The sequence below is a fragment of the Hypomesus transpacificus genome, chromosome 11, assembly GCF_021917145.1.
Source record: "Hypomesus transpacificus isolate Combined female chromosome 11, fHypTra1, whole genome shotgun sequence".
In the NCBI taxonomy this organism is placed as follows: Eukaryota; Metazoa; Chordata; class Actinopteri; order Osmeriformes; family Osmeridae; genus Hypomesus; species Hypomesus transpacificus.
Window position 1 is genome coordinate 4,902,465 of NC_061070.1, and position 111,274 is coordinate 5,013,738.

Consider the following 111,274-nt stretch of genomic DNA (forward strand, 5'->3'; position numbering starts at 1 on the left):
ACTGCGTTGTAAGTTCACAGTCTGAGCTCCAACAGCTCTGCCCGCCGAATCAATCAGGTCGGGCAGCCTAACGGGGCTTTTGATGGCCACAGCCGTTTCCTTGATTTTCCGATATACAAACCAACCGCCTATTCCAAACAAGGGTTTGGCCAGCCTTTCATTTCCTTGACACCGTAATTTCACAGTGTCACACAGCTCCCTGCCTATTTTAGACATCCCCAACATCTGTCTGCTTTCTACATCAGCCTGGAAAAATGTTTGTTCAATTCACACACATCTCCCTTTGGCTCCCCACTTCTAATAAGACTTGCTGGCGTTTTCATATGGGGAGACAGATGACAATGAACCTTGTTGTCATGACTGTCTTTCTGTCCCCCTCCCCTTGTGGGTGTGTCTGTGTTTGTCTGTCAGATTCCATGTGAGGGTTTGTGACGAAGTGGGTGAGAACACGCCTGTAATCACCACTTGTCACGATAGGGCCATGAGGTCTGGTGAGTCTTATCAGTTACGTATGTACTTATTCTACTTGGTTTATGTGGGAGTATTTGGTTTCAGTTAATGTCAAACAGACACAATCTTTGATTAAAACACAGACACAATCTTTGATTAGTAATGATACCTTTTATTTATGTTGCAGGATCCAGACTGAGCAAATGTTTGTTTCATTTCTGCACACTCATGGTTCTTTGTTTAGATCCACCATTCAGGACTCCGGTATGGGAGGGGGCCGCCCAGCACTTCCTGATTTTATGGTTGAGACGATGTCAGGGATGACATCACTGGTTGAACCAAGTGGAGGGGGGTTCTGTGTGTATTCATGTATGTCATCGTTGCATCGGATGGGTGAGATCACCCGCATCTTGGTATAGGTGGTCTGAAAAGGGCTAGGGGACCCCCCCTATAAAGCCAGAGAAGGTTTGCTTTAGGGAAGGGGTATTATGATTTGGGATGATATTATGATTTAAGTCTGTCAATTATTTTTGTTTATTTTGCTTATGTTTCTTTTGGTTCCTGGAATGAAGAACATCTTTATTAAATTGGAATTAAGAACATCTTTATTAAATCCTCAATTTGTGCAAATCTCCCAAGTCTGTCGAGTCTGCTTGCTTTTCACCTTCCTGGACGTTTGAGCTACACTACCTCGCAAATGGTGGCAGCGGTGGCTCCAGGCCAGTAGGAGGCAGCAACGCAGAAGTCGGCGAGAGCGAAGAAGCCGATGGATGGGGCAAGGGAGGAGGTCTTGGAGGATATTGACCAGCGAGATGCGGGTGGTGGCCAACCTTTATGTTCACTTGACTTGGCTGAATTTTCTACCCTGGTACGGGACCTGATGAAGCAACAAACTTCCCGGGATGCAAACTTGGAGCATGACAGACAGGTGCAGGAGGAGCGCTGGAAGAGAGTCCAGCACCAATTTGTCCAGTTCCAGCAGGAGGTACAAGCAGATCGCCGGGAGCGCTGACCCCGGAATGGTCATAAGGTCTACGGAGGAACAATCAGGGCCTGTTCTGTTAGGACTAGACCCCTTGGAGACTTTGGGGGGGGCACAGTCTTCCGGTCTGGTGAGGTTTCCAGGTTGGAAAGGTCCAAAAATGCTACCGTATCATGAAGGAGAAGATATTGAACACTATTTAACAACTTTTGAGCGAATTGCAAGGGCGTGCCAGTGGGCAGTAAATTTGGCAATACTTCTCAATGGTAAGGCACAGGCGGCTTATGTAGCGATGGACATGGATGATACAATGGACTATGCCAAGGTGAAGGATGCTGTTTGGAAAAGTATGAGATAAGCCCTGAGACTTACCAAATGATGTTCCGCTCTGCTACGGTCGGGGACAATGTGACCCCCAAGGAGTTGCAGACGCGCTTGAGAGACTTGTATGACAAGTGGATAGTGCCAAAAGAGAAAACGAAGGAACAAATAGGGGATGTGATCGTGATGTAGCAGTTTTCTGAGAGTCCTCAACCCTGACCTTTGCACCTGGATAAAAGAGCGTAACCCAACCACTCCAAAGCAAGCTGCGGAACTGACAGAAGCTTTCCTTGCTGCCCGACGGCCAGTGAAAGGTTATGTCACTAACAGATCCAGTCCAGGCTCTGCATTGGCAGGGACAACAGTGCCAGGTTAGGGACTTTATGTTGGAAAAATTTAAGATGTAACACATTTATCCTGTATAAGAATGATTCTGTGTTCAGCATTCCTTGTGTGTAGAGAGAGGCCTACCCACAAATCTGAACTTTGGGTATCACGAGGCATACGTAAACAAGGTGACCTGGGCTGACCACTCTCTTACTGGAGAGGCCATAAAAGATGTCTGGCCTTATCTGTGTTGGGTGAATCATATGGTCAAGCTTACAGGGGTCAAAGACCACACACATGCACGCACACACTCAAACACGCATGCACACACGCACGCCAGGTCTATGCAAGGGAGCCAATGAAGAAGAGCCATGGGGCATTTGCACGGCTTTGTCTTAACCCTTGTGCTGCCTTCGGGTCACATGACCCAAAGGTTCTTTTTTTTTGTGTGACACAACGTTCTAACGTCACTCACAAAGCGTAAGGAGATGCCATTTTGCGTCGTGATATTTTTTTTTTTATTGAGAACGGCTCGCCTGGTATGCCGCATAGTCTTACTGTAGGCGGCAGCCACGTCTTGTTCGCATCATGTCACAAAGTAAATAATTTAGTCGGTCAATTTTACAGCAAAAAGGTTGTGGAGGGCAGCTTTCAAGAGATATGGGTATTCTGCATTTAGCCAGGCGGTACAATTTTGGGGTGATTTGTGTAAAACTTGCAATCTGAGTGACAAATAATTTTCTTTTAATCGTCGCAATGTGGGGGGTCTGAGACAGCCCAACGGTTAAAAGAAAATGCTTCACTTTGTTTTTGTATGCGGTAAAGTTGTCGCAATACGACGGTGGGTCACAATGACTGATGGGTCAGAATGACCCAAAGATAACACAAGGGTTAACCAGGGACAGTCAAGAGCGCTTCAATTTAAATATCTAGTTAGCGCAACATGCTTGCAGACAAACTTGTAAGCACAATGGCTCCTTGTGGGCCGGCCGCAAGCAATAAAGCTTTCTTAAACTTGTTCACCGACTGACTGTGCAATGCTTGATAGATTAATATTTCTGACACTTTAAGTCCAGGGGGTCGGCACAGTGTCACTCGTGTGGGCATATTGGTCACTTTAAGGAAGAATGTCCAGGTCAGCAGGTTAGTAAGACATATATGAGCATTTCACCAGAGTCTTTGGAAGCTCATCAGAGGGAAGTTGAGATAGTAAAACCTAGTGACCAAGAGCTCACCACTTGTGTTTTTATTGGAGACAGGCCTTGTGTTGCTCTATTAGACTCAGGGAGAAACCATACTTTTGTCAGACAGGATTGTCTCCCCAAGGACGTCATCTTCAGTGGAAAAGTGGAAGTCTGTTGTGTTCATGGTGACAATGTAGATTATCCCTTAGCCAATATCACTATACAAGTTGGGCGAGCTGTACGGCCTGTTAATGGGGGTAATATGTATGCTTCCCTATCAAGTGGTGTTAGGTAGGGATCTGTCCATTCTTTGGGAGTTGATGGTTCAGGAAGAGGATAAGGAATGTTTCCTGTGAGGGTATGATGGCCGTCACCAGATCCATACACAGAAAGCAGTGCTTGGAGCCAGATGTAGAATGGAATGTATTACCTTTTGCAGAGGGAGATGTCCCTGATGTGGAGGGAGCCAGACAGGGTGTTGCCATGAAGAGCAGAGTTCTGAGGAGACAGGATAAGGTGAGGGGAATACAGCAAGTGGAGCTGGTTCCAGAGCCAGAATGTGATAATTTAGTGATCATACCTGGGGATGTAGCAGAGCTTCAAAAGCAGTACCCTTCTCTAGCAGCCCTGTTTTCAAATTGTGTTCCTGAGTCAATAGAGATCACAGACTTGGTCAGAGAGGTGTTTCTGTTGAACTGTATCGTCGTAGCAGGTTTGGAGACCAGTTGGTTGTTCCTGAGACCAGTTGGTTGTTCCTGAGTGTTTAAGGCCCATAGTTTTACGACTGGCGCATTCAGGCCCCGTTTACACGGAAGAAAAACGCATATATTTTCATGCGGTTTGGCCTTTCATTTACACGAAAACTGAGGTTTTATCACGGAAAACGATCATTTCTAAAAACTCCGGCCAAAGTGGAGATTTCTGAAAACTCAGTTGTGTTTGCGTGTTGTTGGAGCCTCGAAAGTGGATCTTAGTGAAGCAAGAATTAACAGGCTTGGAGTCAGGAGATTGATTGCAAAGGCTTCGTCTTTATTATTTGCCAGGTAGGTTGGAATCATACGCAGAGCTTCTCTAGCCAGAGAAGTCTGACATGTATTCAATAGACAAGAACTTTTATACAGTCTTTCTACGTCACACAAATATGTTTGGCAACTATCAGACAACACACAGTTTGTTCAAGATAAACAGATGTCCTCCCTCACTTGGCTATTCTTACACAACCCGTGGTCCTAATCGAGCAACATTTCCCTATCAGGTCATCCTGACCTGACTTCCTCTCTGGAAAGAACATTCTAACGGGAGGGGGAGAGTGACTTTCCCAGCTCACTCTTCTCCCCATTATTGAGCATGGGACCCAACCAGCCTCCTCTTTCACCTAATTCCTTACATGGGGATAAACAATCTTCCTCTCCTCATCTGCCCCCGTCCTAGCTGACTCCTCTCTTGAGGTCACGCACAAAAAATCCCCAACAGTGTGCACTAGCGTAAACGGAGTTATAGGTTCTCAAACCTCACAGTATGGGACTAAAAAAGCATCACGTCATGTGAGCGTCCTGTTTATAGTAATAGGTGCGTTCGACTTCATGCAGCGCCGGCGTCGCCTGCAGCCGCCTGCAGCCGCCTGCAGCCGCCTGCAGCCGCCTGCAGCCGCCTGCAGCCGCCTGCAGCCCGGCTTACTTGAAGCAGCCAATGGCTTTCTCAGCTTCAACGCAGCCGGCTGTCGGCACCGCCGGTGGTGCATGAAGTAAGAGTCAGGTGGCTGAGCGGTTAGGGAAGCGGGCTAGTAATCAGAAGGTTGCCAGTTTGATTCCCGACCGTGCCAAATGACTTTGTGTCCTTGGGCAAGGCACTTCACCCTACTTGCCTCGGGGAGAATGTCCCTGTACTTACTGTAAGTTGCTCTGGATAAGAGCGTCTGCTAAATGACTAAATGTAAAATGTAAATGAAGTCGAACACAACTAGCATAATGGGGTCATTTATTTGTGAATTGCGTTACATTTCTGAATCACAAAATACATTTGTGCATCGCATTTGTGAATCATTCAAACAAATGAACCTTGCGCCTGAAAGGTAAAGGAAGTCGGTTGTGTTATTCTAGTTGTTTTTGACAATTCTGATTGGTTTGCATGGCTTTATCCACATTACACTGCCGCCTACAGGTTTGGCATAGTTACGATGGCGCTCGGGGGCGTATATGCGGGTTCATGTAAACAGAAACATTTTTGAAAACGTACGTGTGTACGACGTTATTTTTGAAAACGGAGGGGCAGAAATATTTGTTTCTGTAAATACCCTGCTATGTGTAAACGTGGCCTCAGTGCCTTGGGCAGGTTGACTTGCTTCTACTGGCCACAGTAGTTTGCTGACACAGTTAACAGCCCCAGAGAGGAAGGGGGATAGGGCTCCACTTATACCCATGCCAGTCATAGACACCCCTTTCTCACGTATAGCCATGGATATTGTGGGCCCACTGGAGAGGAGCAGTGCAGGTCATAGATATATTTTGGTAGTGTGTGATTATGCTACAAGATATCCGGAGGCATTCCCCCTAAGAAAGGTCAAAGCTCGCCAGATTGTAGACTCTTTGACAGGGCTTGTCCATAAGGGCGATTGGGGCGACGTGCTGCCTAGGAAAAAAAAAAAGAAGCGCAATATCCTTGTAAGTCGCATAAATGACGACATGTACATTTAAATATATTTTAAAAATTATGTCGGATTCTACCACTAGACTGTCTGATCTGCCTCTATATGTCATTGTTGAATCAGGTAACAGTCGTTCAGTCAGCCTAAAGTCGTGCTTTAAATGGCCCCGCCCCTTCTGGGCGATTTGGGGCGAAATGAAAATCACCCCAGACCTCTTCCATAGACTCCCATGTTAAATATTTTTTTTTCACAAAACAGGGCTCTCAATGCATTCTCTATGGCTTCCGGGAGGGTTCGCCCCTCCATGTCGTGTCATAAGTAATCGACGTTCACCCTACGTCACACGACTGTCAAGCAGGCTCAACTGCGCATGTCGGTGGCAAAAGACAAACTTCTCCCCATAGACATCTATGTCTATACTTCTCCCGGGTATAATACACATGGAGTGTCGATTACGTCATCAAATATCTCCGGCCACTGGATTGCAGGGCTTGACATAAACTTTTTGAGGCACTTGTCCTTTGGACAAGTACATTTATGTTTCACTTGTCCATGCACAAAAGTCACTTGACCCTGATACCTTTAAATAGCCTGACCAAGTGATCGGGCAAAACTAGCCTGGCTGACGGAGGTCGCTTTCTCAGGCAAATGACGGATGAAACAGGCTCGGTTAAAGAAATCCGAGATTCTGGCTATCTTTAGCAGGCTCGTATCTACTAATGTCAGTCCTCCCTGCCGTTTTTGGTGTAGAATGGAGTGAAATACAATATTGTGCCAGTCAGCGACCAGAATCTGACTCTGAGGCTAACGTCAAAACAGTATAACGCCGTGGGACGCAGTGTCACTCAGATTGCCGGTTTTACACAAATCACAAAAATAATCGGACCAGCTGGCTAAAAGCAGAATTTCCATATCGCTTGAAAGATGCCCTGCTTGACTTTTTTGGGTGTCAAACTTTTGGTGTAAAATTAATATTGTTGATTTTGACTTATATGTTGCCCCCTTCTTTATGTTGTTACAGGACATATCATGTATCCTGTTAAGCTATTTTACATACAACATTTTGGTAATGTGAATAATGAACAAGTGGGACAATTTGTTGTGGACCCACCTCACTTTTTCTTTTGAAGGCTCATGGATGCAACTTTCTTCCATTGCTTTCCACGGGTAGCTTATGTAGCTACTGGACAAAAAGGTATTGCTGCATGAGTTAATCAGCTCACATCAAATAGATACAATTGTCCTGCTGAAGGTACTTACCGAGTGGGTCGCCTTAATAATTATCAAAAAACTGCCCCCCCCTGAGAATTTTTTCAGGAGCCGCCACTACTGTTTGATACAAATGTTCTCCAAGGTTGGGATCCCCAAGGAAATTATTACGGACCAGGCTTCTAATTTCACTTCTACCTTCTTGAGGGAGATCTACAAAATGCTGGGAATCAGAGGAATCAAGACCAGTCCTTATCACCCACAGACTGATGGCCTTGTGGAACGTTTTAACAAAACTCTCAAGTCAAAGCTGAGGAAGTTTGTGGAAGACTCAGGGGCGGATTGGGATCAATGGCTTGGTGTATGGAGTGGTGTCCGGTGGTGCTGGTTCCCAGGAAAGAGATTTTATATTAATTTCTCTAAGCTGAATGCAGTTTCGGCATTTGATGCCTACCCAATGCCAAGGGTGCAGGAGTTGATTGAGCGCCTGGGAAAGGCTAAATATCTGACAACACTGGACCTGTGTAAAGGGTATTGGCAAGTGCCATTGACAGAGTCTTCGAGGGACTTGACCTCGTTCTGAGTTCCAAGTGGGCTGTATCGTTTCAGGACAATGCCTTTTGGACTGCACGGAGCTCCGGCTACGTTTCAAAGGCTGGTGGATGAGGTGCTGAGAGGAGCGGATGTGTATGCGGCTGCATACATTGATGACATAGTGGGACGTGAAGGGAGCACATTCAACATATCTCTGATGTACTTCAGCGAATCCGCCAGGCTGGATTGGTGTGCAACGCGCGCAAGTGTCACATTGCCAAGAAGGAGGTGGAGTACCTAGGATACATCATTGCGGGTACGGTCATCCGCCCTCAAGTGAGTAAGATTGACGCTCTTGCCTCCTATCCTCCTCCAACTACCAAGAGACGGGTGAAGTGGTTCCTGGGCTTGGCTGGCTGGTACCGCCGATTCATCCCCAATTTTTCTGTCAGGTCGGCTGTTCTTATTGACCTGACTTGTAATGCTAGCCCTAACAAGATCGACTGGACTCTGGAGTGTGAGGCTGCTTTTGTGGACTTAAAAGACTGTCTGTGTAGGGAGCCTTTGTTGCAGTGTCCTGACTTCACGTCCCTTTACCGTGCAGACGGATGCGTCTGGGGTGGGCCTCGGGGCTGTGTTGCTGCGGGGCGAGGGGGTCAATCAAAGGCTAGTGCAGTACATTAGCCGCAAGCTCTTCCCTAGGGAAACAAAGTATTCTACCGTTGAGAAAGAAGCCTTGGCGATGAAATGGGCGCTGGACACTTTGAGGTATTATCTACTGGGGGATGAATTTCTGTTGGAGACGGATCATTGGGCATTGCAGTGGATCAGCAGGATGAAGGATTCCAATGCAAGAATTGCTAGGTGGTATCTCTCTCTGCAGCCGTATCGTTTCAGGATCCAGTATAGACTGGGACGCCAGAACGTTGTGGCTGACGTCCTGTCCCGTTCCTTTGAGTGACTGTCTTAAGGGGGGGGGGGGGGGGGGGGGGGATGACGAAGTGGTTGAGAACACGCCTGGGGGGTATTCGTCTGAGCTCGCTAAGCGGTTTAGCGAGCTAATTTTCAGGCTAAGATAAAAAACGCCCCTATTTTTGGTTCGTGGAAGCAACTTTCGATAAATCACCATAGTAACATATCAATTAACACTAACCTGCTCCAGAGCAGGCTAACGTAAGTGTAGCTGGATAAGCTTGCCACACCCCCGGAAAATAATTGGCAGCACCCTTTTTGAGAGACCCAGCTGACCAAGGAGATATAGGGCCCTATCTTGCACCCAGCGCAATTGACTTAGTCAACGACGCAAGTGTCATTCCTAGTTTGCACTCGGCGCAAAGCCGACTTTTCCCTCTACAGACGCACGTCGAAATGACTTTGCACTCCCGTGGGCGGTTCAGCGAAAAAGGAGGCGTGTTCTGGCGCAAACGTTCCCTGGTGCTATCTTGCAGTTTCCGAAAAACAATTCCGCTACTGACCAGGAAAAACGTGGTTTAAAGTCAATGGCGCGTTATTAAGATGCTATTTTAAGGGCGCAAGCTGGCGAGGCCAGGGTCTTCTATCTCCGAAGCTACGTTACATTGTTTTGATTTATGGCGTGTTATATTTCTTCAATGATTATAAAACGATTTTCATAAGAAGTTTCTATGTAGGCCTGTGAACTTGATTTGTAACATCTGTGGCAATTTCCTCCCATGACTGTTTAACCGAAGCTAATTTGGTTAGGTTTCTTCTCCCATGCCCATCAGAATCAGAATTCGGTTTATTCGCCATGTAGCCTATGTTACAAAAATACGCAATTTACTGTGGCAGGAAGGTGCAAACAATAAACATATACGGGTATAAATTAAGTACAAAAGTACATTAGTTAAACTACTTCTAAGAACTAAACAATTAAAAAATATAACAATTAAAAAAATTAAATATATTTAAAAATAAGGATCATTATTTGAATAAGCAGCATGAGTGGGCAACTTAGTGCAATGAGAAAACTGCTCTGCCTTTCCCATACAATGTCACTTCCTTATCTTTTACGGCCCTGACGAGAATGTCGGTCTCCTCGGCTGTGAACCGCTGGCGTGCACCGCTGGCGTGCGCCTGGCAAATCCGCAGTTATAATAGCAATTCGCCATGGAACACGCGCTGCTCTTAAAGGGAATGTGAGATGATGCTCTGATTGGTTTATTGCACGTTACGCCCAAACCACACCCATTAGTAATGTAGCTACTTCAGACCAACCCTTTTTAGATTTGCGCCAGGCGGAAAGTCACTTATCCCGCCGGCAAAATAACAACCATGCTGAAGTCACGCCCACAAAGTTACTTGCGCTTTGCGTTTTGATACTTGCGTTTCAGATCGTCAAAATAGGGGGGATATTCTAGTTCGATTAGCTTTCCATACCAGTTCTTCGCGATCGCCAAGATCCTTTATTTCACACGGATGAGTTCTTGTTTGAGCGATATCGATTCAGCCGACAAGGACTATTTGCAAGACCTTCTCGGGCCGCAAGGACTATTTGCAAGACCTTCTCAAATATCACACGCCGCAGCAAATATCACACGCCGCAGCAAGCTTTATGCTTTATGAGCGTATGCTGCTGTATGTGAATATGTAACGCTATGTTTTAAGAAATGTCTTGTCTTATCTGTGTGCTTGTGCTTTTTATGTTTCGATGTGGGAGAGTGGGAAACGTCATATCGATTCCTTTTTATGTCTTGACATGTGAAGAAATTGACAATAAAGCTAAATGAAACTTTTACTGTGCTTCAGATTCTATGCATAGCATTGAGTTTTTTTTGCGTCAGGTACATTTTTATACAGTAGGCTATAGGCGATGTAGAAAACATTGGCAAAGCCGCAGCATGCGTTGCTGTAGGAAAAGTGATGGCTATTGGCGCTTAAACAGCTGAGGAATCAATTCATCATATTCTCTGCAGAGAATGGCCATGTCCCAGTCAATGAAATCAAAGAGGGATTTACACATAGGCCTACATGTATATACACATTTATAGTACATGATATAAGCGATTTCAGTAGGCATACATATATCCTCATAAGTGTCTATGAATTCGTATCAATTAGATTTTGCCTTGTTTTTATACTTATTCTGAAAGAGTTGATATCATTATTTTCGCCAGCAATATCTAATTCGATGATTAATTTCCATTAAGCCTACTGCCAGCAGGCACATATAAAGAAATGTGATCTGATTGGGGTAATAAGGCACTAAAGATGAGCCTATGTATATATACATTTTACCAAAATACGCATTTAGTTTATCGGCAATTTTTTTGCCAAGCTGCCTGTCTTGCTCTGGCAGCGGTGTTTCACTTAGCCATGATAATATGCTTATTGTCTTTGTAAAGATTCATTATAATAGTTTGCTCAGATGGCGAGAATATCACCGCTCTCTCTTTCGTCTTTTCCGCCATCATACCGTTTGAAAATCACGGTTTTGGTGATCGACCTTTCCTGCCTTTTGAAGTAGGACGTGCTCGTGCACTTGCCCTGATTATTTTAGCCTGATTGAAATTAACCACATGATTTGGATGCGGATCAGCCGTCGACGAACCCATATTTGCGGTTCTCAGTTAGCTCGCTAATGTTAACGGGCTACAGGGACAATTGATTAACTTAGCTTCAACCCTTACGACGAACGGGCCCCTGTAGGCACATTGGTTCTGAGCTTGGTTGCATTCCTAATTTAGGTTGGTAAATATGACAGTGGTAGTTTTACATGTGTGTGTGACAGAGACAAGGAGAGCAATTAGACAAGAAGGTCTCTCTCTCCAGTTTGTGTACTACAACACCTGGTAGAAGCAAGCCGCTCTGTCGTTAAAAGTGTTGTGTGGAGCCACGCTGTTTGTTGACGTGTTAATAAACACATCAGTAGCAAGAGGGACTTTTGTAGCTTAATTACTGGTATCCTATATTTTGAAATGTTTTTTGCCCCACCAATTTTTTACATATAAAAACGCCACTGACATTTCACAATATTAAAATAAGTAGCCTATGCGCACGCTAAAAACGCAGTTGAAGGAAACAGGACTTTTCAGAAGAAAAAACTAATAGTTCACTACAGAAGAACGAAATGCCACAATGACAGAGTAACGTGGACAGGATAGTTGTTTGGCTATCGATTTTTACATTTAACACGCAATGCTTTTGCATAAGTAGCCTACTATTAGCTACATTCTTCGATAGCCAAACAAATGTCCTGGTGCACGAAACTCTGTCAGTCTATTGCATTTTGTACTTCTGTCGATCAATTTCTTATTTCTTGTTAGTTAGCCTATTGCATCCAATCAGCGCTGAAGTGTAGTACCTACCCTTTCCGTTCAGAGTTAATGTAATGTGTTTTTGAGTTAATGTAATGTCATTTTCCATTTGGGGGAGCGTACCTTTGTATTGGGGGGAGGTGAACAAGTCATTCGATTTAGGGGGAGTTGACTCGTATTCGGGGGAGTGTTTTCATTTGGGGGATGGACTCATATTAGGGGGTGTGTTTTGCACTTCAGGGCCACCGTACTAAAGGGACAATTGATTAACTTAGCTTCAACCCTTACGACGAACGGGCCCCTGTACTTGCCACGTTAGGGCAATGAGGTCTGGTGAGTCTTACCAGTTACGTATGTAGGCCTACTTATTCTACTTGGTTTATGTGGGAGTATTTGGTTTCAGTTAATGTCAAACACAGACACAATCTTTAATTAAAACACAGACACAATCTTTGATTAGTAATGCTACTTTTTATTTATGTTGCAGGATCCAGACTGAGCAAATGTTTGTTTCATTTCTGCGCACTCATGGTTCTTTATTTAGATCCACCATTCAGGACTCCGGGAGGGGGCCGCCTAGTACTTCCTGATTTTATGGTTGAGGTGAGGTCAGGGATGACATCACTGGTTGAACCAAGTGGATGGGGGTTCTGTGTGTATTCATGTAGGCCCTTCGCGATAGTCAATATATTGACTTATCGCACGGTTTATGGAAATGAGCGCAATAATTTTTGATGCTGCGATATATTGCAACTGATCATTTTTATAAAAAAAAAAATATGATTATATAAATTTTTACAAAAGAACGAATGTCACCAACATTTTAGTCGATCCCGCTGCCTCAGTCATCTTGTCTGCTTTCTGTGTCGAAAAGCGTAGGCGGGACTAGCGTCTCCACACACACAGAGCAGACATTGACAGGTGAAGAGAAGGCAGTGAGTTCACTGTGTTATAAGGTGTTCTGTTTTGTGACATCTACAGCTAGTAAGGAAGAACAATTAAAAATTGACTTGGTTTCAAAGCCGCAATCTTCAGCTCCGGTGTGGGAACATTTAGACTTTAAGCTGAATGAGATGAGAGCCAATTAACATGAACGAGTCGGTATGTCGACTTTGTTTAAAAACAGTGGAAACTAAAATAAGCAACTAACCTAACATCTCACCTAGCAATATACAACTATCCCACCCAGTTTTTCAACCTGTGAACAACAACTGCAGCTGGAAAGGAGTCTTCCATACAGTTCTGTTACAGATGCCTTTTCCCGACAGTCCAAATATAAACGTGACAGCGCGAAATGGTGCACACTCACGGATAGCGTAACTCGCTATGTAGCCAAAGAGATGCAGCCATCAAAGATGGTCGAAAAACCATCATTTACAAATATGCAGCAAACTTTTGACAAACACAAGGCTGCCAACTCTCACGCATTGGCCGTGAGATACACACATTTCAACCATTTCACACGCTCTCACGCCACACCTTGTATATCTCAAGCTGAAAAGGCAACGCCAACCAAGTAGCCCTGTTAACGTTGTAAACAAGAAGCGATGATGGAGTGAAGCGAACAACTGTTAAAAATCGCCTCTGGGGGTGGGGGGGGGGGGAGGTCTCTATGTAACTGACTCTGACTCCTTGGAACGCTACCTGACACTTGTGGCATCAATCATCTTGTTGCTCCCAAATTCCAGTTGGTCCCTATGCCTAGAACCAGTTTGTTACTCCCTGATGAACATAATTTCTGCAAGACAGACTAATGTGCTAGTGAATGTAAATATACTTAAGAATACTGGAGTAGAAATAAGGTTAGAGCCTTAGTGATGTACATTTCCTGGAGAGAGCTGTGATGTGTGTCTGTCAACCAGAGGCTGATGAAATGACAGAATTGGTGGTATTGCACCTCAGGGTGATTAGGCTGACATGCCATAAGCACGGACCGAGTTGGTGACGGATGTGTCAGAAGAAATGGAACCACTCACAGTGACATCTCCGGAGGGGCCAGATCAGAGGAACGTAAACAATGTTTTCTATGTATAGAAGTGTGTGTTTGAGGATAGATGGGAAAAGTTAGATGAGTAGAATATGTATTCCTATGGGGGTGGGGGTGAGTATATTACTGTAATCAAACACGCTCTCTCTACTTTGATAGGCAATGGAACAAAATAAGTGCATTGGTGTTGTTTAATTAAAACATTTTACTGTGATGCAGTATAGCTTTGATTTCAAGTAGCCCATATATAACAATGAAAAGACAAAGATAAAATAAGATCATACATTTTTTCCCAGAGGGAACCTTATCTTGGACACAACATGCAGAATTGTTTTTTCCATGTACACTATAGTAAACATCTCTACAGACATCAATTAATATTCTTGTTTTGGGTTGGGTGCATGCGCTTTGGTGTAGTGTGTTCTGTGAGGAACAGCCAATCCTAAATGAAGATATGGTCTCCCTAACCCTACCCCTCATAACAGGAGACTAGTGGAGAAGTGAAATCTGCAGCAAGCCCTGAATCCCCAGGGATGCAGCATTAAGGGAGCTAAAAATAGGTGTTTCTCTGTGTGTACATGTGTGAGTGTGTCTGTGTTACTATACATGCATGTTTGTGTGTATGTCTATGTGCACGTGCATGCATGCATGCGTGTGTGTACCTCATGCCTCTCCTCAGGGGCGGGGGGGTGTAAGTGAAAAACTCGACTGGGGCGCCAAATGTGCTACGACCGCCACTGCCTCTCCTCAGGCTTTGGTTCGAGACACCAATTTTGATGACTGTGTGACAGTATGCTGCTGGTAACTCCCCCATGAGAATCTTCCCTGCAAGGCAGATATAACTGAGGTAAAATACTCAACATTATACAAATAAGATTAATGCAGTAGGTAAAAGCACTGTCATCCTCAGTAAACAATCATAACTGCTATTCAGGTGTCATAGGTTTTACTTGCAAGTCTACACAACTGAATAACAAAAGGTCACCATCTCTAAATGCCACTGGAAATTAATAAAAGACTATTGCTGGATTTATTATTTAAATGTAAAAGTATATTGTTTAATTATGTGTCAGCACATAAAAGATTAACTTACATTTACATTTAGTCATTTAGCAGACGCTCTTATCCAGAGCGCCATAAAGTAAGTACAGGGACATTCCCCCACGAGGCAAGTAGGGTGAAGTGCCTTGCCCATGGACACAACGCAACTTGGCATGGCCGGAAATTGAACCAGCAACATTCTGATTACTGGCGCAATTCCCTAACTGTTCAGCCACCTGACTCCCTGCATTTCTCTCTTATTTTAACTGATTGTTCAAATAAAATATTGACAAAAACAATTTGAATCCAATGTTATACTATAGGTTAGGTTGAAGATTTCATGAACTTAAGTTAACAAGCGACAATGCAGTGATCAGAACAATAACAATGGAAGCTATTTAAAGGGGCAATTGACTGTTTTTTTGGGGTATTTCACACTGTTCCTTAAGGTCTCCGAATAGGGTATGTAACATTGGTTGGGTTGAAAATGGCCCGGGTGCTGTTCTATGCCCTCTTACAGATCGTTTGAAATGTTCCCGGGAAAAAACACTAGCTTTTCTCCTTTTATGGTATGCTCATTAATATTTAGATAAGCTGCGCGCTGATTGGTTGGTTATCAACGAGTGAAGCTGGGAGCAAAAACGCAACACGGCCAACAGCAGCACTCGCTGAAACACTGAAGTTGGAGACTTGAAATAAAAACGCGCAAATAAATCTATTGTGTCTACACAACACTGTTTTCAACAGATTGACTATATAACATTTCAAATGATAACATTACTTGTTTCCACTTCTGTTGTTGAAGCAAACTGGATTGACTTAGGTGGGTAGAACATTAGGCTACAGCTTAGCAACCAAACGTTGTTGCAATCGTGATTCTACTCGGCTTCAGTTAGCTAGCTAGGCTAGCTCTAGATATCTTGCTGTAAAATAACATGACAAAGATCTGGACAAACATGCATCGTGAATTGTAGATTTTCATTACACAGGTTATTTATTTGAATGAAACACAGTCAGGAACATGAATCAACGTTAGCCCCATTGCCAATAAACTAGGCTAAATTATCACACATTCTATGCTCTTGCGTTAACTAGCAAGCTAAACTTGTTTACATGCCTACAGTCTAGGTGTTACTAGTAACAGTTACTAGCAATGCTAATGTATCCTGTATCTAAAACCTGCCTTTCTCCAAATCTTTCAAATAGATTATCTAGACAGGCGTTAGCAATAAGCCAGACTGCAGTTCGTTTTCTGGCTATTTTTCGGAAGCTTCCCTTCTAATGCCGACTACAGCTAGTCTAGCTAGAGTCATTTGATGTGTGTAGAAACGTATTTAGCATTCTACCTGGTATGCTATATACAGGAAACGTTAGCATTGCTAATAACTGTTAGCACAACATCTTACTGTCCTTATAGCTTGCGGTTGCAATGAGCATACGGTTGGAACAGCACCTCTTTCCAGGTTCAGCTTCCTAGCATATCCTGCTTGAAATTGTCCAAGGTTGTCAAAACTGTCTTGGGTGAAATGTTCAGAGCAAATGAATGATTGAGTGTCGAACTTCGCCTGGATCTTCTCATAGACAACAGCAGCCATGCCTGTTGAATGTTTGGCTCCTTGGGAGGACTGTAAGTGTTAGCCTTCCCTGTACAGCCTGGAACACAGCATTTACGACCGTGGTCCATAATCAATATCCTTGTTATAATTCAAAACGTTCTTCTTTATAATTCCTTATAAGTAGCCTACACAGAGCAGCGCGCAGCTAAACTAGTATCGGAGATAGACGCTACCTCTGGCTGGTCTGGATGTAAATTCTGGGGCGTGACAAAGATACAGACCAGAGCCAATAAGAGGGCGATCACCGGTCCTACGTAGGACCGGTGGCTTTGTTGAAAAGCTAGCGTTTTACAGCCAAATTTTTTCTTTTTGAGATTTGAATAGGAAAGAGGTGTCAATAGACTTTGATATTCACGGTATGTTCAGTTTACCCTCCGAACTGTCGTTTTTCAACAATGACAAGGTAAAATCGGTTTTGCAGTCAATTGCCCCTTTAATGTTCAGGCTGATATCCTTGTGAACAAGTTCTACAAACATAGCATAATAATCAGTTTAAGTATTTGTTAGAAACTGTTTTTTCGTTTGAAATAATCAAATGAGACGACATTGGATTAGGTGCAGCTAATATATATTTGTGATATCCTTAAACAGGCTCTGATATAACTCTATGGATGCGACCGAGTGGTCAAATCAAATCTCAGTGGTGGGCCGAGCCCGCGTATCTGCTTCAGTTTTTGAAATGACCTGTCCCCGTCGATGGAGGAGCTGGATTTTGATATTATCAACGTCGTTTTTTTCTTAAAACATTTTTGTTTGTTGGCACATCCAATTCTTGCAAATTTTTTCTGTAGCTTAGTTCAAAGTTATCAACTTTATCAGGCAATCGCCTCAACTACTTAACTCTCCGACCAACCAGAACTCGTGTATCATCTTGTTAGCTAATCGAATGGTTCGTAACAGGATCAGCTGATAGTAAAAACAACCTAGGTGACCATGCGTAAAATATCCTTTTAAATAGTGTCCTCTAGTGGGTTTAAATATAATTAATTGTATTTTTTTTTGGGGGTAGGGGGCTAATGAAACTTTTGGGGGGGCTCCAGCCTTGTGTTTAGTGAAGACTTAAAATCGACACTGGCTGACCCTGAATGGGGTATCCCTTTCAAGTGATCCCCAAAAACCCTGTAAAAAGTAATACACAACATCCGATTTGGACTGTTTTTAAACATCTGATGCTATAATGTGTTCAAGGTAGAGGGTGTAAGCTGTCTTGTGTCTACCTCTTGTTGAGTGTACTGTAGACTGAGCTGGCTGGTGAAGGGACCTTGAGCTGACTGGAGATAGTAGACTGAGCTGGCTGGTGAAGGGACCCTGAGCTTACTGGATATGGTAGACTGAGCTGGCTGGTGATGGGACCCTGAGCTGACTGGAGATGGTAGACTGAGCTGGCTGAAGATGGGAGACTGAGCTGTGTCAACATAATCAAACGAGCGATAGGTCTCGGTCTGCTCTAAAAGTTATTTCCCGACCTTTAACCTTCGTCATTGTCTTTCTTGCTCTGTCCTTAAACATTTAAAGATTACGTTTTTTAATCTCTTCACTCTATAGCCTTTATTGTACAAAAAACATGGGAGCAGACACTCGGACGACTAGAGGGGCATGGTATTCCACATCAGATTATAGGTCTTCTTTGTCCTGCCCATCCTCTGCCCTGCCCTGCCCGTCCTGTCTGTGCTTTTACAGTTTTTCTCAATTGGTTCGGCTCAATTCTTGAAACAGAAATTACATTCTCAAAGCTCCACGTGCATTTAGCAAAATCGCCTATATGGTTCAGCACAACTACATAGATCACCTTCAAAAGGTCATATCTCACCCAAAACAGTTAACTCATGCTTCAAAACCAAATCATTTTCTCATATAAATAGTCAGTGCCCCAAAAATGAAAAGTTGCTTCTCGATTGCTTTGGCTCATCTCTCGAGAAAAAAGAGAACATTCTCAAACCTTTAAATAAATTTGCCAAAATAACCCAGATGGTTCAGCAAAACACCATGGAACACCTGCAAAGGGTCATCTCTTTCCTAAAACAGACAACTTATCAGTCAAAACTAAATCCTTTTCTCATACAAATAGTCAGTGCCCCCAAAATGAAAAGTCCCTTTGGCATTGTGTAAACACTGCAGGTCAAAATGTTTAGATGTTTTGTCAGTATGGCAGTGAACTTTAGAAATATCCCTTATGTGCACTGTGCTACATTTACTGTAGTAGATGTTTTCTTTCCAGAATACAATGTGTCTCAATCTACATTTACATTTATTAATTTAGCAGATGCTTTTATCCTAAGCGACTTCCAAGAGAGCTTTACAAAAGTGCATAGGTCACTGATCATACAGTAACAACGCGATAGCCCCAAACATTTCGGGCAGCCAAAACATGAAGCATACATTGTGAAAAACCCAAATACAGTAAGTGCCAAAGAGAAGAACCATAAGAGCATGTAGCCAAACAAGTTACAACTAAACAACATGAACCTCAAAAGTGTAAGAGTGTACCTGTAGAAAAGCAAGCAACAATACTGTAATGTATGCTTCATGTTTTGGCTAACCACAATGTTTTTGGTGCTATCTCGTTGTTTAGGATCATTGACCTATGCACTTTTGTAAAGCTGTCTCTTGGAAGTCGCTTTGGATAAAAGCGTCTGCTAAATGAATACATGTCAAATGTAAATGTGTATCAAACAGAAAAAAGATTACAGTAATTCAAGAGTAGCCTGCAAGGTTTCACATCACATATTGCATTTACACTGCCATGGAAATTGTTACTGTAATTGCCATACATCATGGTTACTGTTACAGGAAATGTGTACAGCACAATATAATTTCACACAATAAGCACATCAAAACAAACATTATGTATAACCTACACTAGTAGTATGAGTAACCACAGTAAGTTTCAGGCAAGTGACACTTTCCTAGTTAGAGTTAGCAGGGGGTGCATTACAGTAAGCCTGGCATGAAATGCACCTCCTCTATTGTCTGTTCTGTATATCCCAGCATCAAATGATTCCTATTGTACACTGAGGGGACTAGTATGAGTAACCACGGTACCTTTCAGGCATCTGACCCCTTCCTAGTCAGAGTTGCAGAGGGTGCATTTCATGGCAAGAAGGAAACACATACAGTAAGAAAGTAAAGCAAAGCTGGGGTTTCACTAGTTGTCGTCCTCACTGTCTGTCTGGCCACAGATTTCATTGACATCAAATCTGATGTTCTCCCTTACGATGCAACAGGGGAAGAATTGTTGTTCATGCCTCAACAATCCCCTACACTGATCTACCGTGACATCATCACAAGCAGCATCCATTGTCTGGAGCAGGGAGCTCTGGTTTTGAGCCCGATGCTCATGAACCCTCCACCTCCAAGCAGAAAAAACCTCCTGGATAGGACTAAGGAAACAGCATTCTTTGATGGGCAGTGAATCCTGATGAGTGGGTGACAGTGGAAGCTTACATTGTCCCACACAATGACAAATGTAAGAAAGTGGTCTCATGTAGAGGGATAAGATAGGAGTGCAGGCAGTCCAAGGACACCAGGATTGTCTGGGTATTGTATGGGCCAAGACTGGGAATGTGGGTGACTAAACCATTCTCTGAAATGGCAGCACAAACAATGATGTTTCCCCCGAGCTGGCCTGGGTAAAGCTCTAAATATTTGATGGAAGGATTTATACTCCTGGATAGCTCCTGTCAGCTAACTAAACTTACTGTGTGATTGGTGATCGGATGTGTCCCCTTGTTTAGTAAAGTTCTAGTTGCACCTGACAATGACTGTAAGCAGATGATCCAAGAGATCCATATTACCATGATGTTTTTCATGGTATTATGTGCCTGAAAGGTTTTTGACAGTGGAGTGAACTATTGTGCAGGTGATGATGTACACAAGGAAATTATGCCAATATGTTTTGCAGAGAACAACCACTTGACTGAGAAACAACAGTCAGTTTAGACCAGCAAGATATTTTCAATGGATAGTTGGCCTAATTGAAGGCAATTATACCTAACCATTTCAAAGATGTGCGAAATCATTTGAAATGTGTGCAAACTGTAGGCAATTGCACTTGTCATTTACAAGGATGTGCTAATACAATTGCAATTTGATTAAAGGAATAACCAATTCCAATCTGTGGTGAACAAGTGCCCAGCGGTTTGGAGGTTTGCACGTGTTGTTTTGAGAATGTAATTTCTGTTTCGTGAAATTAGCCAAACCAATTGAGAAAAACTGTAATAAGCATGCAATGTCTGTCAACTAATTTTCAAATAAAATGTGGTGCACTTAAGATTGTAACAGCAGAATTGATTTTGCGGTAGGTTATTTGTATACACTGACCCCACTGTACATCTTGCCATACAAAATACAGAGCTGCATTTTCACTCTTATGTGCTTTAGCTATATTTGTTGTGTTGGTGAAGTTACTGTAACACCCCTGTGAAATCCAGCATTACCTAGTCCTAGCATATGGTTCTGAGGTGCTGAATTTAATTTGAATCTTTCCACTGCTTTTTCTGCAAGAATGCTTTCCTTGCTGTCAAAATGTTGCAATTGCAATAGACTCGGAACAAACTGGACCTAGCCTGGCTGCCAGCCCAATTTAGCCCCGCCCACAAAAAAATTGGGTCGGGAAGTTGGGTCTGGAGTTGCCTGGTCCTAACCAGACTCTCATAGATTTCATTTGTACAGAGAGTCTGGCCTCGCTCCATTGACAAGCGTTGACTTCCTGGTAGGCGGGTACTGTTGAAATATTGGATCTGTCCAGAGCCACTCTGATCTGCCATAACCAATCGCTAGCGTTCGCCTTAGCCAATTCCTTCACCACTACTGTAACAGAGCTAGCTACCATAGCTGGAAAATCAAACTTTTCCCGAACCCCGTGGGGAGGAGGGCCACAACATCATGGCTACCAACAAAACTCAGCAAAACTTGTTCTTGCTCCGGCTTTAGCTGTTGGATATTCGGCAGCGTTGTCACAACCGACTGAATTGCTTGGCTCGCATCTTTCTCCATCACCATTGCGGAACTACAACACAAACTAGCGCACAACATCAACGTCATCATTCTCAGCCACTCCCTCTGTTCGCTGATCGGCCGGTAAAAAAGTAACCTGCAAAATCTGACTTACCTACTGAACGGCCAGACCGAGTACAGAAGCTAAATCCAAATTGAGCGGAAGTACGTAGGTCGGCAGAGCCAGGCTAGGTCTGGAGTAGCTTGGTTGCGGAAAAACTATACCCGAACAGGAGCTGTTCGGATCGATGAAATTGTCAGGGCGGGCTTTATATGATGATGGACAGATGATCAACAGTAACGTAATCAACCACGTCACCAAAGAGCGCTTGGGTTGAATTTGTTTTCAACAAACAACATATTACGTTGCTCTGATTGGTTGTAGGTCTATCCAATTGAGCGAAGAGGCATTTGTTTTACGAGTTCGGTTGAAACACGCCCCATACTCACAGCCCAACGGAGAGTTACCAGACTCATATTCTGACAAGAATTATGAGTATGACAACGTCAGGCTAAACTGGACCAACTAGCTTCAGTAAATGGGTAGATAAAATATTTTGGTTTGCTACCTACATGCATACAACATGATTGCAACTACTTGTGGCCTTGAAAACACTACTAGCAATACAATTAATTGTGCACGTGCGTGTATTATGCTAAAGAGGTTCGTTTTCCAAGTGTGCAGAGATGTCAATATGTATTGATAAGTGTTACTGATGTGGTATACCTACTCTTAACCAATTATAATTATGTATGTCATTGATTTGTGTCATTATTATATGTTTAGGCAACACACATACAACAACAATGTACATTTATTTGAACAATGTTCTGGAGATTTCATTATCACTTAACTGTTAACTTGCTCTGATGACTAATAGCAGCGCAATAATATAACAAATATGCTCATTTAAGTGTAATGTTGCAATGTTTCTTTAGAGAATTAGCCATTTGTTTGACTTTTTTCTGAAGCCCAGTCGACCACTGACAATATAGTACCTGGGGGGAGTCTCTTGTGTTACGTAAATCAGCTGCCGCTCTGATCCGAAATAAACGTTTTTAACAGTTAATCCGTTGTCTTCTGATTGTGTTCTTATTTATTTTTATTAACATGCATTACTTGTTACTATTTCTGTCACAAGTTTGATTTTAGAAATGGTTGATGAAGTTGCAACGATGATTTTAATGAAGTCAGTAATGAGGGCGATATACTGTATAAAGTCCCATTCACCTGTGTTTCTTACTGCACCATGGCATGCTAATTTCTGAACTAAGTTATGGATGATGAAGCATCGTTATTGAGACGTGCTTTCAGACGTGAGAGGTTAATACATTGTTTTACAGATATGCTTAAGTGTGGATTGAAGTCACTTGTTACGGTGTGGTACAGAGAGGACCCAAATGCAGCACAGATACAATCAGGTGTTTTATTGGGTGTAGTCCGGAGTTGTGGTCTTGGTTGATAAATCAGCAGGTCGGCAGGCAGACAGGGACTGGGTTCTTGGATGACGATCCTGGGCACAAAGAAGACAGGTTAACAAAAGGCAAGTGAATTAAGCAATGCTTGAGGGTCAAATGCGCATACTACCACAGTAGCTGTGACAACGAACTGACGAGGAGTGGTTGGAAAGCTGGGTTGAAGTATGCAGGATGATGAGGTAATGGGCGGCAGGTGTGTAGGGTTTTGGCAGGGTGATACAGGTGAACCAGCAGGGGGTGTAAAAGGGACAGGAACCAGGTCGTGGCTGTAACATCCCTTCTTTTTCTAGTTTCTTTATCTCCAGATTCTGTTTCCTCAGTGTTTTCTTCTTGATTTCAATACCAAGGTCCAGATCCTGGAGACTTTTACTGACAGCAATCTGTGCATCTGCCAGCTCAATTAGCTTTTTCAGATGTTGAGTAGCGACATCTGACAGTTTGTGAATTCTGTAAAGCACCCATTGATTAGCATAGCAGGAATTGTGCATGATTTAGATTTCCTTTAGCCCATACTTACTACGTTGCCAGGCTGGCTGTCAGGCTGTAGCCTACTGCGTCTGGATCCTGTTACAAATATATATATATATATATATATATATATATATATATATATATTATGAGTGCTATATAACTGACTTTTATTGTGTTAATTGTTGTGTGGTTTGTGTTGTATATTCTCATGTGATGCCTTCTTGCTGCATACAAATTGCCCTTCTGGAGCAAAGGATAAACTGAACTGAAATGACTTATCATCCATTATGGTCTAAATATGCATTTCCATACGATTTACATGATACCTCAGGCCTTCTGGAGTCCAGTGACAGTCTCCTCATCATCAGCTGCAGAAGCCCCTTCCCATACTACAGATGTTCCTACCCCTTGCCATATTGAATTGAATTTGTATTGACAGGATGTGCAAAGCCATGTGCTTTTAATGAATAATACTCATTGGATCTTCGTCTGGTGGCAGGAGAGTAACTGTGTCGCTGGACACACAAGGCCTGCAAGTACCGTGTATGAAGAGGGCAGTTTTAGCAGGTGGTCAGTAGCTGTCCCACCCTCAATCCCTTCCATCACTGGCCTTCCTTGGTTTAAGACAAGAGCCAATTCCCCAGCTGGGGTGAAGCCTGGAGCTCCCCACCCCCCCAGTGCCAGACAAATGAGCCTTCTTCTTAACTGCCAAATTCAGTTTAGATCAAATATGTAGCAGGCATCTTGTAAGTAATTACATACCATTTACAAACTGTTAAGGCACTTAACAGCCTGCAAAATGTTTTTATATTTTATCTTGACTTGTTGCCAAGATCTTTTTTGTCCAGTCATGTTTGTTCTGTATGAACATTAATTGTAGAAATATATTTAGAATTGAACACAGCTTATAAAGATTAGTGCATTTGGTTGTAAACATATTCTTGCATTGTGAATAAGGGTTTGAAATGAGGCCTTGACTTTAGGGTAAATTTCCTGAGGAAAATGAATTCCCTCTGCTCACTTTTAAGGCAAAGTAGGCTAAATAATAATACATTTTAATTACATAGTGCTTTACATGGTAGTCTACTCAAAGACACTTTGCAGTCAAACCAGCACATTTAGCACATAAACACAGATACAGCATACAACCAACACAAAACAAGCATATTAAAAGCAATTAAAACAGAGTGTACAACTTTCCTAGAGAGTAGGCAAGATATTTTTCAATCCTTACGTATTCAGTCGTCAGCGATTGTCTGCCAGGCTTTTCTCTCTGTTTAATAACAACAGCCGTATTTCTGTTTTTACATAGTGGCTGTTAATCAATCCGAAGAACGCTGAGAACGCAAGTACATTCTTTTGAAGAACGTCCTTGCGAGAATGGTCGTGCAAGGACGCAAGGACGGAGAATGAATTGAGATGGTTAGGGTTTTCCTGGACTTGCAGCATTATGATAACACTGACAAACTACAAAAACTAGATAACAAAGCAAAAAAATGGTCCGTCTACCTGTAATTTTACGTTTTCTGGAGCCCTTGCTAACTTACAGTAGGCCCTACATAATGTTAACTAGTGTCTGCACTGCACTGAGATGCTAGCTATCGAGAAGTCGGAGCAAATTTACAAATGAGCCGTTTCATCAATAAAATAAAAACATTTTCAGCGACTGAACTGACTTTCTTGCACATTTTAATTTAGATGCTGATTTACACGTAGGGCCTACTGTTTAGCTGAAATATGAAAAGTAAAAAATTACAGTTGTGAGGTGTGTCCGCCTCGCTTGACATCTTGCAATGACTTCTGGGGAATCAGAAGCGTTCTCGCTGGTGAAGTCACCATCCGATGCATCCTCGATAAAAGGGGCGGATCAGGAACATTTCCGGGTATTTTTGGCGTTCTTGGTGACTTGTGTTCTTTGGATTGGAACCGTACTTGGGCAATGAAAGATGACGTCAAACGAGTTCGCAAGAACACAAGAACGGAAAAAAACGTGGATTGATAAACAGACAGTATATGCTTCACTATGCTTAAAGTTCCGTAATTAGTTTCTGCTTAGCATGTGAAAAATATGCCGCACGCGTCTTCTCCATTTCTGCATCAGTCAATCTGTGATCGATACCATGGTCTATTTAAGAAAGCCGTGAAGGTGCACTTATCCCAACTATGTACATCTGGATTGACATAGCTTCACCTTCTCATCCTGGTTTGGCAAACGAGCAACCGAATAAACCGCGATGAGCGGATCACACTAAATCCAGCTGCGCTTTTTCAGTTACCCTGGATTTCTTTATTCTAATTTTGTGCAATAGCCCCCTGGACATGCCAACACATTTTTGAAGGGTTGTAGAAAAGTTTTAAAGCGATACAGAAAAATCCAGCTCCTCCATCGCAGGGATCGTTCAAATGCACGATTTTTAGCTTTGGCCCACCACTTATTAAACAGGCTCTGTGACTACCTCTTGCCATTTTTTTGAGTGAAATTCCCAGTAATGATGTGTAATCATTTCAGTGTGTCTCCACTTGTCGGCCATGTGGGTAATGCTAATCTGCTATGAGGCCACTGTTCGTTTTAGTAGTTGTGGGCCATGGGCTTGTTTCTTTCTTGGGGTGATCATTTAAGACAATTCACAAAAAGTTAATAGCTCTCACTGTTAAACCCATAAGTGTACACATGACTGTATCAGTGACTATGGTAAGTAAACTATAAACCAAAAACTGATGTGATTTGACTGAGAATGGACTCGTGAGATCATACTGGGAAAAAATCATCCCAGAATGCAATGGGCGAGACATGAAATGCAAGCGCGCAACAAGTTGTAGATGCTAGCTAGCTGGCAATATAAAGATTTTGTCAATGTAAGGTAGTCTATCTCATTAATTATGTTCGCTACAATTTACTTCTTAGCATCTATAGTTTAGATAATAGTTCTGTTATTTCTAGTGACGAAGTACCCTTGTTATTTCCCTTAAATATTTAGCCTAATAACTACTAGATTGCTTGAGCTTATGCTAACCACGTAGGCTCACTTCGACTAACTCATTTAGATAGCCGGCAAGTGATCTTAAATAATTTAAAAAACAAATTATCGCTAAGTTACTCGGTGTACACGTCGGTGCAGCCCTTTTGCTAGCTAAACGCTGTCATAAAATGACAATGTGACTTTGTGGACGTTGAGCGGTCAGTGGATTCCGTGAAATTGTGTAAAGATGTATGCAAGGTCCTTGATGGTTCGTAAATTAGAGCCTGTAGTAGGGAGGACAAACCCGTTTGAGCGTTTTTCCTGAAATACGTTTTTATTAGTTATTCCTGGTGAAATTATGGAATTAAATGACATATTTACGATATTAAAATACGTGTGCACAATAATATCAACAATATTTGCTAAATGTAGACGTTTTTAAAGGTTTTGAATTTTACCTCGAAGCTACTTCCGTTAATCAGCAGTTTGTGAAAAAGAGGCTAGTTTTACAACAGCGACTTTGGATGTAAACTACTTTAACATGTTAGCTGATTAGCCAATATGAGTGAGATATGTATACAGTTACATTAACAAACCTCTTGCTTGTGAAGTATTTTGTCTTAAATACGAAGGGAACACATCACATTAACAATTCTAAAATGCTTGACACGCCAAATGTTGTCTTTTTTTGACAAGCGTCCCTGAAGCTCAGATTCCGAGTCGAGTTCCATGAAGCGTTGCAGTGAATGGTTGCAGGCACTCATCGGACTTAAACTCAAATAACTCAAATGTCCCAACTGGAAAAATGTTGCGGTTTCACAGTCCTGTAGAGGACATTTTTCTGAACAGATTGACATCAAGTTAAGGTTGTGGCATTAAAGTTCAGGTTAGTAGCCAAGGGTGTAAAGACCACTCGGCTAATTACAGACGTCTTAAACTGTTAAAACGCCAGTGCCACATTCGGGACGGTATTCACACAGGCATTGGATCAATCCTAGTTTTCGGGCCTACTAGCTCGAATGTTTTTAGATGTTTATCTGCTACAAATGAATGAGTTGTCTAAAAAATGAGTTGGAACAAAATACCACTATTAAGTGTGCCCTTTGCGCCCCTCCCCCCAGCTGTCTGGGCCAGGCTGCTGCTGTAAGTTGCTAGCCAACCTTTACTGAGGGGACTGTTTGAACGCGCTGGAATAAAAAAATGTTCATCTTTATGTATATTTGAGACCACAGATTCGTAGATGTACGTTTCCACTATATGTTAACCGATTTTAAGGGCGATCGGATTAAATGAGCGAAAACAAGGCACATCTGTCCATATTTTGTTAGTGAAGCAGGGAGAGGAATGCTCGTGGCAAGCTAACTGGCTGGGTAGAGCGATAGGGAGTTTGTTAGCACTCAAAATGTAGCTCTTAAACAGGGGCACTCCTAGGACATAAGCTCGATTATAAAAAATCCCCCAGCTGGGAAATGTTCGCGGTTTTCACAGTCCTGTAGAGGAGACCTTCATGAACACAATGACATCAAATTGAGGCTGTGGCATTGAAGTTCAGGTTAGTAGGCAATGGCTCAAAGTGCTCTCAGCCATTTACAGACCTCTTAAAATGGGAAAACCTCTGTGCCACATACGGGATGGTATTCACACAGGGATTGGCTCTAATTTGAGTGACAGGTTGATTCACCAATTGAAAAACTCATCTGGGAATTTTGATTTTTGTAAGGGGAGTGCCGAGATTTTACTGTCGCCGTTTGGCTTCCTAAACAGCAGTAGAATTACAAGTTTTTCTAAACCGCGTCGCGTACAGCATTACAGTGAGCTACACTGGTTTAAAACTACAGGTATATAAGGACAATTGTACCCATGAATTGTTTACTAGTAATATAATGTCATAATAAATCATAAAAGGTTCATCGATATGTGAGGCATGTTTATTATTTTAACGATCGAAAACGGATGTATCACAGACCGCTATCGTATATGTCGTTAAACAGAGGCTAATTACGCTAACGACTCAGTCATCAAACGAAAATTGACTACTGTTTTCGAAAGTAAATGTACTGATAATATCAGCGTACATCGTACTGTACATTAAATATCACAATTGTGTTTTTTATCACAATGTTAAATGAGGAGTAAGTTCAGTTTGGCATTTGTTGACGCTTGGAACTCTCCGTTGTGATTACATTGAGAGCAGAACGTTTGTCCTCCCTACCTGTAGAAGTACTACAATTAGCATACGTATTAGTCTAACTACAGTCGTATATAGTAATTATGTATCTTGACTTCCGATGTATGTTAATACTCTGCTGCTATCAGCCTAGATAGCTTGGAAGTTTAAAGCATCAGTCTGAAGTTTAGACTAACTTTGTTGATGAATTTAGTAAGCCATAGCCCAGCAACCTAGCATCACCAGTAGAGCCCAAACAGATAGATCAATCTAGATGTTGCTAGCTAGCCATTTGCAATGTTTATGCTAATCTGCTACTACAACTAGTAGGGAGGACAAACGTTCTGCTCTCAATGTAATCACAACGGAGAGTTCCAAGCGTCAACAAATGCCAAACTGAACTTACTCCTCATTTAACATTGTGATAAAAAACACAATTGTGATATTTAATGTACAGTACGATGTACGCTGATATTATCAGTACATTTACTTTCGAAAACAGTAGTCAATTTTCGTTTGATGACTGAGTCGTTAGCGTAATTAGCCTCTGTTTAACGACATATACGATAGCGGTCTGTGATACATCCGTTTTCGATCGTTAAAATAATAAACATGCCTCACATATCGATGAACCTTTTATGATTTATTATGACATTATATTACTAGTAAACAATTCATGGGTACAATTGTCCTTATATACCTGTAGTTTTAAACCAGTGTAGCTCACTGTAATGCTGTACGCGACGCGGTTTAGAAAAACTTGTAATTCTACTGCTGTTTAGGAAGCCAAACGGCGACAGTAAAATCTCGGCACTCCCCTTACAAAAATCAAAATTCCCAGATGAGTTTTTCAATTGGTGAATCAACCTGTCACTCAAATTAGAGCCAATCCCTGTGTGAATACCATCCCGTATGTGGCACAGAGGTTTTCCCATTTTAAGAGGTCTGTAAATGGCTGAGAGCACTTTGAGCCATTGCCTACTAACCTGAACTTCAATGCCACAGCCTCAATTTGATGTCATTGTGTTCATGAAGGTCTCCTCTACAGGACTGTGAAAACCGCGAACATTTCCCAGCTGGGGGATTTTTTATAATCGAGCTTATGTCCTAGGAGTGCCCCTGTTTAAGAGCTACATTTTGAGTGCTAACAAACTCCCTATCGCTCTACCCAGCCAGTTAGCTTGCCACGAGCATTCCTCTCCCTGCTTCACTAACAAAATATGGACAGATGTGCCTTGTTTTCGCTCATTTAATCCGATCGCCCTTAAAATCGGTTAACATATAGTGGAAACGTACATCTACGAATCTGTGGTCTCAAATATACATAAAGATGAACATTTTTTTATTCCAGCGCGTTCAAACAGTCCCCTCAGTAAAGGTTGGCTAGCAACTTACAGCAGCAGCCTGGCCCAGACAGCTGGGGGGAGGGGCGCAAAGGGCACACTTAATAGTGGTATTTTGTTCCAACTCATTTTTTAGACAACTCATTCATTTGTAGCAGATAAACATCTAAAAACATTCGAGCTAGTAGGCCCGAAAACTAGGATTGATCCAATGCCTGTGTGAATACCGTCCCGAATGTGGCACTGGCGTTTTAACAGTTTAAGACGTCTGTAATTAGCCGAGTGGTCTTTACACCCTTGGCTACTAACCTGAACTTTAATGCCACAACCTTAACTTGATGTCAATCTGTTCAGAAAAATGTCCTCTACAGGACTGTGAAACCGCAACATTTTTCCAGTTGGGACATTTGAGTTATTTGAGTTTAAGTCCGATGAGTGCCTGCAACCATTCACTGCAACGCTTCATGGAACTCGACTCGGAATCTGAGCTTCAGGGACGCTTGTCAAAAAAAGACAACATTTGGCGTGTCAAGCATTTTAGAATTGTTAATGTGATGTGTTCCCTTCGTATTTAAGACAAAATACTTCACAAGCAAGAGGTTTGTTAATGTAACTGTATACATATCTCACTCATATTGGCTAATCAGCTAACATGTTAAAGTAGTTTACATCCAAAGTCGCTGTTGTAAAACTAGCCTCTTTTTCACAAACTGCTGATTAACGGAAGTAGCTTCGAGGTAAAATTCAAAACCTTTAAAAACGTCTACATTTAGCAAATATTGTTGATATTATTGTGCACACGTATTTTAATATCGTAAATATGTCATTTAATTCCATAATTTCACCAGGAATAACTAATAAAAACGTATTTCAGGAAAAACGCTCAAACGGGTTTGTCCTCCCTACAACTAGACTAGCTACATATATCGGGTACGCCGTAGATGGACAGTAACTTTTAAAAATACAAGCAAGCAGTCATAGATCAGATTAGCTATAACTTTATTCATCCTCCAATAGCAAGATATTTCGTTCGAATTGAAATTGATATTTTGTAAAATAATAATAATAATAATAATAATAATAATAATAATTTTTTTTATTACTGAGACCTCCTAGTGCTATAAATTATTGTAGTAGTTAGACTAGATATGTCTAGTAAAGACAAGAAAGCAACCAGTCAAATGGTTATACAGTACTCAAAAACTGACGTTTACATTCTGTCATAACAGGATAGTTATTAGGTAGCTAGTAGTAGTAGTAGTCGATTAGAGAAGCAAAACTTGTTGAGTTACTGTAGCGTGTGTTGATAACCAGTGTGTCACATGCTGAACATTTTCTCCGGACTAGCTTACTAATGGGTCTAATACTTGTTATGTTTGGAGTGTAGGTGACGTCCAGAGAAACAACAAGTGGCTAATCATGACCAATAACGTTGGCTGTATCCCTACTATATTGAAAGGTAATTGCTGGCTAGCTATCTAACAATGAGTTTGATTCTGTTTGCAGTAGTATAACGGTTGTAGACGAGTGGGTGAGCTTCTGGCAGTCATGTTTGTGTACAAAATTATATATCTAGATCTCAGTCCAAGGTTCAGCCACTAGCAGAAATATACATATTAAAGATAAATATGGTTTTAATAGATGGAAATTACAGACTTGGGTTAACCAGAGATTTACTTTTGCCTACAGATGTTGTCGCCTATGTTGATGTGTGGTCATCCAGTAAAACGGAGAACTACTCTAAACCTTTTATCGAGCTGTTGCAGGAAATGGGAGCAGAAGTGAGACTAGAGCATGCACACACATGCGTGCATACACACACATGTACACATACTCTCGCTCACACACTCCCTCTACTGTTTTCCTTCCTTCATATACATGCTTCACATGCTTACTCACACAAAATCACTCTCCTTGTGTGATGATAACAGGTCACAAGAAGATTCAACAAACAAGTTACGCATGTAGTCTTTAAAAATGGCCATCAAGCCACATGGAACAGAGCCAAGAAAACTGGTGTAAGACTGGTGTCTGTCCTCTGGGTGGAAAGGTAAAGCTATTATCCAAAAAGAATGATCTACAAAAGATTACACTTACAGTTTACCATTTATAAGTAGACACTTCTACACTAGCTAAATTAAGGTTGGCTGGATTATTAATTAAACTTTTCTGTTAATCATTTCTACATTAGCAGAAGTGGGTTTCTGTTCAGTTTTATTGCTTACAATTATTGTATCTGCCACAAGATGGCACCGATAGTCTTACAGTTTGTGGCTCACTGGTTTGGGTATCTGGAATCAATTGTGTAAGGTGTAAAGATGAAGGTGAACAGGTGGATGAAGAGTTGTGCCCTGCATTAAATGAGGAAGTCAATCCTGCCTTCAAGAAAAGAACCGTAAGTATTTAACTAAGACTATTGCAACGTTAAGGAGATGCTGTTTAGATTTAGTTGATATTATTGATCGGGATTGTGTTGCCCAAAAATACACATTTTCTATGTCTACGTTATTTCAAACGCATACCTTATCTGAAATGACCGTAATTTTCAGACTATAAGGCGCACCTGAATATAAGCCACAGCAGCTAAATTGAATGATGTGTACATATATAAACCGCACTGGACTATAAACCGCAGGTGTTTTAATGTTTAATTACCATATATAAGGGTTCGTGCACAGAGGGGATTGTCAGGACAGAGATGGCTGCTTGAGGAAGTTCACAATTATTAACATTTCAACAAACAAGTTGAATATTTGCATAACGTATTCAAGTGTTACCATTTAGTGCAATAGTAGCTACAGAACATATACTGTGCTGTGTAAACTGTACTGTATCACATAGTGTTTCAGACACACACACTTTTCAACTTTCACACATCGTATAAGTTGCCCCATTATCGTCCACTCTAAATCACCAACGTTCAGGGCCCCATTATTGTCCACAACTGTTTCTTCCGTTAATTTCTTAAAGAAGATATGCAGCAGCAACGAAATAAAGTAACTTATCGATATGTACACATCTTATATTGCTGCACACCAAATTACAGCTTCTTACTTTGAGATTTGAGTATCTAAATACGCTCTCAAACCGTATGTGTAGCATCTGCCTTCCGCAGCGTCAAACTGAAATTTCTCCATTGAAAGTGGTTGGGTGGACAATAATGGGACCCCCTGGCTAATTGCTAAAATCAGGGAAGTAACATTTCTAGTTATATCCTGATTGGATTTCAAAACAGGAATGTTATAATATAGATGTGTATCTGTATATTAAAGTACAATGCTGTGACACAACGTTTTTTATTTGTATTATAACGACATTTTGGTAACATTTCTAACGAGTGTCGAGAGCTAGGTGGATGATAATGGGACCCCTTATGCTACCGGCAGTGATCTACACTTGTGGTTTTCAACCAGTGGTCCTTGAGGGACTTCACAATCATTTAACCACTTAACTTTCGCTATTTTTGAAAAACCTTTAAAAAGTGTGCACATCTTTGAATATTTATATATTTTTTAAGCGAACATTTACTGATATCTAAGTGGCCGTTAGCTGTAAAAATTTGATAAGCCGCACCGTTATATAAACCGCAGGGTCGAAAAATGGGAGAAAAGGTGCGGCTTATAGTCCGAAAATTACGGTAATGTTGATTCTAAAGCCCAAATTGTTCAGCGGACAATTTCTTTTTTTAATGTAGCATCGTTGCATGCAGCCTAGAGAGACACCCGAGAAGACCCCTGATGGTGACAAACGCATGAAGAAAAAGCTAGACAAGATGATGAAAGAACTGGTGCCGGCCAAACCTCTCAGTAAGAAACCTTTTTTTACTTTAGGTGACTCCTTGACATAAACATTGACATGCATTCGTGTTACCTCAATTCAGATGGTCTTTGTCCTTAGTTACAGACGTGTCTCCTTTCATCATTGATGAAGATAATGGGATAGTTTACAGCCCCACTTTAAAAAGGTCGGACTCAATGGCTCAGCGTCTGAAAGTAATGAAAGAGAAGAGAGAAAAACTTTCACCCACAGGTTTGTTTTATAACTAAACTGCATGATGTACGGTATATCCGGATTGATCTATGACTATAAATTAATACAATAGCTGAACATGACACAGTAAGTTGGAAATGCCACAGAATTATATTATTTATTTAATTATTATGTTCTACAGGTTTAGATACTTTACATATTGAAACATATTAATCTTAACACATTTCACTACACCACTCAGTGCATGAACAGCTATTCTAAATCTTCAAGTACTTTGTTACTGGCCTTATTGTAATTTGATTTCATTATTTATTTCAGCTTCACAGTTGGTAGAGTCAGAATTATCCTCTGACTGGAAACCTTCTCTTGATAGTACACCCACATGTACTTTCCCTCAGGTGCTTGGTACGTAATTACTGGTCAAATCAAAACAGAATTACTTATACTACTTACTTTTACTGTGTTCTCATAACAGTTTATTATCACTGCCTGCAGATAATGAATCATATGATGACTTCAGCTCATCTTCTGGGGCTCTGGTGAGATCTGGCAAGAAACAGAAGACACAACAGAAACGCTGGCAGTCGCCTTGCAGTGACGTCCCACCAAAACAGAAATCGTCCATTTATTCTCTTCCTGGTTTGTCAGATGAAGTTAAAGAGTGCAAAGAAAGTAGAAAGCCAAGGAAAACTTCAGTAAAAATTGTTCCCGTCAAGGTAGACATGATTTTTGGATCCCCTGTGAATTGCAGTCCAAAGGGGAGGCATAGTGGACAATCAGTGTTAGAATCTGACAGCCTGGGCAACAGAAAACATGGATGTTCATCTAGCGCATCTAAAGAACTGATAAGTACTTTTTCAAACAGTAGAAGAACAAAGTCCAATGCAAACAAAGAACTGGAGAGTGAAAGTATTCCTAGTTGCTCAGCAACATCCACATTCACACCGGAGAGTGGATTGCCTCAAAACATGTCTGGGGACATTTTCCTTCCGTTACTAAAAGGGGGTGAACAAAGATCCAAGCGTACCCGACCCTCTGGTTCTCCCATAGCACAATCCTCTGCAGATCTTGTTGACTCTCCAAGTACTGTTCACACCTGTACCAAGGAGGAGCAGGATGGTTTTGATGATTTCTTCTCTCCAGCTAACCACCCCCAGAGGCAACGCAAAGAACCCCTTTCACGCTGCTTGTCCTTAGGGACCATGGTCCAGATCCCCTTTAACCTTGAGTCTAGCCCTGGGAAGAGGAAGAAACGTAGGAGTGTATCTGCCGGGTCAACATTGACCCAGGTGAAAAGGAGGAAACAAGATAATAAGCTGGATACAAACAAACACTCCTGTCAGCCTGCTAATGTCAGCAGTGTCTTAGATCAACAAATGCCTCTTGGCAAGGCTGCAAAGTGGATTCTAACCTCTACAGACCATAATAATATTATAACAACATTGGCTAAAAAACAAATTAGACAGAGCTCATTATCATTTGCTCAGATTAATGAATCATCTACTGGATCTGTCACGACTAAGCCTTCATTGTGTCATGCTACTTCAAAAACCTGTGTAACTGTGGCTGGAGAAGACTTGGAAGAGCACAGAAGTCCAGACCATCTGGAAAGTATGTGAAAACAAAGCCTGTTGTCAAGATTTGTTTAATCACAATTGGTACTAATTCAGCTTAATTAATAAAAGCCCATTCTTTAAATCTGGGTTTTTATCTTGAAATAAGTGTAAGACCAGGGACTATTTGGGTTTGACTGGAGTACTGTTTGATATGATAGCAGGGAATACATTTGTTTATTGCCCCCAGGGACTACAGTGACATGCGTATGTTTATAAAAAATTTATGGCAATCTTGATCTGACCTAGGTCAGTGTATTCAGGGTGTGAAAGATATGTACGAGGATAGCCAGTAACTTTAAATGCTGGATGATACAGTACATTTATTAAAATAGTACAACAAAATCTATCATAAGAATGAAATAAATCAATAGGAAATACGCCTTCAGTGTAGCAAATTGTAAAGTCAGTTGAAGTGATGGATAGTAGGCCTACAAGCGCATGGAAGCTTGTATATTACACAAAACTCCAAGTGACTGGTTTATTTAACAAACAACCATAAACACTCAACTATTGTGACCAACCCTCAGAGGGTGTGGGCCAGACATTTTGAAGATATAGGATTCCCTCCCCCCATGTCAGCATTATGAATGAAGATGCAATGTATGGGAGTACATGGCCAGAGAATTGGATACACCTTAACTCAGTCCTACATAAGGAATGCAACTCAGCATTTGTTTAATCTCATTATCTACCATGTAAACGTATGGCATATTTAAAGTCAGGAGTCAGGTGGCAGGTGGCAGAGCGGTGAGGGAATCGGGTTAGTAATCTGAAGGTCACCAGTTCGATTCCCGGCCGAGCCAAATGACGTTGTGTCCTTGGGCAAGGCACTTCACCCTACTTGCCTCCGGGGGAAATGTCCCTGTACTTACTGTAAGTCGCTCTGGATAAGAGCGTCTGCTAAATGACTAAATGGAATGTAAATGTAAAGTGAATGGAGGTAATCAGCATATTACTTTAAATTAGCTTTTAAGTCTTAATTGAATGCCATGTGACTGTTGATCTCATGGTTTCACAAACCACATGAATGAGGATTTGATTCTACTTGTGTTCCAATATGTGAACATATTTCCATAACACTTTTATGAGAGTCCCTGGGGGGTGCCTGGAGTAGCAGGGAAAGTTAATTTTGAGTAAAAAAAAACAATTGTGTTCAAAGAACACATTTCAAAGCAGAATTTATAATTTTATTGTACTGTATTGGCATATCGAACACTTAATAAATATAATGTATTCTATTCCTTGTAGACCATTTCATTGTCTTATTTGACGCAGACGTATAAGTGTTAATGAAGAAAGCTGCACCTGCTGCAGGAGTGGATGGTTGATGTTTTTTTTTTGTGTGTTTTCAGCTGTTGGCAGAGGAACTGAGTGTGATGCGGCTGATACTGCTGCCATGTCAGAGAGAATATGTGAGCAGAAAAGACAAGTTAATGAGAAGGCCAAGAGAATGGACACAAAAACTAAGGTAACTAATTTAAACATGGCCTCACTGAATTATAGTGTGTACGTAATGTATTGGGTTTTAGCTACCTCATTTAAGGTTGTGATGCCGACAGTTCGCCCATTCAGTTTTATAATTATGAATTCATTGAGTTGGTTGTGGAGGAATCTGAAAAGAGAAACTGGTCAAATTTGGTTCCAAGAACGCTTGGTATTAAACAAACTGAACATGTGTATTGTTTAAATTCCCAATAATCCAGGTGCTCAGAAACTGCTCTTACTCAGGTTGAGATAGACTCAGCTGCCTACCACAGGGTCTTGGTGGTCTCCAAGGTTTTCAGTCTCTTACCTCCATGTTGGCAGCACGCAGCTTTGCAGGCTTGTGACATGGATCTGGCTCTCTGTTGTCTTGGTGGGCTCAACCCTGACAGGTTGAGACCACTGTTCCAGCTTTTAAGAGTTTGAGATGAAAACCCTTTCATCTTTCTTAGGAATGTTGTTAATGTTGGTTTCTTGTAACCTGTATCAAAGAGGGAATGTTTTGTTTTATTCCCTCAACCTTAGTAGGATGAGATTTGATATTTGAGGTTGTCCTACCAAGAGGTTAGGTTATTGTAAGCTGATGCTTTTTCATTGAGGTTACAGAGGTAAATTCTCCAGAGTGTTCACAGAATACCCTTTGTTCCCTGACCACCAAGTCTTTCTGGTAACTATCTTCACTTGGTTTAGTGTTTTGAGTTGGAGCATCACAATCTCCTTTGACATGTTGTCCCTGACACACATTAGGGGAGGTTAGGGAAGGCACTGTTTGAATTAACCTCCCTCCACACACACCGCATCTGGACAAAGGTTGTCATACCCAGAGCCAAATTAAGTAATGTGCAAGTGGGCCACAACATGACTGTAGAGCTGCTTATATTTTCCCTGTTTGTCTACGCTGATAATTACAATAACGTTCTATCACGTGATTTAACAAATCAAGAGCCCTAAGAATAAAGACTGTCTGAAAGAGTCTTAAGAAGACAGTTGTGTAGAGTTTTTTTGATGAAGCACGCCATCTGATGTGCCTTGTACCTTAGTTGCAGTAATGTTATTGTTTGTGTACCATTGGATGTTTGTATGTACTCCCTTGATGCTATAAAGATATGTATTTCATATCTGGTTGCGGATTTGAGATATAGTCGAGCCAAGTCGGCAGGAGCAAATCCTCTGAAAATGTGATTCTGACTTGAACGTGAAAATGTATCCAACCGAGGTCTATGTTTACAGTTAACTAGTGCCTGATCAGCATTTTGACAATCCCCATCTTTCATGTGCCTCCACGGGCATCATGGGAAACTCATCCCATTCCCTTCAATTGGTCCTCTGGTCATCCCTCGCCCCATACTTCACTAGCGCATGCACTCGGAGGCTGTATTGCAGGCTGTACAATAACTTCAGTGAATTTTGTTTCGTTAATGAAATAACGCAATTAACGAAGGCATTTACAATGAAATTAAACTCAGCGCTTGATGCACTGGAGTTCATAGGATGGATATCGGGAAATTATGTGTTTTAGAAGCAAATGTCCTTTTGCAACTGATAATCAGCTGCTATCAAAGTGGTTTGCTGGCTAGCTAACACAACAACAATATAATCTGGATGTACTGGAATAGATCAGTGACATCAATTCATGTTTTCTGATGTCAAAACTGCCTGCACATAGCAAATGTACATGAAAGTGCTGTATGGTGAATTAGGACTACAATAATGACAACTGGCTCAACCATTGTGCATGTAATGACTTCTGTTTTGAACTAAATGTTTATACGTTTGTGGTGGTAGGACAATTGAACAAAGAACCAAACTAGTACATTTTGATCAACATAAGCAATTTATTATGTAGGAAACGGCAGACAAATGAAGGCTACATAATCATGTGCATGAATGTAGGCTACCGCAGCATTGGCAATTTGCACTATCAATCTATAATTTGCGTGCCGACACCTGGACTAATGTGTGCCGCTGCAATGGCTATTATAGCAAGCACAGAAGAGAACATGCGGGCTCGCAACAGCTTGTGTTTTTGGTTAAACTGCGTTTATTTTACTAACTTTGATTGGGATACTGCGTTTCTTTTACCGGAATTATCAATCTAAATGAATGCACTGAGTAATAAAGTAAATAAGTTAAAACTAGTGCTGTCAAACGATTAAAATATTTAATCGCGATTAATCGCATTAATGTCATAGTTAACTCGCGATTAATCAATTAATCGCACATTTCTATCTATTCTAAATGTCCCTTGATTTCTTTTTGTCCCATTCTTTTTTCAATTTTAAAGCTCTTATCAACATGGAAAAGTGGTTCGGATTGCTTCGTGCAAATATTTTTTTATTGAAAACAACATTGCAATCGCCTGGCTTTGACGAGGGGGCGGAGAATTCGCATGAATCGCATCAGCTGTGTGCTTGGCCATCAAGTGGTATTTCAGACTGGACGTGCTGCGATGATAACTCAGTTTACAACGACAAAACACACAGATCACTTTGGTCTTGTCAATGGAACCATTTGGCAACTTTTTAAAAGTAAACTTTCCATTCAGAATCTTATCGGCATCCATTTCGGCGTCTCGCGCTCGCCATCCACTCAAAACGTAACGTTAGCCTACTACCAGAGAATGTCTAATATCCGTAAACGGGCTCTGCTACTACTCTTTAGCCGGCTCGCAAGCCAAACAAGTGTGTGTGTGGCGTGCCTGTTGTTTTATTTCCGGTCTAGCTAGATCCGGTGTGGTGTTGTAGTCTTTCTAACGTCGGTAATTGTTGCAACAGCATGTGAAAAAAACTACATAGTTTGCTAGGCCAAAAAGAGCGTTAATCGCGCGATAAAAAAATTGACGCCGTTAATTTGGGTTTGCGTTAACGCCGTTAATAACGCGTTAAACTGACAGCACTAGTTAAAACGCAAAATATTTAAGTTAACCCCAGTAAAAAGGGTCTAGCGTCGCCCCTAAAGATAGTGTACAGCGTTTTCAAATTCTTCCACTTTACAATGCATTTTCATAAAGCTCTGTTTTTACAGTCAAAAACACAAAAAAGAAGACAAAAAAGGACAGAAAATTATGCGTTTTCAAATGAAAACATATTAGTGGGCCTTACATGTTCTCTCCTGCTCTCTCCAGAGCTTGTTAACAACTTATTTATTTGAATCGGGTGTGTTGGAGCAGGAAAACATCTAAAACAAGCAGGACAGTGGGTCCTGGGGACCAGGGTTGAAGACGACTTGGTAGATGAATTGCAGGTATTACAGCCTTCAACTGTTAAGATTAATTTAATTGTATCCATTACCTTCAGACTATTCAGAAGGCCCCGTCTTTTTCTATTGACAGTTTTTGCAAATGAAGTCAATATTCAATTGTAACAACCCATAATCGGAAATTTTGTTAGGTGATTATTTGTCATTACACACCTTTTCTTACCCCAAATTAAGCAGAAACCAAACATTTCTCTCTCTCCTTTTCACTGTATAAATAGGATCTGAGTCATTGTAGGAAGCATAGACTGACCATCAAGAGGCTCTTCGTCATACTCTAAAGAATTTCCTTTATTTGTGGAAGGGGTATTGAAATAGAGGACGTGCTACGGTTCACACCATCTCTTTGTCTTGGGTTCATGTTGTGTGTGGACTCTTATTCTTCAGTACTGCCCTCTTGTACTGCTCCCAGAACAAGTCCACTGCATGATATAAGCCCCAAAAAAGAAAGCAAGCCCCTTAGATGATCCTTCAAAATAGTTGTTGAAATTCCTAGTGTGATGTGCCTCTTTAGTAAAGGAGTTAAAAATGAACAGACTTGCTTGTGCTTTTCAGCTGTACCCTCAACAAAACAAAAGTCTGAAAAGCATTCAAAAATCTCGGTTGGCAGTGGTAAACCTCTTTTTGGGTCAATAGCAGCTGTGTAACTGATGAACTTGATGAACCCTTTCTTTGGTATAAGCAAACAACAATGGCCTTTTTAATCCCACCTAAATCAGTGTTGGGATAGTGTTGGTTGAAATCCATCTGAAAGGAACTTATTTAAGAATCCATTAAGTGAAGGAAAATCCCATGTAATGACTGATGGCCCCTACCATGACAAGTTTACGGAAAGCTAGTCTGGCTGAAAACAGGCTTTTTCAGTCAGGAAAGGGCTGTTTGATGACGGCGAATGTCAGCAATTCATAGAGATGAATCCTTGTTTTGTATTGACATGAAAATATGGTTTAGATATTTTAGCCTCAAGATTTGTGAAATATGTCATTCTGGACTATATCATTAGTTGAAAATGAAAAAGAGAGACAAAGCATTGAGTTTGGGACAGCATCCTTTTTGCATTCCTTTATTCAGTTGTCACACCTATGTGATGGAAACTCACGTAGAAGTCAGTCCTCATATTTGTAACGTTGTTGTCAGTAAAGTTCACTTCTGCCTTTTCCTCTCACCTTTTGCCAGAAAAAAAACTTTCCATCCTCTCATTTCTCACACACACTAAACTGTCCTGTTTACTGAACCCTACACCTGGCATTGATGTCACTGACTGCTACCCTACCCTAAGCAAAAGCTCTCTGCACTGGGCTGTGCGCAGTGGATGGAGATGGGAAGGGAGGGGGGTGATTATGCTGTTTGGGTGTTTTGGCAGCGCTGTGTTCAGAAGACCTTCACTCATAACTTCCTGTTTGGGGGACAGAAGAATATTTCCTGACAGGAAATAGCCTTGTGGCCCTGTTTCTCTGTGTTCTAACTGTTGCTCAGGTGTTCGTTGTTGTAAAAGGGGCTGATTATGTGGAGATGAGCTAGTTCTCAACCACAAGGAACCGCCATCCTGAAGGTACATTTTATATGGTTCCCAAACAAGTTTTTGTGTTTTGTGACCTTGGGGTTTCATTTCCGCCTGTCTTTGACAAATATGCAGACATCTGGCATGGGTTAGCTGTTGTGTTGGTGGATTGCAGAGTTGAGGTTGATTGTTCCCTTGGTCATATTCAGTAATTGCTTGAGCTTACGATTCAGCCTGCCCAGAGATATAAACCAATTAAAATATTCTGAACTTGACTTTTCAACTCTAATAATCCTATACATGTTTATATCTATAATGTACTAAATGTGTGGACTTGTATTTCAGACGATGAGAACACTGGTCATGACAAGCATGCCAACTGAGTAAGTGCATTTAGCTACCTATGTAAACTGTATCAATACACAGCGCTTTGGCATTAATCATTTCTTTATTGTGGGACATGACATGCCAACCTTTGTCTCTCTGCTCCTCCTCATCCTCAGGAAGCAGCACATTGTGATCCAGGTGGTTAGAAACCTAGGTGGGTTCAGCGTGGTGGACAGTGTGTGTGAGAGCACCACCCACGTGGTATCAGGAGGCCACAAACGCACTCTCAATGTCCTCCTGGGAATTGCCAGGGGCTGCTGGATACTGTCTTTCAAATGGGTGTGTAAATAGTATTGTACATGGCATGGTATGATTTTCTGGACAAAATAGTCTTATTTGCTTGACATTTGCAGAACAGTTGATCACTATGCATTGCCCTTACCTAATTTACAAATCCATGAAAACAGCATCATCATGGACAGTGTCTGTTGTTTTAGCTGTACCTGGCTTGTTGTCGTTTCTGTCAGTCTAACATTTCCTTGTCATTTTTTGATCATGTCCAAGTTACACCAGTGTTTCCGCTATGTGGATTTTTCTGTGGCGGCGCGCCACGGGTAAATTTCTGCCGCCACGATATCAGAAATAGGGCTGTACAAAATTTTAGGCCGTCTATCAGCAGTGATTGTTAGAAAGCGTATCGGAGGATAGCGCGGGCACGCGCTTCACAGCGCAGTTGAGATTGCGTGTGTGCGTCCTTGAGAACTGTAGAGCTAAGTCGTATAACTTATGTAATAGTTGTATTAGTCTATAGTTCTTGCTAATTTAAATTAAGTTAACTGGTGATTTTCGTTGTTTGTAGGCTATTCTTCCCCGGAAATTGCATGTCGATTCGATAGCGATTGCTGCCCTTGCTCACATTTGTATTTCAGGTGCATTATTATGCTGAAGTAGTTTTAATTAATAAATAGTGATTATATTGTTATTAGCTACAGAATGCTTCGCCTATCAAGATCAAATGAAGCAGACAGTGTACATGCTTCCGAGTGGCCCCTTAATCGATTGGCTAGGCTACTGACCATTTACAATAAGTTGTTACGTCAATTATTAATTGGCAGCATTTATACCATTTAGAACATACTTTACGACTGTAAGGTGTCATTAAGTAGCTTAACTTTATTTCTTTAGGGGAAATGACAAAAATGTGTGCAATATTACTCTAGCTATTAGACCTTTACATGAACCTGCTCCGTAATATAGGGTTAGCACTTTGTTAGCGCAGGTCTGTCCCCACTGTGTAGCAGTGCCTGTCCCCACTGTGTAGCAGTGCCTGCCCCCACTGCAAAAAAATAAATAAATAAAACAATCCTACAGGAAACACTGTACACTTCTGGCAAATATGACAAATGGGTTAAGTTATATTAATGGCGTTGTTCCCTAACAGATTTTGTGGTGTTTGGAACAAAGACAATGGATTCCAGAAGAACCATATGAACTCTCAGACCATTTCCCTGCTGCACCTGTAAGTGTCAGTGTCTTTACTTTGTACTAACCTTTGAGTAATACGTTTATTTCACTAACCCTTTTGAAAGTAATTATTAAAAGCCATTTCAAGCAAAGTTGTGTCGTTTAGAGCAGAAGTGTCAATGTAAGGGGAAGTCTGCAGGAAACCTGCAATTTCTTTTTGCCATTCATTAATGTTCATGTTGGTTGTTTTGTTCCCGTGGGTCAACTTCCCTGTGTCTATATGGAAGTTGACTTCCTGTAATATTCAATTCATGAATCCTTGTCCTGGCCTGCGTGGTTGAGGGGAAAGAGGTGTGTGTGTGTGTGAGAGTGTGAATGTTTCATCACATTTCCTCCTGAAATCACACACAGGCATTTGTTGTGGTCGACCAAATAACCCACACCTCAGTCCCACAGGGCCTGTATGAGGCAGCCAGTTTGATTTAAAGGTGTAGTTTAGCATTTTCACTTGTCACATTCTTCACTCTGAGGAGGCCTGTGCTGAGCTGATAGTTTATCTGAAAGACTGGAGGATGGTGCTGAGGTGACTTACTTCTTTTCTCGGTCGGATGATGACTGACAATCCAATTAAGAAAACCTTTTAAATTTAAATGAACCATCTTTTCTCAGATCGAGATGACACAGCAAAACTTTGACAGACATTTAATGTTTTAAATAAACAGCAGAATTACTGAGTAGCAGACAGTGAGGGAAATCTTTTGGTTTGTATTGGTTAATTTGTTAAAGGTCCCATGACATGAACATTTCACTCTAGGAGGTTATCTAACATTAATATGAGTTCCCCTAGCCTGCCTTTGGTCCCCCAGTGGCTAGACATTTGGATAGGTGTAAAACAAGCCCTGGGTGTTCTTCTACGCCTTTGAGAAAATGAAAGCTCAAGCTAGTTTGTGCGATAGACTAATGCGGGGGGGGGCTAGTTTGTGCAATTATTTTTAACTACGTTGTTAAGGCGGCAGGCGTTTGTTGCTTAGGCGGCCGCTGAAAAGTGCCTCTGGAAACCCTGCCTTTCTGTGCTTTGCCCGCACAGAGAATTTGGCCCACCAATGGGAAAATGAGCTTCGACCCTGCGAGCGCGATATTGTTTTTTCTTCGAGAGATATGGCTTGCAAACGACCGAAGCATGACAGCTAGCCCCGCCTCTCTCCTCCTCATAGCATTTAAAGCTAAAGACACAGAAATGGAATGTCCTAAGGAAATCTCATTGTCATAGTAATCTCATTGTCATCGTAGTAGCTCTAATTCTGCACCAAGGCTGAATTATGGGAAAGACACTTCAGATACAGTATTAGGGGACCACTAAGGCCTATATAAAAGCATCCAAAAACAGCATGCTATGGGACCTTTAAATTAGCAGTAGTAATTAATTGTTTTTATGACTCCCTAGTAAAATGTTATTCAACTGTACAGATTTCCTTTAAAAGAATATCATGGGGTAAGATCTCGAAGATATTTCAATCAAAACAAAGATGAACATATTTCAAGCCAGTTTCAAGAGATGTCAAAGAATGTCTTAATATTTGAACAGCAAGTATCAGTCAGTAGAATCATCATAATGTACATGTTGGCAATTGCATCCCTTAGTGTAAATATTCACCACAGTCATGAACCCTTTATACATTTAAATTAAATTACATAAGTACATACATAATTTGTTAACTAAGATGAGTAGATTTCAGTGGAACCAAGGATATATATATTTATATATATTGAAATATTGCCTGTTGTACCATAGTTGGTTTTCTTATACTGAAGGAAACTGAGATATGAAATATCATTATTACAAGATTGACTTGGTCAACCTCACAATGTGCTGCACACAAATATTTTCCATATTTGTTCATGTGTTCATCCATCTTCATTTGAAGGAGATAAACGGATCTATCTCTACCACAGTTCCAGTTTTCAACAGATGGAATGACCCTGTTTACAACTGGTCAAGTCCTTTGACAACCTTTGACCTGTTTGTCTTGGTTGGTGGTGCAGTCCTTTTCCCCCTCGACCATTTATGTGGAACAAACTCAGTAAACATTTGAGCAGAGGACTGACTGGGAGGATGAAAACAACTGATTGGTTTCATTCCAAATAGAGAACTTGTGCGAAAAGTTGCTGTCATGGAGTGCTTTGATCCATCTTGTTTTGTTTTTCCATTGACAGTGTCAGTGCTTTTCTCTCAATGTAGTCGACATTGGGGAATACATGCTATGTCTGTGTAGAGAAGAGTTCTACAACAGAACTCTGCAAATCATGGTTTTAGAAGACAGTCTCAGAAGTCTACAGGTCGTATCATCATAGTAGTGGACTTCAGTGAGTAACCTGAGCCTTTCCAGTAGTACCATTTGATTCCATTGAAGCGATTGGAGTTCTGGCCCTGTTGGAAATATATTCCATTCAAATTGGATGGTCCGCAGGCATCAAACCACCAACCTAAAAACAAATATATTTAATAAGTTCATATTCAGACGTTATTGCCTAAAGTCTACAGGAATGTTAATTTTATTCTGTATAAAATGATACTGTGTTTAACATTCCATGTCAGCAGAGGAGAGCCCCCCAAACAAACTATAGACTTTTCTTATTACCCTGGGGGAAGGGTAAGCATTTGATACTGACAGACTAGAAGACGTTGGGGGTTTGTTTGTTTTAAAGGAGATACTGTTCGAGAGGGCAAGATGGAGACGTACGGTCTGATGACCATTTGCTTATCACCTAATGTGGAGGAGCTTTTACGACACCAGGACCGGAGATTCTGCTATTGTGTTTCAACCAGGGTTGATGACGCACACAAACACGCACACACATGCGCGAGATCTATGTAAAGGAGACAGCCAATGAAAGAAGAGCCAAGTAACAGTTGCATTCCTGTGTATGAACCAATGACTGAGGAGAGCGGTTTCATTTAAATAGTTAGCTAGCACAACATAGCAGACAACTTTGTACCACCATGGCGTTTTGGTCTTTTGTCTCCTTGCAGCCGAACGCAAGCAATAAACTTTCTTAACTTCTTCACCGACTGACTGTGCAATACTTGATAAAGATTAATATTTTTTACAGTACCTGCCTACCTATATAAACACAATAAGAGGAGAAACTGCCTACATCGTTCTTCATTTGAATGGGCAAGGCCTGGTTGTGTGGACTGTGAGCTATCCCTTTATGCACAGCCCTGTCATTCTAAGTCATAATTATGTTACTATGCAGCTGGTTACCCCCAACAAGTCCCTGAGGTGGAGGGACTCCTCTGTGTGAGAGAGAGGCCTCTTGTGTGGAGAAGAGTGTGACCTTCTTGCTGGCCCTGCCACCCCCCAAACAGAAGGAGTCCAACTCTTGAACTCTACTCTCGGAGCAGTCAGTTCAGAGGCCTAGAGAAGAAGGACTATTCTAAGCTCCAATAGTAGGGCAAGGGAGGAACATTAAAAAAAATCTGTTCCCAGACTATTAATGTCAGCCATCGCTGGGACTGAATTCCCAAATGAGCTGATCAGTGATTAACTCGCAGCTAATTTTGCTCAAGAGCCTTGACCTTGTCACAAAAATGCAAGGCGCCTTTTAACTTTTGTGCGGATTTCTGGGGGAAGTGCCAAAACTGTTCAGATGGGTGGAGGGTTAAGGAGGGAGGGAGGGGGGGTCAAGGCTGAGCCAAGCAATTTTATGTGTAATGTTTGACAAATAGTTGATTGTCTTGATAAGGACAGGACTGACAGCTGTGAAAACGCACAGGTGGTTTATTTTTCTCTACATGGATCTGTTGCTTACCTCCCGTGGTCAGTTGTGAGCATTTACAAACGCATTTGTCATTGTCTGCATCCTTTGTGCTGAAATCACTTCCTGGCTGACCAAGGCTGCTAACTTTGCCTGCTGTTCCCTCGTAGCCTTTAAGGTGTATCCTGTTCAATGAGGAGGGAAGAAATACAATGTGAGAAGGAAGTCCATGATTGCTGTTCGTCAAAAGACAAAGCTTAGGTAATGGAGCTGCTGTTTGTACGGTTCTCTCACACTGTAAAAATGCAGGAGGAGGTGTAGCTGGCAGCCAAATAAGTGAATTATTCCATGATTCAAAATGTAAAATACTAAACTGTAAACTTTTCTCTGATACCTATGGTGCTCTTTGGGAAGCCAACACCATGAAGTGTTTTGAGATGTAGAAACTAGTGGTGGGCATAGATTAATCTTTTTAATCTAGATTAATCTCACTGTAATCTTGGCGTTAATCTAGATTAATCTATATTAAAATGGCTCATTTGAATTCCACTGACGGCATTCAGAATATGTGTGCTACCCAAATAATAACTAACAGCAAGTCTTTGAGAACGGGTTTCTCAAGCCAGGTGGCGCATTATACCAGGAGCTCATCTCCTGTTTCCAAAATGCATCACAAACTGCTTGAGAAAGCTGTTCTACTATGATAATTGGTGATGAAAATTAATTATGTTCAATAAGATGTACTTGTGTTTATTAGATTAGTTAGCTTGGCTGATAGAGCGGTGCTGACGGGCTTGCCTCGGTTGCACTCAAACATCGTAGTTTGACGAAGACTCTTCCCCTGTGCTACATCAGTGCTTGGCCCGGCATGTTCTGCATTAGCTAAGGGATGCTTTGTGTTTAGGTGGTATTTGAGACTGGAAGAACTTCACAGTAAACTAATTCCGCATAGCACAAGGTGCAATCAACCTTAGTTTTGTCGAGGTTTCCATTGGGACGCTTCTTAAAAATACATTTTCCCTGAAGCAAACTAGGCGGCTTTATAGCTGCATCCATGTTAGCACGTCACGTTTGATGTGATAATTTCATACACAAGGCATACACACAGGTTCGAAGACTCGTTCTCGCCCCCTACAGTGCAATTCGGCTAGGTATACATCCGCGCTAACATATCAAGGTGAAAGTCATCATAGCTTGCGTAGTATAGACCCAGCTCCCAACCCAACTTTGAGAATAGATTAACGGCGATAAGAGCTGCGTTAACGCTGATAACGGCCCACCACTAGTATAAACACTACAAGGCTATTAAACGTGGTAAGTACTGCAATTTGCATGTCCAATCAACCGCTCAACATACATTTTGCTCCTTTCTAAGAATACATTTCTTTTGAAACTATGATATTGTGTCTACAGTACCATCGTTGCAAGAAACGTTATTCTATCTTTCAGTGGTTTATACAAACATTTTACCATCAATATACCTGTAGTTTTGCGTCTCACTTCCAAGAGAAAACTGGTCGTATTGTGAGAATGCTGAGTTTTCCTCCCAGTCTTTGAGCTGTATTCTTAAGGTGTATTGTTGGTGATTTGTCAGTTTTGAAACAAACTCATTCCCGAGCCAGTATTCCTCTGAACGCTCTCCAAATCCCTGTGAGGGGCATGAAACAGAATTTGCCTCCAAACAGTATAACACGGTCTGTTATTCTGCCACAATCAAGTATCTTGTTGCAAATCATATAAAGCAAAAAAAAATTGCCCTGGGACCAGCTCATAGATCTCACCATTTTGTACTCTTTCCACGTACGATGAAAGTCAACACGACCGTCAAATCGTCTTTGTAGAACCGTCCATCCACCCCCCTCTGTCTCCATGTCACAGAAAGCCTTGGAACAACAGAAAGGGGTTGCTTTAATTGATGTTGCCGATATTAAGCTGAGATTGTTGTTTACATGTAAAGGATCTAGAATTTGGCTGGGAACTTGACAATGAGGCAGCCTGGGTTCAGTTCAAAGGAAAGTCAAGTTAGTGGTTGGATCGCCAGCTTAACTCTCTGAAAAGTATCTAAGGAGATCCCTCTTCAAGCTCAGGTATGCATAAAACCAAAGGCTGGGAACATTTTTGTGTACTAAATGTTAGCAACCCAAAAGAAACTCTACCTCAGTTATTGGACTTATAATTTTATTGGCCTACTGTACGTGCATGAAAGCAAATAATGACATTTATCTTCCAGACAGTGTGTCAGCAGTGTTAGTGTTTGATACCAAAAAAGGTTGTTTTTTCAGATTTTTCAAGCAGGACTATTTGACTAAGTGCAGAGTAGAGGAATGTATTTATACCTTGATCTCCTGTGTGGTGTTGGGAAGGGTCAAGGAGTAGACTCCACTTTCAGTATTCCCTGATTTGTAGATAGCTGCACAGTCCATGTACATCGAGGGTGTATCCTGCATCATCGTGGGCTTGCTCACTGTGATAGAGGTGGCCAGATTTTCTTTTTCACTTTCATTGAAAACATGGATTTGCACTGTTATAATGATACCCTCCCCTATCCAAAGTTACATAGTTCTCCACAGTATAGGAAACATTTGTACATAATTCCTTTTTTTCCCTCAAGGCCATGACCTGGCACTGCTGTCTGTTAGCCTGAATTGATTAGTTAAGGCCTTCTGGCTATAGTCACTGGTGCCAAAGAGATACCAGTCAGTGTGCCTATTTCTTGCTGCCATAAAGAGTCTGGATCTTTGATCTTTTTTTCCAAGACCCCAATATATAAATACATTGTAAATACAAAGTATAGGGCCAAAGGCCTACTCTAAACAAAATCCAAATCTTTAGAATTGCCTATCAAACGCTAAAAACATATTGAACTATCCTTTCCCCCTGACCTGGCTCATCCCCAATCTACGCTATTATAACCTACAATGGGTGTGAGTGCATTGTGCTCACCCACCTCCACCAGTGGGGACAGAGATGGTGTTGATGAGGTTGTTGACCGTCTCCAGCAGTTCCTGTTGCTGCCGCTGCAGGGCGGAGTTGTTGGAGGAGGCGCGGAGGAGCTGCTGCTCAAGGTCCTCGATGATGGATGTCTGTCTCTGGATCAGCATCTGGAGCTGTTCCTTTTCATCGCGCAGGGTCTTTAGCTCCACCTGTCTCTGCTCCTCCATCTCGCCCACGCGCTTCTCCAGAAAGCTGCAGAAAGACCACGCAGTAGATAAGCAACTACAAAGGTGTTTATACTATTCAGATACTAAGGGAAAAACATTATTTCAAGCACACAAGAATAAAAAGAATACTGTAGGAAGAGTACAGATAGAGCCTTAAGTTGGGTTTTTTGGGGACAAGATGAAATGCCTTTTAATATCTTACCAGTTTTTTTCATTAAGCTTGCTTATTTCATTGGTTTGGACAATTTGTTGTTTTTCCAGCTTGTTAGTAGACAAAGAGTTTTCAAGAAGTTGTCGCTCTAGTCGGGTTGTGTGATTTATTACCTAGAGGGGAAATAATTTGATTATTAGTATCAAAGATTTAAGTTGAGCTTTTAAATGCTCTGAGCCTCTTTATAATCAAATTAAGGAAGCACAATGCTGTATTATCATTGATTCAAATACTTGGCATGAACTTAAAGTAGAATATGTGATCATGAGGGTTTTGGTCTTGTTATCCCACAAAAGCAGTTACTTCTGTAATTTCAGACTTTCAGTGTCAGGATATGATCAAATTGAATGTTGGCCTTTTCTTACAATTTTTTTTTCTAATTATCTGCTGCCTTCTGAAACGTCTCTTTTTATTTTATTTTGTGTGATCTGATACACAAACAATTCCTGTTAAAGTTTTGTCCACAAACAATGTCAACTTCAGTGAAGTATACCTCAAGTGTCTAAATACAGGCTTTTCTTTACTCAATCATTGTTATAAGTGCTAACCTAATTTGTATCCCCACTAATCCCATGTGGGAAAGCAGCATTTCCAGGCACAGGGAGAAAAGCATTGACAGGTTGGAAAAATCTGTTTTGTGACAGGAAAAAAACAGAACAATCAAATTCTAATAAAGCTCAGATCTGTTGGAGAGGGGGGTGCAGGGGATGTAGGTAGAGGTAGGGACACAGTGAATAGCCAGCCCCCATAATGTAGTGAATGTCTGTTCACAGACAGACATATTGAACTGTAGGGTCAACAACCTTGCCTCTGATTTCCCTGTTTGAGGAACTGAACTCAGCAAAAACCAGGGCCAATATGTTTACGTGAACCCAAACTATGTGTCTACTGGTGGGGCTGGTGTTGATGGCTTTGAACAGACGGATGCCTGATTGTGACAAATTGATATACCCTTTCTGTGGGAATACAATTGCTTTAATAACAGGAAATGCTGTGTGGTTCGTTCACAAAAGGTCACAGACCTTCCGACAAAACAGCGGTACTAGACATGCTTTTTAATGTTTTTTTTTCTGAGCCATTATCATTAAATTACATTGACTTGGTTTTATACAAAGTATTAAACCTAAACATTCAAACAGTGTGTGGTATACAGTAACTGTCCTCACCTGTGCCTCCACGTTGGTAAGTTTGCGTGTTTGCTCAGCAGTTTGGCTCAGCAGGTTGGATCCTATCTCGATCATGGTAGCTGTGTGGTTGTGAACGACGTTCTGATGGATCTGGACCATCTCCTGTCTCATGCTCTCTTGAATGTAATTCTCCAACTGTAGCACAAGAGAACAGAGAGGTTTTAACAGTGAAACTCTGTGTTAGTATTAATGTTCTGTACCGTGGCAGTGGGCTTTGTTTTGTAAACGTACTTTGGTACGCTCCTCAATTAAAGTCAGGAAGATGTTAATGTGACTGCTGTATTCAATTATTCACTGCAGTTTGTAATTTTTCTTCTCATATTTACATAAAATAATAATGTGACTTAAATAGACCTACAATGGAAATCGTGCTTTAGTCTTTTGTTGGAATTGTAAACTATGTCTCACTGTTATAAGTGCATACCCCTCTTCTCCTAACCACTCATGACATAAAATCCTTTTAGGCATTGCAGTGTTATTGTCATGGCGAGCCCTCTTCCCATGAGCCTGACCCCCAGGAATCTCAGGGGAGGTACCAATGAGCTGAATTATCCTATGATTGGCCTCATATTTTGAAAGGTGTTTACATTACAAGTTGAGGATTCAAAAAATTGGGGCAGGAAATTTGGCTTCCTTCTGTTGTTTTTCAAAAAGGGTCAGAAATGGATGACTGGCAATTTTTTTCCCCAAATATTCCTTCCTCCTGTTACTGTATTACAAAAAAAAACATGTCATGGAGACATGACTTTCTTATATTCCTGATAAATTGATAAAGAATTGCATATAACTTACAAGTACTGCTTGAACAAGGATAAGGCAATGAAAGCTGCATAGATTACTGACTTTGTGCAAGTCTTTTTGTTAATGGATAATCTGCTATAGAAGGTGGAAATTCCACCTTCTTAATACACCGTACTGCAGTATAATAGTGTTGTACTCTCATGCAGTCATTAAATGTAATTGGTGTTTCCATCTACCTGTCACACTTGCCAGATTTAGAGTCCAATCATGAGATCCTTTCCTGCATTGAGTTCCTGAGTGGCAATCAGGTCTCAAGCACGGTAAACAGGATGGCTGTGCTGAGTGACAAGTTGCATCCTCTTTATGTCTATGTGAACAGGAAACGGCGTCAATCAAGTCTCTTTTTGATCTTTGTTTGCGTAAACAGTAATTCAGTGGACTTGCAGGTTTACCAACAAGGTTACCTTAAATAGGTTTAGCCTCTCCCCATACTAATGAAGGCCTCAAATCACTGTTGCAATTAACGCTAATTTTGTTTGTCTTCCTTTCCTGGCCACCATCCTGCCAGAGTTTTTACGCAGCACGTGGAAGGTGGAGGAGTGTGTCATTGGAGTGGGACATTCCATTGACGGCGAGTGATCTAATCAGTTGTTTACTCCACTCCTCCTTCCTCTGAGCAGTCCGCGAGGAAAGCTTGTTTGTGCCTCACGCTCACACGAATGGGAAGCGTGACAGCAAACTGACACTGTTTTACTGGCATGGAAACAATGTACTTTGGCCAGTCCTCTGCTTTATTTTTTTGACTGATGAAGAATGTTGTACATAAGTACCTCAGTAGGTACTTATGTGTCCTTTTTGTCAGGTGTTATACAATGATTTCCCTTAGTCCTCGACTAAAGGGTCCTGCTTGGGCCAGTTCAGAGAAAAAGCCTTTCCTCTCTCGCCAGTAACACCTCAGACAGCTGTTGTTTGAGACAATTATTTTTTCACAAGCATTTGAATGTTCAAATTATCATTATATGTAAAACAATTCACCATCTTCACCTTCAAAGTATATTCTATCTTTGCAGATGTCTTACATACAGTATCATAAATTGCAGTTTGTCATCCGTTAATTCAATCTTTTACGTGTGAAAAGAATTAAGATAAACAGGCTTCCTCAAACTTATTTCGTCAGATGGACAACAAACTAACTACAAAGAGATCATCATCACCACCCAGAGCACTTCCACTGCTACTGTGCAATTCCATGGTCATTACAGCCATCTTTTGAAGATTTTATTTTCAAAGCTCAGTATTCATCTGAGTTTATGGTTTTGTTTCATGAAACCGGTCTGACCTAAGCTTGAGGGATCTCAAAGCTTCACACCCACTGACCCAGCCTGTGGTACGGTTCAGCGTTTGTTTTATGTTGAGGAGATGGGAGTCGTGTGATCTGGCTGTGAGTTGTTCTTGTCTGGTCAGAGCTCCACAGCCTCCATCATTAATCAAAACTCTAAAGAGAGGGAACAAGAGCCAGAGGACTCTGAGTCCTTTCACACAGGCAACGCCTCAGCAGCGCTGAAAAAGAAGCACACAGCTCTCATCTGGACACCTGTGTACAGTCTTTGTCACTCCTTTGCCCTTCTAACACACTCACTGAGCCTCCAAAGCTCTGCCTCTGAGGCACATCTTTGTTTTATAGACTCTTAAAGGCTTCCTCTTCTTCAGGACCCCCAATTCCCTGTTTTACTATTGGAGAGAAAGAGTGCGCTCCACTTTAAACAGAACAATGTCACATTTCATCTGGCAGTCAGACCACAGACCCTAAAACCAAGGGTAGTGCAAACCATGCAAGGTACGGCTACAATTATACACTAGGCTTATATAAAAAGATCTTTAAATCTATGACAATATTAGGTCAGTTGGATGATCAGACCGACCCACCAGCTGTGTGGACTATACACTTTGTGATGGCTTAGAGTTTATCCTTCTTAGTTTCACTTGAATTAGCAGAATGTCGCAGCTCCTGAAGTGTATCCCAACCTTGGAAGAGAAGGTGCTTCATGTAATCAAAGCTAGACTTGCTTACCTTGAGAAGCCACTGTGTATTGTTCTCCATAATGCTCTCCAGTTGTTCTAGCCTGTGAACAGACTCGTCATACTCTGCTGGGTCATCCTTCTGGACCAGATTGGAATAGGTGCTACTGGAGGTCAGGCAGTTTTCTTGCTCGGGCAGTAGGAAGGTGTAGCTACATGGACCGTTCTGGATCTGGTACTGTCTCTTACCGGTTGTGTCTGAGGTCTTCTTGTACCCTATCCCCTGGGCAAGACAGCCACTTAAAACCAGTAAGCCAACAATCATCTTCATGTTTCAAGGTTTTTGTAACAGTTGAAAATGAAAGAACAGATATTTGTCCGGCTCTTTCAGTTCTATCTGTGACACATTCAAGCATAAACACACTCCTTTGAAAGTTTTATATATCACCCAGACAGGAGGAGAAGATAGTCAGCAGCTAGCAATGGCGTGTCGGTCCTACAGGTTACTGGTCCCAGACTGTGTGCATTCCCTCTTTACCAAGCCATCATTCTCTCAGTGAAAAAGCAGTTGGACCTCTGATTAGCTGGCTTTGGAATTGTAGACCAGGCCCCTCCCATTGCCCTGCTTTTGGCCGGACTCTGAGAAGAGTCTGAGTCAATGCTGGGAGCAGCTTAACGCAGACTTTCCCCTTAGACCCTCTCACACTCAGGAACAGATGCACTAATCAAACACATCCCAATGTGGGTTATTTATGCCTAAGAGAGAGCGAAAGGAGAGTGGAAGAGGAATAGAGAGACAGCTAGAAAGATATATACTGATCAAGACAGAGCGAAAACAATTTCTTGAAGATATAAAAAAAGATTGAGTTGTGTTTTCTTACAAAACTAAGGAAGCAGCTGCCTGCTTCAAAAACATAGTCAGCCACAGCAATGTGCATCCCCAACCTATCTGTCTCCACTCCCCTAAACCAGCCTCTCTCCTAATGAGCAATCAAGCATGTGTTTACGTTATGTTTAGAGAGAAGGTTTCCCTAAAATTTCACTCAACCCATTCAGAACTACTTTCTTTTCTCTTCTCTTCTGAAGACGCATAAGATGTCCCCATTTCCTGTCACTTGTCTTCATCTCTAGCTGAATCTGAACCTTGTTACAGAAGCTGGGGAGGGATTCAGTGTGTTTACACAATGCTGGAAGAGTATCTGGCTGTAATTCTGTAGGATATTAATAAAGCTTATCCTTCCCACTTCATGCCATCTTGATAAGACTCTAAATCTCCATTAATGAAACTTAAAAATAGACTTCTTTTGGCTACTGCTGACCAGAGACCCAGAGAGGATGCAGCTTTGCTTTTGTTTCAGGGGTTTTTGCATGTGGGAAAAAAAGCTGGGGTGGTTTATCATCTCTAGATGATAGTTATTTAAAAAATAAATAAATGAAAAAGCCTTGAATTACAGAGAGACATCCCTTCTTAAATATCTGAGATGCCATTGAAGATTAAATATTGATTAGGTTACTGAACAGGGGCAGTTTGTCAAACCATTAAAAATGGTTTGTGCTGTTGGCTTTGAATGGGGTCTGCCTGTCTGTCGCCAAAGTATTCCATCTCTCATATTTCCCACCCTTGATATGAGAGGGTGTTTCTCGGGTCATTACTGCGTTCCCTGCATCCTGTCTCGGGTTCCCAGTAGGGCTGCAATTAACGATTATTTTAATAATCGATTAATCTGTAGATTCTTTTTTCGATTAATCGATGAATCGGATAAAAAAAACAAAAAAGCATTCATTTCCAACACTTTATTCAAAAGCAGAACTGACAGTGCAAATTCACAGTGCAAATAATCTTCAGAATGTGCCCAAACAGGCACACAATTTTGAAAAGGTTTTTAATATTAGCTTGGATTTAATGCTATTTTCCAAGATGAGCAATTTATTTGAGTTTTGTTTAAAACTTTATTGAAAATTGAAAGGTTGTGGAAGTAGGCCAGACTTTATTCGAATAATCTGGTGTATATTTAAAATATGTTGACACCATTTTGAAAAAAAATAAGATTTGCGAGGATTAAGCTGTTTTCAAAGATGAGTGATTTTCTATCATTTTATTTGAAACTTAATTGAAAAAGTAAAGGCTGTGGACGGATACCACATATTGTTAAGATACTCTGGTGTCTGTTTGAGGTTTTATATTCCCAAAAATATTATAAAAGTCAACATTTTCTAAATGGTATGGGTAGTTTTCACCCAGTCCCTAAAGCGATGCTGCAAAGTAGCTTCTTCCGATGTGAGACAAATGTCGAATTTGAAACTAACTTCACCTCGGTCAATTAACACACTTTTTCGATTTAGTGTGAAATGCTCCCACACCTTAGCCTGACGTTATCATAATCATAATTTTTGTTAGAATATGAGTCTGATTACGCTCCATTGGGCTGTGAGTATGGGGCGTGTTTCAACCGAACTCGTAAAACAAATGCCTCTTCGCTCAATTGGATATACCAACAACCAATCAGAGCAACGTAATATGTTGTTTGTTGAAAACGAATTCAACCCAAGCGCTCTTTGGTGACATTGTTGATTACATTACTGTTGATCATCTGTCCATCATCGTATAAAGCCCGCCCTGACAATAGACAACAACTCCTGTTCGGACCATAGAGTTAATATAACTAGAGTAAGCTACTTTTGTCTTCCAAGATGGCGTCCCCATTCATTTCTATGAAAAGTGCGCAGTGAGGCAAGCGAGAGCACGAGACTGGACGCGGCCATATTTCCACTTCCGTGTCTCCGGGTCTAGCTTTAAACAGTGGCTCTTTTTTTCCCTATCTCCAAGACCTCGTGCACGCTTGCAACTAGCTGTACACATCATACTTTGCGACAACCAGTAGCGAGCATAGATTTATATGGTTACGAGCGTGTGAGCTAAGGCATTGCAGTGGCAGAATCTATGGGCAGAAAGTCCGATAAGAATCAGAGACATGATGCAAACTTAACGGAAATGTATTCTGTCACTGTATAGTATTATTTTCACTTGTTTTTTAGAAATAGGCTATAGGGCTAAATATAGGGCTATTCTAGATGGAACTCATCACATATGTTGCTTTTTTTCTTTGTGATATGAGTATGATTTCCAACACATTGTATCAGATGAAATAAACTGTTAACATGAACAGCTCCGTCGTTGTTCTCGCCAGGCAAAGAAAGCTTAGTTATGTTGGTAACCGAAATCTTCCATAATGCAGACTTACCATAGCTTACTGTCAACTTTATATTCAAACGAAATGCCACGAAATTCACACTGCCTTCAATTTATCATCAGTGTAGAAATGTGGCCAGTGTTTTATGTTCATCCTACAAAACCAAACGCCTATTAATGGATATAACGTGATCTAACAAGACTTGGTAATAATGTAATAAATAAAAGCTTGAGAACTGTGTCTAAAATATACTTTATTGAACATTTGCCTTTGAAAGGGGCTTATTCACAGAACCATATAAGCTACAAGACGTTTCCATCAGATGTAAGTGGGGGTGAAACATAATCACTGAGGACCTTCATTGTCCCACAAAAGCAGTCTGGCTTGATGACACGATCAAAAAAAGAATAATGGGTTTGTTTAACAAAAGCTTCTGAAGGCAAGACTAATATTATTTAAATATATAAATTGTGGTTAACAGTTAAAGTATTATTCTTCGTCTTTGCTCCAGATAGACATGTCAACAATCTATGCTCGCTCTTAACATAATATATTTGCCATCATGAAAGTTTTTACGAAAAATCAAATCTGTTTTAAAAATAACGGGAATAAACTATATTAACAACATTTCATGTATGTGTGACAACCATTTGCTAAACTAGCTACAACAGGGCAGGCAACTCAAGCCATTTCTCCCTGTGCTTATTCATTAAGTCTATGGCTCATTCAGCTCAATGTAAATCGGCTATCGGCCAATGTGAACTTTTGTGCTCGTGCCCCGTTAGTATCCGCGAGCACATTTGCAGGCAACGTTTATTGACGTAGGCAAATAAATGGGATGCTAGTTTACCCATTTCGGATTGGTTTCAAACTTAGCAAAAATCAGGAAAAAGTATTCTATGAAAAAGCTAGTAGTATGAGCCAGGTTCGAGAATGGAACAAAAATTATTGGGGGAGATAGTTTTGTAAATGTTGACTGGAGTTAATAGAATAAAAACGACCGGAAGACACAGGAACCTAACCGTAAATGCAATACCACTTACATCCACTGGGGCCGTTTCTTCAAGCCAAGGGGCGAGGGGTGGGGGTCTGGTTCGGACATAGTTTTTCCCCAAACGTGCCCCCCCAGACCCAACTTCCCGACTAAATTTTTTTGTGGGCGGGGATAAGTTGGGCTGGCAGCCAGGCTACCCACACCTTGGATGACTTGGGTCGTACTGAGTTCTCTGCCAACGTTACTCAACAACGTCTCTCCGATGGCCGCTCGGCTGCACGCTCAACTAAACTTTTTTTTTATATACTCAAACATCTCCGCGACTTATTGAGTGGCGTAGGCTAATAATTGCGCGACACAACAAATCGATAATGAAATTTGTTGCCAACGCTTTTAATAATCGATTTTAATCGATTTAATTGATTCGTTGTTGCAGCCCTAGTTCCCAGTCTGACACAATTTGTGTGTGTGTGGAGGGGGTGCGGCATCACAAAAAGACTAGTTACACAGCAGGGCATTTCACTCCTCACCTCCAATCCACTGTAGTTGGTTGCAATATATGCTGATGAATGGTTGTTTTCCGATAATAATTAGGCCTAACTGCCCTGTTTTTGCCCTGCATGACAACAACTTTGCACAGCTTGTTTTTGACAATTCTACAATATTAACAAGTACATCACATATGCAGTATGAACGTAATGCTTTGTACACTGTTCCTGTAGAGAATGATGTTCAAAGGGAACCCCTTTGAGCATTCATGGCTGGTTTACATTAACCTTTGGCATGAATGGATGAGAGATCCAGTCAGGGTGATGGGGAGCTAAGGTCATACATTAACAAAACGTATGCTATGACAGGCCATCTGTTCCACAATGCTGCCTCAGTGCAACAACAAGGCAGTAATGCATTTCCTGTCAAAATGTTTAAAACCAAGAGACAGTATGTAGAGTTAGTTCATTGACTAGCAACATGTTATAATCAAATCCAGTTTGTCTGCATTCGGCTGATGCTTCTCATATATGTAAAAAAAAAAAAAAAAAAAACCTTGAGTTGTGATACTTCCGTGTTCATGTCCTTGTTTGTTCAGAACAGATTAATCCAGGTGGTATGGTGTACACTTCCCTCAATATGGGCTCCTTCAGAATGCTGACATTACACAACAGGAAGTACAGGTGTTCTGCATAGGAAGTCTATCCGCCAGCAGGATGTTTTGTCTGAACCCCCAGAGAGAGATCATTCTCGGTAGTCATCTTCCTATGCCTCAACTCTCCATTTGCTTCAATTCCAGTTTACACTTAAGCTAACTTAAATCATTCACCTTCAGGGGAAAATGTAATGTTTTACCTTAAAAGCAACATAAAAATGTCTGTGTTGACCTTTGTCTATTCTTATCTTCCCCAATGCACTTTGGCACTACACAACTGTCAGTGTGCACAGGAAACACAAAAGTGGGAAGTGATGCAACGGAATGTTAAGGAAATAAAGCACATTTCACGCAGATTACAACAGCGGAAGTTCTGTGTCATTCCATCAACAGCCTAAATGTGGAGTAATGTCACTATTCCGGCTTAACAATTCATTTAGATTGTGTAGGCGTGTTGGTTTTTGTCTATCAGTCCTTTCATGTTTGGAGAAAGCATCAGGAGGAAGGAAGTGACACAAACAATGATCTGTTGTGGACATAAATGACCTCCATAGACCATTCCATTTCACATCCTTCTGTGTATGTGGCACTGCTGTCGGGGTATTTTCCGTGTCTTTTCCATTTAGACCACATCACCACATTTTTGTAATGCAAAATACTGACACCATCTTTTTTTTCTAGCAAGAATACTTAATATTAGTGGTGGGCTGTTATCGGCTTTAACGTGCTGGGTTAACGTGAGACTCTTATCGGGCGATAAAAAAAATACCGCCTTTAATCTATTCTCAAAGTTGGGTTGGGAGCTGGGTCTATACTACGCAAGCTATGATGACTTTCACCTTGATATGTTAGCGCGGATGTATACCTAGCCGAATTGCACTGTAGGGGGCGAGAACGAGTCTTCGAACCTGTGTGTATGCCTTGTGTATGAAATTATCACATCAAACGTGACGTGCTAACATGGATGCAGCTATAAAGCCGCCTAGTTTGCTTCAGGGAAAATGTATTTTTAAGAAGATTCCCAATGGAAACCTCGACAAGACTAAGGTTGTTTGCACCTTGTGCTATGTGGAATTAGTTTACTGTAGGAGTTCTTCCAGTCTCAAATACCACCTAAACGCAAAGCATCCCTTAGCTAATGCGGAAGATGGGCCAAGCACTGATATAGGGCAGGGAAGAATCGTCGTCAAATGAGCCATTTTAATCTAGATTAATCTAGATTAACGCCAAGATTACAGTGAGATTAATCTAGATTTAAAAAAAAAATCTATGCCCACCACTACTTAATATATATAATTACATTGTTTTATAGATATGATTTTAAAATTAAATACTAAGGGCCTCATTTACCAACAGGATTGCACCCATTTCAGGCGTAAAATAGTGGGTAAAGACATAAAACCGTATTTACAAAGGCAGCGCACTTGAGTAAAAACGCAGATTACCGCTGCTGGAAGGGTATAAAAGAAAGTGGGTGTGTGCCGCAAACAGATGGGAGGAGAGGCGTTAAGTGCGCCTAATGATGTATTCCGTGGTATTTACTAAAACCGCCTGGCGAGAGTGCGTCTCTAATTTGCGGGATGATTATCGGCCTCATAAAAGCTGTTCGCTGAACTTTCTTTTTCTTTTCCTCGAATCACCCATGGTGGCAGTAACTTGCAGGCGATTTCTCCCGTCTTTTAACGGCGCGCTAATTAACACTAAAGGGCGGAGAAAGGCGCTGATTGCCCAATGAGGATCTGGTTTGATAAATACCACGCAAAATACGTATATACACCGTGCGCTATATGCGGTTGGGCAAAGGCGCAGATTAAGCTGCGGTCATAATGTTAGGAAATGAGGCCCTAAATGTTTTATGATACAATTAAGCTGGATGCATTCTAGTAGCCTGACATTTTTGGTGGACTTTCTCAGGCTTGATTCTCAATAACCAAAATGTGTTTGCTTTTCTTGATTCATGTGTGTGGTTTTATTATGTTTTGCCTATGTATTTCATATCCTAAAGCAGTACAGCCAAGTGATAAGCTTTAGTAAGACAGATCAACCTTCTCATTGTCACCAGTTTGTTATGATCTACCCTATTTGCTACACAGCTGTTTTACATTTAAACTAGAGCCCGACCGATAAAGGATTTTTAAGGCCGATACCAATATGAATATTTGGTGCTTTAAAAATCAGATATTCCGTTACATTGGTCGGAATAATAAATACAAATCCAGAAACGCGTAACAAAACATAACTAATGTTAGGGAAATCAGTTTATTTGTAGTTTACATTTAGTCATTTTTAGCAGACGCTCTTATCCAGAGCGACTTACAGTAAGTACAGGGACATCCGCCAGCCAGTAGGGTGAAGTGCCTTGCCCAAGGGCACAACATCATTTTGCACGTCGGAAATCGAAACGTCAACCTTCTGATTAATAGATTCCATAACCACTCAGCCATCTGACTCCTGTTATTTATGAGTTCCCACTAAAATAATATAATAATGCAGTTTAAAAATAAACTAGTTTGTTTTATTGTCACAACAGAACAGAGGAACATCAAAATATATAAAAGTTAAAAATACAAACTTAAGATATGGAACTTAAAGTCCTTCAACAAAAACACAATAACCACCACCACCACAAAAAAAAAAAAAAACATTTATCGGACATTATAATGCCGATACCAATATATTGGTCGGCCTCTAATTTAAACTTGTGAGACATGCAGTTTTGCTACATTATCAATTGTTATATTTGTGTTGCAAACTTCTTGGATGTACAGTAGCCTCACTCTTTGCTCCTATATGCCATTACCTGACACAAAAAAGACTAAGTTCGTTGTGAAATCTGCATATCCTGCTATGGCATATTTCAAAATGGTCTTGTTCACTTGGAGAGCGACAACAGAGAATTTTGAAGGACATAAGCCTGCAATCACCATGAAACAGAAGTTTTGTAATTTAACTCTTGGTTTTCTCTTTCTGAACCATTTGACCAAACCTTGATTATGCTCTCATAGATGACCGCTACTTTGCACAGGGAGGGCAGAATGCTTGAAATCTGTTTTTCTGGCACCCTTTCAAAACGTACAATGTCAGACTGCTTCATGCATGTTCTCATTCAGTCTGGGAGAATGTCAACCCAGACCAAGGCCTCAGGGACTCTATCGAAGCATAGAGAAGGAGCATTGTGACTATCCTTTGATGTAGGCTGTCTCAGAGAAAACTGTGAGTTGTGACAGCCTGTGGAATTAGACCACGTTCACCTATCGGAGTTCCCAGTCTAATTGCATTTCTATAATCTACACTCCCAGTAGAAGATTGTTTAGCATATACTCATATTTTCTCAAATTATGTCCTAACACAAGGCTTGATATGTGACCGACAGCTGCACATGGTAAATGCATGTGGTCTGTGAACTCAAAAGATTGATAAATGCACCTTGAATTGGGATTAGTGGTGACAGGAAGTTTGATTTATTACAGGATTTGTACTGCCCTCTCCTTGTGAGCTGAGGACACTGCTGTTGTCTTTTTAGTGGGGTTAGTAAGGTGTGTAAAAAACTATGGATTTTTAGACAATAACAAATGGATGAAATATTGAGACTCCTCAAAAGTTTGAATGGCTGCCACAGTGGAAGTACATCTCAAAATATATCTCAGGATAATTATTTATTAATTTTGAATTGCTTTTTGATTCATAATTATACCAAACTCCTCCATCAATAAGGAGTCTACAATCACTGTATTCCACTTTGGATAAAAGTGTTTAAATGAATAAAGACAAATTTCCTTATCTCTCCCCCCAGATCTGCCGTCTTCAGCAGCATCTGTCTGCAGGGGAACACCAGCAGGATCTCTTTCTCAGCCAGCCAACCATGTTTGTTTCCCAGCTCTCGCAGCCACCCAGACATAGCCTGGCGGAGCTCATCCAGCTATGCGGGGGCACCGTCTGCAAGACAGTCCGCCAGGCAGGCCTTTGCATTGGGGAGCACAGGGGCAAAAGACCCGAGGGCAGCAAGATCCTGTCGGAACAGTGGGTGCTGGGTAAGATGTTGGCAAATGCTTGTAATTTGTACCTAATTTCACACTAGGTAAGCCAAGAAGCTTGCACTTTACTGGTGGAAAATGTGTGTATAATTATGTTTTTGGTCTGATTTATAATTCTTTTGTGTGGACACTAGAGCAGACTTTGGTCTCATACTGCATCTTCTTATTCATCTTCTAGATTGTATTACATATCTCAAGCAACTTCCCTATGACAACTATGAACTGCAGTGAAAAATCCCACGTACTATTATTTTGGACTGTTACGATACGAACTGTGACAAGGTCATGGAATGTTACATGGACAAAGTCACCTGTGCTGGACCTAAAGACACTCAGAAGGAGAATACAGAGACCCTACCTATACATTTGTTTACAATAACCTTTTCCATGAATGTAACAAAAGGTGTTACCATCGTTTTCTGTAAATCCAGCTTTCAATGTATTGTGTTGTTGTACCTATCTTAATAAAACAATGTCTGTTTTTACAATCAGACTTCACTGTGTCTTTGTAAAACTATAACAGAATTGTGGGTAAATTCGTAGACAATTAATTTGATCAATGTATGTTTTTGACACTCACTTTAGTCAGTACTGTCCCTTTTTAAAGTATCATCTCATATGACTTGGGGTTGCAGCACTGGTACATTACCCAAATTAGGCACTGCAGCTTGATACATTAATTCCAGAACTTCTGAATATGTTATTGTTAGGGTTTTCTTAAAAGTTAGGTGGGAGCTTTTCCCCTCTAATTAGGAGTCCTCGCTCAGGAGGAAACCTATTAGAATTGTTGGTATTATTAGGGTTCTTCCGGTAGATAAAACAATCCAATAGAGTGCAGTGCCAATATGGCCAGATTAGCAGTGCTGACTGCTGGCATATGAATGAGGTGCTTTCAAAGGGTTTATCTAATAATGCCGGGAATCTCTGTTTGTGTGTCTCACCTTAGTTTCTCATGATTTTCTGGAGAACTCTGCAAATTTCTATATGTCGCAGGTGTCCTCTTTATAATCCAACAGCGTGCAGTGCAATGATTGGATCAGCATTTTGTAATTCTTAATGTTTAATTCCGGTCTTTCACGTGCGTCCACAGGCATCATGGGAACTCATCCCAGCCCCCCTTCACTCTGATTGGTCCTCTGGTCAACCCTTTGCCCTCACCGTGACACTCAGCAACATAACTTTTTCAGACATGTTCAGCTCACAGGGTATTGGAAGCTGTATGATCACTTCAGAGAATTTTGTTTTGTTTATGAACTAATGCAATTAACCAAGGCATTCACATTGAAATTAAACAAGCTCTCAACGCACCAGAGTTTATAGTAAGGAAAATAAGGAACTTCTGTTTTGTTATTTAGAAGCAAATTCACTTTCACAACCGATATGGCTATAGTGCTGACTGCTGGTTTAACATTGAATCGGCTGCCTTCAAATGGGTTTTCTGGCTAGCTAACAGAACGACAATATAAAGTGGATTTACTTTAAGTATAGATCAGTGAATTTAGTTACATGAATTAGTCTGTTACAAAACTGCCTGAACATTACAAATATACATGTAAGGGCTGTATGATGAATTAGGCCTACAATAATGACAACTGTCTCGGGGGAGTCAGGTGGCTGAACGATGATGGAATCGGGTTAGTAATCTGAAGGTTGCCAGTTCGATTCCCGGCCGAGTCAAATGACGTTGTGTCCTTGGGCAAGGCACTTCACCCTACTTGCCTCGGGGTAATGGCCCTGTACTTACGTGTTAGTCGGTTGGGATAAGAGTGTCTGCTAAATAACTAAATATAAATGTCTCAACCATTGTGCATGTAATGACTTCTGTTATTAACTAAATGTCTAGATGTTTGTGGTGATAAGACAATTTAACAGAGAACCAATATAATGTCATATAACGTCATAAATGTAGGCCACAGCATTGGCAATTTGACAGGAGTAAATTATGCGGGGGTTGAACAAGTACTTCAGAGATGACAGAGAATTTCAGTTGTCATCTGAGAAACAGGAATATTAACCACGGAAAAGAACTGTAATCACCAGCTGCATCACATGCACTGCACTATCTATAATTGAAAACATCTGTGTGTCATCGACATTAATGATGTGCATAAGTGACTAGAATAGATTATGTGGAGGTCGAACAAGTAGGCCTACTTCCGAGATCAGATCAGATCACAATTGACAATTTCAATTGTGATCTGAGAAATATACACTCACCGGTCACTTTATTAGGTACACCTCGCTAGTAACGGGTTGGACCCACTTTTGCCTTCAGAACTGCCTTTATTCTTCGTGGCATACTTTCAACAAGATTTTGGAAACATTCCTCAGAGATTTTGGTGCATATTGACATGATAGCATCACGCAGTTGCTGCATATTTGTCGGCTGCACATCCATGATGTGAATCTCCCGTTCCACCACATCCCAAAGGTGCTCTATTGAATTGGGATCTGGTGACTGTGGAGGCCATTGGAGTACAGTGAAGTCATTGTCATGTGCAAAAACCAGTTTGAGATTATTTGAGCTTTGTGATATGGGCATTGTCCTGCTGGAAGTAGCTATCAGAAGATGGGTACGTTGTGGTTATAAAGGGTTTGACAAGGTCAGCAACAATACTCAGGTAGGTTGTTGCGTTTAAATGATGCTCAATTGGTACTAAGGAGCCCAAACCATTTCACCCATCACCACCAGCCTAAACCGTTGATACAAGGTAGGATGGACCCATGCTTTCATGTCATTTACATCAAATTCTGACCATACCATCTGAATGTCGTGGCTGAAATAGAAACTCATCAGACCAGGCAACGTTTTTCCAATCTGCTATTGTCCAATTTTGGTGAGCCTGTGCGAATTGTAGTCTCAGTTTCCTGTTCTTAGCTGACAGGAGTGGCCCCTGGTGTGGTCTGCTGCTGTAGCCTATCTGCTTTAGGTTCGACGTGTTGTGCGTTTAGAGTTGGTATTCTGCATACCTTGGTTGTAACGAGTGGCTATTTGAGTTACTGTTAGCTTTCTATCATCTCGAACCAATCTGCCCATTCTCCTCTGACATCAACAAGGCATTTTTGTCCACACAACCACTCAAGGGTCACTTAAATCCCCTGTATTCCCCATTCTGATGCTCGGTTTGAACTTCAGCAAGTTGTCTTAACCACGTATACATGCCTAAATGCATTGAGTTGCTGCCATGTGATTGACTGATCAGCTATTTGTGTTAACAAGCAATTGGCGTACCTAATAAAGTGTCCGGTGTGTGTAGGTACCAAAGCCACTGAGAAGAACTGTTTTCACCAGCTGCATCACGGTCACTATAATTCCAGAAATCTGTGTGTTACAGTCACAGACAACATCGTGGGCACTGTGCCCTATCTATAATTTCAGGGATCTGTGTGTGTGTGTGTGTGTGTGTGTGTGTGTGTGTGTGTGTGTGTGTGTGTGTGTGTGTGTGTGTGTGTGTGTGTGTGTGTGTGTGTGTGTGTGTGTGTGTGTGCCATCAATTTTATCATAGGCACTGTGTACTATCTATTGTTCAAGTCATCTACTATGTTTTTCACTGACGTCTTAATCACCGACTGCATCACCGGCATTGTGCACTGGTAATGACAATTTTAAAGGTTACTTGACTGGTCTTGCTGCAGCCCCTCCCCTTCAATGAACACCACTTTTACGTTGAGCCAATAGGGTTTAACGACATTGCAAAACGCCTTTACGTCTATTTCCAACATGGAAGCCATGAGAGGAGGCGTGTGTGTGACTTTGGCACTGTGCAGTTCATGTATTTCATGGTAATCAAGAGCGGTTTCCTGGTAAATACCGCAATAGTAATCACAATTTAATACTGCATTTCTGAAAGTTGTTTTGTTAAAATAGTTTTAACTTGAATGCATTAATGCGGAGGGGAACAGTGTTTTAGTTGCAGCCAGCTAGCTAGCCGGCGTTGTCAAATGTTCATTGCCTAGAAGAACGTTAGCTAGATGTTAAGTTTTGAGGTCGTATGCAAGCTGTAAGATTAGTGACATGGAGTGTATAACGTCTAATTTGAGTTTACATGTCTTATTTAATACAAATACTTGAAATAGGACTTTTTATAGTAGGTCAACCAGCTATCTCGTTATAACGTATCTAGTTAGTTGGGTTAGCAAGCCCTCCCTCCCCCAAGGCATCATACAGCAGTACTTTTGACTATTCACTCCTAGCTGTGCAGGCGGTGATTGTCAGGGAGGACTCTTCACTTTAACAAGACAAGCGAGTGTTGGCTGTATACTAGCTATACCTTGACTTTGGAACTTTCACAAATAAGTCACACTGTGCCGAACAAAATGCTCCTGTCGCTGGTTGTGCACACATACTCTTTGCGGTATTGGTTTCCTGCCACGGTGATGCTAGGCACAGCACCGGCTTACCTTCTGTCATGGGGTGCCTGGCGCTTGCTGTCTACCATCTTACCAGCAAGACTATACCACCGGCTAGACGACAATATCTACTCCATCTATCAGAGCATGGTCCTCTTTTTCTTTGAGAACTACACGGGTGTGGAGGTGAGTAATGTTTGTTTCATGTATATTTTACATTTATTCATTAAGCAGACGCTTTTATCCAAAGTGACTTCCAAGAGAGAGCTTTACAGAAGTGCATAGGTCACTGATCATCAGGGGCGGATCTAGAAATTTTCATTTGGGGTGGCAGTGGGGTCGCAGAAGGGAGTTGTTGGGTGGCCAACAACTTAACATTAACTAATTTAACACTTAACATTAATATTATTTATGTTCTGTAATGTACAAATAATATTTTTCAAAGGAAGATTGGGGTGGCAGTATTTTTTATTGGAGTGGCAGCTGCCACCCATTAGATCCGTCACTGCTGATCATAACGAGATAGCCCCAAAAACATTGCGGGTAGCCAAAACATGAAGCATACGTTGTGAAAACCAAATCAGTCCCAATGGGAAGAATTATAAGAGCATAAGCATGAGAACCATAAGAGTATGTGACGGGTATATAATGGATGTGGCCACGCTCCGTCACTACAAGGCGTCGTTCGCCACTCGCTGGGCTTGAACGCACAACCTCTGACTTGCCAAGCGTGACCACTACCAGCTACGCCAAAGAAAAGCTAGCTATTCCTTGACGTGGGTGGCCCATGACATACCTGTAGGGGTGGAAAGATACATGTATTCGTACCGAACGGTACGGGCGTCACGGTTCGGCTTGTGAAATTGCACGGAGAATACACAGTATAAAAATGTATAAAACTCGCGTGCAAATTAATTAATGTAATGCGGAACTACTGTAAGATATTCGTGTTCTTTAGGGACAATCTGTAGCCCCGCCTTAGCTCTGAAACTGATTGGCGCCGCCACCTGTGTAGCCGAGCTGTGCCTGAGTGATTCAGAGATAGCTAGCAGCAGCAGCACTAAAGACGTAGCCTATGCAACACTATTGCTAAATATGAATGTGCGTAGTGTAAGTATAGCGAAAAATAGCCTAAACTTTCCTAGACTTTAAGCTGCGGTACTAATGCTGAGGACTCGCTGATATTGCTGTCTTACTAGAACGTGCATTTAGTCTAGCAGACGCGAGAGTAGTATCTATAAGTTGTTGCTAACGTGTGCTGATGGGTGTACACACCCAATAAATTCCAAATTTCCAGGCCTCTCTAGTTTCTACTCTGCCACGACCTTCTGTAGCTTCTCAGCTAGGTGAGTGCTTGTGTGCTGCTCATACAGGGGCCCTGTCTGTAGAACTGACGCTTTCATTTCCCACTCAGTCAATAAAATGAGCAGTCACCGTGAGGTAGCTTTCGGTAGCACGACAAGTCCAACCATCAGGCGTTAGTGAAACGGAGGGTGCAGCTGACAACTCGCGCTCCATCAACGTCCGTGATTTGTTGTATATGGGACCAGGGCCGGCGTCGCTGCTACTGTATCCCTGCCTGTGTTGCGCTGTTGCTCAGCTAGTAGCCTATCGTGTCGTGGTGTAGGAGGACTGATCGACAAGCGCATCATACATTTAGCTAAGACTTGCATGTACAGTAGTTAGTCTGGAGCCCTGCTTTTGCATTTTTGTTTTGCTTTTCCCCCCATTGTACCGAACTCGTACCAAACCGTGATGTCTGAACCGCGGTACGAACCGAACCGTGACTTCAGTGTACCGTTCCACCCCTACATACCTGAGGAGTGAGTTTCACCAGTTCACACCAGTTACATATGCAGTTAAACAAGTTACAATTAACCAACATTTTTTTGTGTATATTTCTATCACGTCCAGTGTTGGAATGATCTGAGATGTTGGGTAATACAAATAGCATGAGACCTCCCAACTTCCTATTTTTCCTTCAACTCTTATGCTGGGTGCAGATTCTGCAAAACTTCGCCAGCCTAACCCTCCTCAGATCACAACTTATTTGCCGCAACACAACCTCAGAGTTTATTTCCTCTTTGAAGCTGCTGGTGCCCATCATGTTTAGGTTACAGGAAGAGAGAAAACAGCTGGGGACTCTTCTAACTAGTATACAGAATGCACAACACTTCCGTTCTCACAATATAGGATGTCAGCTGCCATCTCTTAATACTACACAGCTCTGTAATGTAGAGGTTACTGTCAGTTGCTGCACAGGAACTTGTCAAACCAGCTGAATACCAGACTCTTTTTTTTTTCCAGCCAAAAGTAGAGCCTAGGGTGTGATTAGCTTTAATGTAAAAAACGAGTGTATAATTGAAGTAAAACTTGATTGCCAAATGTATTCACGGTTTGAAGCATTCGAAACGTTGCCACTGATGCATTTTGTAACGTGCATTTTATGGATTTTTTTTAACAAAGATGCAAACACACCTCCATATATTTGAATGGACAACTTTTGAATAAGCCAATGTTAAATTCCGCACTGTGTTGAGGTCTAATGATGGCCTATAGTACAAGTTTGAGGCCAAGCTACAGTTATATGAAATGTACAATGAATCTCCTTTAGACTAGGCAGTGTGACATTCCATTTGTACCAGTACCTTTGTGTTATTGTCAGTGTTAAGAGGCAAGAGTTCACCTTGGGTGTGTATTAATGTGTACCACCCTGAAATAATCTTGATTCATTCTTTCTGTACGTTATCTCTAGGTGTGGTGTTAATTTTGTGATATATCATGTAGTTACATTTGTGCCTGTTAAGGCTTTGTGAGGTTCAGCCTAACAATTGATCTTAACATGAACTTTCCTCTTTGTTTTATTTTAAAGATTGTTATTTATGGAGATATGCCAAAGAAAAAAGAGAATGTGGTCTACATTTCCAACCATCAATGTACCGGTGAGCTGTCACGATTACTTCTAAAACATTGTAGGCTTTCGGTTTGGGCAGGGACATTTTTTTAAATTTTGAAATGAGTCTGAAACCGTGATGTTCCCCTTGTTCTTGTCACAGCGGACTGGATCATTGCTGACATGTTGGCCATCAGGCAGGATTCTATTGGCCATATAAGATACGTTCTTAAAGATGGTCTGAAGTGGCTTCCGCTGTATGGATGGTACTTCTCTCAGGTAACAGCTTACATTTTATATTGCGGTGTTCATAGCAAGAAGGACCTGGGTATGATTCCCTCTGTGTTTAATTCCTGCTTGCGACACTATGGTTCTCAGTTGGGATAACTTCCGGGCCTTAAGAGGAAAAAATCAGTGGACACTTCTGCACTGTGTGCATCTGTTCCCAGTGTTGCTGCTTTTGCACGTGTCATTTCTAAATTATAAATATTTATTCTTCAAAATATGTCTAAGATAACTGTAGATTATGCTGGATTATCAGATATGTCCTACACATACATCCTACAATTGGCTTCTGTTTTTGTTAACATGAACTCACTGTTTGATTAAATTAGATCTCACTGTATTTTATATTGATTTATTTTCTTTAAGCACGGAGGTGTCTACGTTAAGCGAAGTGCAAAGTTTGATGAAAAGGCAATGAAAAAAAAGCTCCTCTCACAGACAGACCTGGGAACACCGGTAAGTACTTAAAGGGACTGTCCACCCAAAACCTCTGCGTGACCTTCTAGTCTCCTGAGGTTTGTCACCAGAAGACTACCATTCGCAAACTAAGTTTTATTCCTCAGGACGATAAGCTTAGTCTGGGGACTTGTTCACTTAACTGTACCCTAAAAAAAAACTGAAAAGACCCCTAAAAAACTGTCTGTGGGCACCAAGTTCGGAATGTAAGCAGCAAGATATTTTGATGTGACAACTATGTGCTGTAAATACCCAAGAACACATCATGTGTAATAACTTATATATAATTTTTATTTTTACAGATGTATCTTGTTATTTTCCCTGAGGGAACTCGGTATAACCCAGAGCTCAAGAATGTGATCACAGAAAGTCAAGATTTTGCCTCCAAACAAGGTGCTGCTCATATCAAATTGATCTATATTTATCCAAACATGTTTCCTTACTGCAGAAAACCACTGTTTCTGGTTCATGCAGAAATGTATTCAGTTGGTGCTCACACACCACTGATTAAAAGTTGGCGATTGAAAACCATACTCAAATGTCGCAGTTGACAAGTAGTGTTTGGAAACCACTTTTCAGATTGAAATGTTTAACCCAGTGAAGGTTCTAAAGCTAAACTCATTTAGAAACATTGTTTGTGAAATGGAAGATGTTACACTCTCAACTAACTTTCCCATATATGTTTAGGTCTCAACACCCATTTTATTTATTTTTGCCGAAAGGGTTTAGTGGGAAACCTGACAAAAAATGAAAATAATTCATGGAAGGTTTTTTTTTTTTTTTTCTCTCCATTGTTGGTTAAGCGCCAGTAGCTTGGCGGCCATGACAAGTGAGCTGCTTAGATGAAATATCCCAGAGGCTGTGGCTTAAAAACCGGGCAGTAGATTATTTTGTGATTACCAAAGTATGTAACTGCTGTCTGATAAGTGATTATCATGTTGCCAATCCGAATTCACAACAGAAATGTTTTAAGATTGAAAACCTGGTACTTATGTAATGGTAAATGACATAGTTGGATGTTGGGCTAATATAGTCACAGACTGATTCAGTATTCAATGGTTTCATTTTACAAACTTTTATTCAGATAGACCAGCCTAGGGGAAATCATGAAATGTGCCTACAGTGATTGGTCTGGTACAACATTTTGGGTGATACCAGCTTGTAATATGCGTGTCTCGCAATCAGCAATGAATATAATTTGCCCCTACAAATCCTTGAAAAGAGCTTGTGAGATTTTGGGCTGTGCCCATTCCATTATCTGCACTTAGTAAGGTTAAGGGTGCTAGAAGAGGAAGAATAGTGCCATGTCTTTTTCACCAAAAACTGGACAAGGCAAGGAATTGGATATGAGCTGTTGTTGACCCAAAAAGTCCTGTGGACTTTGGTCGGAGCTCAACCACAGATTTATACTGAGAATAATAGTACCTTTATTGAATGGCACAGTCAACTGTATGTGCTCAATAATTGGCACCCCTAGCAAAAATGGGTACGAAGTGCTATACATTTTTTACCCTTTTTGTACTGTATTTTTTGTACTGACTTTTATTTAGAAATGTATTTCACAAAAGCCAAGACCAAGAACAGACATTTAATCTGGAAAGGAAAGTTATTCAACTACACAATAGCACACTGAACAACAGGCTGAATAGGTGTCCGGTATGTTAACGTAACCCATTAACAGTTATTCAGCTACACAATAGCATAAAGAACATACCTATACCTGGGAGGCTGAATAGGCTAAATTAACATAACAAGCTAACAAGTCCAACAAGCAAGTTACCGCTAAGATAGTTCACAAGCTCCCGATTCATTCCACATCACTGAATCTGTTGAACTCGTTGGTTCATGTCAGTCAGTATCAATTAACATTTAAAAACATGTTAAATTATATATATTTTGATATATAAGTCGCACCTGATTTATATATCCTCGCAGGACCAGTCAAACTTTGAAAAAAGTGCGACTTGTAGTCCAGAAAATACTGTAATTAAATTGTCACATAAAAACATTTGAACAATCCAACCTTAAATTGAATTCAATTTATTTAGAGACATTTGGTCAAGAAGTAATTTGTGCCAAAATTTTTGGCACCCCTAGAAATTCTTATGAACAAGAGTTCCTATAAAACTAATATGTTAAAAATTGTTTTCAAATTACAAGAGACTGAGGAAGTATAGGCTGTTGTTTTCGTTCTTTTAAAAATAAATGTTGTGTCCAGTTAGTTTAATTGATTAATGTTGCATTGCCATCTTTATAGTGTGGGTGAGAGTGAGCAGTTTTATCCACCAGAATGACTAACCCTTCCTAATGTGTGGCATGAAGAACCCCTTTAGTCTCAGGGCTACACGCAAAAGGTGTGAATTAGTGGCTGTAAAGCAGAACTGAAAATTAGTTTCATGTTCATCACACAACAGAAGAATGTGTTATCAACTACCCATGCAAATTTGAATTAAAAAAAAAAAACATGGACAAGTATGTTAAATTAGGCTTTGAAATTGTGAGAACATTTAGCAGTCTTCTCTGCTTGATACTGGGGGGGCGTGTTAGCTGAAGGAGCTGAAGCTCCACCCCCTCGAATTAATATATATTTTTTTAGCTTTGCACATGCTTTCAGCAACTAATTTCACACGTATTTAATGTACTGAGAAGCAAATCATGGAATTTGCTTTACGGCACCTTTAAGTGTAATGGTGTGAGGAACACTGACCTTAAGAACATCAGCAGTGCTAGCATAACATTGAATCAGCTGCTTTCAAAGGGTTGCATTTCTGGATGAAATGCTGGATAGCTAACAGAACGACAATATAAAGTGGATACTTTCATATAGATCAGTGAATTTTGTTGCATAAATCAATGTGTTTTCTGATGTCAAAACTACCTGCACATTGCAAATGTGCACAAAACTCTCAATACCAAATCAACTTTTACATTATAATCACCGGTGCACATCAAGGACATAGGCACTATTCCTACCACTTTAGCCTCCTTAGTTGTTTTTTTAAGGTATGACTATAGACTATAGCGACAGGGACAATGTTCGTACAAATTTAGTCTCCTCAGTCAGTTGTGTCATATTTGAGAATGCGATACATGCAAGACTATTTAACATAATCGCATAGCACAAAGGATAAAATACAAACATTAATATAAACATAGCAAACACCCCGTAGGCTACATAATCATGTGCATGAATGTACCAGAGCATTGGCAATTTGTTTTAAATAATGAGAAATTGCTTTTATGATGTGCATAATTGACTGTAATAGATGATGTGGAGGTTGAACAAGTAGGCCTACTGCAGAGATGACACAATTTCAATTGTGATCTGAGAAATATAGGTACCAAAGCCACTGAGAAGAATTCCTGTAATCTGTGTCACCAACATTATCGGAGGCACTTTGCCCTATCTGTAATTTCAGGAATCTGTGCTCATGCCACCAATTTTATCACGGGCACTGTGCACTATATATAGTTCAAGTAATTTGTATTTGTGTGTTTCATTGACATCTTAATCACTGATTGCATCATGGGCACTGTGCACTAGTGTCATAAATGTAATTGTCCAGGATGACCTTGTGGTATACTGTGCGCATATAATTCAAACACATCACTTTAACATGAGTAGAGACCAGTGTTGGGTAAATTACTTCAAAAAAGTAATTAATTACTAATTACTTCATCAATATTGTATTTAAAATACTTAAGTAATTACTCTGTCTGAAAACTCAATAAGTAATGTAATGCATTACTTCTTACAATGCCTATAAACCTTGACTGGATAGACAACAGAAAAGTCTTTCAAGAATTAAATACAATTCAATCTTGGAATAGTTTAGCCTTTTAGCTTTTTAAAACAGCCTTCTAATATTTAAAATTGTATTAACACATGTAACCTTCTTTCATCTTTAGTTACCAAACAATATGTGCATAACACAAAAACTTTAAGTTAAACATGACATCACAGCAAGGCCGTAGCCATGGAGTCAACATTGGGGGGATGATTTTTTTTTTTAAATAATAATTTCGGACAGCGTGTGTGGTTGCCTGTTGGAGCGTAGCACGTTTATATCAATATATTGGGGGTGACATTTTGACCAGATTTGAATATTATGATTTTTTAAGCTCACCTTCAGACACTTTGCACTGGCGATGTAAAATCAAGTTTTGCCTGCTTAAAAGGTGTCGCTGAGGTGTTATCTGTCAATGCCAAAGTAAATTCCTTGTCTGTGCAAACTTTCATGGCGATTAAAACCCATTCTGATTCTGATGAACATGGATCACTCAAAATGTTTGTGGATGCTGCCTTGTGAGGTGCTTCAGTAGGTTACTTGTGCTAGCCGCAGCCGCATATCGTTTTTTCTCCCCAGGACATCGCTTGCACTTCACATTAATGTTCTTTTCAACCTGTCAAAAATAGGTAAAGTACTGGGATTATTTCCATTTGGTAAAACAGCTAGAGCTACTTGCTTCAGCCGAGTCCAAAATCTTCCACTTCAAACCGCTGGAGCCCGCGCTTATGCAGCGAAAACTCACGTCTCCCATGCAACTGCACTACAGCTAACGATTTTAAAGAGGCAGCATTCACTTTTACCCTAAAACGATACATTTAGATTTTAATTCAATATTGATTTATACAGAACTGTTAGACTAATTTACAGTATGTAAAGCAAGTACATTACAAGTAACTGTAATTAAATTACCTAAAAATTAACAGTAATCCCTTACTTTACTTTCAGTGTGTAAGTAATTTAATTATAGTAACATTTTACTTACACCCAACACTGGTAGAGACAAGACGCTATCTTGTGAAAAACACACAACACGCCTGTATAGGTTTTCCTCCCGTCTTCCCTTTGAGTCACCAGCCGCCACTGGTACACACATGCAGTGTTTCCCACATGATTTTGTGACACTGGGGTGTGTTGGACCTTGGGGTCTCCCCCAGTTAGAAAAATGTGTACATTTCACAGTTAAATGTGTCAAATTGGTGCACTTTGAGAGAAAAATGAAAAAGCTTGATGTATGAAGAACTGTGTGCTCTTGTTTTAGGGGCACTGACAGAAAATATAGGGGCACACACCTTAAATCGACCTGCAACACAATCGTTCCCATTTTCCCCATTTTAAATGCATTACTGTTAATGTGGTGTTTTTTTGGAGTTCACAGTACTAAGGCATACATTAATCCATCAAAGAAATTAAGCAAAAGTGGCTTGTGCAATTTGTGTTGGAATTGGTAAATTATATCATTATTTTTGTGCACACAGGTCTGGTGGTTTAAAATGCCCTGTTTCCATATGTGTGAATAACATGGATGTGTATCCACACAGGACTGGCTGTTCTAGGCCACACACTGACCCCCAGGATGAAGGCCTCGCACATCGCCGTGGAAACCATGAAGGACCACTTGGAGGCTGTTTATGATGTCACAGTGGCATACGAGGGAACAGTTGGTGCCAACGGTGAAAGACAGCCTGCCCCAACAATGCCAGGTAAGGGGTTGTCTGAATGTGTCCACCACAGAGTTAACCACAGTGCCTGTTTCACATCAGATAAAGCAATGAGTGTCATTGTTAGGATGAAATACAGTCTGTATTAGGCATGGGGTCTCCATCTTTTACCCTACAATGGATAAAATCAGACAGGATCAAGCGGGATGTAACCAGACAGGATGTAAACCCTATGAGCAACATTGCACATCCAATGACCTTTGGATGGACAGTAGAATAGTATCGTCCAGGAATCAATGGATGTGTCATGCTGCTGTTGTGCTGTCGGTTCATCAGTGACGTGACATTGTACTCTTAATCAAAGCAGAGGAAAAAAAGTGATGGAAGTGTACATTTCCTGAAGTTTCTTGTAAACGACCGTGTGTGTTGTTTTTCAGTCCCTCTCTTGTGCACAGACCTGTTTGCACTGCTGCAGTGTGATAACATCCTGTTTCTCTCCGGAGTAAACACTTATGTTGCCAGTAAACAGAACAATGAGTGTTTGTTTTTCTTTGAACACCTCCATTCTTTGCCCATTCCTGGACATGTTATTGAGGTATTAGTACCCCAAGTATATTAATGAGTGAGTTATTGGACAAGGGCTCAACATGTACATAAGAATGTATTTGGTCTCAACCAGCCAATGATAATTTTTATAAGTCATGTAGCTTTAAAAAAAATGTATTACCCATCATTCTGTTTGAAAAGACTTCATTATATAAAATAATTTTTTTCTGACATTTACTATGTCAGCATGCACATTCGTTTACTTTGGGCTGGGTGGTATGGCCTGAAATGTATATCAGTATAATTTGAAGCACGGAAAATAAGTGTATATACAGCATAACCAAGCCAAGGTTGGTACCTGTTACGTAACGGAATGTATTCGTATTGAACCGAAACGGAACAGGCATCACGATTCGGTGCATGAAATTACACGGTATAAAAATAAATACAAGTTGCATGCAAATTAATTAATGTAACGCGGAACTACGGTTAGATACTCGTGTTCTTTAGGTACACCTAATCTGTAGCCCCGCCTAAGCACTGAAGCTCTGATTGGCGCCCCCTTGAGTCAGAGATAGCTAGCAGCACTAATTATACTTCTTCGTTTTTACGGACACGCACAAAGGGAACGCCCTCTCCGTCAAGGAACTCCCTCGGAGAGTTGTACGTGCACCTCCTGATTTTCCTGACTATCCGTCCGCCAGTCCGTCATTTTACGGATATCCCTTGGCTGTGATTGGTCCGTATTAAGAACTGTTTGCGTCAGGGGCGGGGGAGGGGTTGCCGTGACCAACAAGAGAACATAATCCTTTGACCGCCATTGTTGTAAGTTTTTACAATTCATATTTCAGCTAAACAGTACATGTAAATCAGCATCTGAATTCAAATGTAACGGGAAATGGGCAGTGTAGTTGCTGAAAATGTGCTTATTTTATTGATGCAGCGGCTCATTTGTAAATTTGCTCCGACTTTTCGATAACCTAGCTAGCATCGCAGTGCAGCGCCATCTACTGTTCTGGCGTCGAATTGCTTTCAGCACGCAGAGCCGTCGGAGTAGTATAAATTCAACCAATCCGTGCGTACGTCTGTCCGTAACGGAGTCGGAGAAGTATAAATCGGCCTTTAGGACGAGTATGGTGAGTGGTGGCAACCCACAAGAGATAGAGGACCCGCCGGCCTCTTTAAGATCGCAAGTTTTCCCAATCAGTTACAGTAGTACAGGCGAGAGAGTGGTGGATAAGACAAGTACTGTGTGTTGGCGTTGTTCAGCAGTTGTGGGGTATGTGTAGGGTGACCAGATGTCCGGATTTCGTGATGAAAAACTAAAGTGAGACACAGAGATTCCTGGCATTATTAAATAGATAAACCCTTTGAAAGCACCTCTTTCATATGCCAGTAGTCAGCACTGCTAACCTGGCCGTATCAGCACTGCACTCCATTGGACAGGGCTTGAACGTACAGTACAGCTCCCGACCACCGCGCCCGTTTTGGTAAAAAAAAAAGCTTGCAACGCCAACACGAACAGTTGTGCGCGCATCTAGGTGGCAGAAAACCGGGAGGATAGCCTTTATAAAAGCTAGAGAATGACACGAATAATACAAATAGTTAGACAAAAAAGGTAGAGGATGACAGCATTGAAGAGAGAAAGCAATTCCCCATTGATCTGTCACATCAGAATTTTGATTTGGGTCACGAAAGTCTTTAAATTTGAGTGAGTGCGTCGCCAGATAGACCGCAGTCTTACTAGGCGGCAGCCATGTCTCTTTCTTGGTCGCGTCATGTCACAAAGTTAATAATTTTACAGTTCGGTCAATTGTACATCAAACATTTTACACCAAGAAAGTCTAGCAGGGCATTTCAAGAGATATGGGAATTCTGCTTTTAGTCAGCTGGTCCTATGTGAAGACCAAGCCTCATGGACAAGGACAACACATCTCACATTGAGCAAGAGGAGTAGTAGGCCCCTGGAATCCCCTGAATTAATAAACTATTTCAAAAAGTGAAATTGGTTGATTTAGTTTAATCCATCCTGAGGGTGATCTACAATTTATATTAAAACCGGGGCGGCTCTACACGGCCCGGTCAACAACTTTTTGGGATTGTCCTCCTTTTTGACCCTTTGTCCTCCTCTTTGGACCCAAGTGTCCTCCTTTTCAGGGTCATGCTTCTAGTCACCCTAGGTATGTGAGTGGAAATACATCTAACATGCTAACGCATATAACGCATCTGGATAAGAGTGTGTGCTAAATGACAAAAAATATCCGACACCATCACCCAGGTGTGCCAATTACAGGAACGAGACAATACAGTACTTAACCAGCCTTTAGATACGCATACAAATAGGGCCCAAAAAATCACTGAAGCTATCGGAATTTACATGTCATTTTCAATGCGCCCGTATTCACTCGTAGAGGAACCTGGTTTGTTTTGCTTTTCCTTCCATTTACCGAACTCGTACCGAACTGTGATGTCTGAACCGCGGTATGAACCGAACCGTGACTTCAGTGAACCGTTCCACCCCTAGTACCTGTATAGAGATAGCGTCACACGCAGGCCCACCCCAAGATCCATCCCCAATGACCAAGGGTTGAAGAGGAGGAGTCCGGTAGGTATAGGCCGAATCACAATACTCCCTCTTACCCCTCGCTCTTAGTTTACCCCTAGCCTTTGGCCCTCGAAACTGAGGGGTAAGGGCTACATATCCCTAAGAAATGGGACGCCACTTAGTTACAGGTACGTCATCTAGCACGTATCGATATCTCCAAAGCAAGTAGTGTTATGCACTGATATTAAACGAAATTTGCTGCTAATGGAGTTTACTTAAAACTGTAGACATGCTAGTAAAAGAAATACGGGACTGTTGTGCAATTCAGCACTGTAACATTAGCTTACCAAACTAGCGATTTTTAGAAACGTTTCAATTAGGAAAATGGTTGCAAATATATATCTTCAGGACTGTGTATAACACAAAACAAGACTGTCATAATTTTTCGATCAATTAATTAAGCCGAAAATACAACATTTATCGGGCTCCCTGGATGATCTGGCCACCATTGTTGCCGGTCACGCAGTATTCACATAGCCCTAGGTTTCAAGTAAGCTCCCGATCTTACTTGGTTTTAAGGGGTGTATACCCCTTAGTCTTAGCCCTACCCCTAGCACAAAAAGAGTATTGGGACACCACTAGCTCTCACGGGAACGCGCAAATCTAAGGGGAAGGGGTAAGGGGAAGTATTGGGATTCGGCCATAATGTCTGCATGCAAATTCGGGAGGCACGCATCTGCAATAGGAGGCATGCAATGCAATAGGACAAGAAAAACAGTGCTTCGCAGCCGAAATCAACAGCAAGGAAAGCGAACAACTACGCCAAGGCATGTCGGGTAGATCTCAAGGCAAATAATCTAGTCATACCCGGGTCAGCCACAGTGAACACATACACACCCCCGCGCGCGCGCCGAGGACAGAGAGTGCGAAGGAGGACACGATTTTAAGAAGGTAATAGCGATTAAAAGGTGACGGCAACAACCAATCAACAATCTGCTTCACAGATTTCAGCTACAAATACGCCACGAAGGGTGGCTAGCTCAAGGACATCAGCGCTGGGTACCACAGGGTGGTAGAAGTATGCAGTCTTCGTCTGCCCCCAATTTGAGCAGGGCTCTCGGAGTGTAGCTGCGTGAATGCCCACATCCAAATCTCCGTCGCCGAGTGGTGGAGGGATGGGGAACAAACACCTCCCTGACGGTTGACATGGGCCACTGCAACCCTGTCGTCGGCTCAAAGGAGAACATCCTGATCCTTTAACACCGGAGTGAAGTGGAGCAGTGAACGATGCACTGTTCTCCCAGTTGACAGCGAAACCCAACCGGGTGCAGGGATTCACCTGCGAGATCGTGTTATGGATGACTGCCAAGCCAGGATCAAAAGATCATTGAGGTACACATATGCCCCTGCGAAGCACCAGGGCTGTCGCTACACACTTGGAGAACATCCTGAGAGTCAGTTTAGCCGAACGACAAGCAGGTGTGTTTTCACACCTGACCCTCGTAGGCGAAGCGCAGGTATTTCTGTAACTATCATTGTAATTGTAAGACAACCCAACTGCTGCCAGACAACCCCGCCTTGGGCCGTGATCCCCAACGGTATCTCGAAAGGGCCAAGAAGGTCTTGGTGCAGCCTTGCTAGGAAGTGCGGACATGAAGAAGCCCCTCGACTCTGAAGAGTCACAAGCTAGCTTGACAGCCGTTCTCTGACGAACAGCACAGAGTGAGAGACTGAAAGTGGGTATGAGCCTCAACCGTGTGCAGACCTGAAGGAACCCAGTCTGTCACAGATAATTTGGGGCTGTGGTAGACTCATCTTGAAATGAGTGCATCGATGTGTTAAATTTGGAAGACTCAAGTTCCTGCAAATTAGTTTCATCAGAAGCAGATGTAGCCAACTCGGATGCAGTGTTGATTAAAGGATGGAAGCATTGTCTTTTGCTGAAAGACCAGCCAGGAGGGCCAGACTCTTTTCTTTTTGGCTCAATTACACACAACACACAGAGGTGTGCCTCGGACCCTACTAAGTCATTTTCGATCCCTCCTGCGCCTCTTAAGGTTGTAACCATGATGGCACCAGGAGTAAAGAGGATGCCACCATTGCTGGAGCCGGAGCGGAAGGAGGAGGCATGGGAGGATGACTGGAGGGAGAAAGACCCGCGGGACGCTCAGTTGTCAACTTAGCAGTTGCCGCAAAGAGCAGGGTAGAAAGAGCAGGGTAGAAAGAGCAGGGTAGAAAGAGCAGGGTAGAAAGAGCAGGGTAGAAAGAGCAGGGTAGACTGCCGTTTTCCCATGGAGAGGCAAGCGCGATGCAGGAAAACAGGAAAATGACCAATTTGTCGATAAATCGTTGGCAATTCGTCCAAACATCACCAACTTGGATATTTATGATTAACCAAGTTTCCTTGGTTGTTGGGCTTTCATTTCAAAACTGGGCCTCTTTTCTAATGGCCTTGCTTACTTAAACATAAATTGACTGATTTTACAGGGTATTTCACAATGTTCCTTAAGGTCTCCAAATAGGGTATGTAACATTGGTTGGGCTGAAAATGGCCCGGGTGCTGTTCGATGCGCCCTAATGCAACCCTGTGAAATAGCCCTAGAATGAAACGAGAGGGTTTCTCCCTTTTATGGTATGCTCATGAATATTTAGATGACCTGCTTGCTTATTGGTTGGTTTACAATGAGCGAAGCTGTGGCTCAAAGACGCAACATAGCCAAACATGCATTGTGAATTGTAGATTTACATGACAACACAAGTTATTTATTCGAATGAAACAGTCAGGAAAATGAAATAACGTTAGTCCCATTGCCAATAAACTAAATCATCACACATTCTACCTATGCTAGATACAGGATAAGTTAGCATTGCTAATAACTGTTAGTGACAAAATCATACTTGCAGCTTGCGGTTCTGATGAGCATAAGGTCACATGTGTATATAAATTTGGGGGCGTGACAAAGGTACAGACCGGGGCCACAAAAAGTGCCGCCACCGACAAGTTAGCTCAGTTTTGCAGTCAATGACCTGTTTAAGGCATAGATTTGTTGGAAATTAACGTTGTCACCCGGCATGTAGTTTGCAGTAACATAAATCATTACTTATCCCGTGGGTTCTCAGAATAACATTGGTAGAGTAATGAATGGATATACATCCACAAGTCTTAAGGTAAACAATGTCATTTGATGGATGTTGTGGTAGGCTAGAATTCTCCTTCCCCCCCCCCCCTTTCTTGATACAGTAGCAGTACGTGTAACAGTACGTGTTGGATAGGCTCTTCCGGATGTTGTTTAGTCTTTAATTCATGTTTATTGTTTGACAGAATTCCTGTGCAAGGAATGCCCCAGAGTCCACATTCACTTTGAACGTGTGGACATGAAGGAAATTCCTCTGGAGCCAGTGTTTTTCCGCAGGTGGCTGCATGAGAGATTTGAGATCAAGGACCAGTGAGTATCCTCTTAACATGTCCCTTTGGCCCTGTCTAACATCACTGACACATCCACCAGCTTGGGACAAGTTCTCAGTCAATGTAGTCTCTAGAATGTCCTGGCAGTACTGATCACTATCAAGTCAACCACTTCAAATCTTCAAGAAAACATGAGACAGCATATATAGATAGATTTACATATATATTTATTATTATTTTGCATTACTTGACTTTTGTAATCTCATGTTCTCTAAAAGAGACGAGAAAGTCTAAAGTACATCAACTGTCTTGCTATAGGCTGCTGTCCTCGTTCTACGAGTCGAAAGACCAAAACACAAAATGCAGGTTCCCTGGACAAAGCAAGATATCTCCTCTGAGCTTCACGAAAACATTGCCATCCCTACTATTTTTGGGAGGACTGACACTGCCAATGCTGTTGACTGAGTCAGGCAGAAAACTGTACATCCGAACCTGGCTGTATGGGACTCTGTTGGGCTGGCTCTGGGTGAATGTTAGCCCCTGAGTGGAGGATTGATTACTGCCATCATGACATCCTCTATGGCCAAGGACAGACCCGACCCTTATTCTACACTTACAAAGCAATGAGTGGGGTTTTTAAAATACTGGTTCAAATGGAGCTTCAAATAGTTTGGGTTTTCATCTGGCTGATTGTCTGACCTTTTAACTGTAAGAATAATGCTGTGGAAAGGATAGAAAGAAATATTTCATATACCCTGGTCGATTTGACCATTGTTTTACCATGAAAAGGTGGAAGGTCAACAAAGTATGGCTTTCGTCGCCATATGTTGGTCCTCTTTGGATTTTTACCTTTACCTCAACCGTAATATTAGCAACAATTAAGTTTCCTTACATTATTAATCCTATTAAATCCAGCCATATAGTATTTTTGTTCATGCCCAGTGTCCAGCATCTCTTTTAAACATGATGTAGTCTTTCATTAATTGGTCTGATTTAACAGTTGCAATAATTGTCATAACAGATCTCATGTCTACCACTCATTACAAACCTATTTTAGTGTTCCAGACATTTGACAGTTCAAGTGACATGCTCTACGTTAAACATTACATATTAATGCCAAGTTCCATGTGTGCTCACTTTGCTTCTTTTGTTGCTGAAAAAAAAGGCAGTTGTTGCCAAAACTTGAACTGTAATTGCAGACTCCTGAAATGAACAAGCAATGAAAGGATAACTCAACGGCTTGTTCCTAGTTATCTTGTTCTAGGAACTCAACTTACAAGTACTAAACATCGACGTTGGTTTTTTTCTTACAGTACTTAAGTACATTTGTTGTGAGAGCTTTTGATTGAGGTACATTTTTGTAAGTAAATGCTGCTATTTACACAATGTTACAGACAACAGAATGGATATAGCTTGCAATATGTCGACAGCCATCTTGAGAAGGTGTATTTAAAATGTAAATATTTTTGAATGTATGCTCCTACAGAGCCAACTCGATTATAAACACCTTTATTCCCCCCACTGTTACCACTTTACAAATTCTTTCAATTACTGAAGTTGTCCCCATAGGGTTGGCCAATGTTTTTATGTCTGGCCAATGTTTTATGTCACTCCAATAGGCTTGCATATCTTTTCTTCATACTGTTCAGTGGCAAAATGAGAACAGTTAACCAATATTTTTTCCTGTTTAAATTCATTTTCAAGAGAGCATTGTGTATTCCCAGAAGATTAAAGACACAATTGAAGTGCCAATCGTTTTTCGAAATGTGTCTTGCGAAAGGGCAGTCAGTCTGCAAATGTAATCTAAAAAGGACTGTCCCCTCTGACAAGTGCTGGCATGTCCTCTACTGGACAGCACTTGAACTGTGGAGCACTGTACTCCTTTTCAATGTTAATTTTTGGCATATTGTTAGATGTTCTTCGGATGGTAACTGTGACGATGAGAAATGATGTATGAGCCATTAAAAATTATTTCACATTTGTTAACAAAGTTTAATTGTGTTGTCAAATGAAGAGGAGAGACAATGCCCATGTTGATAACATTTGGTTCTCTACTGTTAATGTAAACAGATTGTTTCTACGTTGATGTACTCAAAGGTAGCAGTAATTCTTGTCAGCCTTGTTTTCCTCGGATGTGGGACACCAGGGTATAGTTTTTACATTACATTACATTTTGTTTTAACATGGCATATATCATATGACCGCTTTACAAAAATTACACTCCAATAAAAGCCCATACGTGTGCCACTTATGCCTATCCTTTGATACTTGTCAAGGCAGTGCAGCCAAAGAGCCATACACATTCACTGTTTCTGGTGTGAAGCACATTTGAAAATGATTGACTGCAGCTTACATCAAACATGGTCAGAAAACTTGTAGTGCACAATGACTCAATTGTACTTGTGTTAATTTCATTTGTGAGAATAAAGACATGTCCTTATAAATGTAGACATGTTTCTTTAACAATCATCTCTCAGATAATTACAATGTGATATTTACACTGGCACCACAAATGGATAAGGTTGTGGTGCAGTCTGGTACAGCTACATTCAAACTGGATTTATTGGTCGGATAAAAATTGTTTGGTTATCATCATACTATAATGCCAGGCATCTGTGTTTGTCTGTCTTTCTGGCTCGATTATCTGGCGAATAGGGAATTGCATGAAGTTGAAATTTGGTGGGTTAGGAGCCAAAGATGTACAGTGGGTGAAATTATTGTGAAAATAATTGACCTATAAATGTGACCGCGTTTCACCAAGGGATGTAGCCATCGTTTAAATGGTAATGCATTTTGCAATTGGCAGGCCACTTAATTTTATTATTTATTAATTTATATTGCATTTCATATTGCCAAGGTTTATTGCAATTGACAATGCATTTTTACAATTGGCAATTCAATGTGCAATTTGAAAATGCATTTTGCAATCAGCAATATGTCAATGCAATCCTCAATTCACTTTGAATCCATATTGAATAAAAATGTAAATGAAAGCTCAATCAATTGGATATATTGCCACCTTTTTCTGGGACTCATTCAAATGGAAATGCATTTTCAATTGGCAATAGAATGTACAAAGTGACAATGCTTCCTGAATTCAGTTAGAATTATTTTGGATGAAAATTTAAATGAAAGTTAAATCCATAGCATTCCATATTGCCAAGTTTTTTGGACTTAAATCAAATGGAAGTGCATTTTTTTTGCATTTGAGGCAGCAAAACTGCCCCCCCAGTGCATTAACATTTACTTGTCACCATGCACTTTTGGTCTCAAAATCCAAATGGAAATGAAATCTGTCAGTCCTCTCATGATTTGACATGTTAGTTTTAATTTGTTTGTTAATTATAAAAAAAATCTCAAAGTAATATAAACACTATTTATGTAATCAGATATTTTTCGTTTTTTAGCACAACATGTTGAATTATAGGGGGTGGCCATTGCTCGGGGTTAGAGAGGGTCATTCAGTAATCGCAAAAGTGGTGGTCCAATCCCGTACTAACAATCCTCAACAATAAACCAAACAACCCTAAGATTATCATCCACACTGGCTCGTTTGATATCCTACACAAGAAAACTGGCACTGAGATACTTAAAAAACATTTCACCCAGCTACTGAACACACTCAACAGATATCAAGATGTATTCATCAGTGGACCAATTGCATGCTTTCGAAGAGGAAAAGAAGCCTTCAGTCGACTACTATCTTTCAACACATGGTTGGCATCTGTCTGTCTGGCACACAAACTGAGATTTATCGATAATTTCAATGTGTTCTGGAACTGTGCAGACCGTTTTCAAGCTGACGGACTCCACCCAAACCGTAGAGGATCTCAACTACTGACAGCAAACATCAGTCACGTGCTCCTGACCACAAATCAAGTTTATCTCCCTATCCCTGTTGTGTCTAAGCTGACTGACACATCCCAAACAACCTCCCATGGAACAGAACAGAACATTCAAACAGCCTCCTGCAAAGACATGGGCCTTGCACAGATCTGCACCCCCCGGATGAATTCCCTTGTGATGGAACAGCTCAGTGACATAGACTTTCCCAATGAAAAGCCACGCTAGGACAGCCACCATGCTATTTCATTAGACATACCGGTCATCATCACAAACAGAAAATGGCATGGTAAAATGCATGGTTACAAACCTGAAACTAGTGTTAGAAGTCACAGAACTATCCATATTCTTCAAACAGATTTATCAACCCCTGTTTTATCTGTTAATACCCCACAGATGAAACTGGCCCCTTCTAAATGTTAGATCACTAAATAACAAAACATTTCTAGTTAATGATCTGGTCAAAGAAAACAAATTGGACTGCATCTGTTTAACAGAAACCTGTCTAAACAACGACACGGCAACAGCAACTTTGATAGAAGCGTGTCCGCCAGATTACAGCTTCCACCAAGTTTCTAGGAAATCCAAAAAAGGTGGAGGAGTCGCAGCTATTTTCTCCTCTGAACTATTGTTCAAAATCACTGATCTAGGTGAATTCACCTCATATGAATATCTTGCTATAGAGCTCAAAACCGAATCAATACTTTTTGTCATTATATATCGGCCACCCAAGCACTCGCCAATATTCATACAAGAATTCTCTGAACTATTATCACTATGTGTCACTAGATATGACAAAGTAGTTTTAAACGGAGACTTAAATATCCAAGTAAATAAAAAAGCCGACCCAAGAACTATTGAGCTCTTAAAACTCCTAGACAGTCTCAATCTAACTCAACACATAACAGACCCAACACACCGGCACGGAAACATACTAGATCTAGTGATAACAACTGGACTAAATATCAATAATATCTCAATAACTGATCTACCCCTCTCAGACCATCATTGTATACTTTTAATGTGGAAATCATCCTAACAAAAACCACAAAAGAATTCCTAGTCCAAAGAAGATATTTAGACGATACAGCTATGATGACATTTTCTGAACAATTTGCTCTATATGAACCAACTAGTCATGATTGCTCTCTGAATGAAATGGTAGAGAACCTCAATGATGCACTTTTATCTGTGTTAGACTCTGTTGCACCACTGAAAACCAAAAAGAAGTCCACAAGCAGAACCACTGCTTGTGGACTAACCACCTACAACAAAACTATCCGTATAGCGAGGAGAGAATATTTCTCCAACATTATTACAGAAAATGCCAGAAACTCCAGAGTTCTTTTCTCCACCATTGACCAGCTGCTAAACACTGTCCCTGCCCCCCCCGCCATCCTCAGCAGTTAAATGTGAAGAGCTTGCTTTGTTCTTCAAGAACAAAATAACTTTGATCAGAGCTAGTACTAGTAATAGTGGGGTCGAAAGTGACATCAGTAGATTCTGCAACATAACCATGAGCACATTTACCTGTATCACACTTAGTGAACTTTCAAAAATTGTCAGTAAATCTAACTCCACAACCTCAGATATTGATCCTATACCCACAACATTCTTTGAGCGAGTGTTTGATAGTGTCTCAGGTCCGGTGCTAGAGATTATAAACACATCCCTTAGAACTGGCGTCTTCCCAGATGCCTTCAAAACAGCTGTTGTAAAGCCCATATTAAAGAAACCCAAATTGGATAACAGTCTACTTGCAAATTACAGACCAATATCCAACCTTCCATTTATTAGTAAAGTACTGGAAAAGATAGTTTCAGTGCAACTAAATTCTTTTCTTGAAGAAAATAACATTCTGGAAGTCTCGCAGTCAGGTTTCAGGAAATATCACAGTACTGAAACTGCTCTCATCAAAATAATTAGCGACCTCAGACTAAACTCTGATGCAAATAAAGTCTCTATCCTTATCCTATTAGATATCAGTGCAGCATTTGATACCATTGATCACAATATCCTAATCAATAGACTGGAAAAGCTTATTGGGTTCACGGATAGTGTATTGAATTGGATGAAATCATATATCACAGGAAGGAAGTTTTATGTTAGTTTAGGAGACCATAGGTCTAAGAAACATGACAACTGCTACGGGGTTGCACAAGGAAGCTGCCTAGGTCCATTACTTTTTTCTCTTTATATGGTACCACTTGGTGACATAATCAGAGAACATAACATGAATTTCCATAGCTATGCGGACGACACACAACTATATATATCCACTGAACCCAACGATGCAACGGCCATCAATTCCATTACCAGCTGCCTGTTGGCAATAAACAAATGGATGAATGATAACTTTCTTAAATTAATGAAGACAAAACTGAAGTCCTACTACGTGGCCCCAAATCCAAAAGAGAGATGCTTACTAAGAATCTAGGAAGTTTAACCCCCTGGCTTAAACCAGAGGTGACAAGTCTCGGTGTAATCCTGGACTCAGATTTGAATTTAAACGTCCACATTAATTAAGTGACCAAAACTGCTTTCTTTCACCTGAGGAATATAGCAAAGGTACAACCATTCATAAACTAAAATGATGCAGAGAAGTTAATTCATGCTTTTATATCCAGCCGGCTGGACTACTGTAACGCACTTTTCGCTGGACTTCCCAAAAAAACCACTGAAAGACTACAGCTCATTCAAAATTCTGCAGCTAGATTATTAACCAAAACTAAAAGGAGAGAACACATTAGTCCTGTCCTAGCTACTTTACACTGGCTCCCTGTTACCTTCAGAATTGACTTTAAGGTCCTATTCCTCACATACAAAGCTCTACACGGACAAGGACCTAGCTACATTGCTAACTCTCTTATAAACTACACACCAGCTAGAATACTGCGATCATCAAATGCAGGCCTATTAGAGGTCGCCGGAAGCAGCCATAAGAAGATTGGTGATGCTGCCTTTGCCAATTATGCCCCAAAACTATGGAACAAATTACTCATAAATATCAGAGAAGCAAATACGCTAGACATTTTTAAAAGACAGCTTAAAACCTACCTTTTTACCAAAGCAGTTAACTAATTTTTATCTCAGAAGGGCCTTACAACTGGTAGTAGTTATATTATTGTTTTTATAGATTTGCTTTGTATTCCCGCAAAGATTGAGGCTTGTGTTTGACTTGCACTATTATGTGTTACATTTGATCAATTTTGTTGAGTTATTGTATTTTGTTATTCTGTAGCTTTTATTATTATTATTATTATTATTTTACTTTATTTTATTTTTTAATTTTTTAATTGAGAAACCACAAAGACTGTGCAAGAGTGCATGTGTTTTGTTATATGGTTGGAAACTGCAAGTGCAGCTCGGATCTAAGACGGATTCGAGAGACTGCAGATAGAGTGCGGCTTGTCTGGGTTGTTATATGTGTGGAAACTGCAAGTGGCAGCTTGGATCTAAGACGGATTCGAGAGACCGCAGATAGAGTGCGGCTTGTCTGGTTTGTTATATGTTTGGAAACTGCACGAGGCAGCTCGGATCCAAGACGGATTCGAGAGACCGCAGATAGAGTGCGGCTTGTCTGGGTTGTTATGTGTTTGGAAACTGCAAGTGGCAGCTCGGATCTAAGATGGATTCGAGAGACCGCAGATAGAGTGCGGCTTGTCTGGGTTGTTATATGTTTGGAAACTGCAAGTGGCAGCTCGGGTCTATGACAGATTCGAGAGATCGCAGATAGAGTGCGGCTTGTCTGGTTTGTTATATGTTTGGAAACTGCACGAGGCAGCTCGGATCCAAGACGGATTCGAGAGACCGCAGATAGAGTGCGGCTTGTCTGGGTTGTTATATGTGTGGAAACTGCACGAGGCAGCTCGGATCCAAGACTGATTCGAGAGACCGCAGATAGAGTGCGGCTAGTCTGGTTTGTTATATGTTTGAGATCTATTACTTTCATCACTGTATTATTGTTTTTGTTGATTTTATGTAAAGCACCTTGAGCTGCAATTCCTGTATGAAATGTGCTATATAAATAAAGTCTTACTTACTTACTTACTTACATTTAATCATCTCAAACCGGAAGTCGGCAAGCTCGCCAACCCATCGATGGCCCACCGCATTTAACTTGGCAGTACTCATCACACAGGTCAAATGGTTGTTATCTGTATACACTGTAAAGTGGGGCGCATAAAATAGATAATCTCTCAATTTCTCACTTATGGCCCACTTTAGCGCCAAACATTCTAGTTTGCCTGAGTGAAGGTTGTAATTTTGTTCAGCCGTCGTCAGTGTTCTAGAGCCATAGGCAATTACTCTGAGCTTCCCTCCCTGACGTTGATATAGCAAGCACCGAGCCCTTGTTCTGATACATCCGTATGTAGCACAAAAGGGAGGTCGAAGTCAGGATACCCGAGCACTGGTGGACTGGAAAGCATCTCGTTGAGCTGGCCTAAAGCTCCTTGGTGCACCTCAGCCCACTGTATTGGGGTCCTGGATGGTATCTTTGCTCCTTTCACCTTCTTTTGCTTAAGTTGAGGTACTGCAATGGCAGTGTTCTTTGCCTGCAAGAGCTCATACATTGGGCTAGCAATTTTAGAGAAGTCTTGAATGTATGTCCGGTAATAACTGAGAAATCCTAGCAGCTTTCAAACTTTTCCAACAGTCTTGGGGGTTTTACTTCCCAAAGCCTGGATGGCTTCAAGATCCTTAGGATCAATCCGGACTCCCTCAGCAGAGACTAACCTTCCAACATAACGGATTTCTTTCTTGAAGAGCTCGCATTTAGTTGGTCTGAGTTTTACCCCATGGTGTTGGAGGGCCCTCAGGATGTGTCTCAGAACCTCAACATGATCTTTGAATGCTGTAGAATAGCAGAAGACATCGTCAAAGTATGGGACGCAGCACTCATCCCGCAAGGAGTTAAGCATTTCCTCCATACTCCTCTGAAATGCGGCCGGGGCATTCGAAAGTCTAAAAGGGACGCGCACCCACTCATACAAACCCCATGTAGTGATGAATGCCGTCATGTGTCGCGACCCCTCTGCAATGAAACCTTGATGATAGGCTTTTCCCTGATCCAAGATGGAGAACCAGCTGTACCCCCTGAGCGTGTCGATGAGATCTTAAATACGTGGTAGGGGGTGTCTGTCTAGAACTGTCTTCTGGTTCAGGAGTCTATAATCAATACACAGCCTCAAGCTACCATCTTTTTTTCGGACACAAACCACAGGGGCAAAGTAGGGAGATTTTGATTTTACTATCCACTTCTTTGCCAGTAAATCCTGGATGTACTCTTTGACTTCTTTGTAGAGAGGCTTCGGTACCGCTGTGTATGATCGCTGCACTGGAATGTCATCCTTCAGAGTTATGCTCATTTGGAGGCTTGGAACGCACCCAATGTCCCCGACATCCTGAGCGAATGCGTTTGACTCTTCATAGAGCATTTCCTTTACTGCTGCTTGTTGTTCATCTTTTAAATGGCTTAAGTCGACAGGGGGATGCCACAATCCGGATATTTCTGTTTCATCTTTGCCACCCTCGCCAAACGGAACAGGTGAGTCAACACTATTGACCTCAATGTTGTCTGTTTGGTCTGTTTCCACTATCTTTTCAATTGGATGGATGTTGCCTAACATTGTAAAGTTGTCCAACGTAATACTGTGTTGGCCATGGTTGCATACGGGGATCTCCACATAAGGCCATCTTTTGTGGTGGACCTCAACCAGACCATCACCGAGATCTAACTTCTTCAGCCTCAAGTCTGGATGATTCACCTCAAACAGTGCCACCGGTGGGGTGAATTCAGCTGGCACCTTACATTTGATCCATGTTGGCCAGGGTGGATAACAACGCTGTGCCGACCAACTCTCACTGGTACATGGTCGGGATCGGTGTCCTCGGTCTGTACAAAGTTCACTATAGCCTCAACTTTGTAATTTTCAATCCCCATGGCCTCTCTCAACAGATCTGCAATAACAGTGACAACTTCCATTCCACCTGTCTGCCCTAGAAGGAGTTCCTGGATCACATTAAAGCCAAATATAGGTCTCACAAGGCTCACACGGCTAAGCAACTCGCTGTGATGTTGATTTGTTAGTTGGTGAATGAGGAGGGGCAATATTGTAGTAAGCTCGTGCTGGTACTGATTTACTTGTGTCTAGGTGGGACTGCATACTACAATCGGTCACAGGTTGTCCCTCTGCCATGACCGGGGTGCGTTTCCCAATGGCTTAGATCCTTACAAGCATCCCACAGCACGGTGTCCCTCTTCCCCACAGACAAAGCAGTGGTTGCAGTTAGTCCGGTTACTCGCTATGCAGTTAGGGCATCCATAGGGTCTTTCTTTTCTTATTGGTCTTCCCTGTTTACTGGGACAATGGCAGGTGCACAGCGGTTGGGAGTTTGATGTTGGTGGCCTTGCTGTTTCTGCAACATTTGTCTGTAGGGAGCTTACGGCCTGAGCGAGAGCCTGTACTTGAGCGCTCAGCTGATCAATTAGCTCATCTTTAGCCTTAATATCAGTGTTACTCTTTTATTTGGTCACCTCACTAGTATTAACTTTGCTACTCTGTGCATGGACTATTTTTGGGCGAGTGTTATGACCCAAGCGTCGTTTCCTCTCACTTTCCTCACTTGTTATCCTGGTAAGTTATCTCAAAAGTACTTCATCAGTAACTGTAGGATCAGTGAGCAGAGGCTTCAACTCCCGCCTGATATCGTCATGCTTCTCACTCAAGCCCTGATAAACGGAGAAATGTTCGGAGAAAGACATTCTATGCTGTTCGCGCCTCATACTTAATGTCCGAATCAGTCTGTCTGGACGTGAATATCACTTTTTGTTCCATTCTGGAAAGAAACTGTTGTGGCGTTTCATGTGCATGCTGTTTGGCATTCATCAGCTCCTGAAACAGTTCAGTGCTACTTTTCTCTCCTAGATGTGACTGTAAGAAGCTCTTTAGTTCTGTTATTGTCACCTCTTCTTTGCTGGCTAGCATATCTTTGAAGTTGCCGGGTTTTATAATACGAAACACTGCTCTGATGACCTCACTTTCGGTGTGCTTTTCTTTCAATCCCTCATCCATCTGTTTACTAATATTGCTGTAGCTTATTTCAGAGGCGTTATCTCCACTTTGTCCCCCATGAATTTCGAATTATTTCCTTTGCAGTAAGGGAAGGTCTTTGAGGGCGATCATGCTTTCAGTGGTGTTGATGGAGTGTTGGTCAGTGTTGGAACGAAGTTACTGTGTGATATGTGGACTATGGGACTGGTTATAGGTATCCACAATGGATTGAGTGTCGGTCATTTGTGTAGTGAGTGAGGTACTACCCTGTTTGTGGCTAGGAATCATCTCACTAATTACATAATTTAGGAAAAGTAACTGTGACATGCCCTCATCCTCTGACTCTGTCAAAGATTTACTCTCCATATATGAACATACAGTACATAATCAACACAGCCCTCCTCGTCCTCCCTACTCAACATAGCTGAGTCTTGGTCAGATTTCCCTGAGATGTCCGCTGTCACCTGGAACAACTTATCAGGAGAAAAGGCAGAACAGTCCCTTCTTTATAGCGCAAACCAGTTTCTTCCTCTCGTTGTTGGCCATAGTGAACACGTCAGATGCTTTTGGCCCCTGAAATCCCTTGCTCTGATGGTGGTCAGACGCCTGGATTCTCGCAGCCCCTTACTCTGATGATGTCACACACCAGCCCACAGATCACTGGATCAACGACGTTCTCCAATTAGAGGTGTCGCCGATCCCGGACGAGCTCTCAAGAATCTGTTACAGGTCCCAGGCAGAGGACCCATAGGCAGATAGGAGTATCCTGAAAACGGGAAAATAATTGAGGATCTGGCGACAGTGCTTTATCTTGCTTCTGCGCTGCTCAGCAAATTATATTTATTTGTCAATATGACAATACAATACATACATACATCTTCATATAAAGTATAAAAAATAAAACAAAATATGTGTTTGACTATACTCCAACAAAACATTACTTTCCATTCCTCTAGCAAATTGGATTTTGGAGTTAAATACTTTAACCTCAACTGTGGTAGTACCAACAAAAGACGAACACACAATGGCTAGCTAGCTTACACTTGGTAGACGACATGCTAGCAAAATCTACTTGAAGTTCTGACAACATTTATACATTAAACCACCATTAAAAAAAACACATCTCCTAGATACAAATATCGTAACAGAAACAGTATTTTTCCCAACCTGAAATGTAATTGAACCACAAGTAAATCATGTTTCGGTTTTACTATAAAAACAAGTTGCTGCCCGCGCCATCTTCGGCCGCATCCAACACAACCCAAACAATTTCAGATAATACATATCAAACATACAAATTCTTCTAGCCATAACTGTAACATTTAAAACATTAAAGTTACTTGTCCTTGTGCCTGCTTTCAATGTTTGGACAATAGTTTTTGCTGGAGTCCTAAGTCACTATCAAGAGAGAGCCTTTTTATGTGTCCCTGACAAAGAAGGGGTGAATATGAGTTGTACGTGATGGTTTTAAAATGTAATACCATTTCATATGCAACAGGAATATTGGTTTTCACCACCACTGTTCTACAATTTAGTCTGATTGTTAGCTGAGTTCCAGTTCAAGTCTTTTATTGTCAGATGCACAGAACAACACAAGGTCAGACTGGGCACTGAAATTCTTAGGACAAGACAACGCAAAGCAACCTGGCATACCATATATGTACTCTGAACATATATTACATCTATGATAAGAAAATAAAATAAAAACTCCTAAAAATACAAAATACAATACAATATAGTATACTAAACCTGTAATACCCATATTAACCTATACTAACCGTATAAACGTATACTACCTAAAGACAGGTGGGGTAACAATTTGTGCAATATTGCTGATAGCACAACCAGTCGCTGAAAGTGACAGTGTGTAAAGTGGTCAGTGAGAAAGTGGTGAGAGTATCAATGTCCATTCAGAAGCCTGATGGCCCTTGGAAAGACAGTATTCTCCAGTCTACGTGTGCGAGACCGAATGCTTCAGTAATGCCCGCCAGAAGGCGACAGGGTAAAAAGACTGAAGGATGGGAGGTAACAGTCTCTTTGAATCCAGCCAGCTTTCCTGAGGCAACGTGTGTGGTAGGTGTCCTGTAGGGCTGGGAGCTTCCTGCCGATGATTAACTGAACAGACCTGACCAAACTTCTTCAGTCTTCTCAGGAAGAACAGGTGTTTCCGGGCAGCTTTAACTACCGTGTGAGCAGACCAGGTGAGATCATTGCTGATGTCCACCCCGAGGAACCTGACGCAGCTGCCCTGCTTGCAGCTGACCTGAAGCAGCATGCTCCTCCTCCTGCCGCTTCCTATAGTCCACAATAATCTCCTAAATCCTGCTGACATTGAGAGGTTATTGTCCTGGCGCCATGATGTCAGGGTATCAACCTCTGTAGGCTGACTCGTCACTGTCAGAGATGGCCCAAAATGGTTGTGTCTGCAGCAAACTTAACAAGGAGGTTGGAACTGTGCGTTGCAAGGAGAGCAGGGGTCTCATTTATAAAACTGTGCGTACGATTCTTACTAAAAGTGTACGTACGCCCAAAAGTCTAAAATGGCATACGCACACAAAAATTCTGAATTATAAAACCGTGAGTACGCACACCTGTACGCAATGTTCCCTTTATAAATCACAGATTACCCACAAGTGTGCGTATGTGAATCAGCATGTTACCCCTCCCTGAACACGCCCATTTTTAACCATAAATGGTCAATGCAAAGCACCTCATGAATGCTAATCTAGTATCTCATGACCCTGGCATGCGATTGTTCTTCACGGTGAATCATGGTGACCAAAAAACTAAAAAGCGAAAGTTCTCAGACACTGTTAGCCTATTGGTGGAGGCCCGAAAACCACATTATTTGGTGGCCAGTGGATCACCAATAACAAAAACTGTGCGAATGGCGTCAACTGTGCCAGAAGATACCCGGAGTCGAGATACAACTTTAAAACAAAAACTTTTTGTTATGAATAGTAGTCTATTAAAGTCTGGACTGATAACAAGGACGTAGAGTGTAGCAATTGCACGGGGGCTTAACGACTGTAATTCCAGTTTTTGACATATGAGGATATTTGCACAGTATTAAAGAAATATATTTAGTTATTGCGACAAAGTGGGTGAGGACACGCCTGTACTCACCACCTGTCCCACGCCATGATTGACGTCATGAACGATAAGACCTTCGTTGATAAAAAAATACCCGCTAAACTAATCTAAATTGACTTTTTTGACATTGTTTAAAATAAATAGCCTACTGTTAATTAAAACATTATCCAGTAGCCTAGTGCTAACTTTTTAACATGGGTTTTGTGTCTGGGAAATGGAGGGCGGATTTAGGTTTGTTTTGCAATTGTAGGCTACTGTTAACAATTATATTGCTATGATAATTATACTCGGATAATTTAGATTGAGATGTAGGCCTATGCCTGATGCCTAAACATTTTAAATCACAAACTAACATCAATACATTTAACGGCTATGGTGCGTAGCCTATCAAAGCATTGTTCATCATTGTTTTATGCATTAGGCTAAATGTTGAAACCTATATAGGCTATTTACGTTGATTTTCTATCAATGTTGAACTGATGAGAATAGGAAAATGAGAATATACGTGGTAAATCATCGTCTTCCCGTTGGGTCAGTGTTACAGGGACGTCTGGTTAAGCACCAAGTCACGCTAAGCCTGACAGTTAGTCTGACCCTGACCAGACTAGTTTCGTAGCCTAAGTTGCCATAGTAACCGAGTTTGAACTACGTTGAGCTATCTTTATGGAACCGAATTAACAAGAAATGAGTCTGACTAACTGACAGGAGTCTGGCTTATTCGGTAAACTCGCTTTATGGAACAGGCCTCTGGTGAGTCTTACCAGTTATATGTGTGCGTACTCTACTTGGTTTAGGTGGGAGTATTTGGTTTCAGTTATTGTCAAACACAGTCACAATCTTTGATTAGTAATGATACCTTTTATTTATGTTGCAAGATACAGACTGAACAAATGTTTGTTTCATTTCTGCACACTCACGGTTTATTGTTTAGCTCCACCATTCAGGACTCCGGTTTGGGAGGGGGCCGCCCAGCACTTCCTGATTTTATGGTGGAGGTGATGTCAGAGATGACATCATGGGTTGAACCAAGTGGGTGGGGGGGTACTGTGTGTATTCATGTATGTCTCTGTTGCATCGGATGGTTGAGATCACCCGCATCTTGGTTTGGGCGGTCTGAAGAGGGCTAGGGGTAGGGGACCCACCCTATAAAGCCAGTGAAGGATTGCTTGATTGGGGGGAAGGTTGTGCTTGAACTAGGTAATTTTGTTTTGGTTAATTATGATTTGAACCTGCTAAGTATTTTGTTTTTTTGCTTCTGTTTCTGTTGGTTCGTGGAACCTCTTTATTAAATACTCAATGTATGCAAATCTTCTGAGTCCACCGAGTCTGCTTCCCTTCCACTTTTCTGGACGCTTGAGCCACACTACCCTACAAATGGTGGCAGCGGTGGCTCCAGGCCAGTAGGAGGCGGCAATGCAGAAGTCGGCGAGAGCGAAGAAGCCGATGGATGGGGCAAGACAGGAGGTCCTGGAGGATGTTGACCAGCGAGGTGCGGGTGGTGGCCAACCTTTATGTTCACTCAATTTGGCTGAATTTTCTACCCTGGTACGGGTCATGATGCAGCAACAAACTTCCCGGGATGCAAACTTGGAGCATGACAGACAGGTGCAGGAGGAGCGCTGGAGGAGAGTCCAGCACCAATTTGCCCAGCTCCAGCAGGAGGTACAAGCAGATCGCCTGGAGCGCCAGCAGTTGATGGAAGGTGCAGCCGCTGACCCCGGTGCTGTGTTGGAAAAGTATGAGATAAGCCCTGAGACTTACCAAATGAGGTTCCGCTCTGCTTCGGTCAGAGACAATGAGAGCCCCAAGGAATTGCAGACACTCTTGAGAGACTTGTATGACAAATGGATAGTGCCAAAAGAGAAAACGAAGGAACAAATAGGGGATGTGATCGTGATGGAGCAGTTTCTGAGAGTCCTCAACCCTGACTTTTGCACCTGGATAAAAGAGCGTAACCCAACCACTCCGAAGCAAGCTGCGGAACTGGCAGAAGCTTTCCTCGCTGCCCGACGGCCAGTGAAAGGTTATGTCACTAACAGATCCAGTCCAGGCTCTGCATTGGCTGGGACAACAGTGGGTGGGAATGAACAGAGGTTCAGGGACCCAGGACAAGGTTACCAAACTGCAACCGGGAGCCAAGCTAGGGACTTTAAGTCCAGGGGGTCAGCACAGTGTCACTTGTGTGGGCGTACAGGTCACTGGAGGGCAGAATGTCCAGGCCAGCAGGTTAGTAAGACATAAGAGCTTTTCACCAGTCTTTGGAAGTTCAGCAGAGGGAAGTTGAGATGGTAAAACCTAGTGACCAAGAGCTTACCACTTGTGTTTTTATTGGAGACAAGCCGTGTGTTGCTCTATTAGATTCAGGGAGTAACCGTACTTTTGTCAGACAAGATTGTCTTACATTTTACATTTAGTCATTTAGCAGACGCTCTTATTCAGAGCGACTTACAGTAAGTACAGGGACATTCCCCCCGAGGCAAGTAGGGTGAAGTGCCTTGCCCAAGGACACAACATCATGTGGCACGACGGGGAATCGATCCGGTCTTCAGTGGTAAAGTGGAAGTCTGTTGTGTTCATGGTGACAATGTAGAGTATCCCTTAGCCAATATCGCTATACAAGTTAAGGGCGAGCTGTACGGTCTGTTAGTGGGGGTAATAGGTACGCTTCCCTATCAAGTGGTGTTAGGTAGGGATCTGTCCATTCTTAGGGAGTTGATGGTGCAGGGAGAGGATAAGGACTCTACTGTTTCAGGTGAGGGTATGATGGCAGTCACCAGATCCATACACAGGAAGCAGTGCGTGGAGCCAGAATGTATTACCTTTTGCAGAGGGAGAGGTCCCGGAGGTGGAGGGAGCCAGACAGGGTGTTGCAAGGAAGAGCAGAGTTCAGAGGAGACAGGATAAGGTGAGGGGAAGGAAGCGAGTGGAGCTGGTTCCAGAGCCAGAATGTGATGATTTAGTGGTCATACCTGGAGATGTAGCAGAGCTTCAAAAGCAGGAACCCTCCCTAGCAGCCCTGTTTTCAAGGTGTGTTCCCAGGCGCGTCGCACCCGTGGCGGAAGTGGGTGTTTTAACACCCACACTTTTCCCTGTGAGAGGGTTCAACACCCACACTTTTTCTGCAGTTTTTCCACAGTTTTACACAAACGCCTTGCGTCGAACTGCCGCCGTAGCTACGTTGTAGGTTGTGTATAGCGATTATATTGCATGAGTGAACGGAACTGCGTCCATAGCAACGCTCTGTTTTTCATGGCAACGGTGTGTTATACTTCGCAGCGGTCTTAACAGACTGTATTCTACACTGGAATTTAACAATTGTCCAGTACTTTTAAGAAATGTCATGCAAGTATCTTTAGTGTTTGCCGTACACGTGTTATCACCGTTAATGTGTTACATCAATGTAAAGCTTAACTCTTTAATACTGGTACAAATTGCTATCGTACTGTAATTAGGTAGATACAACCTGAGCTAACGTTAGCTAACTGAACCTATCATTTAACATTAGGCTGTTAACTAGCTAGCTAGGTTGTATTTTGCCATTCGTGTTCGTAAAGTTTAATGTCCGGTGGCATTTTCATCTCTTTTTATATGCCGTTACTGTAGCTATCTGCGTAACGTTAGCAGATCTTTAGAAAATTGTGTGTTTATCAGTTGTAACTACAGGATGGAAGGTACTGTAACTGCACCTTTTTAACTTCAAAAGCAACATAGTTTTTGTCACGCAGTATCAAGATGCAGAAAAGAAAGGCAGGAGAATATTGACACTTTTTTCAAGAGAAATCCTGTAAGTGAAGTTGAAAGCTGAACATTGAACATTTTTTACATTAAACAACAGTAGCCTATTTCCATTAGATATTGTTTGCATTTACTTCATGATATTACTTTGTAATATTCACTGAGGTTTGCTAGTGCCAGAGCTGTAACTGTTTGGCCCTATTCCTTTACCACTGCCCATTATTACCACTTTAGGAGAGGAAGTTGCTGGAGGCATCAGTTTCAGAGAGAGCACAGGAAGGTTCACAGGTGAGCAATGAAATGAATGTAACAGTTTGTGAAAGAGGTCTATAAAGGAAGAGAGGCCATGTGTGTGTGTTTGTGTCCTGGATGGTGTTATTTCCATCCCAGGTGCACACATACCAAATTCACAATTTCATTTTAAACGGTTTGATTAGGGTGTATGTGAGGATGTGGCCAGGAGTGAGGAAGACAGAGATGAGGAGGGAGGAAAATGCAGACAGACACAGAGAAGACAGACACAGAGAAGACAGAGACCAGAAGCAGGCAGACCAGAAGCAGACAGACAAGATGAACGGAGGGAGAGGTCAGAGAGGATAAGGATGAAGATGAAATGGTAGAGAGAGGAGCAGAGAACTCAGACATGGCTTTCACTCGCCATCAGTTCAGTAAGCCAAATCAACCAGAACCAAATTAATTGCTAAACAGTCCTTGGCCAAATATACTCTGAGTTTTCAAACTCAGTGGTACCAGAAATTCCTATGGCTCCATGTGAGTCCTGGTGTTGAGGGTGTATTGTGCTTTTACTGCTCCAAAGCCTTTAACTCAGAGACATCACCTCTTGCCAAGAATGCTGATTCAGCATTCATTTCATCTGGGTTTAAAAATTGGAAAAAAGCCCTTGAGCGATTTACTGTGCATGAGAGATCTGATAGTCATAAGACAGCCATGACAACGCACATCTATGAAGATCGATCAGTACAGGTCCAGCTATCTAGTGTTAGTGTGAAACAGCAAGGGGATGTCTTCTCAAAATCATTGGTGCTGTGCAGATGTTGGCTAGGCAGGGCTTACCTTTTAGGGGCCATGAATGTGGTGAGGGAAATTTTGAACAGGTTCTGAAGTACAAGTCAGAGGATGACCCCTCTCTAATCAAGTGGTTGACAGGTGGTAGAAAGGATGTATACACTTCAGCTATGGTTCAAAATGAAATTCTGACTTCATTCAGCAGCGTGATCATATGCGAAATAGTTGAAAACATCAGATCACTTCCACACCTGCAGTACTCTGTGATGATGGATGGGACACGAGACGTGTCTGGAAAAGAGCAAGAGGCAGTGTGTTTGAGATATGTTGACAAGGATTTAGTCCCTCGTGAAGAATTTATTGGTCTTTATGAGGTCTCTTTGACAACAGGAGAAAATCTAGCAAAAGTCGTCATGGATGTTTTGCAGCGCCTAAACTTGCCTATCACTGGGTTGCGTGGCCAAGCACACGACGGGGCCGCAAGTATGGCTGGCAAATACAATGGAGCACAGGGCATTGTAAGAAAAATACAAACTCTGGCTCCCTATGTTCATTGTGCTGCCCACTGTGTTAACCTAATTACACAGAGGTCCTGTACTGCCTCAATATTTATCCGGAATTCTCTGGATTGGGTCAATGAGTTGGGAGTGTTGTTTGGGCAGTCAGGGAAACTGAAGGACATTTTTAAGGGAATTTCAAGGTCTGAGGAGGGTGAGGGTCCATGTCACACTTTAAGACCTCTGTGTCCAACAAGGTGGACAGTCCGCACTAGTGCCATCCGCACTGTGCTAAACCAGTGCGAGTGCAAAATGAAGACTTTAGCTGAGATGGCAGTGAGTGAGTCTGATGCAGCTAGTAAGCAGGGGCGGTCCTAGCACATTTGGCGATCTAGGCGAGCTTCACTCATGGCGCTTTATTTAGCCCTGCAAGACTGCATTTCTTTCAAATAACACAACAATGATCACAACGATGAATAAACATTAAATAAAGAACAAAATCTACGCTCCGGCCACGCCCTGTTCAACGGTGCACACACGGTGCACGGTCACATTCACTCCCTCATTGCCATCAAATAATGTTTTTTTAGTCTTCTGTTCTGTTGATGCCTGGCAAACAACAATCTTAGAAGTGTACTCATATTAGGGGGTGTGATTTGCACTTCAGGGCCACCGTACATATTCACTCATTTTAAGCAATCAATCTCCCTGAACAAAATTAGACAAAACGGAATTCACCAAAATGTCATGACACATCGAAAATGACGCAAATTGCAAATTGCGGTACAGCTGAACTTGAACTGATGTTTCGACTGAATGACAATAACAAGGAACGTCAGAAGTCACTGGCTAGCTAGCGTTAGCTAACTATCTAGCAAGATTACATACAATCCATTCGCTAAAGTTGACAATACGTATTGGATTTTTACCAGTATTCCTCACTTGACAAATTGACAAATTGCCGTGTTTGTCTTCGCCTAATGCAACAACACTACAAATATCTTACTCGTTGCATAGCACACCCATTAGCCATTAAGGACATTAAGGAAGACAAACACGGCAATTATTGGGTGTGCTATGCAACGAGTAAGATATTTGTAGTGTTGTTGCACTGGCTAATTGGCTATATATGTGCGCCCCTATTTTAATCGTGTTTTTTTTGTATAACGTAGAATAAATGGACATGTAATTTTTGATATATGCTACTGTAAAATCCTTATAGAACTAGGTTATGTGACAGGGAGTAGAAAAACGTTCAATGATAAGGTACATCTTTTCTTCTTAACTCCACTAAAGTGCCCGGGGTAATTCACGCATTCATGAACCGTTTTCTTATCTGGAATTCATCATAGGCTAAGACTAGAATTTAAGGATTTACCTTTCGCCTTTGCACATTTCTCTTATTCTTCCTTTCTTTTCTTCTTAAATTTCGCCCTGGATAGATTTTGCCTCTTCATTTTTTGTTCTTCAAAGTTCGTAAACACACACACTCTAACCAAACGCCTCACTGTGCTAGCATGTTCTGATAACACCAAGCTTCCTTTTTTAAGGGGACGTATACCTGGCTCATTTAGATTTATTTTTGAATGTCAAAATATTGGTTGGAGATAAAGAAGGGGGCGCAAAAAAAAAATGCCCAGCAACAAAAAAATAAAAACGTTTATTTTATTTTTTTGCTGGGCGCATTTTTTTGCGCCCCCCTCTGAGTGGCGCCCTAGGCGACCGCCTATACCGCCTGTAGGAAAGACCGCCCCTGCTAGTAAGGCACAGGGGCTGTATGATACATTTCAGCAGGGAAAGATTGTCCTTGGTCTTGTATGTGCTTTGGAGATCACAGGGGAGTTGGAGGTTTTGAATATGTCCCTCCAGAGCAGAACACAGATATGCTTTCAGCTGTTGCCTGTGTTAAGGAAAGTTTCAGAAAAAAGAGAAACAGAGAGTTTTCAGGCTCTTTACACAAAAGCAACAAGGATGTGTGAGACACTCCATCTCACTCCTATTGCCTATCCTCGTGTCCGTATCCCACCTCAGCGCTTCACAGGTAATGCTCCTGCACATGTACATGTGTCCCCTTCTGACTACTACAGGACTGAATTCTACAAAGTTCTGAATGTTGCTGACATGCAGTTTAGAGAAAGATTTGAGCAGGAGGGAATGCAAATGTTAAGGCACCTGGAACAAGTTCTCTTAACTGGAAAGATACATGGTGTTGTCCAACAGTACCCAGAAATCAACCCAGACATCCTCAAAGTTCAGCTTGCATTGTTCAGAATGAAGTACAGCTTCCAGTCTAGTACTGAATTTGTTACTGTTTTTCAAGGGATGACCCCAGAGGTCCGTGGTCTCTTTGACCAAGTCGAAACAGTGACCCGACTCCTCCTAGTTGTGCCTGTGTCATCAGCAGAGTCAGAAAGGAGTTTCAGCAGCCTCCGGAGGCTGAAAACATGGTTTCGCAGCACCATGACCCAAACCCGCCTCAACAGTGTTGCTGTGTGCAATGTACATAAAGACAAGCTGGACAGGGTAAACAGAATAAAGATTGCTGAAAAGTTTGTCTCCTGTAAGTAGGGCAGAAAGAGCACTTTTGGTTCTTTTATATAAGGTAGAGGTAGTTGGTCATATGTTCAATTGGTCAGTTGGTTGTTATATATATATATATAATATATACATGTATATATATATATATATAATATATTTTTTTTTGTATTTTTTTTTTGTTCTTAATATATTTTGTTTGTATATTTGTAGTTTGTAACAAAAATAATTTCCCCCTGGGATTATTCAAGTATTTCTGATTCTTTAGCAAGTCTACTGTTGTCTATTTTCACCAGAGTTTTTGACTTGTTTTTCATGTGTTCCAAGTGTGTTTTTATACTTTTCTAGTATCACTCATTTAAATAGGATGCTTTTTATATTGTGTATGTTATACATGTTGTACACCTCTGTCATTGTATCCATCGTTTCTATTGTTAATAAACAAATCACATCCATCCCCCTCACTTTTGAAAAGCTTGCTACGCACCTGTGTGTTCCTGAATAGAGCTCACAGACTTGGTCAGAGAGGTGTTTCTTTTGAAGGGGAGCAACTGTACGTAGCAGGTTTGGAGATCAGTTGGTTGTTCCTGAGAGTTTGAGGCCCATAGTTTTACGACTGGCACATTCAGTGCTGTGGGCAGGTCATTTAGGTCAACAAAAAACGTTCTCCAGAATGTTGACTCGCTTCTACTGGCCACAGCAGTTTGCTGACACAGTTCAGTTTTGCAGGTTGTGTCCGCAGTGCCAGTTAACAGCGCCAGGGAGGAAGGGGATAGAGCTCCTCTTATACCCATGCCAGTCATAGACACCCCTTTCTCACGTATAGCCAAGGATATTGTGGGCCCACTGGAGAGGAGCAGTGCAAGTCATAGATATATTTTGGTAGTGTGTGACTATGCTACAAGATATCCAGAGGCATTCCCCCTAAGGAAGGTCAAGGCTCGCCAGATTGCAGAATGTTTGATACAAATGTTCTCCAGGGTTGGGATCCCCAAGGAAATTATTATGGACCAGGGTTCAAATTTCACCTCTACCTTCTTGAGGGAGATCTACAAAATGCTGGGAATCAGAGGAATCAAGACCAGTCCTTATCACCCACAGATGGATGGCCTTGTGAAACGTTTTAACAAAACTCTCAAGTCAATGCCGAGGAAATTTGTGGAAGACTCAGGGGCGGATTGGGATCAATGGCTTCCATTTTTACTTTTTGCTTACAGAGAGGTACCGCAGGCCTCTACAGGATTTTCTCTATTTCAGCTCCTGTATGGTCGTGCAGTACGGGGCCCACTGGATGTGCTGAAGGAGGCATGGGAGGGACCAGAACCCGGAAACCAATGTAGTGTCCTTGCTTATGTACTGAAAATGAGAGACAAACTTGAACAGTGCCAGGAACTGGCCAACATTCATCTAGTCAGTGTGCAGCAGCGCCAGAAGAAGGGCTACGATGAAGGGACTCGTGGGAGATGCTTTCAAGAGGGCCAGGAAGTGTTGCTTCTTCTGCCAACATCAGACAGCAGTCTCTTAGCCAAGTGGCAGGGGCCCTATGTGATCAACAAGAAAGTTGGTCCCGTTTCCTATGAACTGTATATGTCAGATCGCCGCAAGAAGTACCAGGCGTTTCATGTTAATTTGTTAAAGGAATGGATTCGCAGGCCATCCGCATCAACACAGTTATGGGCTCGGGCGGTGGCGGAGACAGAAGAGCCACCGGAACAGTTCTTCCCCTCTGCAAGTGGAGGGCAGTCATTCCCAGAGCTGGGGCATCTGGCATTGGCCCAGCAGGAGGAACTAAGGGGCATCATGACAGGGGGACTTTTTAGCGACAAACCGGGGTGCACGGACGTCATCCAACATGACATACGCCTGCGATGTCCCAACCAACAACCTATTAGGGACACCACCTCCAGGATCCCAGCTAAGCCATTGCCAGCTGTGAAGCAAGAGGTGGAAGATATGCTTGCTATGGGGGTCATTGAGCCATCTAGGGGGGAGTGGTGTAGTCCAGTGGTGCTGGTTCCCAAGACAGATGACACAAAACAGAGATTTTGTATTACTTTCTCTAAGCTGAATGCAGTTTCGGCATTTGATGCCTACCCTATGCCAAGGGTGGAGGAGTTGATTTAGCGCCTGGGAAAGGCCAAGTATCTGACAACACTGGACCTGTGTAAAGGGTATTGGCAAGTGCCATTGACGACTTGACCACGTTCAGGGTTCCAAGTTGGCTGTATCGTTTCAGGACAATGCCTTTTGGACTGCACGGAGCTCCAGCTACGTTTCAAAGGCTGGTGGATGAGGTGCTGAGAGGAGCGGATGGCTATGCGGCTGCATACATTGATGACATAGTGGTGTTCAGAGGGACGTGGAGGGAGCACGTTCAACATCTCACTGATGTACTTCAGCGAATCCGCCAGGCTGGGTTGGTATGCAACGCACGTAAGTGTCACATTGCCAAGAAGGAAGTGGAGTACCTGGGATACATCGTTGGGGGTGGGGTCATCCGCCCTCAAGTGAGTAAGATTGACGCTCTTGCCTCTTATCCTCCTCTAACTACCAAGAGAAGGGTGAAGTCGTTCCTGGGCTTGGCTGGCTGGTACCGCCGATTCATCCCCAATTTTTCTGGCAGGTCGGCTGTTCTTAGTGACCTAACTCATAAGGTTAGCCCTAACAAGATCAACTGGAGTCCGGAGTGTGAGGCTGCTTTTGTGGACTTAAAAGACTGTATGTGTAAGGAGCCTGTGTTGCAGTGTCCTGACTTTGCTTGTCCCTTTACCGTGCAGACAAATGCGTCTGGGGTGGGCCTCGGGGCTTTGTTGTTGCAGGGCGAGGGGGTCAATCAAATGCCAGTGCAGTACATCAGCCGCAAGCTCTTCCCTAGGTAAACAAAGTATTCTACCGTTGAGAAAGAAGCCTTGACGGTGAAATGGGCACTGGACACTTTGAGGTATTATCTGCTGGGGGATGAATTTCTGTTGGAGATGGATCATCAGGCATTGCAGTGGATCAGCAGGATGAGGGATACTAATGCAAGAATTGCTAGGTGGTATCTCTCTCTGCAACCCTATCGTTTCAGGATCCAGTATAGACCGGGACGCCATAACGTTGTGGCCGACTTCCTGTCCTGTTCCTTTGAGGAGTGACTGTCTTACGGGGGGGGGGGCGGTGACAAAGTGGGTGAGGACACGTCTGTACTCACCACTTGTCACGTTGGGGCCATGAGGTCTGGTGAGTCTTACCAGTTACATGTGTGCGTACTCTACTTGGTTTAGGTGGGAGTATTAGGTTTCAGTTATTGTCAAACACAGTCACAATCTTTGATTAGTAATGATACCTTTTATTTATGTTGCAGGATCCAGACTGAGCAAATGTTTGTTTCATTTCTGCACACTCACGGTTCTTTGTTTAGATCCACCATTTAGGACTCCGGTTTGGGAGGGGGACGCCCAGCACTTCCTGATTTTATGGTGGAGGTGATGTCAGAGATGACATCAAGGGTTGAACCAAGTGGGGGGGGGGGGGGGTACTGTGTGTATTCATGTATGTCTCTGTTGCATCGGATGGTTGAGATCACCTGCATCTTGGTTTGGGCGGTCTGAAGAGGGCTAGGGGTAGGGGACCCACCCTATAAAGCCAGTGAAGGGTTGCTTGATTGGGGGGAAGGTTGTGCTGCCACAACGAGGTAATTTAGTTTTGATTAATTATGATTTGAACCTGCTAAGTATTTAGTTTTTTGCTTCTGTTTCTGTTGGTTCGTGGAATGAAGAACCTCTTTATTAAATCCTCAATGTATGCAAATCTTCTGAGTCCACCGAGTCTGCTTGCCTTCCACTTTTCTGGACGCTTGAGCCACACTACCTTACAGTTATACACTTGTGTTCTGCAGTTATCTAAAGGTAGGATATGTGATGTTATCCTGTAGTCCATGCAGTCAGGGAATCTCCCCCTCCTGCACTCCCGTAGTGGACAATCTGATGCTGAGGAAGCGCTGAATTTTGATTTAAAATTAGAGTTGGATTGTACAAGGTGTTTATGGAACAAGTATCACTCAGTACAACCGCAAATAACACTGCTGGATGTAATCTTCATGATAATCATGAAATTGAATGGAAAAAAACGTGTGAGGAAAACAAAATATATAAATATTACGAGTAATGTTCTTCCCACATTCAATTTCTGCAGTCTGATTACAGTACGGTCATCTGCGTCGCCAATTCCAACTGTTTCCAAAATGTGCGTAGGCCTACGGGAGGGTCAGAGTTTGAGTAGAAGACCGCACATTCTCCCGTCAAGTTTGTTTTTTATAAATCACAACCGTGCGTGGAAAGTGGCGTACGCACATTTTCGGCTCCGTTTTATGCGTACGCAAGCTTTATAAATGAGACCCCAGGAGAGGGCTGAGCACACCGCCCTGAGGGGTGCCTGTTTTGGTGATCAGCAGGGCCGTTGAATTCTGGGCCCCTGAAAGAATATTGGTGTGGGCCCCCGCCCCCCGACTTTTCATCGCCAAAGATCAATTTTACCCTGACGCAATGCACCCACATTTTTTTTATTTTTTCAATCAACCACCCAGAGTCACTGGGTATTATTATGCCTATGTAAAAATCAAGCACCTGGTGCAACACATCCGAACACTGCTTTTGTACACATTAATGGTTATGTTTTATGGAACAACTGATGAAGAACTAACATACCTAGTCTTGGCATTCACATAAAAAAATCTAAATTGTCTTATAAATGCCATAACTCACTTTATTTAGAGCTTCACTTTATTATTGTATGAGGATGGCAAGCTGTAAGATTAGCCCCTACTTACTGTAACAAAGTTGTTAACTATACTAAATGGAAAGAATAGGCCAATTGATCAGAAGAAATTAGATGCGTACAAGAGGTAGCAGCAGTACTGAGTTGCAACATGTATTATTATGTTTTACTTGAAGACAAAGCAACGGTCTTACATGCATTAATAGAACAATCTCCCACAGATATTAATACAATCAATTACGTTCTGGGTGCACCCTTTGACTCCAATAACATCCGTATTACACAAATTGCATCACACAGAAACATAAAACAATTCATAAATGTTGGTTCCATCTTAATTAAATCATACCAAAGAAAACAAATCACCACCCTTGGTGGTTTCAGAATCAGCTTGTTACCAGTCCAATGAAAGAAGAGAATAGTCCTCTGACAGAACTGAACTTGTAACACAATGTCTATGCTAACCTAGCCTGGTCCTAACCAGACCCTCGTACATTTAATTTGTACAGAGGGTCTGGGATCTCTCGATTGACAAACGTTAACTTCCTTGAAGGCGGGTCCTCTGTTGAAGTTTAAAACTATTGGATCCGCCCAGAGCCACTCTGATTTGCCATAACCAATCGCAAGCGTTCGCCTTAGCCAACTCCTTCACCACTACTGTAACGGAGCTAGCTGCCGTAGCTGGAAAATCTTACTTTTCCCGAACCCCTTGGGGAGGGGGCAACAACATCATGGCCACCAA

General features: G+C 41.6%; 4 protein-coding genes across 10 annotated transcripts; 3 read left to right on the forward strand and 1 right to left on the reverse strand.

The window, feature by feature from the left end:
- The first annotated feature begins 26,041 nt into the window (after positions 1–26,041).
- Positions 26,042–64,546, forward strand: mcph1 (microcephalin 1). Of its 6 annotated transcripts, none has more exons than XM_047029629.1 (15): positions 26,042–26,206; positions 31,372–31,443; positions 31,674–31,765; positions 31,916–32,034; positions 32,295–32,379; positions 33,679–33,790; positions 33,882–34,013; positions 34,293–34,379; positions 34,470–35,585; positions 36,943–37,058; positions 42,174–42,211; positions 42,332–42,494; positions 43,597–43,674; positions 63,820–64,057; positions 64,239–64,538. In XM_047029629.1, the coding sequence occupies exons 2-15, from the start codon at positions 31,404–31,406 to the stop codon at positions 64,289–64,291; spliced, it is 2,469 nt and encodes an 822-aa protein (XP_046885585.1). In that variant the 5' UTR covers positions 26,042–26,206; positions 31,372–31,403; the 3' UTR covers positions 64,292–64,538. The 6 variants fall into 6 exon arrangements, with proteins under 6 accessions (XP_046885585.1, XP_046885584.1, XP_046885586.1 ...); XM_047029628.1 differs by lacking the exon at positions 26,042–26,206 and adding an exon at positions 26,287–26,370 and having other exon boundaries at positions 64,239–64,546; XM_047029625.1 differs by lacking the exon at positions 26,042–26,206 and adding an exon at positions 26,293–26,375.
- angpt2a (angiopoietin 2a) lies at positions 44,515–56,389 on the reverse strand. Its single transcript, XM_047029646.1, has 9 exons — positions 54,750–56,389; positions 51,917–52,072; positions 50,742–50,863; positions 50,326–50,564; positions 49,715–49,842; positions 49,160–49,261; positions 48,860–49,026; positions 47,433–47,563; positions 44,515–46,103 (listed from the first exon to the last, which is right to left on the reverse strand). Exons 1-9 carry the CDS (start codon positions 55,026–55,028, stop codon positions 45,943–45,945), a joined length of 1,485 nt encoding a protein of 494 aa, XP_046885602.1. The 5' UTR covers positions 55,029–56,389; the 3' UTR covers positions 44,515–45,942.
- Positions 64,547–67,777: 3,231 nt separating the features above from the next.
- Positions 67,778–86,427, forward strand: agpat5 (1-acylglycerol-3-phosphate O-acyltransferase 5 (lysophosphatidic acid acyltransferase, epsilon)). 2 transcript variants are annotated; one of them, XM_047029664.1, is made up of 9 exons: positions 67,778–68,596; positions 71,283–71,352; positions 71,467–71,582; positions 71,955–72,044; positions 72,347–72,437; positions 77,374–77,535; positions 83,907–84,030; positions 84,309–84,541; positions 84,909–86,427. In XM_047029664.1, the coding sequence occupies exons 1-8, from the start codon at positions 68,378–68,380 to the stop codon at positions 84,532–84,534; spliced, it is 1,098 nt and encodes a 365-aa protein (XP_046885620.1). In that variant the 5' UTR covers positions 67,778–68,377; the 3' UTR covers positions 84,535–84,541; positions 84,909–86,427. The 2 variants fall into 2 exon arrangements, with proteins under 2 accessions (XP_046885620.1, XP_046885619.1); XM_047029663.1 differs by having other exon boundaries at positions 84,309–86,427.
- A 12,290-nt stretch (positions 86,428–98,717) lies between these two features.
- LOC124473923 (zinc finger and SCAN domain-containing protein 23-like) lies at positions 98,718–100,447 on the forward strand. Its single transcript, XM_047029669.1, has one exon. It carries the CDS (start codon positions 99,395–99,397, stop codon positions 100,220–100,222), a length of 828 nt encoding a protein of 275 aa, XP_046885625.1. The 5' UTR covers positions 98,718–99,394; the 3' UTR covers positions 100,223–100,447.
- The last annotated feature ends 10,827 nt before the right edge of the window (positions 100,448–111,274 follow it).

What these genes read in the sequence shown, in the direction of transcription:
- LOC124473923 (XM_047029669.1), top strand. Translation starts at nt 99,395, where the DNA reads ATGCAGAAGTCGGCGAGAGCGAAGAAGCCGATGGATGGGGCAAGACAG.
- agpat5 (XM_047029663.1), top strand. Translation starts at nt 68,378, where the DNA reads ATGCTCCTGTCGCTGGTTGTGCACACATACTCTTTGCGGTATTGGTTT. An exon ending in AGACAGACCTGGGAACACCG is followed by an intron (nt 72,045 to 72,346) that starts GTAAGTACTTAA and finishes TTATTTTTACAG; the next exon opens with ATGTATCTTGTTATTTTCCC. An exon ending in AGATTTGAGATCAAGGACCA is followed by an intron (nt 84,031 to 84,308) that starts GTGAGTATCCTC and finishes GTCTTGCTATAG; the next exon opens with GCTGCTGTCCTCGTTCTACG.
- mcph1 (XM_047029629.1), top strand. Translation starts at nt 31,404, where the DNA reads ATGACCAATAACGTTGGCTGTATCCCTACTATATTGAAAG. An exon ending in TATCCCTACTATATTGAAAG is followed by an intron (nt 31,444 to 31,673) that starts GTAATTGCTGGC and finishes TTTTGCCTACAG; the next exon opens with ATGTTGTCGCCTATGTTGAT. An exon ending in GAATGGACACAAAAACTAAG is followed by an intron (nt 37,059 to 42,173) that starts GTAACTAATTTA and finishes CTTGTATTTCAG; the next exon opens with ACGATGAGAACACTGGTCAT.
- angpt2a (XM_047029646.1), bottom strand. Translation starts at nt 55,028, where the DNA reads ATGAAGATGATTGTTGGCTTACTGGTTTTAAGTGGCTGTCTTGCCCAG. An exon ending in TTACCAACGTGGAGGCACAG is followed by an intron (nt 50,864 to 51,916) that starts GTGAGGACAGTT and finishes TTTCCCCTCTAG; the next exon opens with GTAATAAATCACACAACCCG. An exon ending in CTCTGTCCCCACTGGTGGAG is followed by an intron (nt 49,843 to 50,325) that starts GTGGGTGAGCAC and finishes CCTCTATCACAG; the next exon opens with TGAGCAAGCCCACGATGATG.